Here is a 142,071-nt window from a genome sequence, read left to right as displayed (position 1 = left end):
TGCCACTGTGTTGCGGGACTGTACCAAGGGATGCAACTGAAAGAATCCCTTCTAGTGGGAAAGAGAGGCTCAGTGTTGAGCTCGCTTGGTTTTTCTTTGCAGGAGAAGGAGTGATGATGCCAATTCTGAACTCGAGCATGGACTTTGCAGAAGTTAATGTACCCCTGGAGATTGTGGAACAAAACTGTCTGTCAAACAAAACTACAAAACTGTTTTTTGGGGCAGGGAGGTGGAGTGCATAAAAGTACATTATATTCTGTTGACCATTAATTGTATAAATAAAACACCATTAAGAATGTTTTTATATGCCACTCTGTTTTCTTATAAAATACAGGAATCCTTGAAGCTGTGTAGAAATTCCATAGTAAACACAAAATCTGGCAAATTATATCCATTCCATGGAACATGGACAGACATTCGCAAAACTCTGTGGAGTACCGTGCAAGCAGGAGAGGCTGCAGGTCTTTCCACAAATGACGGACAGAACAGCAGAATAGAAAACTCCTGCAACTCCGACCCCACGTGCCCTTCCTGGGAAAAGGAGCTGTCATTCCCCAGAGGCTAGGGAATCCCTCCTACCTTTCTAGGACAGCATGGGTGATACTTTGTGAGGATTAGTGATTTGAACATGATGTTCTGATCTTAAAACCCTTCCACAGAGCAGGAGTGGTTGCAGTTGTTCCTGCGTATTTAGTATGGAGAAATCAGTGGTTTGTTCACAGTCATGGTCTCCAGTATTGCCTGGTGCCCAGCAACTAGGAGGCATCAAGATGTTTTTTGGAAAACTTTTAGGGCACGTCTGAGTGATTCTGACAGTGGCTGCCTGCCTGTGGCTAATGAAAGGTTTTCACATTCCTTTCCATATGCTTTGAAATGCCAGAGGAAATGTCCCAGTGACTCAAATTATAGGTGTTACTTGGGAGTAACTGCTGCATTATTGTTGAACACCTGGAATTGGCAGCAGGCAGGCTGCACGCTGGAAAAAGAAGGAATTGGACACTCTTAGCTGCCCCTTCCTAAGTCCAGCAACAGGTTGTTAGGCAGCCCTGCCCCTGGGCTTTGTTCAGCTGAAATAGGTACGGAGGGGCTGCAAATCGTCACTTGGATGAACCTTGCCCCATTACCACCCTCTGGTCTGGTTCTGTCTCTCAAATCTTCCCATTCCCTGCTAAAGCACAAGAGAATTTAGTTTCAGTGTCAAAGCATTCATTCCATGCAGTTAAGCCATGGATGGATTTGGGTAGGTATCTTCGCAGATATTACTGGATGTTCACAGAGGATAAAGCATATCTGCGTTCCATGGAGAAAGACAGCTGGGGATGTTCTGCAGTCCCCCTGCTATTTATTTAATTTATTTAACATCTTGACAGTAAAACCGTTGGAACCAGGTTTGCCAAAGATGCTTCTTTTTTTTCCAACTTATCATCTCCTCTCAACCTGTCTAAGAAAAGCATTCTTGGCATGGCAGAGGCAGCCCTTTATCCCACTGCTTTGCCTTTGAAGTTGAGTTCTCCAACACGATTGGTACATGGCCAGGAAAGAAAAAACAAAGTCTGGTACTGCCAGTTGGCTGCACATTCATTGCGCAAAGGTGGTATTGAAGGAAAAACTTCCATTTCACAGAAGAAATAGTGGGAGGACAGTATTGTTGTTTCTGTTTACATTACCTGATGCAACACGGAAGCTGCATTCAAGATGAAGGCCCAGGTGTGCTCCGTGCAAGCTCACATTGGCAGCCAGCTCCAGCACTGACGGATTTAATACAACAAACAAGTCCATACCACAGTCAGGGTTCTGCATTTCTTACCGCAAGGTGAGATCTACCATGAGCGTACCCTGGCAGTGCTGGCTCCGTCATAGAAACTACCTGCATCTTGTTTCCTGTCTTACTCAACCTGCTGAAAAAAATCCTCTGACAGTGATAACACAGTTTGTACATGTCAACTTGCTAAGTACATGTTGTTTGGAGCTGTTTGCTAATACGTATATACCTATAATTGCCTTATCTACATTGATTTACGCTGTTGGTGAATTAACATCTGGTAAAAATAGTGACCGAAATGGGACTTCGGAAGTGCCAGCATGGTTGTTCCAAAGTATGAAAAAGAAAAATTACTAGTGAGCTGGGATCCAGAACCGCTTACCCTGGTGAGAGCTTTGAAACACCCCTCTGTGGTGCCAGTATTGATCCATCTCGACCACGGGGTAGACATAACGCTGGGTGAAATCCTAGCAGAGACACTGGAGGAGAACTGTAGGCAGGAAACAACCAGGGGAATGGCTGAAAAATGGAAATTAAAATGAAGCAGGTCTTTTGTGTACAACGTCTTTGAGTTATTAATGGTACCAGCTTAGCCTTGTCCCTGCAAGGAAATTGTGGAGATTTAACTGGTGTTGGTTTGACTGGTGTCCTGCTGCTGTGTGGGTGCGTTGAGGGAGAGGGGCTGGAGCATGTTCTCTTTCTGTTAGGTGGTGCAGGAAGGATCTCTTCTGTCTACCCGCCTTATAATGAGCAAGGCCACATCTACTGCATGGAAACCACTCTTTGAGTGATCTAGTTAAACTGGTACAAATCTGTTTCTAGATAAGGCTAAAAATTCCCAATGTTCAGTTAATACAGTCTTAAACAGCCTCTCTGCATTTGGTCTAAGACAAATTTTGGCAAGGGCATTTTCGGCCACAGGGCTCGAATACTAAATAGATCAAATGGCAGCTTTTTTATAATGGTCCAGCCTTATTGTTCATTCTCCTGATTTTTGACAAAGATTCCTATGGGCTCCCACAGTCTGATCTAGAGAAGCCTGAAGCAGTATGTGAGCCAGCGTGTGGTTAAGCATTGCTCAGTTTTTGACCAGAAGTGTCAGAGTTTTACTCAAGCTTTGCTTTCTAAACATTACCTTTACTAACTGCTGCGCCAAAGTGGTTTGGTTGCAATATTAACAGGCTGCAAATCCTTGGTGTCCTAAAGCTACCCCTGAAAATTTGTCTTTTGGGGCTTATGATGAAGTCTTCTGGGATTTTTTGGTCTTGATGGCCTTTTTTGTTTCTCTCTGGTTTGAGGTTCCAAAATGATTGATCTAGTAATACCTTTATGAAGGTACATCTGCCATGTGAGATGTCATAGTTGCGTATATCATGCAAAGACACTATGGGGGTAAGTCAGCGGAAATATTATATCTAAAACACAGGCCTTGGAGTCCTGTATGTTGAACTCGTTGTTTAGGGAATGCTTTGTATTCGTGATGAGCTGAATGTCAAACTGGTCCTTCAATAGCCAAGTTTGGAGGAACAACTTACTTCTCTGCAAGCAAAAAGGACTGTGCCCATTCACACTGAGCTTGCAAAATATACAAGTCTTTTTCCGTGAGCACTCAAAAAATAGGGAAAAATTTGTCAGAAGTAGTTACTTGGGTTTGCTGGCCATAGAAATCTGGACCTAAGATGGACTCCAGCCTGCCAGACTAAGGAGCTAGAAGGTGGGATACGCGGATACGGGGTTCACCCGTTGTGTTTCAGTGTTGGTTGTTGAGCCTGGCTGTTGAACTCCTCCTTCCAGCTATGATTTGTCATCAGGCTCCTGAGAACAGGGAACCCAAACAGTGTTGTTCTCAAACATTTTGCAATCTTCTCATTGTCCATGTCGCAACCCACCCATCGGGAAGCCGATAACCCCTGCTGCTGAGGTTTATTCTCATCTTCTGACATGGAGGTCTGTTCCTGTGGTGGTGGAGCCCCGTGAAAGCATCCACCCTGCTTTCAGGGGGAGGAGGGCTGGCTCTGTATGAGGAGTGTGCTGCCAGCATCTTGAGTTTCAACCTTTTTTGTTGGCTTGTTTCACCATTACAGCTGTGCTCTATGGAAATCAGAGATCCATGCTTGAGAGAAATAGGTCTGCCCATGTGTCGTGTTATGTAGTGTGCTGAAGACTGCATGATAAAGGAGGTTCACAGGCACAGCAGTGTTGTGGTGCTTGAAAACCCATCTGGGATAAATGCTGCTTTGGATCTGTTGTGAATTCAGACTTCCAGCCCAAAATGAAAAATAAGGCCTTGGGGAGAAGTGTCTGGGTGACATTTTGGATTGTGCTTATGAACTAGTGGGGGTAGAAAATCTGTTAAAGACCCGAGAGGCTTTAATAGCTTGGATGATGATTTACAGCTGGTTTATTCAGTGATTTATAGACTGCTCCTTATCACAGAGGCAGGATACAAATACTGAATTTAATAAAAGGACACAATTCTCATTTCTTTCTCAGAAACTTATAGATGGAAAGGACATTCCACAGTAAACAGCAGTCTCTTCCCATCATCTAACCACCCCCTCACACAAAGATTTGAGACTACAGAGCACAGCCAGCACTGCCTGGGCATATCTCTTCCCATATAATTTCCATAATACAGCCCTTTCCTCCGACTGTAATGCAGACTCCCTAAATATACAGCCTGTTACCATAATGCTACATTCCCGCTCCCCCTGTCTGCGATAGGCACCTCAAAATAACATACAAAGACTTAGCTCTCAGGAGTCCCAAAGGAAAGGATTGGGTTTTTTCTGGCAGTGGGAGCTCCACATCTTCGTACACGCTCCAGCTGGCTGGAGCAGACCAAGATGGGGTCATCCTCACGTGGGCTCCAAGAGCGCTGAGGAGCTGATGTCTAACCAGCGCTGCCCAGGTGTTGAACTGATTCAGAGACCATATCCCAAACAGTTAGCAATTGCCTCCACAAACTTATAAATGGGTAAGGAAAATGAGCTCTAGATCAGAGGAAGGACATAGCTGAGGTCACCCTGACCTCATGCTCTGCCTGCTAGGCCATGCTGCTTCCTCACAGCTGACCAAAACCCTCCTTAGAAACCTTCCTCCCTACCCTGGGAACCATAAGAGAAAATCTGAAATCTCCCAATTGTGGTGACTGATGCTACCTCCAAGGACGTGCTCGGTTTCTGTGTGCAGGTCCCTCACCGAATCTCCACTGGTGTTGGTGATTAGCTCAAGCACAAGTTGCACAGGCATCTGCGCCGCCTGCTAATACCAAAAAAAATTGCATTTCCACGTGGTACCTCTCTGCTGGGAAGCCTAAAACACTGTGTAAACAGGAATTAAGCTTGGATCATCCCAGTGTAATGAGTCATTTTTATTAACCCTGTTTTCAGACTAATACATTTAGGTTCAGAGATTTTAGATGGCTTCTCCAAACAAAACCATGAGAGACCCAGGAAGAGACCCCCAGGATCCTAGTGCTCCCGTCCCTGCTAGAAGGTGTCGCTGCCTCGACCCCTGCTCCTGCTGTGATACAATAGCTGTGCTGGTGGTAGCCAAGAGGAGGTGGAGGGGTAATGCTATTCCTTTCCTAAATATCATTGTTGCTAAGTATTTTTCAAGTGCTCTAATCTTTCCAGCTATATTGTGATTCTTCGATTTCTCCTCCTGTCCTTAGTAATTGTTTTTTGCAAGTAGAAATAGCCTGAGGCGGAACTGGAAAGCAAACAGGATCACACTGAATAAATCCATCTTCACGGTTCTTTTTTTTGTATACGCCTTTATATCAGTTACGTTCAAAGAAAGTATCTCCTTACTCCGCCTGGACTGTTTAGCATTTTTTATTAACAAAGTCCTCTTTTAGGCTGTAGCCCATTGAGGTTCATTAATCAACAATTGCCATGAAGTGAAAAATTCTCAAACTTCCAAAAATCTTTTTCTTGGAGTGAGTTAATACTAACAATGAAGTTTTCCTTGGCTAACTGTCCCCTGCTTTGATGTGCCTGGGTGAGAAGCTAAAAGCCACAAAGGTGTTATAAACTGGGCACCGATCACAGATTTAGACAGGCTGGTATGTGCTTTTAACCAATAAATATATACAGTATCAGAAGAATTAGTATTTGTTTTGTGTAAGAGAGGATTTTTGGCATTTCAATGATTTTATTATCAGTTTTTCATTAGTTGAACTATTTTATTTTTTTTTAAAGAACATCAAGTTCCCCTCAATGTCCTGAAAATGGCACTGAAACTGGTCACCCAAACCCCATTCCTAGAGTAACATTAGTTTACGTTATTTCTGGCAGGAGCGATAATACAGCTCTTCTTAATTTTGGGCGCAGGCTGTTATTGAAACATATGCCTCTGCAGTTTTGAAAGCTTTTGAGTACCTCTGGAAGCCCTGGCGCGGTGAGCTGTATTGGCAACCAGGAGATGTGACCCTGTTCAAAGGTCCATTCCTGGGGCCCGACCTGGCAGGAGAATGTGCCGCTGCCCTTCAAATGGGTGCAGAGCTGATGTGCAGGGCTTTTTCACTGTTACTACTGTGAGTAGGCAATTTTTTATAAAAACACAGGCAGAGAAAAAGCTTGGGGGTTCCTTTTGAGAGTCTAAAGTCGCTAAACCTGCTCAAGGTTGCCTCCCCAAATAAAGCCTTGCTCCTGAGGCCAGTAAAATAAATAGGAAGACTCCCACGGCTTTCTACGGGCCAGTGAATGGAGACGAAGGACCAAATAGCTCCTGAGAGCAGTCAAGCTGTTAAGTGCTGTTTCAGGCCAGCCAGATCCATGCTCCGAAGGTCAGGAGCAGGCAGAGCATTCCACAAAACCAAGATTGCAGAAGTATGAGCGCTGCCCCTCCAGTGCCTACAAACCACAGACTCCAGCAGTCCTTTGCCCTCCAACCAAAGAGAGTGAGAGGTTTTGTGCTTCACCGACATGTTCCTCGGCTTTGCCTTGACTGCTGGAATTGTTCTGATGGCGTGAAGTTATTGCTTGCATCATCTTTCCACAGCAATATTGTTATTTTTTAACCTACTATAAAAAGTGAGCAGAAGTAAGAGTCACTGCTCTGTCCTGCATAAATAAGATGTAGGATTTACCATTGATAATAGTTACCAGGGTGCTTCTTCCCCCAGTGAGTCTGAAGTGGATAAAATCATCCATCTTTGTTTCTGTTTTTGTGTGCGTCTATTTTTGTTGCTTACATTTCAAATTACTGTATTTTTCTAACAGTTAAAGATTGCATTTTGCACGCATAGCACATTCTATAAAACCCTTGGAAAAAAAATTGGCAGTGTGAATTCTCTCTCCAGTGGGGTTGGAAGGATTTTAAAGTCTCATGAAGGAAAGACCATGCCAGCTTTCTGCATACAAATTCTGAAATAAGTAGTGGTGATCAAATAGCTAATGTGCAAGTTTCATATGCGCGCGCACACACGCACACAGAGGGGGTACCAGCCGTCGGAGGAAAGCAAGGCTTATGAACAAGAGCTTGTTTCTTATCTCACATCAGCTCATATTCAGAGTAAATATTTCACTGCGGTAACAGAGGTCTAAAACTTGTAGGGTTACGTGAGTGAGGCCCATACATTCAGCCTACGGCAGGGGGGTGCGTAGGGTGCATCGGTGGGACGTGAGTTCTCCCTCCAGCTCTGCTGATTCTTTATTGCATGGAGGTGGGGTGAGTCTCCATGAGCCTGGTGGTGTCCCCTTGGAGATCCACGGGAATCTGTTGGGGAAACATAAGCAGCTTGTTCCTTTTAGTGTTCTGTGCCTTGTTAGGGCCAGTTTGGGGAAAAACAAGATAAAATTAACGGGAGTGCCACCGACATGTACCGTCACTTGAAAACTTATTGCTGAGATATAAGTAGCAGTCGGTTAGAGATTTGTACCGATTTAATAATTTCAATTCAGTAATATTTAAAATAAATCTAATAGAAAATAGATGGCAATTCTTCCATAGCTGGCAGGATTCCTCCACCATTGTCCTTATTTTTATATCATTTTAATGAGGCTGTTTTTCCACCCCGCTTCCACTCTGTTGGTTTGCCTTCCCTGAAGAAAGCAAACAGCTCTATGCAGGAAGGTGATCCGAGTTCCCCTGTTAATAATTTGGGGCTTGAATAAGTGAGAAGCGCTGTTTACAAAGAAAAAAAGGGATAAATACAAAAATCAGAAGCTCTGTTTGGCTTTGCAAACAAAAGTAGCCCAAAAATAAACAGGCCTACCCAGCAGAAAAGAGACTCTGAGGGGAAGTGGATGCCAACTGAAGAGGCAGATGTAAAGAGCATTTCCTATTTGGTTTAGCAACTGCAGACTTTTGTCTCCAGTCTGCATGCATTTCCTCCAATGATTCATCATAAATGTGCATTTATAAATAAACTCCACCTTGGCCTGGCACATTGATTGCAGCCTGGTTACTTGCGGGGGGGGGGAAAGTCATACTCCCCATTTTTGAATGATACCTGTGTGGCAATATGTTTTTATAGAACTGTTTCCAGGCTGTTTATTTTATTTATGTTGAGGGATTGTGACTCTGAGAGATGGGACCTGTGGTTTTCTCATTTCATGTGAGTAATGATTCATTAAAGAGCTTATTTAAGCCAGCCCCGCGTTATGCTGTCCGTGTTGTACATGTCCAGGGACTTGGGTTTGGAAGCCGCTCCCAAGCCTTGGGCTGAGATGGCGGGAGGCTGCGAGCGGCGAAGCTGGGTGTCTCTGGGGGCTGGAGAAAGGTGTCATTTAGAAGACTGTCTCTGTAGCGGCTTCCCTAGGGACGCGGGGTACGACAGTGGCTGTCAGGAAGGCAGAGTGCGAGAGGCTGAGCAAACCCACAGTGTTTATCCCTGTGCATTCTTTATGTTTGTTCAGAACAACAGCCCAGGAAGGTTCCCATAGCAGTGTCCAAGAGAGACCCCAGTGCAAGGCTTCTTGTAGCAAAGCCAAGTTGCAAGTTATTTCTCCCTCCTTTGAACTCTGGCCTTGAACCTGGCCTTGCAGCCTTACCCGCATGGGAAGCTGCCACAAAATAGCCTAGAAAAGCTGTAACAACCATGCTGTGTTTCTGTGGTTCATTAGCACTCTAGAAAGCCAGTGCAATTGCACTTGGACTGTGCTCTTGATGGTTCAGGTCCAGATCCCTGCCGATCCGGCCCAGCTATCTCCACCATAGGCCCCTCAGACTTGGCTCCTTACCATCGTCTCCCCCCAGAGCTCTGCACATCTCCTGCCCCAGAGCCCTTCCCATCTCTGCTGCCTGCCCAGCCCCACACCGTGCTGTGCTGGGACCCAGCTTGCCAGCATCAGTCCTGGAAGGCCACCAGCAACCCCAGTTTTCTTTCCCTGCCTTGTTCCTATACTACTGATAGTACTCCTATAGTACTCATCCTATGAGTTTTGCAGACTGAGTACTGGAGGGGTCAATTTGCACATAGTAAGTGTAGCTGAAGTGTCTTTGAGGAGAGCAGCAAGGTTTGATACAGCTGGGAGGAGACCGCATCAAGTGGCTTAGGCTGCGGTAAGCTGCTCTTATGGTCAAGTCTTCATATAGACACCCTCATGCGCTGTTTTCATGGGATTGCAGTTGGGTGTTGTTTTTCCCAAGGAATGTGCCATTCTTTTATGCCAGGTGCTATACTGAATGCTTCTGTGTTGAAGTGTATCGTACTGCCAGATGTGTGCGTGGCATTCGGGAAACAGGGGTCCCTAAAATTCTTCTGATGGTAATACCAGCATGGGCATCGTTCACACAAAGCTACGGCTTTGCCGTTTTGCTATTTAAATATCTCTCCGTTGGAATGAAGGTGGAGGAGCAGTTTAATAACTGTAAATGTATTTTACGAACAAGAGCTAGTCAATAGTAAATGTTCTTAACTTTTTTTTATGGGTCTAATCCTGAGTGTGTTCAGGGCACTCCTGAACTCTTACTGACTCGTGGAGCCGCAGCAAAAATCTGCAAACCAAAGGGCTGCTTTCTCTGCAGACAGTGTAAAGGTGCAACACAGAGAAAACAAAGGCAAGGCAGTCTCAGACTCTGCACAGCACATGATTCTCTAATAAAAAATGTTTGGCCTCTTCTCAGGAATAACATGGCCATGCTTGTAGCTCCAAAAGAAGCCCTGAATGATATTAATACATTCATTAGAACAAGTTCAAAGAAAATCATCTTAATTAGCTTGCCTGGCTGAAACTGAGGTTCATTAATCTAAAGTAGATTAACCTGATGGTAATGCCATTAAAGCTGGCTGGGATATTAATGAAATATATGCAGTTGCAGAGAGCCCAAATGTCCTCCTGCCAGTCACGGACTGATAAAACTGCCTGCGTTTTCTGCAGTCCAGGCTGTTTTAAGGAAGAGCTGCCTGTTGTAAGCCACCACCCTAGTTCTGTAACTCAGCCATGGTGTTGCTTTTGGGACACGTGAAAAGGGGAGAGCATCCCACAGAGAAACTCAGGAAAACAACTCACTTTAGCCTTTTGTGCGAAAAACTTGCTAGAGCAGAGCGTGCACGTGCACGTTTGGAACAGGTAGGGATTTGCCCGTGCAGGGAGCACGCAGGCTTTTTATAAGGCAAACTGTGGTGCAGGACTTCGAAAATTTGACCTGTTTTTCAGATATATGTTGGTGCACAGTATGCAGTAAGGATCTAAAAGCTTCCAGAAACCCAGTGAAGACCCTGAGGGCTTAAAATGGCCTTCTCCTTCTCCCCAGGCTCCAGTATTCTTAATCTCAACTCTTTTTAGTCTTTGACACTTCATTAAAGTGACAGTTCAAGAACAGCTCCGAGATCAAAGGCCTGCAGAGCTTCTATCATGTTGCAACGCTTTCGGCAACTCTTTCTCCAGGCCTGCTTCTTAACTCCCTCCCTCCAGCCAGGAGGTTGAATCTCTCCTGCTGAAGGCCAGCAGCAGCTGGCAGCGCTGCCTGCGTCCCTTCCCTGCACCCTGGTCTTCTCAGGGCTCTGCCTTTCTGCTGGCTCACTCCGGGTTTCGCTGGACCAGGGCTCGGCCCAGCCGCTAAATACGGTGTATTCACTAATTTAGATGTATGTGTGCTACCGAAACAACTTCAGGTTTGGGCATGGCCGTATAGAAATATATACAAATCCAAAATGCAAATAGGGAGGACTTGCAAAATCAGCTCTGATCCAGAGCGCCAAGAGAAGACACGGGACGGAGCATGAAATGGGGAAGTGGGGAGATCGGGGTTCCTCTCCCAACTCTTCCCTGGCATGTAGAGCTGCTGCAGGGAAACCTGCTAATCTCCTGGAGATGCTCCCGGGTTTTGCCACGTGTACCTTCGCGGTGCCTACACAAGTGCATCCGAACGGCTGTTTTCATGCTGTAATGTGCCCAGTGTCCAGCACGGTGGTGCTGAGCAAAGGAAGCCCGGGGATCCTGAATTTTCTATTTACATACCCCCCGCCTACCTAACTGTTGAATAAGTTTTGCAGCTTCATTGATATATATTTGTAGAAAGCTTTGTGATCCAGAAGTGAAAGGAAATATATAAGCACATGGTATTGTTCTTAGGACAAGATCTAAGGACCTTCCTTCCTCCGCAGCGGCTCGGACATGGATTTTCAGACGCGGAGGACTGAGCTCTGCCAACCTCACTGTATTGCCTCTCCCTAATGCTGAATATTTGGTGACTAAGTGTCTTTCTCTTGTTGCACCGTAAAATGCTGGGTTGGCGCACAGCTTATTTACAAGGTAACACGGTGTGATGCATCATAAAGACACTTTTGAAGAATTTCTGTTATTAAAAACTGCCCATGGAAAGAATTAGGTCAGGTGTTTACAAGTCAAAGCTTTGGGGATAATTAGGTGGAAGGCAGCAACTTTAGAAAAGAGGGTTATTTTCCAGCCCTCCAAGAAGCATGTAGTAATGCGTGTTAGCAGTAACCTCTCATCAGTGAGTTTTCCACCTCCTTACTGCAGGATCTGTTACAGCCATTGCTTTGGGGATGGGGAAGAAAGCGGGGCTTAGAAAAGTCTCCAAAAATACAGAACCCCCTGAGCAAACCTGTTGATGTCCGGGCTTTCTATAAACAGCCGTCAAAGTCCTCTTAAGGGGGCTTCTTGTAAATACAAGCTCTAGCTTGCTACTGCTGCGCAGCGAGGGTGAATTCTATACTACCTTTGAGGGAAGAAAGTTGTTTTCTTTTTTTTTTTTTTTAAAAAAAAAAAAGGCCACTTGTTCCTGGTGGCAGAGCGTGTGTGTGGAGAGGAGGGACGGGACAGGGCGCTGGCTGTTTGTGCACTTCAAGCAGAGCGACCTCCTTGAACCCCACCGTGCACAATGATGCTTTCCATGGAAAGTCTGGCTGTATTACCTTTGGCAAGGGCTGAGGGAATATTTTTGGAAGCTTTAAAATCCTCTGTGGAACATGCTTCATTTTTGTTCATATACAGTATCTTTATATTTGTTCAATAAAAAAAGGTTTCTGTTTTGCTGCAATTGGCTGCCCGACCCTTCTCCTTCAGCTCTTCTCCAGCAGTGCCCAGGGTGTCGGAAAGGCTGGTCCTCCCGGGACGAGAAAAAGATCAGGCCTAAAACATCAGCCCCTGCCATATTGTACTGGTTAAAACTCAGTTGCCCCCCTCTCCTGAAAGTTTGTTTAAAGTGGTAAGAATATAACCTGTTCAAAGTGAGACCTCCAAGGGCCTGGTTCCCATTTGCATTTAAGCCTTTATGCGGTGCTGGAGCAGGGTAAAGGGGCCCTCTGTCCTAAATGGGAATCAGACCCCACAGCTGCATTTTTCAAAGTGTCCTTCCTTTCTGCAAGCAAGGCCAAGAAACGTCTCTTGAATGGGAAAGGGACAATTAAAAAAAAAAAAAAATTGCAAACCAAGGTTGGCAGGGCTGAATGGTGCGTGCAGCGTTACCCGGCGGTGGATAACTGTCCGGGCTGGGTCTGTGGGATCTCACCCTGGACCGCCTTGCAGAGAGGCTGAGGTGTGAAATACAGGAGGTGTTAAACCCAGTTTTAGCTTTGGGGTTGCATTTGGTAGCTGGAAGGAACAGCGTATGAGCAGGAATGTGGGAAGGCCAATGAGTATTAGGGCATCCTAAGAGGAGTTTTCATAACTTTTTATTTTACTAGATTTAGGAATCAAACACGATCTGCTGGCAATTCCTCCCTTGGGTCAGCTGTGATGGCCAGAGCAGAGCAGTGCCAGGAGGGGAAGGTATCCAGGTGCCCCCAGCCTGAGCATCCCGAAGCAAGATGGGAACAGAGCAGGACACGCAGGGAGGCGTATGCCGGCCGGGCTCCGACCTGGCTCACGCTGCTCTGCACTGGGGACTTTTTTCCATATGTTTTGGTGACAGCAGATGCAGGTGAAGACAGGACTTCTAGCAGCTGCTTTAGAATTAGCTATTCTTTTATGGTTTAGGTATATTTGGCAGTGCTTTAGGGAGCAAGGGAAGAATTCGTGTCCCCACGATACAGATAGCAACAGCGGGTTGGGATCGCAGAGCCAGCTGAGTCACCGTTGGGGCCAGACGCAGAACCCGCCGTTCCTGGCTCCCGGGCCGGTGGGGTGCATGTACCTGCACGCTTCCCTTTTCCCGAGGGGTGGGAATTGAGCAAATGGCACCTCGTGCGACAGCCACAAACCCTCTGAGCTCAGAGCGGGGTCAGGAGGAGGCTCCTGCCTGCTGAGCCTGCGACCCATGTGCTTTCCAGCCACGCTCCTGGCTGAGACGGGCTGGAGCTGGGGCTGCCTGCCTTTCCCTGAGCCGCAGCACGCTCGCGCCGCTCTGCCCGATTCGTCTAGACGGAGTGAGAACTTGGCCTCGTGCAGAGAGTTTACAACCTGGATGATGGGCGAGTCTGGTCTTGACTGTGGCTTGTAGCAGTACGAGCGAAGGAGACTGGATGTCTCTTCTGCAGAGGCCTGTAATCTTCAGCGGGCTGGCAGTCGCCCTTTGCAGATGATAGCAGGAACTGATTTGTGAGGGGTGATCGCCAGCGTACAGGTGACGTGGCTCTGCTGCCGTCCTCAGGGCAGCATCACAGGGTATGGGGACTAAAAGGTACCGTGGAAAATCCACTCGTCCGTCCCCGTCACAGGGCAGAATCGCTGTCTGGCAGATGTGGGTCTGATATTTTCCTGCAAACATCCCGTGATGGAAATTCTACCTGACCCTGATAATCCTTTTTATAATTGGCCTAATATCTATCCTGAATCTTCCTTGCTGTAACTTTCTTCGTCCTGCCTATCCTGGACACAGAAGAGGGAGTACCCAAACATGACCAGTACAAGCATCTCCTCTGTGCCTGTGCCAGTTTTGAGTTTGCAGGTTAAAATTCCCAGAGTCATGCTTTCATAAAATTTGGTTATAATGGCAGAAATCTCTTTCGTTTCACCAAGTTTCAGCCCCAAAAGAATGTGTGAGGATGAGTTAAACCCCAGAGAATTGGGATCTCTAGTAAAAACAAACACGAACAGCCTCTTAGCTATTGCAACTCCACTATCAAAACCCCTTTTCAGAAAATGTTTAGTTAAAGATTTAGTTTGGAACAAACATTGTTAAAGCATGACCATTGGGCTGCTTATTGGAGCCAGATGTTGATTATAAAGACATTTGGGTCCATTCAGTGATTTTGCATGCCCTGATAGGCTGGGGCGAGCAGAAGGATTTGGAAAGCAGTGACTCAGATCCTCAACTTGCCCAAAAATGCACAACCCCACTGAAAGTGCCTCACCCTGTGCCATTACAGGGAGATATTCCATAATGGCCAGCATCCTTTTTGTCTTTCTTTTCACTTTAAGATTTATATATTTTTTTAGGAATGACTGGCCTCTCTCAAGTTGTCCCTCCTGATTTTTCTGTTAATCCTGCATACTTCTTGAACGGTCTTTTAGGAATACTTCTCCCTGAGGGCTGACTTTCTTAACAATTAAAAAATGAGTATCTGTTGACCTAATCCTGCAAGCTGTCTGGGTGTGACCATCCCACGTTAGCGAGTGGAATGGTGCCCTCAGAAGACGTGCAGAAATCTGACCCCTATTTCTAAAGCAAAGGTCAGCAGAGCCAAGCGCCCTGCAAGCTGCGTGCAGGTTTGGCCAAATCCACGTGCTGAAAAAAATCAAAACCGACAAAAGCTTTGCAAGGCTGATTTTATTACTTCTTTTTAGAACGGCTTCTTCGATTTTTACTGCTTGAACGTTGATTACTGGCTGCTTTGTGGATGGAAAGCTGGATGGAGAAGCTCAGTGGGAGAAAAATAAATGTGACAGTGGGCCAAAAGTGTGCTTCATTTCCTCCGGACCAGGCTCGCCTGTGCTTTTGGGGCCTGATCCTTGATGGAAATGGGGTTTGGAGCAGGTCAGGGCGCTGTGGGCTTGGCTGAGGTGTGGGCTGGGAAGCAGCCACTAGATGTGGCTTGTCCCTCCCTGTCCCCCCCTGCTCCTGTGCAGGGCAGGGATGTGCCAGCCCCCAGTCCCCGCAAGACAAGCTCAAGGGGCTGCAAAACAGGCTGAAGGTCCCCCAGGGCTGTTGGACCTGCCCCAGGAACAGTTCTTTGTCAGGGGGGAGTGCTTGTGTGCAGGGGAACAGCAGCCCCCGCAGCTGGGGACATGTGTGACACTCAGGGGACCCTGGTGCTTTCAAGGCTGAAGGGTCTGCATCCCCGGGGAGTCAGCCTGACTCTGGCAGGGCTGAGCTGTCCCCAGCTCCACTGACGCTCTGCAGGGGAGGGGGTAGGCGCCAGCAGGCAGTGGAGGTAGGACTAGGCTTCATTAGAGCTGGGTGACAGGACTCAGCTGGAGTTTATTGCAGGAAGGGTTCTGATGTTCAGAACTGTGTATTTTTTTCCATCCTGGACTTCCTTGAGATTAGAAGAGGAGAGGAGAATGGGGGGAAAAATAGAGAATAGCAGGGCAGATCTTCACAGCCTCTTCTTCTGCCCAAGTGATGTAGCATTTGGGACTTGCACTCGTTCACACTTGGAGCACATCCTCTGCAGACTGCCCTGAGAGGCAAACCAAATGTGGCAATGGGGAAGAATTGGGGGATTTGCTTCAGAAGTGCACTCCGTAAGTAAAACACCATTGCAGGAGATCCCTGCTCTCTCTCCTATCCTGCCTCGGAGGGCACGGGATGGATGCTGCTGTGCCCCAGAGCCCATAGCTACATGCTGCAGGTACGTCTTGGCTTAGTGTTGCTGGAAGACACAAAAGCCTTTGCAGAAAACATCACAGAATGACCAAGGTGAAAAATTAAATCTGTGATGTGAAAAGGGAGTCTACATTGTCACAAAACCATGAGTTTCCTTCTAAGTAGCACATCAGCTATTGAAATGTTGCTTTCACCCTTTTACATGTCCTCTTTGTGTGTGATCAGGAGTGTTTGAGAGAGGTGTGTAGCTCCAGCTCATCCTGCGGATAGACACTAGCGTCCACCCAACGGTTGAATGACTGATGCTGTTTACTGGACGGTTTGGTTCCTTAGAGCTAAGCTTGACAACACAGCATGCCTAGACAACATGGCAAACTTTGCTCAGTGGGACAATTGTCCAAGGCTCATAAGACTTTCCACTGCCTCGAGATTCTGTGACGTGACTCAGAGTTGTAAACATTGGCACCAGCTGCTCTTCTCACTGAAACCATAAACCCATTAAGGGAAATTTGTTTTCTAAAAATAATCTGATCAATGAAAGGACTCTCTCAGCGTCCCCAGCCCCTCTTCCCTGCCTCCCTCGTAATGACTTCCTCGTAAATACATTCGGTTAGAGGAGTATGATGCCTCTTACCAGTCTCCCCATTGACCCAGTTTCAGTCCTCCAAGTGAAGATATTTAAGGGGTAGTGTAGCGCCTTATTAAAAGATATTTAGCTCTGCGGGGTGTAACAGGGAGAACAGAAAGGAAAGGCATGACTGCAGCACAGTTCTTGTAGAGAGAGGCGAACATGGCCCTGGTGCATGGGAAGATTTATAATTTCTGTGTCATATTTATAATATTGATGCCTACAGATGGTCGGCACTGTGCAGCTGGTGAAGCCAGGCTGGAGGTTTGGCAGGTGCTTTTAAATGAATCCTGTGGCATTACACGCCCTGGATCAACTCTGCTTTTCTTTTACTGAATCACAAAAGGGAGTCTCAAGTCATCCTTCATGGTTTAAGGGAATCAAAGGATCGTCTCCACATTGTTTCAGATGTCAGTGCAATCTGGATGAAGGCGCGTGGAGCTGGGAGTCAGGCGGCTCTGTTCTCTAATCCAGGCTCTTCACTTTGTACTCTGGTCCTCTGTCTGCTCTCTAGCTGTCAAGTGAGGATCAGGCTAATGCGAGGCCATCTGGCAGGCAAGGGCGGATTGGTTGGCTAATACTGTGGAATGCCAAATATTACTGTGTGCATGCTAGTAATTTTGGAAAGCCAGCAATAGTCAACCTATAATTTGCTCTTTGCTTAAGTAATATTCCACTCTATTCATGCAGTGTTGCAGAAGGCTCTGTCCAGATACTGCTGTGATTGGATTGTGCAAGAATCTACTAGAAAAAATTAATGCTGAATTCTGCACCAAGGTGCATGGCACGAACAGCTACAATTGAAGTTGGATGTGATTCTGAATATCCCTCAGCATGGATGCTGGTCTCAGATGCCTCCACCTTCATGACAGCTGATGGGGTGATGGTCTGGAAGGAGAGAGCTTTTCTGGTCTAGAAAGGCTATGACTTTGTATGTCTGGTTTGAGCAGAAGTGGACTAGAGCCCTCAATGTCCATGAAGACTGTGATGGACCTCCCAGACCACCCAGCTCCACAGCCCTTCCCAGGCTTGCAGTTGTGCTCTTCCCAAAAAACGGTATTACCAGGTCAATGACTGACCTGGAATTCTGGGTCACAAATCTTATCTCTTACCTTTCGAATGCATTGATATCGTTTCAGAGTAATACATTTATGGTCCAATCTGCTGTAGATAGAAGGAAAGGGCAAAGTGCATTTGGCAGCAGTGGGGCTGGTTATAGCAGCGTGTTTTGTGCTCGGTGGGAACCCACGTAAAGGTGACCTGCACTGCTGACCCAACACCTGCCTCGAGGGGTAACACTCGGAGATCCCACTGTCCCCTGGATGTCAGCTGGACATGGTCATGCTACTACTTGTGCAGCCCTGATCTGTCTCAATAGCATCTTAGTGGTCTGTCACAGAGAAAAGCTAAGGAAAAAAATTGAAGATGAGCTGGCATAAGCCATCTTTGCCTTCCTCCTTGCTCCTCCTAATGCCATTTCCTCTCTCTGGGTCTGCCCCTAACTCCTTCTGAAGGATCAATATCCTTTTAAATAAATGGAAAGTGATCACCTTGAGCCAGAATCCATGCAGTCATCTGTTGCTGGCTGAAAAGCAGTGCCATGCTGTCATTGTTTTCTCCATCATCAAGTACCATCCCACGAAGGTCACTTGGTGCTTTCATTCAGAAAGTACTGAATTTCACTACTTTTGCTGCTGACCGTGTTATTTGCAAACTGCAAGTGTGAACCTGTTTAATCTGGCTATTAAATAGAGATGTTGAAACAAAACTGCCGGCTGAGAGGAGAAGGGCCAGCAATATATTTGTGGCCACAATAGAGAGAAACCTATCGCAGGATTAATTCCTGTGATCTTTTCATAGGGAGGGCTGATCTTTTCATAGGGAGGCTTGCAAGAGGGCTCTGAGACTTCATTTGGCTTGGCACACATGACTAGCAACTGGACAGATCTTCTCACCTTTTATCTGATCACACTGCCCTGTACTTTGCTACTTGAGACACTGGGGGTTTATTATTTTAATAAACCTGCTCGGTTTTGCCTAAGGCTAGCTTTGAAGCAAGCCCTACCCCTGTAATTGGGGTCTGTGGTGGTTTGGGAGTTTTTCGTGCTATGCTGTTGTTTGACAGATGCCTGCAGCTCACTCACATTCTGCTGAAGACCTCAACTGAACCGAGGTGCAGTTTTGCTCTTGTTGTGCAGGGTCAGGTGAGCCTTCCTCCAGGCCAGGAAGGTGACCACACCTGGGGTGTCAATGCATGCTCCCGTGGGCCCCATCAATGACCCATGGGTGCCATATCCCCCGCGAGCACCCTGGGGCAGACAGGGAGCTGCCACACGGTGCTGCTCTCTTCGAAGCACGTCCCAGCGTGACTGGGAGAGGTGGGAGGTTGGTGGGCAAGCGAGGGAGGCTATCCAGGACAGGACGGGGTGGGGAGGAAGAGAGCATCTATCATTGCCAGGCACAGGCTCTGCTCCCCACATATACTTCCCCACCGATAAAGGGCTGATACTTTGGGGAAGGAGAACGGTGTCTGCAGCCAAGCAGGAAGGAAGGAAAGAGGGAATATGGAAAGAATAAGGGAGTTTCCAAGAGAGAGATGGGAAAGGAAGGGATGTCTTCAGCAGGGGAGAGGAGGAGCTGGAAGATATGAGTGTTTGGAGCGGGGTGGCCTTAGAGCAGTGGAGATAACCCAGCCTTGGGCATGAAGGGATGACAGGAGGAGTACAGGACTCCTCAAGTGGGTGGGTGGGTAGAGAGGCCTCAAAGCAGCATCAATGGGGTGCCCTCAAATCCCCGTTTATCTTCCTGGAAGTTTCCATTGAAAGTCCTGGCCAGGTCCCTCCATGCCATCCTTTTGCAGTGGGACAAGCATCGTGTGGGGATGACCTTCGCCATCCCCAAATCCGTCTCTTGGGGGAGGTGGGGGGGCAGGGTGCATCCTGAAAACCAGGCACCCAAGCAGCCAGAAATGTGGGTGCAGTCCCGACATGTAAAGGGATCATTTCCACATGAGTTTTACCACTACTGTGGCACTGTCGCTGTCCTGATCCCAAGTCTCGCCAAAGATAATTAGTTTATTTTTAATGAGTGCTGAGATTCTTGCACAATCAAATCAAAGGGACTTTAAGATAAAGTAAAAAAAGTTACTAAATTAAGAATCTAGGGCTTGTGATCGGTGCAGACCTTTGGAAAGCTGACATAAACGCATGCTGGGGGTTTAAAAACAGAAGAGAAATAAAAAATAACTCAATTTTTTTTTTTTTTATTCTGCTGCTGCTGTTAATAATAGTAGAAATCATAGTGTGAGCATTTTAACTCATGCTTTTTAACACATCCCATGGTTTGGGAATGGCCTGAAGAGTGATCTTTAAACTCCGGGAGCTGGCAGTGCTGCCCGTGCCAGGACCAGCCTGGCTCCTGACGAGGCAGCAGGCAGGGTGCAGCTCCCAGACCGTGCCTCTGCCTCTTGTTTGATGCTACTGCGAGATTTCAGTCGTGCTTTGCCGTGAACAGCCGCAGCCCTTTCTTTTCTAAACATGTGTGCTTTGAAAGGGAAAAGGTTGTTGCCAGCATGTCTGACTCCTTCGTCCTGACGACATCCGACCATCCATGTTATCAAGCCTTACTGGGACCTATCAAGAGACATAGTTAAACAAGCTCATGTTTATCTGAGGGAAGCTGTATTAATTGCGCAGTGGGATAAAGAACTGGCCGGCACCAGGCAAATCTCTCGCTGGCATGGGAAAGGGACAGCAGGCCTCCGCTTAACAATGGGCTGCAGCAAAAGAAAGTCGCTTAGTGCTGTAGCCTTTTTTTCTTTGCAGACTTCAGTATTTTTTTTAATAGCTCTTACTCCTGTGTTTTCTTTGCCATTTTAAAAATAAGAGAACAGTAACGGCTCTACCGGCTTTCGGCTGAGTGGCTCCCTTAGAAGCGCCGTTGCAGGAAACGCTGTCGCTCCGGCACGGCTGCGGAGCCGGGCTGGAGCTCAGGTGCTGCGACCCCTTCATCCTGTTCCCCGCGCCTGGCGTCTCCCGTTCGCCGCCTCTGCTGCCATTGGCGGTGGCGGCCACGTCTCACCGTAATCCACCACAGGGTCACTCTGGGCAGCGAGCTGCTGAGTTTCCAGCCAGGCGTCTGCAAAGGCTGTGGCACGGCTTTGCTCGGCAAGCTCCTGAGAAAAACGTGTTTGGGGTTTGCTCAATGCCGGGGGGCTCGAGGATGGTGCTCGGTGTTGGGTTTCCCGTGGGGGTGCAGAACGGGCTGGGGAGCAATCGTCGCTGCTGGCCGTGGGGAAAGCTCAATGGTCCAAGGGGACCTTCTCAGCAGGGAGAAGATGCTGTTCCCAAGAGAACAAGACCTGACAGCACTGTTGTTACCCCCATCTCAGAGCAAGTAGAAAAGGAGACTTTGCAGCTAAAGCCCATCAAATAATCAAACAGCGAGGAGTGAAGAAGAGCGCTGCATTCAGCATGGTTTGTGGGCTCATGCTATTCATCAGGTACTGGGATGGAAATAATTCCAAATCCCCTTGTTTCACAGGTTTATACTTGAAAATTGGTACTCAAAATATGTGGTTTGCTGTTTTAAAAAAAAAAACCAAACCCTCAGCCAGTTGGAGAAGCGCAGCAGCACCGGGTGAGCTCCGTGGGCAGCACTGCTGCACGCCAGCCATACCGCAAGCTCGGAGCTATTGATTAATACTCCAAACAAGCCTCTTGCAAACGGCCAAAAGGCATGGAAATGACCCGCCTCGCCCAGCCAAAGGGAGAATTTCTCCCTGATGGCAGAAACTGGTTCAGTTTGGGCATGATTCGCTTATCAGATAAAGGGAGCTGCGTTTGCCTGCAGAGCCCAGCTGGGCTGCCCGGCCAGGAGGGGAGGGAAGCCTCGGCCATGCTGTGCCACGGAGGCAGGCGCGTGACCGCACCGGCACCGGAAAGCAGCGCAGACCCTGGACCGTGTCCCCCTGTGAAGAACCAGGCTATCGTCGATTGCCAGCTTTTGTCTGATGAAGCTTCACTCAAAGCAAGATGTAAGAAAGGGGAAACTACCAAATGAATCACATCCCTTTTCTAATCTTATTTTCTCTTGGGGGTGGATTTGGGCATGCTCCAAAGCCACAGCCTAATTTAAATCAGGAGAAAGGTGGCTGTGAAGAGTGGAGAAGCAAGAAAGCTGGGAAAAATGGACAGAAATATTTGTCCTTCCATGAATGAATATCTGTCCTGATGGGAAACGGCCACATCTGGTGATAGAAAACAGAGGTTTCTTCTAGACGCTAATCGCTTGCTTTTTATCTGGGATTCACGAGCCATTTTAAATACTGTGTTGTGATGTGACTGGAGGCTTAAGAGGGGGAATGGTTCCTGGCTTCCCCATGTCTGCTGCCCTTCCTAGGGGATGCTGACAAATGTCTTGGGGAGATAGCGAGCAGCTTGCAGGAAGGAGCCTCTTCAAAGTCTTCTCCCCCTTATCTCCCCGCTGGAGTTGTTTTGACAGCGGCTAGTTAGAGACAGGAGCCCTTGCTGGGATGAAGTCAAGATTGCAAGAAAAAAAACAAACCCAAGAGACTGCATCGGCAGCACACACTATAACTCTAATTTGGAGTGGGCAGATGGAGACTGTGTGATTGCTGCTAGGCCAGGGAAGCTCAGCCAGTCTAAATAGTACTAGAGGTAACATGAAAGGTCACTCCTAGTGTAGCTCAGCAGTTTTGTGCTGCTAGTGCTCAAATTCATGTTTCAGCTCTGAACAGGCTCCTAGATTCACGGTGTTTTTTGTGATAGGGACGACAGCAGCCCCTGCTTTTCCTTGCCCTGCCGGCTCGGTGAACGGCTCAGGGCTGTCATCTGGTTTCCTTGCTCCATGCCATTTGCAGACGTGTGTTAGCCAGTCCCCGTGCATGTCCCTGGCTCGCCTCTCTGCACCGTTGAGCTCGCTCAGAGGTCTCGCACTGGCTTCTTTCCCCACCTCCTCTGCCAAGTGCAATGTGCCTGACCCTTCCAGCTTGCTACTGAAATCACTGACAGTAAGATCCCGCGGATGGAGGCTGTCTCAGGGGCGGAGGGGGTTTGTGCTTTCGACAAGCTGCATGGCACTCACCCACAGCCCATCAGTCCTGGGTACGGATGCTGGGGCACGTAGCTGCTCAGTCACCCTTGCAGCCCGTGGAGGTGCCCCCCGCTTGGCTGTGCAAAGGGCTTGCAGCCATGTACACATGCCCCCAAATTCTTATTCTGGCTTTCCAATCACATTTGCTGACCAAAGCCATGCTTGCAAGCAAAGCCAATGCATGCCAGGCCTGAAGAAATCCAGTTTTGATAAATGGTGGCCAAAAGAAGTTTGCTCTGATGGCTCTGCTGCTTCTCCCACCACCGTCTCTGCCAGGTCTTCAACACGCAGGTGAAATGCACCTTGGCAAAAAGGACCCATGTCAGGCAGGAATGGGGCTTCATCCAGATTTGCCGTAAGCACCTGGGCCCTACCCCGATGCCCATCTGTCCAGTCATTTCCATTTATAATGCAGTTAAAAAAATAAAACTGTGCCTCTCTTTTTAAAGTTTTTGGCAATATTTTTAGCCCCTCAAGCTATGTAATCACAGCTCCATGACACAGGGAGATAAGCTAAGTATTTAGGAACACAGACGGGATCTGGGATGTGGCCCAGCTAGTCCTGTACCCTCTCTCTGACAGTAGCCGGCAGGAAATGAATCAGAAATTTTTGCAAAAATGGCTGGAAAGATGATCAACCTCTCTCCCCAGATGCTGTCTCGTGGACTATTTCACTGAGTGTCTGAGGGTGGCTCCCACCCCTTGCCTCTGCATAAAACAGCGGTCCTGGCTCCAGTGGAGCTCTGAACCTACGCAAGAAGTCTTGGCTTTTTATGTTGTACGCTGCGGGACTTCTGGAGGCAGCCAGTTCATCCACCTTGCCAAATCAGCTGAGCCCAGGGGGTGGTAGGTGTGCAAGCCCCAGCCGTTTGTACCCGGGAAGCTACCATGGCTCTCTCAATGCCATTGCTCACTAAGCTCCGTTCTGAGAGGTTTCAAGTGCAAAATTATCAGTGGAAGTAAACCTGTTCTGCAGAGGTGGTTGAAGACCCTTTGTAATGGATAAAAACCCCACCGTTTCCAAAATGCCTGTGATTTTTTACTTGGTCCCAAAATGTCAGCTGATGGCACTGAATTTGTTGTTCCTGCTAAAGAATTTCATTTCTATTCATACTCGCCTGCAAAAAACCCTGTCAGATGCAATTACAGCAGAGCTCTCCCTCACGCCTCCATTGGCCCGAGCAACTCTGCCTAAGAAATTCTCCAAATAATATAATTTCTATGTTCTTCAATAGGCGCTACACCCTGCGGGGCCTCTGGAGCCCCCCGTTTCTGAGCCCTCATCACCCGCTGCCAGGCAAACACCTTGCCTGCACCCTCGCCTTTGCCACAGGGGCAGTGGGATTGGGCAAAGCTGCTGAGGGCCAAGGGGCTTTGATGGTCTGCTGCAAGCCCAGACCTTCGGGTTCAATGCCTCCGGAGTGACTTTCAGCAAGTAGCATGCATCAGAAAACGAGCGTGCAAGCACAAGGTTTGCATTCAAAAAGGAAAAGGCTATTCAATTTTTGGCTGGTTTAAAGTAGCATTGGAGCATCCTTGATGTGTCTATAAATAATGAATTATTATTTAAGGGAACCTTTGCATTAGTGGTTACTATGGCAATGAATCATTCGGTCTCTGCTGGTGCCAGATTGAACATTATTGTCTAACGTTCATCCAAACAATATTCAGTCATGGTGCAGTTAGTTAAAGACTTAGCAGATGTTCTAAAGTAAATTCTATTCTATTCAGAGCTGTGCACCCTGGCAAAATGCCATTTTCTAATATCTATGCTGAATATGTAAAGACTACTGAATTTCTCTGTTTAAAAAAAATGTTTGTTAATTGCCTGTACCAAGCCTGTCTAATTAATTGCACATGGATCCACCCTAATGTGCAGGGAGAAATGTAAGTGAATCCATTCTGCCACTATTTCCAAAAGTATAATAAGTGCATGTAAAAGCTGTAATCACTGGCTGTAATGGCTTCCTAGTTGCAGGCTGTTTCGTAGACTATGAAAATATGCTGTGTGGAAATAAACCATTTGTGCATTGGACTGAATTAAAACCAAATGCTTGAACTTCTAATTAAAATTTTTCTTCAAGTCGGGGAAAGGAAAGGCTTAATTACCACCAAAATGCTCTCCTTTTCTTTCTTTCTTTTCTTTTTTTCCATGTTGTTGTTCATAATTTAGCTGTGTCCAGCAGTTTTTGGTACATCTTGCATTACTGCCCAAGCAGACCCTGAAAGCCAGGTTCGCTTTCCAGAATACCTGCCCATGTGGTCCTCATTGGCTCTTGCTTTCAAAGTTTACTGCAAACACATGGATTGCTGCCTACACATTCCAGATGCTAAGTAAGCTTTAGGAAAACGAAAAAAAGAGAGAGGCAGAAGTGTGCGTGGGGTGGAGGGGGGATAAACAGAGTTAAAGAGAGATACCGTTCCTGGCAGAGACAAAGATGCTAACTTCTATCTTGCATAAATGGCAGTGCTGGAATCAGTCGGGTTTGTTATTTCTCCCTATCTTGTGCGCTGTATAATAGAGGGCTTTTTTTGAACTTTAACATTTGGACTTCTTAACAGACTGTTCTTTAGTGTGGTTTGGGAAGGACAAAAGAAGATTTTTGTTGATTTGGCATAAATTACACAGTGGGTATTTTTGGCATAAATGTTGGAGTTTGATGCTTTTTGTTGGTTTGGCAAAATATACCTTGAAATCACAAAAATATGCTTCTAATTACAGAATGTATGTTGCAGTGATGTGGGACAGTGAAGTAAGGAACCTTTCAGTATTTATATTAACTGAATCAAAAAATTAACCTCTTCCTGTTGAATGTTTACAGCTGGAACCCAGTCAAAGAATCTGAGGCTGGAGCTAGTAATGCCTAATACGTTTCTGCCTCAACAGCAAAGATAAGTAATTCATTATTCAGATGCTAAGCATTCAGCAGGCCAGTCCCAGCAATTTGGGTTTAGACTTGCTTGCGAGGAGAACTGGCAGGTACCGTGGGCCCCAAATTTAAGCTGTGCGGTGACGTTTTATGAAACCCTACATGAATAGAAATCTTGCAGGGAAATAAAAGGGCGAAAATGCAATGAAAACGGGTTCTTGTTTAGACTGAAACCTCCTCCTGCCACGTTTGTCACTCAAGCATTTCAGCAGCCTGCTAGAGCATGACAGGCAGAAAGCAAAGCTGTTTTCGCTGCCCAGGTAGAGCAGAAAGCAAACAAACAGCTTTCATAGTTCAAGCAAAGCCTGGTTTGGTCAAAGATCTTCTCAGTGCCCCCGGTCCTTCAGCAGTAAAAAGCTGGAAAAAATGTTTTATGAACTCGAACAGGACCTGGTTCTCCATCCAGCATCGCCCAGCCCAGCTGGATCTCCCTCTGCGAGCCGTCCCGCGCCAGTCCTCTCCTGCGCTCTTCGTCTGAGCAGGGTGGCAGAGTGCTGACTCTGCCTCGCCGTTGTTGATAAGGATCGTTCCACAGAGGAGTCAATGACCCTAATTAACAGCGTATGTAATGTTTTGCCTGAAGAGCTTCCTGTGAGTGGCTCTCCCAACATGCCTGTCTTGTTCAGAGATGCTCTTTCTGGAATTACCATTAAATTGCAGTGCTGCGTAATTGCTCCGAACGGTTGTAAATCTCATTTAACCCTTCTCGCTGCGCAGGTTATGGAATGTGAGTGCCGCAGAGCATTTGCGAGGTATTGGATTTGAGTGCACTCTTTATATAGCAAGAAAGACTTTTCTGTGGGCTTTTTTTTAATGTATATATATTTCTCCTGAAGGGCTTTTTATTGAGCCAGGCAGAAAGTACTGAGTAGAAGTGCAAGAACAACTAACTAATTTAGTGCACCCTAGACAACTCTGAAGGAGATTGCAAAGGTTTACTTGACAAAACAGGCACCAAACATGTCAACATTTGGGAATGTTACAGAGAGACTATTATGGTTTCAGGCCCTTCAAACACCAGCAGTAGGAAACTACCTCGCCCTGCAGCGCATAGGCAGCAAAATGCAAAAACAATGAGTGTGAAACCCACTCTGGCTGTATATGTGCAACCTCGACTTCAGCAAATCATATCAGCTCTCACGTCATAAAATATAGAAAGGAATAAATGCTTTCCCTTTCCCGTTTCTTTAGGAATGGTTATACAATTCCTGTGGTAAAATCTGCTTTGCTGTGCTGGTTGCTAAGATAATACGATCGTGTTTTGAACAGGGGGGGAAGCAGTCTTTTTATTACTGTATATAATGGCTTTTCCTGTTTCTTGGTCATTATAGTTATTCTTTTTCTTTTCTTTTTTTTTTCCCACGTTTCTCAGTCCTTCTGAGAGACATCAAGGAAAGACTTAAGTTTTCTAAGGTACTTGATGGCAGTAAGAACAGGAATCTGTGGAAAATCAGTGGGTGCATGCAGGTAGATTATTGCCACTCTGGAAAATTTGTCCCCTCAAATCACCTGGAAAGTTGGTGGTAGTGGTAATTTTTCTGTTATTGTTGTCCTTTTCTTAAAAAAAAAAAAGGAGTGCCGTAAGGAGCAAAAATGCCAGTTTTGCCCATGATGTTCACTGGTAATGGTTGAGTCCCAGAGAGGTTGGGTTCTCCCAAAAACACTGGTTCCCCATTCTCAGGCAGGTTTTTGTATGATAGCGGACAGGGGATGGCGTCTTTCCGGGCCTCTCTTTCCCTACGTACAATATGGAGATAAGGAAATTACAGGATACAGAAAGGAAAAATTTCTGTACTGAAAGAGTGGTCAAACATTGGAACAGGCTGCCCAGGGAAGTGGTGGAGTCACCGTCCCTGGAAGTATTTAAAACTCGTGTAGATGAGGCGCTTAGCGACACGGTTTAGTGGGCATGGTGGGGTTGGGTTGACGGTTGGACTTCATGATCTTAGAGGTCTTTTCCAACCTTAATGATTCTATGATTCTATGACTCGATGAGCTGGTGTTTTGAAGTGCTGTATATGGAGCAGGGACTATTTATTCCTAATAATCAACCAGCACCTTTTTAAAGTCCCAGTTCATTTTCCCCTTATACAGGTTCTTCCTGTATATTCTTAGTTTTTTCTCACATTAATATGAGAACAGTCTTCCGGGGAAGGCAAAATGATGAAATGGAGAATGTGGCCAGCTGTCAGAGGACTGGGGAGCAGAGGTTTCCGAGGAGACCTTTGCTCAGCTACCATCAGCCAAGCCTTTGCCCTACCAAGAATATGTTGACCACCGCTCCCTGTCCCGGTGCACGATGTGGCAGCCTGCTTTGCTGGTGTGGGATCTCTCCGGCCACACGACAGCAGCTCTCATGCATGGGCAATGGGGTTCTTGTGTTTTCCAGGTGAAATTTCAGGCTTTGGCTTCGTATAATTGCCATCAGCATGGGCAATTGATGGCGACTCTCTGAGCCCCTTGTACACAAGACCTCAGCTTGGGACTGGTCTCTCCACTTGGGATGATTTCTCACAGAGATCTGAAGAGAAAGAAGTGATACGTTTCCCATTCTTTGAAGAGAGACCTTTAACTTCCGTGGATAAAATAATGTGTAAAACAATGTTTGGGAAAACTTCCAGGGGGCTTGTTTCAGCTTTACAAAGGAACCCTCCGCATTTGAATCCTGATGGGAAGATAAGATAATTCTCCAGCACTGTTTAGTTATCGAATGCGGTATAAACAGCCATCCTCTCTTCATCTCCTGAGAATGCAGTGCTATTTGGGAAATAGTGTTACGAACAATTAGAGTAACTGGAATAAACTCCACATTCCCCAGGAGATCATGGACTCTGTCCTCATCTCTGCTTGATGGCTGTCAGTAGGGCTGTGGATCTGAAGGTTGCTATTCATATCTTCAGGGCGATTTGCTGAGGTCTCTAGATGATTTTAGTCTTTTAAAGTAACCCAAACTTTAATTATATGAGCAGTCATTGCCATTAGATCTTTTCTTGGCTTCTGTCAGTTCCCCAGAAGGTTGTGAGTGCCATTGCTGTGCTGTGCTGGGAGAAGAGCTGGGAGGTCTGCTTTAACACGCCGGGATAATTCATCACACGCCGGGATGGGGGAGAAGGAGCACTTAACAGGCAGGAAGAGCCGTAGGGGAGACGGACCCCACGCTTGCTGCTCAGTCCACAGCAGCGACGTAGCTGTGACAGCCACCTCGGCAAAAGCAGTTTAAGCCTGTGCATGGCTCGACACTTCCAGCGTGTGCTGTCTCAGAAGCTGCTGGTAGGGCAGCATGGCATGGATAACGGGAGGAGCAGGGACATGGCTGTGGCGGTTTCTCCTTCATGGGATTTGGCTTTCCTGGCCCGTGCAGCAGGGTTGGGAGGGGAGGGAGCACTGCTGGTCTTCAGAGCTGCGGCATTTTGCTTTCCTGTAGCACCGAGCCTGGGAGGAACCAGTCATCTCGTTTGTTTGCATCACATTTTGGACATGATTTTAAAGGGAAAACCTTGCTCTGTGGAAGCAGGCGCAGTCAGCAGTAACAGTGATATGCCCTACCCCTTATCTAGAACTTTTTACTAATAAGTTTTAAAGTACTTCACAGAGAGGTCAGAGGTATTATCCTCATTTAACGAGAGGGGAACTATTACTCATTTTGCTCTTGACATTTCTCTCTCATTGCTCTTTTGTTACCAAGCCCCTATAACTGCAAAGAGATCCATTCCACTCAAATTTATCTGCAGGGAAGGATGCTGGAGCAGTGACAAAATGACAGCGTTGGTTGGAGACCTGTGACTGTAGCAGAGCAGCGGTTAAGTCAGCCAGAGGAATGTTTTGCCAGTTTGTCTCTGTTATTTTTTGTTTGTTTGTGTGTTCAGCAGAGCTCTCTGTTATCTTCCGCCCGTCCTGACGCCATGCTTTTCCTGTTTAAAATTCCTACTTCTGATTTTCCCTTTGGGTTTTTTTTTTTCCTTTTTTGCTTCCCCAATTGTTCTAGTTTTATGTTCCCAGCGCCGATCACCAAATGATATCTAATGAAAGCATTTGAGGACACGAGCATTTGGTGCCTCTGCCTCCTTCTAACATGTATTCCCTGTGCAATTCTTGTTTCACCTCTCTTGCTTGCAAGACCAGCTGCATATTTCTCTGTCTCATTAACTAAATTTTACCTGATAATCCCTCTTTGCAAAAGGAGCTCATAACGTAAACACACTGAGAGCAAATTGGTGTCACAAACGATATCTTATACTAGACATAAAACCAGGGGAGAAGCACAAGTTCCCTTCTCTGGTGCCTCATGCGACAGACACTTGTCACGCCGCAGGTACGGTGCAATGTGCTGCGTGGTGCTGCCCGCAGGCTTGGCTCAGGGTTGGGTTTTGCGTCAGACCGTGCATTTATGTGGGGATGGACCAACATGCTTCAAAGTGGCCAGGAGGCTCTTCTGATATAGGCTCACTCTAAGTTAGGAGGAAATTTGTTTCTGGTACATCGCTGCATGCCGGCACAAGGTGATGTGACCCTCTGCATGGCCTGACAGGGCGAGGAGGAGAGCGGGGCAACACTTGGTGTCTGGGTTGAGATGAAGAATTCATTACCGGACACTCTTGTTGCTTTTGAGTGCATCGAATGGTTTTGAAGGTGTTTTCAAGCATGCTTTCAAACTCTGTTAGTGAAACACAGGAGACATTGAGACTTGGTGCTGTGCAGGTGTTAGTTATACAGTTGGTGCTTTTCAGGGCTAATCTTTATGCCAGTTCTTGCACAGAAAAGTGGAAACTCTGTAAAGGGCCAAAACATCCAAAAATGTCCAGCGCTGAAGGCTTTGCAGAACTCTGAGACCATGAGAACATAGTGTAGAAGGCACGTGAGAGATGCGGGCAGGGCAGAGAGCTTCTGGGCTGGTTTCACATGTATCTCCAGAATAACTCGCCAAAGCTGTGTGCCAGAATACTGAGTCCTCCCTCCATCAGTGCTCGGAGACCACAGCCTGCAGAGGCTGGGCAAAACAGAGCTGGTACCTGAGTTTCTAGCCTGCCCTTCAGCACAGAAGACAGAGAAGGACTTAGAGAAGCTGCTGTGGTTACGGCACCGTGGATGTTCAAGGCAGTAATGGTGCACCTTTTATGTAGTTTTGAGGATGCCTGTGACAAATTGGGGATATTTTGTCGGGAATAGTACGACAGAATTACAAGATAGTGTGAAAGAACCGAAAAATCAGCTGTCTGCAAATGAGACAAAATAGAAGTAATATTGCTTTATTGAGGACTGAAGTAATCTAGGTTCATTATTAAGGTAAGTTACCGTGGTTTGGATCTCTGTGCTCCAGCAGGAATGCTAAGGAAGCAGTTCTGTGCCTCTCTCTCACACGCACACAAATACACTCAGTATTTTCTAAAGATGTTCTTTTGTCCCTCTCTGCATGGGAAAATGTGCTTTCCACCCAAACATAAATTACTGTGCAAACTGCAGCTTACAATTGAGAAGTCTGCATTTTTAGTGGCACACTGTGCAGATCATTTTGGCAACAGCTCTGAGCAAACACACCAGAAAAAAGCACTTTGGGTGAGCGGCGAAGAAGCAAACAACCTGAATTCACTGTAATGAACTTTTTTGGAAGTTCCAAAGAACATTTTCATGGCAGGAACTATCTTAAAATACATTCTGGGAATACAGAGCTTGGAGAAACAACCCCCCCCCAGCAAAAACCAAACCCAACCCCCTAGACAACAGCAGAAATCCAGAAGCTACTCGTGCTTGTTCTCAGATCATGAATTAATGCTGGGAAGTAACAACCCGAAGGAATCATGAACCCCTCACCCAGACAATCCCAGATTTTTCAGGCTCCCTTAAAGGCTCCTGTTCCAGTATAGTCCCTGATTTGTGGCGTTAAGCTTTTTATAGTTTTGCTTATCCTAGCGTTTAAGGTATTTTCAAACTTTCATACGCTTTAATTTGTTACATTTGGAATGAGACGCTGGGTTTAGCACATAAAAAGGGTATTTTCGTTGGAGATGTGATGAACAGTTCAGTGAGGAGGAACTTCTGACTGTGGCAACTTGCCATCCCACAGGTAGAGCAAAGCACAGCAATGGACGTGGCATAGCAGCCCTACCAAAAGGCTCACGTGGACAGGGAATGCCTGGGACCGTCGGCAGAGCCGAGCCCTTCACTGCCAAAAAGCCCAGATCCACCTGGTCCCCGGGAGCCCCTGGGCTGGGAAGCGTTTCCAGCCGGGTTCGGGAGAGCTGACCGCTCAGCTGGATCTCATCCATTCCTCACTGAACTGCACAGAACACAGGAGGAAGGCCAAAGATCTTCTTGGAGGATAAATCTAGCAAAAGATCAAGTTCAGAGCCCATTTCATCAGGTGGATAGCTGACCTCAGCCAAGGACGGGTACCAACCAAACCAGCAATGCTCGGTAATGAGGGAGAGTACGGCTGAAATAGTAGATAGGAAGTTGGGAACAATGCTTGGTGTCCTGCACCCATCACCGGAGGATCTGGCACCCATGGGCACTGGAACATGGAGTTTGCAGAAAACTAATAAACTTATTTTTAAGTGTTTGACTTTCCCCTGTTTCTAATGGATTCTGTGGTGGCTCAGACTGTTTGAATTTACCTCTCTGTTTGTAACATCCCATTACACCTAATGTTGTCTGATGGAAGGATTCAATCTGCTATTTTGGAACAACAGAACTGTTTCAGAGGGACAAATCCCAAGTGAATCTGGGAGGTGTTGTGAAGGAACTGTTTTACCCGCTCTGCCACAGAGTGTCATATGCTTCAGTCCTACCCTTCTGCTGAGAGAATTGGCATAGGAAGTTCAACAGTGAGAAGATCATTTGCTGCAGGGAAAGAGTCCAAACTTGGGCAATAAACAAAATTCATTGCACAGTTCTGCACTTCTGTGGATTCATCCCACACTTATTTAGGCATTTCATTGCATGGGATGCCTGAAGTAGAAGTGTAGTTGCTCTTGGCTCCCTCTGTAGTGGAGGAATGCAGGTGAACACCTCCAGGGATTAATTAAGATCTTAGGGAGTAATTATGGTCTTAGGCAGTGCCCACTGGAGATGCATACAGCTCTCCACTTACCGTGGAGGGAGCCTAAGGTGACCAGACTCATAAGCTTGTGAAATGTCTGTGTAAGGTGGGTTGAATCCTGGCTTGGGACTCACTCGCATACCCTTTCTGAGTTGTGCATCATCATAAAAAAGAAAATGCAAGTTTGTGGTTTGTGTATTTCCCCACTTTATAGATTACTGTATGATTCTGCTATTCAGGTGGATCACAGCAAACAAATTTCCAAATAAATCACTACATTAGAGAGCAAGGCCTTTTAATGCTCTCTCAAGGGTTATTCTACAATGACCAGTTTTTTCCCCTACACTGAAGAAAACTGCATGTTAAGGTGTAACAGCCAACTTTGAGGAGACACTTTGTGTGTCATCAGCCCTTGCGGTGATGCCACAGAGATTTGCCAACAGCAGAGAGACAGCCCAGGGCTTCCTGGACAGGCTCCTGGGTTCTTCTGCAAGGTGACAAGGTGACAGCTTCAGCCTGAACTGGAATTGGAGTGGGGCTGCCCACAGAACAAGATGGATGAGAGCTGCTAGGTGTCAGGGTGGTCCTGAGCTCCAGGACACCTCCAGAGCCTATATCGAGAAGTCAGCATAAGTGTTTGAATCCTCTTGGGGATGATTCCTGCAAATGATCTAGTGCTTGAAACCAAACAGAAGGCAAGCCACATGTTCGTGCAGAAGCCCGAAATCGCTTAGATGCGCGTTGTCCATTTAGCCGAGTTTGCTTGCTTGGAGACTTGAGACTGCACAAGTCAGCAAGATGTGATTTGAGAAAACCTCTGCTGTACCCCAGAGCTCCTAGTCACCGACAAATCAAACATCTGGCAAATAATATGAAAGGTTACGCGTGCAAAGTGCAATGATCTAGCGGTACCTTCGCTGCCTGGAAGGGGACAGCGCCGCCAGCATCGTGCCGACCTATCGCTCTTATGATTTTTTGATATAGTGCAAATGTACAGCACACGTTGCACAGCTGCTGCAATACTCTAAAAGGAGATTGCCAGAGTTTCAGTATTACACTTTTTGTTGGGTAAAGCAGCCTGCCGAGATCCAGAGCCAGTCAGAGGTTTGCTTCTTGCCTCATGACTCTCCAGAACTCAATTATTGTGATCTCTTTTCAGGAGAGATCCTGCCATATCTGCATCAGGAGAACTTGCACAGACAGCCATCACACCTTTCCAGTAAAGCATTCATTATCGTGCTTGGTGAACACAATGACAGAGATTGCAAAAACAAACAAACAAGAAAACGAACCTTTAAAGTGGGACGGGGAGTGGTGGCTCTTGAGAAATGATCTTTCATAAGATTAAGAGGTTGCCGCATAAAAATGCAGCCTTCCCTATATTACCATTAAAATGCAATGCACCTCAGGCCAAAAAAACAATCTGTGCAGCTATTTTTAGGAAGCATATTGGTTTGGGAAAGTCTCAGAGGAATTCCCTTGCTCTCTGTCCCATCTAAAAAAAAAAAAATTGCGGGTCCAAATTCCAGTTCTGTACAAGTGTAGTGTTGGGGATGAGGTCAAAATAAGTCATTTCCCGTTTCTTGATTTGCATTTTCCAGCTAGAAAACAAGTAAATAAATACAAATATGTATGAGATGACCTATATTCATGAAAATTCCTTCTGAAGATTTTGTGGAAGATTGGCCCATAGGTACACAAGGATTTTGGGTGAGGATTTGGATGAGGATCTTGCTGAATAAGCACAGAGCAAGGGGCCACTTCTGCCTCTGGTGGAACTTGTTCACTCTCAGTCACAAGGTTTTGGGGACAGGACTGGCAGCAGTTCAGCCCTGTTCATATTAGTTTTACCACAGGTTAGATGTGACGTTAACCCTTGAAGTTTGGTCTTTAACAAGAATTTTTAATCAAGGAAGAGCTGGCTCCCAAATAGTACCGGGGACCGTATCTTTTATCCAAGCTCTACAGGACTATCCCATTCTGGATCCTTTTGGCAAGTGTGAAAATAGGAAATGTTACACACGAGTGAACTTCCACACACTTTGTTCCGTCTATCTGCAAAACCTTAGCTAGTGCTTACAGTATCATTTTGGATGAAAAGTTCTCCTTGATATTTAATTATTATCAGAATTAGTCATTAGTACTGTCGACATCACAAGGAGTTTTGCCACTGATGTAGCAGGACCGGACCTTGGAGCCAGAGTTAGGTCAGCACTTCTCATGTGATTGTAGGAAGGTGTTTGTGTTTGGGATGTAGCATGTGAAAAATATTGTGTGGGGAACAGTTTTAACCGAGGAAATTTATCAATCCCCCAAATTCTTTTAGGCTCCTTTCAGAGAACTTGTTGAGCTTATGGGAGTGTCCAAGAGCCCATCTTTACTGAAGGACTAGAGATGCTAGACCCAGGATCCAGTTTTTATGCTTGCTGAGCTATTAGAACGGGAATTTGTTGCCCAAGTCTTGGTTGGGAAACCTGAAATCCAGAAAAAACACTCACCTTCAAAGGAATGCTGGAGCACAGGAGCATCTTAGCCCATGGCTGCGTGCAGCTGGCTGGTTGCAGCAGCGTCCTGTGCTGGTGAGTTTGACGCTGAGCCCTGCAGAGCCTCTTTTCTTGCAGCGATCGCTGCTTCGCACAGCAACCCAGGGACAGCAGCTCTTGCTGAGCTTGCGGAGGGTGTCGTGCAGGGGCACGATGCTCTGCCCATGCAACCAGCCCTCTTCCACGCTGGCTGGACCCAGCAGCGCCTCCAGCCCTGCAAGCCCTGGGGCTCGGCAGGAGACGATGCCCCATGCCAAGGCAAGTATCCAGCATGTCCCTTTGGGAACTGGGCACTCCTGGCTCCCCCCTCCCCTCCATCTCTTTCCGCTGCCCCAGGCGCTGACTTTCCCAACTGAGATACCAGAGATTGGATGGATTATCTACTGGCTGTTTCCAGACTGCTGTTTGTTTGGAGAAATCATATTGGAGATAAGATATTAAAATACAGATAATTAAGTTTCCTTGATATGAGTGTAATTCTGAATTGAGATTTAAATAGCCTGCTTTGAATTAAGCCTCTCCATGGCTTTGCTTTGGGTCTCTGCTGAAGGAGACGAGGGGGAGAGTCCTGCATTGTTGACATTTGCTCTACAAAAACATTTCCAGCTCTTCTTAGGGCCTTTTTCAGAGAAAGAAACCAGTTCAACCACTTCCCCATGAACATTACGTTCTTTACACAGCCGAAGAGCAGACTGTACTGCTGGGCTGGCTGTGATTCATTCCTTTGCGTTTCCCTCATTAACACCTCTTCGTCTCACACTGGGGAAATTTGGGAAGTTTCATCTCAAACAGAGGGCAAATTGAACTGCGAGGAGACCCTCCTTAACAATGTGCAAAGCCCTTACACATGAACGTAAAAGAAAATAGAAATGCTTTCCAAACCTGAGGGCCCTGCTGTCAATTATGGCAGCCGTGAAATGTAATAAACTTTTTAAACAGCATTGATTGATGTGGGATTCTGTTTACTCTGTTGCTCCAGCAATAAATGCTCTGTCATGCCAGCCCCTCCGTCGCGCGGTCTAGGATAACGCGGAGATGCAGCATTTGTGAGCAGAGGGAGGTGCTGGCAATTCAGGACCTGCTCCTTCCCTGTCCAAAATGCGCCGTGTTGTAAGCAGGAGACACAGTTTGGGGGAAATGAATAAGCAACTGAAAAGTGAGTTCAAAGCAGAAGAGTTTGGACCATCAACCAGTAGCAATTATCCCCAATCTGCTGGAAACCAAGCTGTCTCAGATTAATTTGAGCTTTCTTAAGATATTAGTCTTCTGGTTTGAATCATATTTCTGAAGCTGGGTAAGAGGCATTTGAACACTGGGTAACTTTTACACCCAGGGCAAATTAACACCGCAGCCTCCGACAGTCTCTGCTGAGCAGCTCTGCATGGTTATGGCCTGACCTTCATTCACAAGAGCCGGAGACGAGGGCAAAGGACTTGTGATCTTTCTAACCTTGCTGCCTGCGTGCGGTTAGCGTCAGTGCAGAGGTCTGGGGCTGCCCGGAGTCTTTGAACACGCCAGAGCCGATGCTGACCGTCAGCAAACGTCTTCGTCTGCTTAGGAGGGCACCAGGTCAGGGAAATATTTCGTAGGGGAAGACGTCGCCCCATTCTCTGTTTTCCGCCTCCGTTTCAGGCTGTCCGGCTGATTACGGAGAGATTACTTGGAGAAGAGGCAGACCAGCACTTATCGACTCTGTTTTGTTGTTAGGCAGAAGCTTTCTTTTCATTGTCATTAAAAAAGCGTGTGTGTGTGTGTGCAAAATACTGTGTGAGGCTGATGGACTGTGCCGTGTAGCTTTGAAATTCGAGTGGGCTCCTCTAGGCTATGTTTACGCTACAGCATAATTTGTGTGTGTGAAAGAGCCTCTACTTCTGTTTCAGCAACATTACAAGGATGGAAGTAATACCCTGTGACAGCCTCTCCCCCCGCTCTGCGGACACGTTTCTGGAGTGTTTGTTCAAGAGCGAGTCCTGGCTAAGCAACACGGCACAAGTGTGTCCTGAGCGGATGGGGAAACCACCCGAAAAAGCAGCTTCTGCCCCAAACTCTCATGCAAAACCCCTTTTGTGGTCATCGCCCTGCCAAGCCTTGGGTTGCTGAAGGCTCCGGATCCCTTCCTGCTTATTTCTCTTCAAAAAGTGTCATTGTGTCGCTTGGCCACTCCAACATTGGTGACACCACACCATCACAGACATCGGGGGATCTCGGGGCAGGAATGTCACAGCAATTCTGGGCACCTGCCTGCTTCCCTGAAATATCTTAATAGGGGGAAGAGAGTTTACTTGATAAAAATGACCTGTTATCTCAAGCAGAGCTTTATAGTGCTATAAAGCAATTTCTACACTTTCAAAACTGACGCGTCGGTTGTGAAATGGAAGTACTGTAATAGTGTAAGAGACCTGAAAACACAGGTATAACCATCCTGACAGCACCTACAATTTTGCTAATGGTCAGTTGTGCAAGCCTCTGCAGAGAGAGACAAAATTGCATCTCTCTCCAAATTGCAGCTATCTGAAAATCTCTGCCTCCCCCACCTCCCCAAAAGAGCATGGTTGAATGTGTGTTTAAATAAATTTAAAATTAATTAATTGGAATTATTTGAACTCATTTGAAAAAATCACCATGTGAGAGCTCCAGATCCCATTGAAATTTTATCCTTAAGAGAGAAAAAGAACAGAAATTCCATGAATGCCATTAAAGGTTTGGGCATTGTGAACTATTTGATATGGGGAAGGGATTTGGGCACCGCAGCGATAGGCAACGGTGTAAAAACCTAAGATGGACGGACAGCCTGAAATCCTTTTAAATTTGGGAGCAGACGTGGAAGTCAGTTCACATTCAACAGTGACTGCCTTCCCATTCTTCTTACATTTACAGTAATGGATTTGAGAGCTTCCAAGTGTCCTGCGCTATTGATTGGAGATTTTAATAAGCTTTAAATTACCGAAAGGGTTTATGGGTCAGGTGCCTTCGGTAGAGGAATTGTTCATAGACACTGGAACTGGGTTCAAAAGCTGCTCCTGAAGCCACGCAAGCAGGACGCCTGAGTCTCCGGCTGCCAAGCGCCCGAGTGCCCTTGCCTTGCCCTACTTATCTGAAGAGGCTGTCAGCATGTTCTATAACTAGTGGAAACCACTTTAGAGCTGGAGCCAGACACCGAGGTGCCGGGGTCCACATTTCATTTCTGTGCATGGGAAAGTTCGGAAGCAGATACGGCCAGATCCTTCTCCCAGCAACATTTTTCTGCCTATCTAGTTCTCAGCCCTGAGCTGGCATGTCTGAAGATTGACATAGGCCCTGCTGCTTGTAGATACTTTTTTTTTCTAGGAAAGAGAAAACTGTGGCCATCAAAAATTGTTGCAAAAGGTTAAGCTGTAGCAGTTTTCAGTGCAGTCTGAGAATTTTAATTGTACGTTTGCAGAGAATTTAAGCTCCACTGTGGGGAACGTGTCCCAGTGCACTCTATAACCCAAAATGTAGCTAAACTTCAGTTGATGTTTGAAATTCATCCCATTAACAGACCTCTTTGGGTGTCACGACATCCAAGCAGCATATTGGTCTACGCTGGTTCCTTTTCAACTGTGTAATTAAACAAGTTGTTCATTGAGAAGTGGCACTAACGAAGTTTGATTTCATTGGGATTTGTAGTCTCTGTCCCTTGCATACTTCCCTGTAATAATTCTGTCTGTGCTGGAGGATTTCCCATGGTCTGCCCATCTCAGTCCCTGCCGCTCCCTTGCGCGCTCCCGTGCAAACAGGCAGCGGAAGGTGCCGGTCACTGCCCGCGTGCTCCCGGTCACCCCTTGGGGAAACGACTCTGCCTCTTGTCCCAGGCTGCAGGGCAGCCGCTGTGAAGCTTTAGGTCTCAAGGTCTCTGTTCCTCTCAGTTATTGGAAAATGGGCTCGGAAGGCATGCGAGGAGGGACCGGCCGTGCAAATGGGCATACAGGCTGATGGCACAGGTTTCTTTAGGCGAGGTGAAAGCTTGCTCACTCGTAGGTACGCCCAGTTACGCTGTGGGCTCTGTGGGAAGAGCTTTCCCTTCTGTCTCTGTGCTAAGCTGAGAGCGCGTTGCTGCCCGAGAGCCGGGCAAAGCCAACCTCCTCCTGCTGCCCCCGCAGCGAGCAGACAGGTGGAGGTGCCAGTTTTATGGCAGGAACACCTTCCCGGGCTGAGTGCTGTGTAACTTCTCACATCCCCTGAGCCCTCTCCTCTCGGCACCCCGAGGTTCCCATGGAAGCCAAGGGCAGTTTGTCATTGACAACACAACAAACAAACCTTGGTCCGCGGCTCAACGCGACAGGTTATGCTGTCACTTGAAGTAACCAAGATGTATGTTCAAAACGGCTGCCCTGCATTAAAGAATCAGAAATGTAGCAGCGTTAGCATCCTGACTTCTCTTTCTGGATTCACGCGTAGGATAAACCCATCCCTAGGTCTTACTCCTGAGACAGTGATGCTCAGTTTCTTCCTCCATTTCCTTAAAACTTTTCTTTCATCACGACCTTGGGCAAGTCAATTATTTTTGCTTTGTTTTCCCAAGTGTAAGTAAAACCGGCAGCGCTTCCCAGCTTTGGAAAGGTGCTGCGGAGGTGGGCACAGCAGGGCTTCAGAGGTGGTGCGGTAATGGGAGCCCACCAGGAACGTTGGTGAGCAAGTGGTCCTACAGACAAATGATCACAAAATCTCACCTAAAGGTGGAATAAAAGAGCTTTGAGTCATGAATGCTCTGCAAGTGCAGACATTTGGAGTTTCTTTGTCAGGCAAAGCGATATTATTTTAAGGGAAGGAGAATGTTTTCCTAGGGACAGGTTATGCTCCTTAAGAAACACTTCAGATATTATTACTTTACACAGATTCCTGGTTGGGGAAAAACGGAGTTTAAAACCAGCCAGAACTGTTAAAATTTATGGTATCAAAATATATTCTGTCAAAATATTTATACCATAAACTAGCATCGTTAACTGTCCCCTCATACTGCTCTTGGGAAAGGAGGGAGAGGAATCTGAGATGTCTGATGTGTAAATTCCTTCATTTATCGCTGGTTTATTGCCTGGCATAGCAACAAAAAGTGGCTTTAGAGTTTGAATGAATATAGATCTGAAGGAATTCCTGTTGTTGAACAGTGCTTCTGTGGGCTAAAGGGGTGTTTTCTAAGTGACATATTTCCAGAGCACCTACACACATACTTAACGTCCCAACCCACATGCCAGCGCATGTTATTAGCCTGCAATTACTCTCCAGGAGTTGAGCAAGCAGATTCTGCTCCCATCGAATTGTGTGGCAGCAGAAAGGGACCTGGGGGTTTTGTGTGTGAAAACAGGAGGCTGAAATATGTATGCACTGAGACCCCGATGCTCTCATCTTCGTGGCTTTGCCTTGCCTTTGATGTAAAGCTGTCCAAAGTTGGTGTAAAGCCAGATACGGATCCTCGATACCAGCTTCCAACACACCCCTGGGAAATCTCCTCTCCGCCTTTTTTGTCCTACACCATTTAATTGGAAGGTCCCAGGATATGCCCATTATTTTAGAGGCCCCCACAGTGTGATGCTTGTCTGTCCAACATGAATGGAGTTGCACCGATGGAGGGACAGGCACCCTGCACCCTGCACCCTGCACCCTGCACCCTGCGCCCTTCCTGGGGGCTGCAACAGGTCTGCAACAGAGTGACCACCCACCTTTAATTCCCACCACCATCCACTGCCCCCCAGCATCAGCAATGAACTTTTTGCTACCCGATCACTCTAGGGAAAGCAAACAGTACCGCAGTCTTTCATAAAAATAAATTGTTCTGCTTCCTGGAATTATTACTTTCTGTCTTATCACTTATCTATTAATTACCAGTGCTTTTGGATGGAAAGCAGCAGATAGACAGGAGTGCATTACATGCGTGATTTAAGACGCAGGGTTGCAGTGTCACCGTCTTTTATTATTTCACAGAAGTTTGGGTCTAACATGGTGATTGTTAATATTTGTGTGCGCTTGACTGTGAATGCCTGGAAAAAAAGGCATCTATGAGTTTATTTATCTTGGCAAAGGCAGTTCGATACATACAATGCATCTTTAGTTTTTGTAACATGTTGAAAAACAGCCTGGAAATGGTGATGTCTGGAGACCGTGGTGAAGTACTTCCCAGGGTAAGAACCCCCAGCAGGGAGTGGGTGTCGCACCGGACCCTATTTCCAGCGGAGGTGCTGGAGCGGGGTCCTGGGCTGCGCTCCCAAGCCTCTGCCAACCCCAGCTCACGAGATTCCCTTAAAAACCCAGCAAATGCATATTCTTCGGAATCATAACAAGGGAGTTCTTTTTCTCTGCCTTCTCCCTTTCGCATTATTGGGGTTCCTGGGTTTTATGCTTTTCTCTGTAACCGTGAAGGCTAGAAAATGACTTCTGAAAAAAATGAAAGTCGAGATTCTGGTATATTCACAGGTCTCCCAGGACCAAGACCTTACAAAAACCATCAACTATGAGGATACGTTTGTAAGAGTTGGCAATGGCAAGGTTTTTATGTCCAAGTGTTTGTGCAAGTGAAAGCCCAGATTTTCATTTGTCTGAAAATTATATGGTGTGATAAGGAAACAAAGTGCATGAAAAATAGGGCCAAGAAAAAGCAGCCTGCGGTTTCAGAGATGGGAGGAAGGCCCTGTAAAAATGTGTTCCATTAAGTAAATGAAACGATGGTCTTCCATGTAATGCAGGGAGTGATTCCATCCTTTCTATTTTCTGGGACATAAGCATGTGAGGAGACGCCTTTCCTAGCTTGGGGATGTACAGTGAGAGTTTGCAAGAGGTACCTGTCAAAGTAAAATAAAACTTCTCTAAATATCTCAGGTCAGCGCCTGCACAAGTGGGTGATCCGGGCAAGTTCTTCCATGTTATTAAATGAAATAAGGAAAAAAAATCTGCTCTTTCTTTAAAGGGCAGATGAAATCCCGCAGATTTTAAAGCATTATTGGACATTTAGGGCTGCAATCCCGCAGCGCCGGGGGTGTGCGGGGACCGTGACGGCAGAGACACCGCGCCGCAGCACTTGCTACGGGTCGGAGCAAGCCTGTAGCTCATCAGAGCTGACAGCAACGACTACGTGTCTCACCAGAAAATGCCATCGCCAGAGTGATTAACCTCAGAAATACTTGGAGACGGGCTTTTTGTCAAAGGACAAAGGTAGTTCCAGCGCTGGGGAGAGACAACTCATAAACAGAACTGGTGGAAAAACGCACTGATCGTTGCTCTCTGGGCTTCAGGCCAAGAGGCGGTGGGCCTGGCTCTCTGCTATCTTGTTTGACCATTTACACCAGTCCTGTGGGGATATATGAAGCCACTGAGGTTTGATAGCATGCTGCAAACATTTTGTTCTTATTTTGCAACATGTCAGCCTTTAAAGACACCCGTGTGCGGAATGCAGGGCGGTGGAAATACATCCTCGCAACACGCAGAGCCGTGGTTCCCAAACGGCAGCCGCCGGTGGCCCCGGAGGCCGTGGGAAGGAGCCTGCAGCTCATCTGCAAGCTGCCGTCAACCATAAAAGTTACCTCTCCATCCCACTGCTCTCCTTTAGGGGCTGGCTGGGGCGTGTGGTGGTCTGCAGGAGGCTCCTGATGCCCCACAGTGCAGGAGGTTTGGGAGCCATCGGGCAAAGCATCGGGCAGGGGGTTTGGGAACCATCGGGAACAAATTGTTCCCTTGGGGTGGCAGCGTCCTGCTGTGAATAGCCCCCAGTGCAAGACTGGGCAAGGGAGATGTTTGGAGGAGTCTCTTCCAGGTCTGCCTCTCCTTTTATAGCACACTTATTCACTCTGCGGGCATCTCCTTCGTGCTGTGATGGCCCTGCCTACTCCTTTACGATTAGAATAAGCCTGGGACACGCTAGGGACAAGCCGAGGGATGAGCCTAGGATAAGCCTTTGCTATGACAGCATGTGAAGATGGGGGGTCACCAAGCTGCTGCCTGCAGAGCCCGTGCCTGCCTCTGCCTTCACACTGTGCTCCTGTCGCTCCATCTCCTCTGATACCGGGAGAGGAAATCCTGGTGTTCGCTGAGGCAGGAGTCCAAGACAGGCTCCAAAACCCAACTCAGCAGCTCGCACCAAGCCTGGCCCTACACATTGCCAGGCGAGACAGTCACCCAAATACAAGCGTCCGCTGGCAGCCGTCGCTGCCAGATCCCAGAGCCCCTTTGCAGAGATGTGAGGGAGCAGGTTGGGCTGCAGTGGGATTTCACTGTTACTGATATGCAAGGCCAAACTCTTTTTTTTTTTTTTTGCTTAAAAATGTATATAATGGTTTATGCAGACAGGGTTTGAATGTCCTCAGGCAGCAAATGTGTCAGTAGTTAGTGATCGCTTGTTACTTTCTGGCACCGTAACAGGAGCGGTGCCAAAGCTTTGGTTGTGAAACCTAAACCCACGTGAGCCAAGTGTCACCGACGTGAGAAAGAGGTCAGGTTCAGGAAACCTGCAGAGCACGGGGGCTCGAACCCGAGGACGTCTCGGACAGCCCTGAGCTGTTCAAGACTAGGTTTCAACTTGCCCACATTTCCGAACTGTTTCTGCTTTCAGCGATTGATGTAAGCCTGTTTTTTTTCAGCTGAGACTACGCCTAGGTTTTAAGAGGAACCGTAAAAAATGTCAAGTATGTGTAAAACAGGGGATCCCAGAAAAGTTGTCTCGGATAACAGGAGCGCTCTAGGCAGGAGATAAACTGACCTTGCGGAGCATGGCTAGGGTTGTGCTGGGGGTGCCGCACCACCTCGCCGTGACCACGTGCAGGACCCAACCCTCAGAGGCAACCTGCTAGGACCCCCCCAAAATGTGTGGGCAGGTTCCTTTCAGGGTGGGCACAGGTTGTTAGAGGCTTCTCCCACAACTAGGACGTTTGTCCCTCTGTGCTTGTGGGATGCTGATGTTAAGAGGAAAGGAAATCTCCTTGAAAAGCTCTGGTTGTGGGCTGAACTCCCATTTTTCTTATGCAGAGGCTGAGTGGTACCAAGACAGCCCTTTGCAGGCTGATATATTTTCTGAAAGGACGTTTGAGCATAGATAAGAGCGTTTCCAAAGCTATTTGTGTCCCAGCCAAAGGGCCCTGGAATGGGAGCAGACCTGCGTTTTATCTCCCAGTGGGAAATGAGTAAAATTAGTTTTCTGGAGGGACAGGGTGAGACTGGAGATCGAGCTAGCTGAAAGTTGGACTTCACTGGCCAGGCTTTGTGTTCCCCCTCTCCTAAACTGTCCCAAAAATGAATCAATAAAGAAAGTTTCAAATACAATTAAGGTAAGCACAGATCAAGGTTTGAACAGCTCAGTGTGGTGCTGGGATGCAGCAGGTGTGAACTAAGTCACTGTAATATAAAAAATCCACTGAACATTCACCCAGGGTTTTCACTGGATTAAAAGCAGATTTTTATGGAGGATTCGTCTCCTTTTTCTGTTATTATTTTCCCTTCTCAGCACAAGAGGAATCGGGAAACCATGTGGCAATGCAGGACACTGGCAGGGTTTCTAGCTCGCCTGCAGAAGAGAGGGGTGCGGGAGGAACGAAAGCCTTTATATATAACTAGGATGAACCAACAAGGAAAACTTTTCTTTTCAGAAGCACTTAAGGCAATTGTGTGTCCAGATCTCCGGTCAGGGGGATTTGAGCATCTGATTCCAGATTGGAGAGCTGAGTCATGTGAAGGCTGCAAATCTGATTCTCCGCCTGTGACCAGACTTCTAGGCTTCAGTGTCAGGCAGGATTTGGCCTTATCCAGTCATCCAAAATACATCTGCTTGTCTCAAGTGAAATCTAATTTGGCACTTTTTTGAGATTTGGCCATCGTTAATTATGCCCGCAATTAATGGCATAATGTAGGCTCCGAGAGCTGATGAACTTGAGTCTGCTGCAGAGTCAGGGCTTGGCTTTGAAAAATGTTTTGAGAGGCCATTCTTACAGAAGATGTTTTACTGGGCTCTTTATTTAGGACAAGTCCTAATGGGCATTTGGCTCAAGAAAGAACTAATAGTTACACAGGCTATTTAAACACGACCTGAGAGATTATAGGTTGGCAATGTGTGTTAAACAAAACTATATACTTTGCAAAATTGAAATGAAATTTAATCACGCAGCCAAACCAACGCACCGAGAAGCAGCAAAACATCAAGCTAGCAGAAAGCTGGTAGCAGTTGTTTTCTGTCCTGTTATTAACTCTGATTTGTTACTTTAAAAAGCTGCCTCTTACTTACTTGATTTTTCTAGTGTGATCTTACAAAGCATAGCCCTCCTACTCCTCTTGGAAAAGCAGGAAAGCATACTAAGAGCACTGATAAAAGGTAAACAAACCAGGAGACACAAAGTTTCTTGATATGCTCTAATTGAGCTAGTTTCCTTACTTCGGCTTTGAAAAGGAACAGCCATAAGGCATTCTTGAGAGAGCCAAGTGAACTGTTGTTATCTCAAAAAGGTCTCCTTAATGTCTCGCTCGTGGGGGCTCCAAGTCTGCTCCGGCCATTGCCTGGAAGTCTAAGAAAAGAAGTCTACTGGCCTATGTGATAAAGCACCCATTTTTAGGTCTTGGGAAGGATGGGGTTGTTGACAGTTCATTCCTGTGAAAATTCAGTGCGGTCCAGTCTCCTGATTGTAAATGGAAGGAATATATGGCAGCACTAATGCAAAAGGTATGTGATTAGATAGTCCCGTCTGCTATCTGCCCCAGCTTTCTGCTGATAGGCAGCTCTCGCTGGTGCTAAATGGGAGCCATCAGAGTTGCCAGACTGACGCCAGGCCCTTCATCAACTGCCTTGCAGATAAGGGGAGAAGGCTGCAATCTTCACGTAACACAATGTTTCCCCAGTGGGTGAACTTGAGTATTCCTGGCTGCATCTTTCACAGACATCTTGCGGAGCCAGTGAGGGGTAATATATAGTTTCATACTGTAAGGAGTCCAAAAGTTCAGTGTAAGAGATCCTGTCGCAGCCACACGCGGCTCACGGTTATCTGCCTGGGCTTTAACCTTCTCTTGAACAAGACTAGATATGATGCCAGCAGAAGAAGACATACCCCCTTGGATGATGCCGGCGCTCCAGGCTCTGAGCTGCCCCGCATTCCTTGGCCGGCGGGAGCCTGCCCGGCCGCAGCACACCCCGCGCGATAACTCGCCTCAAACCCTGTGCTCGCGGTAGAGGCAAAAATAGAAAAAAATGATCTGCTGTAAAGAACTCACTTGGGCTCCATGGGGTTGCTCCGAGAAAGCATTGACAGGGTCTCCATCTGCAGACTGGTGCCGGCTTTGCCCTTGCAGGTAAGCAGCATCAAGTCATGAATGGTCTGAGTCCTGAAAGGCCACTGTAGGGAGAGTGAGGATGGCTTCAGCACATACATGATGAAGTCTCCACGTTGCATGTTGCTCCAGTTTGTTCTCTGAGCTCTGTGTATCGGTATATGGTTGGAGTGGAGCAGTTTCTTGCTTACCTGAGACTTTGTGTAGTGGTGGTAGGGTTTGGTCCACAAACCTATTGTGCAGACCCAAGAGATGCTCTTCTATGGGCCTCCCACCCACATAATATCCAAGTCTTCGGAGATGTAAGCCAGCAAAATCAGCTATCTCAACCTGTGTGGCCACTTCTGGTACTGCTTGAAAGGTGGAATAAGGGTCATAGCCCGTCTCTGCCCTTTACTTGGGGCATGGAGCCAAGTGGAGGTAGATGCTCCTGGTGCCACAGCTGTCTCTGCAGATTTCCAGGGATCTAGGTAGGCATAGCAAAGTTTCTTCCACCGTTAGCTTCACTGCATGCAGACAGCTCCAGTGAACAATCCTTCTAAAGGCTTTTCCATGTGGCCGTTAGGACTTCTTGTACATGAAGACCTTCATAAAACCTGTAAACCCCCACAATGAAATATATTGCAGTTGGGATCTCAGGTACACTAGTTCCAGCTAGACAGTCCAGAAAATGATTTGAAGGTACCTATATGTTATACCATCAAATGCCAGCTGTTTCTAGGAATGTGCTGGAAGCACCAGGTAGACCTGAAAGCTACACAGACAATTGCATTTCCTCCTTAAGCCTTATCTTTTTCCACACCCTAGAAAAACCTTAGAGCTTATTCATTCATTAAAACAGAAGGGAACTTTCCTCTAATCTTTCCCCGGTGACTCATACGCTCTGTCAGAGCTGCCATCAGAGGCGTGACCGGAGCGTGTGTACGTTGACCCAAGTTTTCTCTGGTCTTTTCAGCTTGGGTGCCCCCAACAGCGTTTTCATGGCAGAGTGGGTTTCCGTGCTGGCTACCTGGCCGCGCGCGTGCCAAGCAGCGGTGTAACGCTTGCAGCTGGTCCTGGGGCTAGAATACGAGTTACTTAGGTTTAAAGCAAGCATGTGCATGCCTCCTTTTGGTACAGATTGTCTCTTGATCAGAAGGCAGCCGTCCCCATGGCCAAACGTGGTGTGACACAGCCAGCCGGGCAGCCTGCGAGGGATGGTGAGCACAGTGGTGTGCTTGATCAGAGCTATGTGTGGGCTCATGTTAGTCATTGTTTGCAAGTATTTGAGTGATGGCCAGGACTGATATAAATGTCTACAGAGCCTTGAAGATTCATAACTGTCGGCACAGAAGAGCCTCCTACTGAAAATCCTTAACCTTAAATCCTTAAATCAAGGAGTCAGGACTTTATTGGCAGCTGTTTGCTGCAGGCACCCAGGGCAGGGCTGCGAGCGGTTCCCCCTCGGTCTGCTGGGAGGTCCTGCTGCAGCCCAGCCTCTCGGCTGGGAGTTCAGACAAGCCACATAGTCGGACAGCACAGTAGTAGGTGTGAACCTCAGTTTAACTGAACAGATCTGGAAAGAGGAAAATAATAGGGGTGATATTTGCAGCAAACATTGCACTCAGTAAATAACGTGCCTCGGCTCACTGCACTGCATTTATTTGGTGCTTGTTTTGTTCTTCTCTTGCTAGGTGCTTTTCTTCCTCTGTCTCTTTTTAAAACTGTCTTGTACTTGTTTTTATTGTATTTTCCCTGGAGTAACTGTATGCCAGTAATTTTGCAGCGAGATAACTGTGGGATTTCACATTAAGTTTGTTTCTGATTTCTTTTAGCTTGCCAATTTAACAAGCTATGTGAAGCTGGAGATAAGTTTGAGTGGTTTCTTAAAATGTACAACTCAGGTGCAATGCATTGCTTAATACAAAAAAGAAACAAGCGTCATTTTGGGGGACTGAGGGATGGCACTAGCTCTAACATCTAATGGAAGGCTGTCTGGGTCTGGTGCATCACCTCCTTCAGCCAGAGGAGAAGAGCCAAAAGAGTGCCCAGAAAGGAAAAAGAAATAAAAATGCACTTCTTGCATGCCTGCTGGGAGCCTGTATTTCTGCATGCGTTAGGCCAGGTTTTAGAAGCAACTTTAGAATTTCAACTTTTGTTTTCACACCTGAAAGAAGCCGCGCGACACATGCTTACCAGAGAAAGGTGTCTCATCGGACCTTACAACCAGCTATATGTTGTGGACATCCTGTCCAATGCTGATGCAGTGGAGTGTGGGCCATTCATTTCTGGGAGCAAATTTGAAAGCCAAGTTTGAACACGCAGACCACTGTTTATTTCAGTGAATCATGCACGGTTAGGACCTGATCCTGCTAGCTCCAGAACATCTCCTGGGAGATCTTGAGAGCTCTCACTGATAATGCAATTATCCCTTTTCAATTGGAAGACTAAGGCGGCAGCTCTGTTGCTTGGAGAATTGTAAGAGAGGGCTCAGTGGTTTGGGTTCTGCTTATGAAAACCCATTAGGGGCTAGCTCACCCCGTTAATTGCCCAAGTAGCATCTTGCAACGTGCGTAGAGGTACACAAACAAGTGGTTACAGCAGATGCAGTTAAACACATACATAGGTGTGCAGCCATGGGTTGTTTCTGCTTGTTTGCTTGCTGCTTGTACCACAGGAAGAGTTTAAGGAGCTGACTTGAAGACCGTCACAATTTGCAGCAGCAGCAGAACCCATCCACGTGGGAGATGACCACAGCGTTATATTTTCTCCCATCACATTGTCCGTTTCCAGCCTGGTGGAAAGCTCAGAGCTGCCAGTGGGATCCCAATCTCAGGAATTTCTATGGGTTGAATCCAGCCCTGATCTACTGTAAATTGTTCATCACCTTTTTCTTTTTATTCAGACAGAGCAGATCTTGGTGCAAACCATTGGGCAAGACCTCATAAACCCAGCACGAGCAGGGTCCCTTATGAAGCGAATGAAGTGCGTACCTGTATTCAGGAGGTTTTCTCTCTTTCTTTCATGGTACCTCCTGTTAGTTGCTTGGCAACCAGAATAATATTATTGCACACACGCATGTTATATTAGGTATTACCTGCAGTTAGAATTTATTTATCATTTTCATTTAGCAGATTCAAACCCTGCCATTTTGAATACTGCACTAGTTGCCATACAGAGCAGCTGCCAAAAAGGAGGTCGTTCACAGCGTTAAAGGAATGAGTCACATTCTTACACACTCGACAGGATTAGACATTTCACTCCTTAATGCTTAAATGGAAGGTCATTAAAACAACCCTGTGGTTTGGGGAGGATAGCAATTCCATAATATGCTTATTTTGGTGGCAAGTGAGAAGCTTGGTTTGAATCTAAATGGTTCACACTGTATCATCGCAGAGCAGAGCAGCACGGGCTCTGTTGTGTATCGGAGGGTGCAGTCAGCCTTTGCTGACTCTGTTCTTGCTTCGTTGTGGCCAAGCATGTCTCAGAAAAGCGGGAACTTCACTGAGACTATTTATGATTTATACCGTGGTCCTGGCAGGGTCCTCCTGGAGCTCAGAAGCTGGTGGTGCCGCAGGCAGGCACACGAGAGCCCCTGCTCCGAGAGCACGCAGTCCAGCGGTCAGATGAAACAAGGGATATGGGAAACACTGGGGAAGGATCAAGGCTCGAGGGAGACTGTTATGTTTTACGTAGGCTCAGTGGTCACCGCCTTTTCCAGAGAGAGGTTTTAGAAAGCCATTGGTACTCCCCCACACCTCTGAAGGTAGAGTCTTTTTTTGTTTACTATGATAACAAAAATAATTTTCTCCATGAGCAGCAGAAATAATGAAGGTCTGGTTTCCTCCGTATTTTTGCCTTGTGATTGGATTTCTGGTAACAAAGAAGGCGCAGCCTCCAATTCGAGCTTTTTCTGACATAGTATTTCCATCCTGGCAGTGGATTCTTTGGTGTCGCATCTTCTGAGCTCGTAGTCTGGTCTTTCCCCAGCAGCGGTGCTCAGAGGCTGTCCTCCCCCGGCTGCAACGTTCACAGAGCCCGTTACATGTGGTACAGCTGAGCCTGCCACGCTGCTGCTAAATTAGATGGCGATTGACCCATGACTTTAAAAGTCCCTGCCATGGTTGTGGGGAACGTGCACATAGGCACACGTCCACTGAGAACGACTACATAAGCTTTTGTTTTGTTAGAATACCAGGTTAAAACATGGGAAGTGTCGTATACTGGATACGGCCATGTAAAGTGCTATCTCCCAGTCTCCCAAACTGAGCCCGGAGAAGGGCTTGGGAGGAGGCTGGCGCGGCAGCGGTGGGGCTGGCTGACCCAGCGGCTGAGCAGGACGTGGAAAGCATGTGCTGAAAGCCGCAGCCGCTTAGGGCTGGGTGCTGTTACAGGGTACAAAGCATCTGCAGCAGTTTGAGGAAAAGCACCGTGAAAATCGTTTTCACAGCTAGACATCCCCATATATCTGAAATATGTCAGTCTGTGTCTCTATCACGGACGCCGACTGTTGCTTCAGTCTGATGGAGCTATGAGCAATCCATAAAACCAAATGCCTTTCGCCTTCTACTGGAGTGGTTGAAGCCGAGGGATGGATGATGAAATGTGTTTCTCTTTAATCTGCCTGGATTAGGTATGTTTCATTGCTCACTGGGAAGAAACTTCAACAGGATAAGTGATGTTAACAGCAACTAATCTGATGGTGCCAAAACAAGTTCCTACAGATCAGTCACATGAAGCTGGTGGAAGAGGCAAGGCCTTGCTCTGCGGGGAGCGAGGGGAGCGCCTTCCCAGTCTGTCAGCTGAAGGACTTGAACAGTATGTCCTGAAGGCCAAGGGCAAGTACAAATGGTCATGGTGAAGGCACTAGCCCTGATCCGTGGGCAAACAATGATTTCATTTAAGAACAGGGAAAAGAATAGAGGTGACCTACCACAGTGTCGGTTGGGGGGGTTAATGCCAAGGAGAGGCAGTTAGTACATCGAAGTAAAGCTGCCATGCTTTCTTGATGGTGGAGATACTAGAAGAAAGTGAAACCTGTAGTTATTTGGGGATTTGAGTGAAAGGTGTTTTAAAAATTACTGATTTTTAGGCTCAGATCTATTTTGTTTTATGGTTTGTGAGTGTTTGGAGTTGAACATTTGGCTTGCCCCATTTCTTGTTTCACCAAGATGTCTATTAATTTTATAAGTTTTGAAAAGGAAAAGGACTAAACCCCTCTGTTCTTTCAGAGATCCATACCAGAATGGCACGTGTACTCGGCGTTCAACCTTTTCTGTTGGTCTTACAACTGTGTGTTGTTTTTGCATGCATCCCATTCCAAAATTGGTGCTGGATTCTGGTTTTGGCTTCTCTAGCACAGATCCAGAGCAACTCCATTGGCTTCAGGTATCACTTGGAGCAGGATCTGGCACACAGTCTTCTTCCTTTTCTGTTTCCAGGAGCTCTGGTCCTGTCTGTAGGTTGGATGTTGTACTTGCCTTCATATAGTCTGAATATCATCTCACCCGCTACCAAAGTAGCTCTTAGCCTCTTCCTGTGATCCCTGTATGTTGCCTGCTGCTGGACACCCTTGGTCATATCAGAAGTGGCTTTAGCCTGAGAGTCTGATCCTGTGCCTGGAGTAAGATTTAAAGGTGAACAGGGCACAACTGTGCTTTCATCCACGTTGGCTGCTTGAATTGGACCTTAGACTCCCAAATAACTGAACTGTTTTTCTCTTTAACACCTAAAGCTTGTGTTCTGCAGAACCTGATGGGGCCAGCAGAGAAAATGTTGGTACCAAAGGACTGTCTCAGCCTCCTGCCGAGACTCCTGACTTCCAGCTCTGTGCCTTAACCACAGGGCCACCCCTTGTCCCCTTTGATATGACCATTTATTTGTAGACCAGAAGCAAGCTGATGAAAGCCACCAAACAGCATCCAACTTAGAGAAAGCATCTGCTGTGCATACAAACGCCCATTCAACCAAGCGCCAGGACGGGCAGACTGGACTGTTGTGTGAAACAGCTCCTCTGTGCCACCGCAGAGGTGGTGGCATTTCAGCGGTGGATAATCACTACATGTGCTTTGGAAGGCTCTCGGGGATGAAAAGGCTCTATGCAATTGTAGATTTTTTTTTCCCCTCTAAGGCCAGCATTTGGCTTGGACTATCCAAAGCAGTTAAGTTTATTAATAGTCTGTTTCTGGAGCCGAAGTGACTCCATAGAGAGGAGTTATTCCGTGCAAAACAAAACAGGAAAAGAAAACAATGTCCAACTCCTCCGTTCTGGAGGGACGCTCAGAAAGCAGCATTGTTCCACCTTCTCACGTGAAGCAGAGGAGACCTAAGACAGAGCAGCCATTGCAGGAGGAGAGCGATGTGGTTCAGCACAGAGACGCTCTGCGGCGGGAGGGACATAGAGAGAGCATTCAGGAATGAAATGTGACTGCGCTTTTGAAAATTAGTCTGTTCCTGGCCAAGTCACTGGCTTAAGCGTTCAGCAAGAGAATCAAAGGGGGAACTTCACAGGCAGCAGCACAGTCTCTTATTTGATGGGATCCAAGTGCTCGTACCCTCGGAAGGCAGCGGGATACGTGAATTCCCATCATCATTCGCGAGGTGTATGCCGGACGGTGAGACTCGCTCCATCTACAAAAGTGCGGTGCAGCTTTTAAGTGTCTCTTAAACCTGAGGTTTTGTGTGGCTCCTCTGTTTGGGAACCAGTTCACTCTTTTTTCAGCCCTCTACCATTGGTTTCCATCCTTAATCAGCACCGCTGGTTTCTCACCGTACACACAGCTAGCGGCCGGGTGCTGGCAGACACAGGGAGAAAGTGCATCAGGACAGCAGAGGAGATACAGAAGACCCAGGCGGAGACAACAGTCAAGGAACAGGCAGACAGACGGCTGTTCTTCCAGGGACTGTGAAGATTAAAGGAAGCCTCTCAGCTCAGGAGAGCCCAGGAGGATGATGTTGTTTCTTTTTGCAACTGATGTTGTGTTTTTTTGATTATGACTTCCAAGTCTTCTTCCCATCCTGGCTAATAAAGCTATGTGGGCTGAAAAGGACATGGAGAAAGTAGGTTTGCTCCAGCTCTCTGTAGTAAGCAACCTGGCGTTGTGAAACACTGGAGACAGTTGTTCATTAGAAAAATAAAGCATGGAACTTTTCCCATGGCAGGGAGCTCTCCCTAGAAATGTTCTTCATCATGAAAAACCCAACATCATCCGGCTCCTGCCTTTCCCCTCCTCTGACTAAATATAAAATATTCTTCACATGCCTTGTTCCACTGGGATTCTGCAGCGGTTTGAGCATTGCTGGCTTTTTTCACTGCCATATTTCAACATATGCCCCTTATGACAGACAGCAATGTGCCTTTCATCAGTTTTAGCTCTTGGGTTAATTTTGCCTACGGAGGAAGAATAAGCTGTAAACATCCCTCGGACAGGGGCGCTGAAGCCTGAGACGAGTTTGGGGAATTACAGGATTACAAAATGGCATGAATTTTAGTGACAGTGCAAGGTATCCACTTAATGACAACTTCAAGTTCCAGCAGTTCCAGTAAGGAAGTTTTATAACAACATTAAATCTGGGATAAAAATGGATTATTGGCAGTTGCAAAGTTTTGGGGAAAAGGTTTGTTCTAGTTCTGAATAAAACAAATGGTTTACAATTTTTCTGGGAAATGAGGATTTGAACAAAAATGTTGGTTTGGTTGAATGCATGATTGGATTTGCTCTCAAAACTTTGTAGCATTTTAAAAATAGAATGAAATGTCATTTACAAATTGAGATTATTTCAATTCAAAGTGTCAAAACGCTTCATTTTGAAATGCTTTGAATTTTCTTCTAATAGAAATTCAGCATCCATACTATAAGGAAGTGACCAACCTTGGGCTGGTGCACGTCTGAGACAGCTAATTTTGGATCTTTAACTTAAAATCACTCATCTGGGTGGAGGAGCGTGTGACCCATCACCAGCGACGTCTGAGGGAGGGCGAGCTGGTGCTGGGCACCAGGTAGGCTGCAAGGCAAATTAACTCATTATACCACAGGCTCGTCAGCTTATTTTGCTCCCTTTGAACACCACAAAATTCCTACTTGTTAGTCACTATTTATACAGTTGCACACAGATTCTTTCTTAAGCATTCACATATTTTATGAAGCTAGAAAAGACTTTTAAGATGCAAAAACCCTGATGTTTTTAATGAGTTTAACAATAAACAGGCAGAGACTAAAGCGTGCATAGTCCTCGGGTCAAACCCGCACCGAATTTCCACTGGCCTCAGCACAGAGTAGCTTCAAGCCCGCGCTTTCACTTCCAAATCACGCTGTGCTGGTGAAAACAGAGTTTTCACTGATGCTTCACACATAAATGAAGAATTTTGGAGTACTGGGGGTCACTCAGAGCTTGCTAATGGCTCATCGGCATGTGCTGGACACTGCTTTGGTTTATTTTATGCAGAGGAACTCTTTTGTTTGATGTGTCCTGCTGGCGTCCAGTGCAGCGCGGTGCAGAACTGGCAGCAGAAAAGTTTCTTCACATGCCTTTACATTTAACCGAGGCAGCTTAATTGTTACTCAATGAAAGCACAAATCTGCAGCAGAGGCATCACACCCACTCCAGGGAGAGGAGCTCAGATTAAAGAGCTGGCAGGGAAAGACCCTTATGCAAGGGCAGAAAGATCATTCAGAAATATTCATAAAACACAAGATGAATCTTTAAATATTTATTAAAAACAAAGTTTGAATGTTAATTCCCCCTCACACATCACCCGTGAAAGAGATTCTGGAGATGAGGAAATGAAACCACAAAGCCAGTAAATGATTTGCCCGAGGCCTCAGCCGTAAATCAGGCTCTGAACTTGAAATCAGCTCTTCCTGCTCCCTCCATCGCCTCTCCTGACTCCGTCACCTCTCCGCGATAAGGCGAAGGGCCGTGCTTATGCCCGCGTTCCCCGAGTGCCGCCCGGGAGTGATGTTCATCGAGGTTTCAGACCTGGGTTCTGCAGCGAGAGATGAACCCTGCAGCACCAGGGAGCGGCCGTGATCTCATTACTTCTCCCAAATGTTATCATGCCGAGATGAAACGACTCGCCTTCTCCAGCTTGTGAGTGTTTTCATGGCCTTATCAATGAAAACACACCTGAATTTAGTTTGGTAGGCTATTCTCTGTAATTAGTGGAAAAAAATGGCTGGTGTTGGCAGGTTTGTGCCGAAAAAGAGTTTTTAAGTCTCTTTTTAGAGTCTTTCTGATTTTGCCCAACTGTTTTGTGATTTCTAACTTGGGTGGCCCAAGTCCTACATGTGCAACCATGGGGCCACCAATGGACCAGGAGCCCCAGTCCTCCTCCCGGAGACAAACCCAACTATCTCGATTCCCTTTTGCAAGTTGGTGGAGCCTCAGCTCTGGCCCCGGTGAGCACACATGAGCAGCCGGGCTCCCCAAAACCACCTGGGCACTGGGGCTGGGTCATCATCCCCGCGCCGAGCTGTGCCGCACAGCGCAGATGTGCCTGCGGAGCCTCGCACCAGATACGCTTCCTCCCGTGGGACTCTCAAGATAACTAGCTTGTGTATTAAAAGTTGTTTACCCCATGCTTAAAGCAGGATGCTTTCCTTATCTGCAAGCAGAGTAAATTCCCCCCAGTGCCGCCGCGCCGTCATTCCTGGCCCGCTCCCGACTCCTGAGCTGGCTCAGCGCTGGCGGTGGCTCTGCGTTATCTCCCGTCTGCAGCGCAGACAGACCCTGCCCGGAGCAGCCTCCGGGCGCTGCAATACCAAGACCAATGTCTTCAAAGACTGAAAATTACTCTGTAGTTTGAATCTTTAACAACACATGGAAAAATCTACAGGAACTGGCCTGTATCATGTCTCCGAATGGCTTCATAAATATAACACTGAGGAATTTGGATACTCTCGTGTGCGTCCGTGATGGATGTTTGTATTCTAAGAAATGCATTTTCTGCCTTTCCCTATATCTCCAAAGCAGCTCAAATCCACTGTGCAGCATTTTTTCCAGTCCCTTCCTTGCCTTCAACCCCTGTCTCATGTCACCGGCGATTGCACCCGCACCAGAGGACAGGATTTAGCCCCTGTCACTGATTCCCGAGCCAGCAGGCTCCGGTGGCTCCTCCTGGGCCACCGCTATTGTTGTCAAACCCCCCTTCCCATCTGCCTGAGATGCAGAAGCCACATGTAGAACGTTCAGATACAAAAAAGCTCGATGGAATGTATTTATCTGAAAACAATAGTGTGTCTGGATGGAAAATCAGTGTTTTACACCAATCATGTGGTTGTTATTAATGTTTTCCAAAACACCCAGAGGTACCTTATGTGTTAAGTAAGAGCGGCCTGTACTATTTTGCCTGAAAAGCAAAATGTGCATCTCTGCACCTAAAACTGCTCTTGTATTTCAGCCCTGTGTGGATGCCCAGATGGCTGCCAGAGGAATTTCCCGTTCCCCCAAATCTGCAGTCACGGGGCTTGATTTCAGCCCAAGATGCTGCAGCAAATATTTATGGTTGCGTTTCAACGCTTCTTTTCCATTCCCTTCCTTAAAGCAGGGGAGCGTCCTGGAAGCGCGGCTCGAGCCTGAACGGCGGCCCTTGCAGCCCTGCTCTGCTTTCTGCTGCCCTGCGCGGGCTGAGATGCCACCCCCGGAGCCGGGCGCAGCCGTGCCGAGGGCAGTGCCGGTGAGTGCCGCGGCAGTGCCGGGCGTGCGCCCATGGGGACGATGCTCGCAGGCAGCACAGGGCAGTACCGCGGGCTCCAGCCGGGTTTTACACCCCGTGCTTTAACCAGGCAAAGGAGCGAACCCAGCGGAGAGCTGCCACAGGGAGGAATTGTTTAAAGCGGCTCCGGCAGCGAAGGCCGAGCTGGAGGGTTCATTTCCTCGGCTGCTGCAGCCCCAGAAACCCAAGATCCACTGATAGCCATTGAGCAAGGATTTCCATTTTTGGTGCGAGCTCAGACTTAAAATAGACAGTCTTGAGCGAGGAAGAAACTCTGTTGACAGAACATAGGGAACATTCCTCCAGTGTACTTTTGCAAAGGACTATCTCTGTCTTTAATCTCCGCGCCGTTTCCTGCAGGTCTCCCGGGCCCAGCTTCCCTCTCATTGTTAGTGGCGCTTTTGGAAATGACCTCAGGCGGTTTGCAGTGACTGGCGACCCACGGTCAGAATGACTAACCCAGTCTGTCTCCATCCCTTGGACATGTCCCATTGACTAAATAAATGACAGGCACTGACATGTGAATAGAAACAAAAACAGCCTGACAAGTGAAATCTTAACTCTTTGGAGCAAAGAAACGTCTGGACGCGTGTTCAGCCTGCCAGCGGAGCAGAGGGCAAGCGCTGCAAACCGTCCCGTCGATGGCAAAAATACAGCAAGCCTCCCCGAGCTGCTCAGGACACATGCAGATTGGGTAGACGAACACCTCTGATATTATTTTTAATTGTTTAAAATTGTTTTCTGAAGCTTTTTATCTCTGCACATCTTTAATTAAAAGTGCGGCTGTGTGTTTATAGGGTCATTTGTGTGTCTGGGTTCAGCATGAATAATTCCACTGAACGTTACAAGCAAGGGTTAACGACGAGAGTGCCTGTCGCAGGATAATATAGGCGGCCCTATATTATACCCGTAACAGCAGCTCTATAACTTGCCATAGCTGAGCTTATAGGTGCTTCCCGCCGTTCCAGGTCCCACCTACTGCACATAAACACCCGTTGGACAGGTGATCCTGGTTCCCCAAGCCTGTATGGAGCCTGCCGAAATCAGCTCCGGGGGGGGGTAAGGGGGGATGTAGGCTGAAGGGGGATGGATGTATTTATGCCTCTCCTAGAGGCCACCGGCGCTGGGTGCTGTCGGACTTCAAGGACTGAATTCCTCATCTGAGTCCCCGCTAAGGCATTTTGCCAAGCTCCCTCCAGCCCCCGCCCCAGCTGAGCGACACCAGAGTTTGAGAACATGCCACGCCATCCCAGCGTGATATATTTTTTTAGGGCCCAGACTAGCTGCCTTTGAAATCTAACAATAGTTTTACCAATAAGAATAGAATTAGTGTTAATAAGCTACATTTGTGGATTTTTTTGGTTGGAAAAGTAGGAAAGTATTCTCTTCAATATAATCAAAATATATTTTAAATGCTGTAATTACAATAATTAATAATGCTGCTTAGCAGTTATTAGCACTCAGTGCATTGTTAGGATGTCTGCATTAGCTAAGGTTTAATAATGAGGTTCATATAAATCCAAAAGAAGAAAATAATGATATGGGGAGTGGTTGTAGTGCTGTGGTCTGATGGCTTCTTGCTTTAATGTAAGTAACAAATAATTCCCTCTGGCTCTCAGCATTTGTGGATACGGCCATAAAAAAGGAGGGGAAAAAAAAAAAGGAGGAAACCTCAGCTAATAAAAATGCCACCCTTGCTTTACGACTGAGAGAAACGTTTGTTGTTTGCCTAATGACGATATTAATAACTTGTGTTGGGGTGGCTGATGTCATTCTCTCGTCCTGTGCATTTAACATTTGCATCAAGAGTACGGGGACCGTGGGCCCACGTCTGGCAGCGTGCTGGTCCTCGGTGCGTGGCACTGGCGATCCGGTGGGTTGTTGTCACAAAGACTGACCGGTGTCACAGCGAGGGGCCGCGGGAGCAGAGGTGGCAGCGGTCCTCAGTTGGCAGGTGTTGGCAGGTCTTGCAGCTGAGACAGGAAAATGATGTCCTAAACTGGCTTTGGGGATTATTTTTTTTAACGCAACACAATTTATTATCTTTCCTCCCAAATGACTCTTGTCCTTAGGTGTTGTGGACCAACTGCTGTCCCCTACCACAGGGCTGGATGGAGCTCAAGGAAGAGAGGACTGGTCCCATGGAAAGTGGGACAAGAATTGCTGGGACTCGGTTCCTGTGGCTCAGCTGAGCTCTTCGGCACATGCACTCCTCCTCTCTCCCTCTCTCTCGTTGCTTTTTTTGTCTCGGTTCACCACATCTGATCACTGTGTGTTAATCATTGTTCACTCACTAGCCGAGTAAGAGGAGGCTGAGAGCTAAAAATCACTCACCTTATATAAAATTTGTTCTCTGTCAGATATTGTCACCAGGTATCTGCTCCAGTCAGTGCTCCATCCTCTCGTTCTCATCCCAAATTATGCCGGGATGAGAACGGGCCATGGGAAGCCTTCTGCTGTTTCCAGACAGCCAGACAGTTTTGCATCCCTGTGCCAGGCCGGCTGTAGCGCGGGCTGGACTTTGGGTAGAGTGGGTAAGAGCCAGCGTGCAGGGTCAGGCTGTGCGGTCAGGCATGGTCCCAGGTAATCGCCTGCGTAAGAAGGTAAATAAATGGTCAGATTTTGGCTGGGACTCGTCCACTGAAGGTGATAGGAGCTACGCCAGTTTACACCCTCCGAGGGCTTGGCTGCTAGGGACGGCTGGCACCAAAATACCAGTGAAAGGGCTTAGTGTCATAAATGCATGCAGAACTATGGAAAAACCCAGTCGTGGCTCCGAAAGGAGATAAGGGGTCTCCAGAGGAGACCTGCACCTCCAGGGCTGCCTGACTCGGTTGGTGTTTCATCCAGGCACAAACCGACGGGTCTGTGCCCACGTGTGGCCGTGCTGGGACGGCTGGACGGCTGCCCGGCGGGGAGACGTGCTGCTGGCACCCAAGGTGCCTTAGGGAAGAAGCTGCTGCTTCTGATCATCTCGCAACAGCCTGAGATGTTGGAGCCAGCAGTTTCCTGGGCAGAGACGGCTTCTCAGCACAGTTTAAGGTACAGTAGGACCGACCTCGCGGGGTGCCTGCTCAGAGAGGGGTTTTCTCATTCCATGGTGTGGCAATGGGACGGAGAAGATCCCCTGGAGACCAACTGGCTTCCAACCGCCATCTCCTTTCTCAGCAAAGCCTGCTCCGCGTGCTGGGTGTCTAAGAAGCAACTGTGCTACTGCTGGGTCAAACTGTATACTTCTGTGTCCTGGTGTATATTTAGGGATGATTTGCTCTCAGTAACACCCAGCAGTGCCAATGACTTTAGGGTCAGCTCCTTTCCTCCCTAATCCTGCTTTCTATTTTCACATACTTCTGCATGAGCAAGCCCTGGAGATCCTGCAGCCAGTTGCCAGCAGAGATACTCAAAATCAGTTTCAACACAAAAAGAGACGTAGTTTTGGTACTTTAGCAATGATAGCCTCCGGCTACCTTTGGTCCAGGCTCAAAACAGAGAAGACAATATTCTCTTTTTCCCATAATGATTTTCATATCCCCATTTTGAGGTTGCAAGAAATTTGGGGAAGCATCAGACCAGTGCATGCTGGTCCCACAGACGTGTCCCGGGACCAGCTTTTGAAGCCTGCCTTTTTTTTTTTGCCCTTGCTGCATTCAGCCTCTCCAGCCAATGACTCAGTCACTATTTCTATTCTCTTCCCACTTCTGTTCCTGCTTCTCTAAAGTTTTGGTCAGTGGCAGCAGCTTTTGCTAATGTCTTGTGGCTGCTTTTCTCTGAGTTATTATTGGAGATGCCTACGAAATAACAATGCTGCTCTTTAAGACGCTACTGCACCACTGCAGAAAATATTTACCAAAGATGTGGTAAGCAGCTCTTTACTGGAGTGACTGGCGTCTGCTCTGAAGCGGACCAGACGCCAGTCACTTCAGCAAAGAGCTGCTGCAACAGAACAAATTGCCCAGGGCAGCAGATCTTGGGAAGGGAGAAAAGCCAGCAGCCCAGTCTGTCTGTCTTTGTGTTTTCTAAGGGAGAAAAATTATCTTTTTATAAGCCTGCCCTAGTTGGCTCTGACCGGCTCTTCCCAGAAAATACCATCGTAAATAGAAGAGCAAACTATTGCATAAACGGACAGGTTGCCATTTATATCTGACCTTTCTCAGATCTACTTTGATGTCTTCGTCAACCTATGCTTCTTTCTCGTCCAGCCCCACCATGTTTTTAGCTCCTGCTTCTAGGAGAGCATCACTGGACACAGCAAACCTCAATTAAAATCCATTTTTGACATACACATATACTCCCTCTGCTCTCTGGACCAGCTCCAAATAGAATAATCCTTTTTTTAATCCTGTCCTTCCAGGGAACTTCTAGTTTTGTGTTTGCAAATTGTATGTGTAAATATGGATAGGGGTAGATTTTTTTTTTTTTAGAAGGCACTGGGCTTGGCATATTACGCAGTTTGATCAGCGTGGTGGCAGCATGCAGCGCTGGACTGTTTTTCTTACTCAGATAGACCCTTTCCAGCTCAAAAATGACAATTCACCAAAGCCAAGCCAAAAAAAAGTAAAGGGCAGTTTCAGAACTGGGTGTTATCTGCCTGGAAAAGGCTCCAGAAAGGCAGACTGTCTCCACAGGCTGCTGAATAAATGCTGATAAAAAGGACAAACTCCTGTGTGTTTGTTATGGGTGGTGTGGTTTTTAGATGTATCCTCTGGTGGACGCGGGCGGTTGTAATTCCCTCCCTGTTGGAACAGAGCATCTGTTTTATGTGATGTTGCTTGACGCCTGTAGCCAGCCCAGGACAGGAGTTTAATGGCTAGCCCTGCTGTTCCGCCTGCAGCTGGGGAAGTAAAGAATGAGGCTGAGGTAGATGCTAGGAGTTTCTGTGGGCCTAGAAATCCCCAAACTGCTCTCCTGCAGACGGATGGCTGGGCTCAGCACGTCCATCTCTCTCTTGCTGGAGTCTCGGAGGCTGCACCATCCTTGGACTGGCTGACTGTGACTTCTCCTTCCCATCCACTTCTCTGTCCTGCACTGGTCCCTCCTCATGTGAGTCCTGGAAGCCGATCGCTGTGCTGACACTGCTGCGAGATCCATTGGAGGGTGGTCGCTCATAATTGACCACGAGGTAGGATGTCCTCCTGGATAAAGCACTAGATTAAGGCTCAGGAGTTAATGTCTTCATGCTCTCCACCCACATGCCTCATTTTATTACATCATCAGTTCAAAAGGACATAGAAAATTGCTGTCAATGGCAACAGGAAAGACACTGAAAGGTTTGATAGCAGGTAGATCTTCCCCCGGATCAGCAGCTTCATTCCAGAGCACAGAGGAATAATGATGCCTGTTGTTCACTTCTGTGCTGCATTGGTGGTCAGGAGATCCACGTCCTGCAGCTGTGGATCAATGAATCTGTAAAGCAGAGGTAGGGCCACAAGATCCTGTTGCTTTGAGGAATTTTAGCTTTGCTTTCCAACCCCAAGAAGTCCTCAGAAACCCATGTTCAGAGGAGCGTGGCCTAACCCCCTCCATCTTCTCTACAGCACTCGTTGGGTGCGTACAGCAGTTTAGCAACTTCTGCCCTCGGTCATCCTGGACAGAAGTGCAGGATCAGAGCAGTTTTGGGGCATGACAGCTGGAGAACCTCCTCAGAAGACCTCAATGTCCCCATGGGCCATCTGGCCTCTCCTAGATGCTGACACCAGGGGCCAAACTGGAACTATCAGCTCTGTTTCAGTGAGCATCCGACCAACAAAACTAACTTGTAGCTACTGGCAAGCCCATTGAAACCTGGGAGTGGTGTCCCTTGGCTGATACCAACCTCCTGAGCGAGCAGCAGTTCTCAGCAGTTGTTGGTCTGAATCCAGTGCACTCAGCTGGGGAAAAATGGAAAAGAAAGGAACAGTTTTGGGCAAGGGCTCCCCGGCTGGTGAGCGCACGTGGCTGCTCGCAGGTGCTCTGCGAGCAGTGGAGACCCAGGGCAGCTCCTGTGTCCCGGCACAGTCCTCTTCAGGTGGAGAAGGTTTCCAGTCCTGGACTTCCACATGAGCTCTGTTCCCTTCTTTAGCACAAACACTCCCCGTTACCTTGGGCAAATCACTTTTCCCTGGACCAGCAAAGGTAATTAGATGTCTGCATCCCACCAGACTCCATGGGAGCTGGGCACCGACCTGCCTCTGAGGGCCCTTCCCACTGCAAGCCCTCCGGATGAATACAAGGGGACGTTAACAGCAATTCCTTGCCTCCCCAGAGTGTTGTAAGAAAAAGTACGGTGTAGGTAAATTAACGGTGCCTGGATGGGATCAAGAAGGAGAGCGTGAGGAGGTGGTACGGTGAAACTCTGGAGGTTTGAGAGTTGGGTTTGATTAGGCAGCGGGAACTGGCTGATAAAGCAGATCTCGTCCAACTTTGGATTCTGCCCCGCTGGCCAGAGGACGGGCTCGCGCGGGAGACGACGGCGCACATTGCTGGTGCGGCCCGCACTCAGGAAATGTATTGGCTGCTGGAGGAGGAATAAAAGTTATTGACATGAAATTTGCTGAACCTCAGAAGAAGTTTGGCTTGGGTTCGGTTCAAGTCCAACGGCTTCTCCTTTTTCCCTGGCTGGTTTGCGCCTGCCAGTCGGACCTGCCACAAGCCTGAGACGCAGCCACGCGCAGGCGGCCAGCGGAAAGCCGGATGGGCTGCCGGCAGCACGCACTCGCCGACCGCCTTCCCCATAACGCCGGTGAAGGGAAGCCCCGGCACGCCTTGTGGAGCTCTTCATCCTTTTCAATGTATGGACAGCTCTGCTTCGCTGAGGTTACGCTGGGTTTTATGACGGTGTCTGCCTGAGCCTGCTCGGAGAGAAGTGGTCTCCTCGGCCGGGATTTTCAGCACCATTGGGAAAGACGGGAGAAGATGCTCCTCCTTCTTCATGTTTCACCGTGTGCCCTACGACTGATACAAGAGCCATTGGAAAAATTGCATTTTAGCCTAGGAGAAACAGCAGATGCAAATGGTTTGGACATTGTAAGAGGACTGTGTTCATTGCTGTGATATTTGCTGCTATTTCTCCTCCATGGATTGGATCCCGTGGGAAAGCTGCGCCCCGCAGCTCTTTCTGCTTCAGCATCCTTCACCTTCACTGAGGCTGGCAGCGAGTGACTTCAGGCTGCGAAGCCACCGCCGGTCCAGCCCAGCCACCTTCTCCCTGGCAGCGAGACGCACCTTCTGTGATACTCCCCAAAATTTCTCTTTTCACTTCACACTGCCTGGAATATATAATAATGCAACTTCGTAGCAAGGATACATCTTTAGTTGTTCTATATTTTTCAAATGGAGAAAGTGTGTGAATATTTGTCTCTGGCTGAATGTGAGATGACACCTCAAGGCAGCGGGACTAAACAAGGTCCCTCTGGCCATGTTCGGGAAGAGGGGCAGCTTGAGAGAGATGGAAATACAGCTTTTGTTAAGGGGAAAAAACCACCTTTCTCTGCTGTGGAGGCTGGCATTAGGTTTGGATGAAGGCAGCCTTTCTGTCATACAAAACCTGAGACAGCAGTGCTTCCCTTGGATTGCAGCAATGGGATGCTTGAGTTTGTTTTCCTACAAAATGAAAGCAGCAGCACAGGGGACAATCCTGTACTCATGGCACTGGCCTGACTTGTGGTTCAATCCCTGTTTGTCCTGACCCAAACCAGGGAACTGAACCTAATACCCCGTATCTCAGATGGGTGCTCTCATCTCCAGTGTTAAAGTCGGACTCTTTCTCCCTGAATAACTGCTTAATTATTTGCACAAAATGGTCCAGCTCCACCCAGAAGAGATTTAAAGAAATGGGGCTGCAATCACCTGTAGAGCTGGGTCTTCTCCTGGGATGCAAGAGGCCATGTCCCTGCTCCAAGCAGGGGGCCTCTCCTGGGGTGGGGACCACCATGGATGGGTGCCATCACCGCACCACAGGTGAGGACCTGTTGGGAGATGATTTTACCTCTGTGGGTTTGACTAGAAAGTCGGACTTGAGCCCAGGCAACCTTTCCAAGCAGCTCTTCGTGGAAACTGGTAGTTTGCTACCAAAAAAAAAAAAAAAAAAGTTTTGGTTTTGCCAAACTGACATTTTCTGACACAAGAAAACATGTTGTCAAAAAACTTCCCAACCACTCTGCTGGGAATGTGCTCTTTGCCATCAGTCCCCAAGGCTGGAGTGCTGGGGTGTTGAAATGTTACTACAGCCCTGGAAACTGTGAGTCAGCTTGTCCCCACCCACAGCAGATACTCGTGGGAAGGGCCTTGAAAAGCCTGGAAACTCAGCAGCTCTTGCCTTGTGGAGTTTCCATTAACCCATTAACATTAATTTCAGGTCGGGCGAAATGCAGTATTTGGTGAATTTCTATCGGATTTTGTCCCTTTTTTCCCCTGTCCCCTTCCTGATTCTGATAAATTTTGGAGGGTATTTAATTTCAACTCATCCCTATGCAGTTTGGCTGCCATGGCCCCGGTTCAGCCCCGGTTCACCCCCTGAGCCCCGTGGGACAGGCTGGACCTGGGCAGCAAATGCAGCACCCGCCGCGGTGCCACCAGATCCGGTGGGGATTTGGATGGGGTCCCTGGGTGGCGAAACTTTCATCCCACTTGGAGGTAAAGGTGCCACAGTGCAAACTTTGCTGGTGCAAACCCTCCCGGCTGTATCACCGTGCTAGGATATAAATGCATCGACTTGGGCGTCTCTGGCAGGGAGGAGGGTCGTGCAGGGATGTCCCAGCTTCACCGGGAGAAGACGAGCGGCTGCTCTGCTCCCCGTGGGGATGCAGGCAAAAGCCGCGTGGGTGCCTGCCATGCCTGCCAGCAGCTGGGCAGCCTGTCTGCCCACCCCGCTGCATTGTCACACACATCGGGGTTGCCTCCAGCGGGTCGGGGTCTGGGTGCGATGCTGCCGTGCGCATGCAGGCTCTGTGTGCAAGCCCTGCTGCAGTGGGACGTGCAAACCCACTTTCGGGGTGCGAGGTCGGCAGGACGCGAGCTGTGCTTCCCGCAGGCGAATCCACCGCGCTCAAGCTAAGCCCCGTTTCACGGGCACACGACTCAGAGCAGTCTGTGCAAACCACTGACCTCCGGCTGCCTCGGAGCCATCTGCAATCTGCATTTATTGCCAACTGGAAAAGACGCGAAGGTGGCACATCCCAGGTCTTAACTCGGCGTACGGTGATGTGAAACAACCCGTGCATTCCCCTGATGCGTGCCCTCACGTATGTCCCAGGAGCGGTGGCAAAGGGCGGCTACAACTCGAGCCCGGAGGAGCCGGGATGGGCTTTGCCGTGGCTGCAGCGCGCCCGGGACGGGGGCACGCGCCGAGGCGTGGGGTGAGATCACATCCGCTGCATGAAGGGTTTCAAGATGCCGAGGTCTGGGAGCATGGAGCCCAGCAATTGTGAAATTCTCCATAAAGGAAAATTCTTCAAACTTTTTTTTTTTTTAACTTTGGATTTATCAAAATGCCTTGTTCTGATTTTAGCTTTTTCCATTTTGAAGATGGTCCAAAGTCCTATCACAGTGTGTTACCGCACAGAATATAACATTTGCAAGAGTAAAATGAAAAGTCGGTTTGAACTGGAAAATCACGGCAATGTCATTAAAACAAAGGAAACGGGACATTCTGCTGTTGTCAAAAGTTTTTTTCTCTGGTTCCTTTCAAAATCAGCTTCCAGCAAAACCAGCCTCATTTTATGAGGCATTTTAGTTTTTGGCAGAGCCCCTCGCTCTGGCGCAGCAGTTTTGTCGTGGTTTCTCTGGCCGGGCTCATACGCTCTGTGCCCCCATTCCCAGGGGATGAAACGGGGGTGCGTGTGTCCCCCAGCCTTCACTGCCCCTCGGCATCCAGGCAACGAGGTCCCCGTCTCAACCCCATTTTCAAGACATTAAAATAATCTACAAATTGAGCTGTTAAAACAGTATTTAAAAGGCAGTTACTCCTTTTGTGTTTTAACCTCTGCATCCTTCTCTTTGACCGGAAACGTACAAAATACTAGAGATAAAAAAAAGCAGAAAATGATGCGATTATTTTTCCTTGCTGAAACCCCGGAGCGCGGGGGTCCGTGCCTGCGGGTTTGGGCTCTGCTGATGCCTTCGACTGTGCTGGCGTGGGCGCAATGGCAGCGCTGGCCCTTCTCCCCCCATCCCGGCTCCAGTTTGGCTTTGGGAAGAGGTTGGTGCCGGTGCTCCCGGCCACCCACGGTCCTCCTGGGCCCAAGAGGATTTGGCTTTATATAGTACCTGGGAGATCCGTGTCAGATAAGGTTGGCAGGCTTTCAAAAGCTTCTCTCCAGCTTTTGTGCCAAGACCTATAGGATGTGTTCCAGAGCATCTCCCAGGAATGTTTGTTATTATGACAGGCAAAAAAAAAAAGAGGGGGGGAAAAAGGCAGTGAAAGAGCACATTGCTGTTAATTACTAGAAATCCTTTAATAACCAACATTACTATAAATTATATGTGCATTATGACAAGTACAATTGAGCGCTCTGTTTTTCTTGCCCACGTTAGAGCATGGAACAATGTACTCTTGTTGCAAGAGCTGAAATGGATGTTCTCTGGGTGAAATCAGGACTTCTCCATCACATACCTGTGCCCGCAGAGATGGTCGGCCGCCCCGGGTCCCGTGAAAGCTCCATTGTTCTTCGTGCCATATTGCTCGCACCATGATTATATAGTGTTGGATAAGCAGTAATACGTTGCTTGCTGAAATAATAACCTATCCTCAGTTTAAACAGTGCTATATTTAAGATTTATATATATTTAAATGTTGGTAATTGCACATTTGTGACATATTCTAATTTGGATGACAGTTTGTAAATATGATATTGGAAAGAAAAGCATCAGCTGCATTTAGGGAGGTAAATCTTGGGGTCATGCAGGACAGGTCGATTGATGTGGATTTTAAATAAGCGTTGGAACCTCTCTTGAGCAGCCTGGGGATGGGCAGGGATCCTGCCTGGGTCCAAGATCCAGGAAATCCTGATTTCTGCTTCCAGGTCTGAAGCTGAATCCTTTTTGCAGCCCTTCTGTGCCTTTTAACTTGTCTTTATTCCCTAACGCGAAAAAAGGCTAATAGCGTTTTCCTACCCAGTGGGATGTTGGCTGGCTTTTGTAAATAGCTCTAAACCGAGCTATAGGTGTAAAATGTCGCTGCTCTGCAGGTCGGTGAGAGCGTTGGGTTTTAGCATGGCCACCCTGGGACATTATTTCCACGCAAAGTGAGTCAATACCCAGATAACATCATCTGTTTTTACTCCCAGTTTGGTTTCTACGCAGGGAGGGAGCCGATCGGAGGAGGTCAGCGCTGCTCGGGACCATCAATCCCCCGTCCGCAGCAGTTAGGAAACCCAATGGCAGAGGCAGCAGGTCCCTTACAGGATTTATATGATTTTTTACATTGCATTTTTAACAAGGCAAACCACACATTTCCTAAAATCCACCCAAAAAGGGCAGGGGAAAAGGAGCTTTGCCCCTGGTCCTACAGGTCAGTAGGGGCAGAAGTAACCCCAAAGTCAAAAGATCTATTTATATGTTATAATTACGTTGGTGCAAACCTCAGCGGCACACACGTATTGATTTTAAATGGGAGTATTTTGGAATCCCTTATGTTAAGCTGATACATGCAAATTAAGTTTGCCATAAAAAAAATTGTACTAACTTAACCGAGTGTATTTAAATCTTGTTCTTAGGTGTATTAGTGCAGGTTTGGGGAAATGCGGACATAAGGCTTCGGTTACGGCAAGACCTACCCAGAGATGCCCAGAGAAAAACCATGAACGTCCAGGTTGCCCACAATTTGTTGGTTGAGATACTTTTATTGTTTTGTTTGGTTTTTTTTTTCCCCTAGCTGGTCAACTACTGGGAAATAAATTGCCAAGATTTATTTTTACTCATTAGTAAAGTTCCCCAGTGGGTTGTCAGGCTGATCCTCCGGACAAACCTAGGAGCAGGTTCCCACGGATTCACACGAAGCCGCTGTCCACGGGCGCAGGGACAGTCCCCTCGCGGGTGCGGGTGAGCAGAGCCCCCCGCGGGGAGCGGGGCCGGCTGCAGGAGCCGCTTCTGCCGCAGCGTGTCCCTGCCACGGGCAGTGGCCGATGTGTCCGTGGAACCTCCACGCGGGGGAGTGGGGCCGCTGCGGCGTCAGCAGAAGAATCGCCGTTTTAGGGGGTTTTATTGATTTTTGAGTATTTTTTGGGGCGGGGGAGGGTCCCATCACCACCCGCCGTTCCCCACCGGCAGCCTCCCTCCGCCGCCGCCGGCAATCTCACCCGGCCGCGTGGGGCGCGACGCGGCGCCGTGCCTCCCCCACGGGGCCGCTGCTCCCCCCCCCGCTGGCGGCGGCCACGCCGCGGCGCTGCCGGCGCCCGCCCGCCTCCCCCGCGGGGCCGCGGCCGGGGCACGCCGCCCCCCGCCGGCGGCCGCTCCCCGCCGCCCTGGGCCCCCGCGGCGGCGGCGGGCGCAGGGACCCGGCGCGGCGCGGCCCGCGGCGCCCGCGGAATGTCTTTCATTCACGGGCACGCCGCGCCGCGCGAGGAGGGGGAGGGGGGCGGTGCCGGCGAGGCGTCCGGGCCAATGGGCGGTGGCGAGGCCTGGCGTCACGCGGCGGCGGGCCAATGGGCGCGCGCCGGGCCTGAACTTTTGCCACGGCGGACAAGTTGATACATCGCGGGGGTGTGTCCCGCCGCGGCGGCTCCGGCGGGGGGGAGCGGCCTTAACCCCTGCGCCGCCGCCGCGCCGCCCTGACCTACTTTCCCCCGGGCGGCCGCGGCGGGGCGGGCCGCCCCCCCCCCCGCCCTTTCCCGGTCCCCGCGGGGGGCAGGCTGCCGCCGCCCGCCCGCGGGGCGGGGGAGGGGGGGAAGGCGCCTCCCCGGAGCGGCGGGGAGGGCGGGGGCTCCCCCCGTTGGCGAGGGGGGCAGCGGGGCGCGTGTCCCTTTAAGAGTTCGGAAACTTGAGCCGGTGTTTGCGCAACGCTCGGTGCCGCGCGGAGCCGCCAAAGTGTCTAGACTGGCACATGATGGGCGGCAGCCAATCGCGCCGCCGCTCGCGAGGGGCCCTGCGTGCGCGCCCCAGCCACACAAAAGCCAGCGAGGGCGGGCGGGCGCGAGCGAGCGCGGAGGCGGCGGCGGCCCCGGCAGCCGCGCGCAGGGGAGCGCGGGGACCCGCCGGCCGCGGGAGCGGACCCGCTGCGCGCCCGACCGCGGGACCTGCGGCCGCGCCTCTGGGATACGTACAACTCACGTGCTGACACCGGCCTTCGCTCTGGGTTCTGCTGCTGGCTCTTCGCTCTTTTGATTCTTTAATTTTTTTTTGCCTGTTTTTTTAATTTTTTTTTTTTTTTTTTTTTTTTTACTATTTTTGGCCGAAGGGAAGCGGTACCTCCGAGCGCGGACCCGGCGCCAGTTCCCCGCCGGGCGGCACCCCCGCGCCGGGGCACTCCACCCCCCCCTCCCCGCCCCGTTGTATGCTGGAGCCGCCGAGGGGCGGCTGCCCCGGGCTCTCCCCGGCCCCGTCCCGCGCCCCCGCCGGCCGCCCCCGCCGCTCCCCGCCTGGCCGCGCGTTGGCAGCCGATGTAGGGCACGGCGCGGCGCGCCCGAGCCCCAGCGCCGCCACGGGAGCGGCCCCGCACCGCCGCGGGCGTCGGCGCAGCCCCCGCGGCGCCGTCTATGCCCGCGCCGCGCTCCCTCCCCGCCGCCTCCCCCCATGGTGCGGCCCCGCCGCGGGCCGTCGGCGATTCGCTGGGCAGGGCCGCGGGGAAACGAACCGCCGCGCCGGGTGCTGCGGGCAGCCTGAGATGAGATAGAGCCGGCGGCGGAGCGAGGAGCCCCGCGGAGGAGGGGGGGGGTAGCGGCGGAGAGCGACGCGACCCCCGGCCGCCCGCGTGTCGTATGTTCAGGTCCAAACGCTCAGGGCTGGTGCGGCGACTTTGGAGGAGCCGCGTCATTCCGGACAGGGACGGCGGAGATGGGAGCGCCAGGAGCGGCCACGACCTCGGAGCCACCGGTAGCTGCAAGATCCCGGAGAAAAACCCTTCGGCGGAGATCCGCGCGGTAGCGCGCAGCCTGCTGCGGGAGGCGGAGGAGCGGCGCGGCGGGGCGGCGGGCGAGGCGGCGCCCCGCGGGGACCCCATGGCGGAGCGGAGCGGGGCCCGGCTCCGCGCCCCGCCGCGGCGGGAGGGCGCCGAGGGGGCGAGCCCGTGGCGGGCGCAGGAGAGCGACGGCCGGACGGTGACCTGCTGCCTCTTCAAGGAGCGGGAGCCGGGCGGCCCCCAGCCCCCCGCCGCCGCCGCCCCCTCCAGCCCCGATGGCGCGACCGACGGCGGCTCCCCGGAGCGGCGGGGCCGGGAGGCGCGGTCGCGGCTGCTGCTGCTGGAGCAGGAGCTGAAGGCCGTCACCTACTCGCTGCTGAAGCGGCTGAAGGAGCGCTCGCTGGACAGCCTGCTGGAGGCGGTGGAGTCCCGCGGGGGCATGCCCAGCGGCTGCGTGCTGGTGGCCCGCACCGAGGTGCGCCTGGGGGGCCAGGCGGCGCCCCCCCACCTGCTCCTGGGCAAACTTTTCCGCTGGCCCGACCTGCAGCACCCCGCCGAGCTGAAGCCTCTCTGCGAGTGCCAGAGCTTCGGCGTGGCCGACGGACCCACCGTCTGCTGCAACCCCTACCACTTCAGCCGCCTCTGTGGGCCAGGTGAGGAGCGGGGGGGGGATCGGGGGCCTTTCCCCCCCCACCACCCCTTTGGGGCTTCTGGCTCCTTCCGCGGGTTATTTGAACTCCCGTGGGCAGCCCGGCCCCGCGCAGCGGCGGGGATGCCCGGCCGGGATGCGCCTGGCCCGGGGTCCCCCGTGCTGGCATCCCCCCCCGCAGTCGAGAGCGGTTCCCAGTTGTGCTTGAAAAGCCCTTTCTTCCCCCCCCCCCCCCTCCCTTCCCGCGGAGGTCCCCCTGCTATTTAGGTGCAGAAGGGGCGATAATATGCAGTTCGCGTACTGCTGGCGCCAGCCTGGCTCGCTGTTTATCGGAGCGGCCGGGGAGCCGGGCAATTACCGCCGCCGGCTTAAAGCCGCAGGGCCTCGCCGGGCGCACCGGGGCCGCGGCCGGGAGGGGGCTGCGGGGGATGCCCCGGCCACGAGGGAACGCCGAACCCGCGTGGAAGCGGGGGGAGCTGGACCTCATGCGTTTCTCGGGTTTTTCTTTTTTTTTTTACCGCGGGCAGAGGGATCCTGGAGGACACCGACCTCCTGCTGACGGTCCCTTTCTTGGCAAAAGCTTTGGTGTTTTGTTTTTTTTTTTTTATTTATTTTGCAATCCGGGATCCTGCCTCGCTTTGCATCACTTCTTTAAAAGAAACTTCTGTGCTGGGCGTGCTTCCCCCAAAGATCGCTAGAGGCTGGAAGCAGCTTTTTTGCTTCAGTTGGAGTAGATGTGCATTGGAGTAGATGTGCATTTGTAGGAACTGTGCATTTTATTTTAGAAACGGTCCAAGTTTCCCAGTTGCTTTCCTGCAGCGGTAGTTGTTTTCCCAGTGGTGTATGGCTGCAAGCCCTGTGCAGGGAGTAGTAGAGAGCAGAGCTTTTATCGAGTGGCTCCTTATCATTTTGATAGTGGGTGACTGTGCCAGGGCCCCACCCGTGTCGTCCGGGCGCTGGGGACGGTGGCAGGAGCTCGGGAAAGGCCTTGATGCCCTTTTCCACAAGTGCTTGCATGGCTCCCTGCAGAGACCATCCGTGTCCGTGTTTGTCACCCGGTTTACTGTGGGGTGACGTAGCTGAGCCATGTGAAAACGCCTTGGTGCTTCGAAGAAGTCCCCTGTGGCAGCAGGTCTGGCTCTAGCGTGGGACCAGCCCGCTGTGCGTGGTGCAGGTTGGGCAGTTACAGCCAGATTGGGACATTGGCACCATTATTTTTTATCTTGAGACCCTGTGAGAAGAGCATCTCGCTGCTGGGCAGCTTTTTTGGTTAGGGGAGATGAGGAACCTTTTCTTAGAAACAGTAAATGGCCACAGGCCATCCCAGAGCCATCGCATGGGGGATGCTGAGGTTGTTGTTAATGAACTAACCCAAGCTGAGCTGCAGTAGTTGGGCTGAGGGCCTTGCTTTCGGATCCGTGTGGGAGCTGAGGAGCACACCCTTGTTTCAGTAGTCTGGCGTCAGTCTGATGCCACTGACTTTCAGTACAATTCCTCACTGAAGTCAGTGTCTGCTCAATGCCGATGCCACGATATAGCCCAGCTGGCTGGGCACTCCTCAATTTTAGCAAGTTATAATTCAAGAAACACATCACTGCCATAATTTAGAAGAAAAAAACCCCTCTCTAACCAGTGCACAAAGTTGACGGAGGACCTTTGTCAGCCTTTCGCATGGTCTTGACTCCTACAAGGACAGCCAGAGCCAGCTAGATGACCTGATTCAGCAAAGCACTTCTAAGGACTTGCTTAACTTTAAGCGCGTGACTGCTGGAGTGCTGCTGCCTAAAGCCGAGCGTGTGCTTGGGAGCTCTGCTGAACGGAGGTCGGGGTGAGCGGGGCAGGAGAGGCTGAGCGGGATCACGGGAGGCCTCTGCTGCTGAGCCGCTCGTGTGCCGAGGGGTTTGTTGGGATGGACTAAAGTTACTTTGGTGGCTTGTTGGCTGAAGCCAGCCCGGGCCCTGGTGTCAGGCTTCGTGTGCCAAGGGAGGAGTGTCTTTTCATCACCCGACACCCTTTTTCTGTCCTTGTGATGTGTTTGGGGAGCTCTTGTTAAGTCCGTGTGTGTTGGAGCCATGGTTGGAGGATGGTCTCCCAACGCAGATGATGAAAGCATCATTTTTAGGGAGCAACGTGCCATTTTGTGTGCTTCAGGTTGTGGGTGCCCGGGCAGGGTGGGGGTGTAGGGGAGAACTGCAGCATTTTCAATAGTAAAGGCCACTTTGAAAGGTCAAGGTGGAACCCCCATTCTTCAAAGGTTTGGAAAACTCTTGGTCTCGAATTGCTTCCAAGTGGGTTTCCTTCCATTGGGTGTTTATAACCTTGGAAGAGTTCCTAGCCTGAAAGAGGAGGCGCGAGGGTTTCGTTGATAAACCGAACACAGCACTAACATAAAGTTTTGTTTTTCCAGAGTCTCCACCACCTCCCTATTCTCGGCTGTCTCCTAATGATGAGCAAAAGCCACTGGGTACGTGTTTTCTCTCTTTTGATCTCCCGGCAGCTCTTTCATGGTGCAGTCCTGGTGTTGGTTCGAAGACATCCCTCTGTGGCACGTCAGGCAAAAGCCAACAAGTCGGGATTTTACAGCTGCTCATTATTTCTGAGCAAGCATCAGCTGATGGGTTTTAAGAGTAAATGGATGTCAGTTTATCATACCAAATTACCGTGTAGGCACATGCATATTTTCCGAAATAATATGAAGCGCTATTTTTAATGAAGGCGTAATGAAAGGTTACCAGACGCCATGTTTTGTCTGCGTGTGTAATCTGCGGGATGACGGAGCGGAGGGGCAGCCGCAGCTCCTGGGTGCCATTTCCCTAAAGCCCTGGCTGCGCAGGGCCGTGGAGGAACCGGCTATCACCCTTCCTCTCCTTATTCAAATGAGACGTCAACTCTTTGAAACTCGGCACTGTGTAATTTCTGAGTGGCTTTTCACTTTTCCTGAGGAATTAGAAAAGCTTTTTAAAAAAAGCTAGTGAAAGCAACTTGGGTGGGTAGGCTGGGCGTGAAGCGAAGGCTGCTGGAGAGCCTGGTCCTGCCTGGTGCACCTTGGCTTGGAGATGTTTTGAGTTGGCATGGCTGCATCCTGACCGTCCTTTCTCGACGCCCGCTTCTTGCTCAAGTAAATGTGAAGCAAAGACGCGGGAGGGACGGGAGGAATCCCACGTCCCTCTTGGGTTTCCTGCCGGGATGGGTGCAGCGGTGGCCGCGTCGGGAGCGTGGGATTTCTGCATTCGTCCCGTAATCAGTGGCTCCGATTTACAGAGGGGGTGATGACCGAGGCGAGCTGCTTTCGCTCCCCATCGGGCAGGGACAGGGAGGTGGCAGGGGAGACAGGCGGGGTTTGCCAGGGCGATAGGAGCGGGACAGCGTGCCTGTCCCACCCAGCCCCGAGGGAAGGCGGGAGCTGCCCCATGCCAAAGGTGAGGCCCTGCCCTGCCAGGCCTGGGAGCTGCCTGCGATGCAGCCGGTCTGTGACGTGGGGCAGCGACCGGAGCGTCCTACAAAGCAAAAGTTGCTGGTCATGGGTTTTTTCATTTTGGGTGGTGGTTTTTTTTTTTTTTGTTAGGTATGGAGGAAAAAAAAGGAGTTGTCCCTCCCCGCGCTCCCCCTTCCAAGTTAATTCCCTTTAGAAACTGCTTGTGCTGCAGGGAGAGATGATCGTGAGTGACACGTGACTTTATTAAAACAACAGCCAGGAATCGAAATTTGCTTCACTGGCTTGTTTGATTGGAAAAATAATAGTTAATCTGTGAGCAAACAGTTGAGCGCTTAATTAGAGGGGTGTAAGCAAGAGAGAATAACAAAGACTCTTAACTTGTTAAAACAAAGTTTCCTTCGCTTCAGCAAAGAGGAAGGAAGGAAGGAAGCAAGAATAAACAGCTTCAAGAATTTTAATGGTGATAATTAAGTATAGTAACTATGAATTGTTTAGAGGCTTAATGTAACTTAATCCAGTAAGCACCAAGTTCCTACTTGTTTGATCAACTTAACTGCAGTTATTTTTGTGGTCGAAGCAATTCAAACTTTGCATTTGCATGGTAGAGGTACAAAGTTAATCGCTGCTTGCTGGCCCGGTGGAGAGTTTCTCTTGGGGAGAGGTGGGCTGGTGTCGAGGAGGAAAAGAGCCACGGGTGCTCACGTAGCGCTTGCAGATGCAGAAGAGGACTAAAAATGCTTTTTTTTTCTTTTCTTTTTCAGATCTATCAGATTCCACGTTGTCTTACACTGAAACAGAGGCTACAAACTCGCCCAACGTCACACCCGGAGACTTCTCAGGTTGGCAGATGTTTGCGCCTTCCCGCACGCGTGGTCTGCGCCGGGGAGCTGGTGGCTGGGGCAGGACCGCAGGAGGAGACGGGGGGTTGTGCTGCTGCTGTTGGGTTATAGTCTTGGCCTGAAGAGAAGGAAAAAAAGAGCAGCTGTTTGAGTTGATGGTTCAGAGACGTCTGTGCTCTGCGAGTTGCTGTAAGATGCTGTTTGTCTGATGGGCGTGCTGGGACAAGTGGGGACGTCTGGGAGGTGGCCACGGGGCCACGTGTGTCCCCCATGGAAGCTGCCTAGACCTCGCTCAAGCCCCAGGGTCGTGATCGTCACCATTTTCATGGCCTTTTCAAATGATGCCGCTTTGTGGTGGTTCTTGCCGAGTCCGTCCAGCTTGCGTTACCTGTTGGGTCCTGGCCCTACGCTGCAAACTCTGCTTTCGTGAGCAGAGCTCCCAGCTACGATGCCATTGAAGCTCCTGAACAAAGTTTTGCTTAATTAGGTCCTGGTTTTTGCTCTGCCCCACCCTTTTCATTCATTTAATGGTGCTCTGTAAGGCCTGGGGTGGTTTTACCTGCAAGCAGGTAGAGTTGGGGCTTTCAGTTGCTTGGCGTTGGGCTCTGGCTGCGATGGTTGTTTCACGTCCCGCCCCGCTGGTGTCCCATCCCATCCGTGCTGACTGCATGGGGGGCAGGAGGGACCTGCCTATAGGACCAGGTTTAATTTCTATGTCAGAAATGACCTCGTTAATGGTCTGAGAGCTAAGATGAACATAGACAAACCTTCATCCTGATGAAGTCCCATGCACCTCCTTGGGGTGGGCTTTGCGGTGGAGTAGGACTTGGGCACCTTGGTGCCGAGGTGCCGCATTGCTGAGTGCAGGGTCGGGGTTGGCTGCTTTCACTGGGGGATGCTGTAAGTGGATGGTGGTGGAGGGGACCCTCGGGGTGCTGGTCCGTTAGCTGTGGCTTTTCTCTTCTCGTTCTCTGCCTGCAAGAGTTTACGGCCAGTTTGGTGAGACCTGCGACTTCCTTGGGATGTTTAAACCCATCCCGACTTCACAGCACTTTAAAGAGCGTTTAACCAGCACGGCACCGCAGTGTCATGGCATGGTGGCGCGTTTCCCTTCGGGGATTTTCCCTTCTCCTTCTCCTTTAAGGTTCTCCTGCCGCAGTTGGTTTTGCCGCGGTGCTGCCGCGTGCTGAATCCAGCGTGCCGGCTGCCTTGCTTTTGTTGTGCTGCCAAGTGTCCATAGCAGGGGAACAATTGATAGCCAGGAGTTGGATCGTTCAGGGTTGTGCTATAATAAATATGTGTTTGCAATTCCTAACAAACATTCCTCGGGCGGGATACACGTCCGTAAAGCTCCCCATGCCCATGGCTTTTATTGTAACTTGATAATTGCCATTAATTATAGCAGCCGAGTTTGAAAACCGGGGTTTCTGAGGACGTAATGGTTTAGCTTCTCTCACAGCTGAGTCCTTTATGGGACATCTGGTGGATTTTCTGGAATACAAGAGAGATTTTAACTTTTACTTGAACAATATAATGATAACATGTGACCGAGATTGTACTGAAATCGGATACCTCCTCTCCCCCCGTGTAGTTTCCAATGGTGTAACTTTTAATAAGAGTCTGGGGCTGTGTGATTTATTTTTCCCCAGTGCTCATGATTGCTGAAAGAGGATAAGAGCTTCACTGAAGTTAACCCATACTTGTCATCACGGGGAAGTAAAAGGAAAAAAAACACTTAGACTCCAGTGTATCTGCCATATTTCAGTTTGTTTATTCTCCATTTCAACTTATTTAATAGGTCTGCTTGAAATGTAGGGCTGTGTAAATGATACACAGAGCACGTGGTCTTTCCTGCTTTTTCTTGTGTGTACCGAAGGAGCTCAATGTGTGTTTAACTCCCGTTCCAAAAATAAGTACATTTTGGATCTAGCATCAAGCCACTACTATTTATTGCTTCATCTTTGATCATCAAAAAGGCTTCTCCTACTAAAACCACAGAATTCAATTTTGGATAACAAAGAGAACCATTCTTCTACTGTTACTCGTTTACTTGATGAACTTCTAAACAGGAAGCTTTAGCATGAAGTCAAAAGATCATCTCTGTCATATGTATAATTTAAAAAAAAAAACCCTCTTTTTGAAGTAGACCTTTTCATGGCTATAATACTGCTCTTAAAAATAGGAAAAAGTCTTCAATGAACTAGCAGGCTCACTATAAAATCCAGAGGAACGGTCAATGCTAACTGGAAGCGCAGGTTGCGAGTAGTTGTGCGGCTGGGACCGTCCGTGTCGTGAACGGGATCGATGGACGATACCCCAGAGTCCTCTTCGTCTGAGGTTCAAAGCGTTTGGGTCGTGAAATGAAGCTGTCTGTCCGAGGAGCAGTGTCCAGCCGCAGCATTTCCCTCGGATTGGGGATGCTCCTGATTTCTCAGTGAATGGCTTGGGAAGATCTGGGTTGGTGGGAAAAGGCACTCGGAGGTGTTTGATCCCGAAGTTTCCATCTTCTGAGCTGAAGCAGTGTCCCATTCAGGCTTACGGGAGTACGGAGAGGGGCTCCATCTTTCCCTCATTAGATTTGTTTCTGCAGCCATGTACGCCTGGGGAGCAGAAATGAAGAAAACCTGCTGTTTTGGGAGTTGTGTTTTGAGCCCAGGTGGTTCCCCCGGCCGGGGCTGTGCCGTCCCCCGGGTGCCGGCGGAGCCTTGGCCGGTGTTGGCATCCCCGCGGCTCCCCCGGCCGGAGCTGGGGAAATACCAGGGAAAGGGCAAAATCCAGCAAGGCAGAAACAAAAGCTCAGCCCCGTGACTCATAATTGATGGAACATTTGTAGTAATTTTTTTTTTTTTTCCCTTCCCCTCAGACTTGGCTCCTTTACCACATGCCAAGAAGCTGCTGTACCCGTTAGACTTGCCAGGCTTGTAGAGGGCTGCGCCGCCGCTGCGGGAACTGGTTCAGTACGGTGGGGACGTGCTGGAGCAGATGTGGGCCACGGGCTTTGGGATTCCCTGCCTTCCCCTAAATCCCTCGGGGTTATCCCTCACCTTCCCTGTGAAGGACGCTCTCTTAAAGACCATGAAATAGCCCTGCTCCTCGGCGCTGCCCTTGCACAGCACGCTGCGTCCGTCTGTCCTTCCGGCTAAAAAAGCCCCATGAATTCCTACAAGTAGTGACCAGAGCTCTCGTTAGTGGTGGCATTAAATTCCGGAGGTCCCAAGGACCATGCAGGAGGGGAAGGGGTGAGCACAGATAGGAGAGCAAAGGGTGGTGTTGCTGCTTGGGAGCCTCCCGTCGGTCTCCACGCTGACGGGACCATCGCTCGTGGCTGCTGCAGGTCTGGAGCAGCTTGTCCATCCTCTAGAGACTGCAGAAATGTTGGGTCGTGGGTTTTCTCTGGAGCAATAATAAATACGGATGAGTAATTAGCTGGAGGAGCAGACAGGTAGTGATGGGTGCAGCTCACTGCTGCCTTGCAGCAAAGTCCCCGGCCGCCGTGCAGAAGTCCCGCACCGGCTGGGTGTCTCCATTGAAGATACTTAACGAAGACTATGCCTGTAGCAGTCAGTGCCAAGCTCTTATGAGCTATTTTTCCTCAAAATGAGCCACTCATCGCTAGAGCCTGTCTCATGTGTCCCTACATGCCTGCTCGTTACTCCTCGTGTAATCGGGAGTCACACCAGTGTTTGCGCGGAAAGTTTCATTGTTCGTATGGAAATGCCTTTGTGAACCGATGTTGCCCGCGAGGCTCAGCCCGGTGTGTGGCAGGGTTTTCCGGAGGGAAAGGGCTCCTTGCCGAGCGCGGGTGTCCGTGTCCGACCCGCCTCCCTTCAGTTCTGCAGCGTGCCGGAGGACCGCATCCTGCACCCGGTCCTCCTGCCCCGAGCCGGTGCCCGGAGTTAGGGGATGCTCAGCACTGGGTGGGTTCAGGCAGGAGGAGGGATTGCGGCTCGGCGGTGGGCAGGGCACCTGAGCAGAGGGAAGAGGAGAAATAAGAGCTACCAGGGGAGAAGTGAGAGCTGGGAGTGGGAGAAGGGTGGGAGGAGAGTGGGGGCAGCAGGGGCTGGCGAGAGGGGTTGCGCCAGCAGCGAGAAGCCAGGGAAGATGCTGCTTTAGGTTTTTCTAAAATTACCGATTTATTTTTTTTAGACTTTGAAATCAATTCACTTCCCGCGTGCTAAAACTCTTCAAGAGTTTCAGCTCTGGTGAACCCCTTTGTAGCTGGGAATGTGCATCCGAAAGAAGAAATTGTGAGTTGGCGATTTGTTGGAGGAGTGATTAATTAAGAGAGGAGAAACAAAGAGAGACTGAATGGACTGGAGCTTATTTAAGTTGTTTTGGGTTTTCCCCAAGGCCTGGGAAGGTGGAGAAGTTGCTTGTAGGGCAGTGGTGGGACTGGGGGTGTCGGATTTGGGGAGCAGGGTCCCTGTACCCCCGAAGGGAGGAGGAAGGCGGGAGCGTGCCCGTCCATCCCGGCTGGAGACTCGGCCCCGCTGAAGCGATGCCACAGCTCCAGAGCGGGAGCCGGAGGGTTTTTCTGCTTCCAGCAATATTTAGGATGAACTTAAGGAAGCATATTTTAAAACCCACTGAATGGAGAAAGTGAACGTGTCTCTTCCTCTCCCCCCAGAAATAACAGACTGCAAGGATTTATGCTAACAAGGAAATTTATGAAGATCCTGTGTGTTAGTAGGAAAAAAAAAAAGCGCCTATAAATATGTAAGGCGGATATGTGTGGAAACTGGGCAAACATTGCCCTTTCCAGATTGGGGGAGAGATTGTGAAATTACCTGTTAGTAGAGAGAAAAAAAAAGATATTTTTCTCATTAATAGGGTGGCAATTCCTTCTGTGGGTGAAATGTTGCTTTTGCAACTTTCTAATGATCGCCTCTGGCTTCGGCGTGTCTCGGTGCCGGGCTCCCAGCGCAGCCCTGGGCGCGGGGGCTGGCTCGGGGTGGCAGCGCCGTGAGGGGGCTGCGGGATGGGGCTGACCCAGCAGCACCGCAGAGCCTTTTCGTCCTTTCTTCTCCCCTCCTATTGCAGAAACATAAATCCATTAAAAAAAAAAAAAGAGCAGAGCATATCTGTGCATCCAGTTTAATCACAGACAGATGTTTATTTGGGCCAGTAATGGTTTTGGTTTCCTTTTTCTTTCATATTTAACTTTAAGTTCGCTGGCGTGTCTTACCCTGCGCAGTGTATAACAATCAGGGTTTGGCTAAAAACTTTTCTTGTTGGAGGAATAAGCCTGTTGCCAAGAGCTACTTCTTTGATGCAAAAAAATACATCCTGGAGGTGCTTTGTCAGATGTTTTTATATTAAACATTTTTCCTCCATAGTTTTAGTTTGCCAACGGGAAATAAAGTGCATCTATTTTCCAGTGTGCTTCAGAGAGGAATCCTTTGCTCGGTGTGAAGGTTTTCCCCACGTGGCCATGGACGGCCGTGAATGTTGGAATCCCCACGGGAGAGCGTGACCGTGCAGCAGCGTCCTTCCCCATGGCTGGGAGAACTTCAGAACAATAATCTGCCTTTGCTTTGGGGTTCTTCATGTGCAGCTTCTGGCCCTGCCTGGGGTTGACATCAAAGGCAACTTTGCAAACTACAGGGTGAATCACGGAATTAATCCCTGAAAGGGAAGGTGGGAAGCTCTCAGAGGCGGCATCCCTGGGCTTTCAGCGCCCGTCCCTTTCAGAGAGATGCAGGTGTGCTGTTTTATTCTACAACAAATGTCTTTCTGGGTTGATGATCTAGATTTACAGGAAGGCTGTGGGGTTTTTTTGCATTACATTTGTGCTTGCCACAGTGGGTGGCTCAGGTGGCAGCTCCGGGACTTCAAACGTTTTTTTTTGAAGAGGGTAGCGATCATCAATTCTGCAGCCGGGTGGGCTCCTCGTTGTGTCCAAAGCCTGCTGATGGCAGTGCTTCATCCACGAGCAGCGTAACCCAGCAGAGAGCACTCCACTTGGGTTGTTCATATGCAGCTGGTGATGTTGTCCAGAGCATCGAGACTGAGCACATACACCCTTACCTGCCAATTGAAGAAAAAGCACCTTAGATCAAGGCTGGGGAAGATACTCCCTGCACGCGGTTGTTTCTCCATTGAAACCCTGCAGAGCTACTCACCTTGGGCCACCAAACCCAACAGCTGTAGCGTTGAGGTCTGCAGGAGCTTGCTCTTGTAGAGCTTGTGGGTGACCACGCTTGGGTGACGCTACATCTTCACGTTGCCACCGGTACCCAACTGTCCCATCTGGAGAAGCGGGAGAGGTGCCGGTGACCGTGTCCATGCAGAGCGTAGGCCTCTGGAAGGAGGATGAAATTTCGGCCGTGGCCGTGCAGCTGTAGAAGGGTTTCTAAAGCAACCGACACCTGTTCGTAAAAATATCCTACGGGTTATGAGCTTGCAATACAAACCTTTTGGTCTTGAAATTAATTCGGAGCTGAGCCAGGTTAGTGATGTGGGGAGGGGAAATTAATTTCGTGAAGGGTGAGGGACCACTGGGGAATTTGCTGGAGATGGGAAAAGAGGTGGTGTGTGCTGAAGGTCTCCCAAGGAGAGAAATAAAGGTTGTTCTGAGGCTTTGCATCCCGCGCAGCGAGAGAGCGTCATCACCAGCCTACAAAAATACTGTCCTCCAGGAGAGAAGGTATCTTCTGGACTGGGAGATGGAGAAATGTCCCTCTGTTATTAGCTGTACAAGTGCTTTGCAAGAGCAACGCCGTTCCCCAGCGCACTGATGGTGCTGAGCGGGGAGGACGGGAGGGAGCTCCCGCAGCATCCTGCCTTCGACCGGGGCTGCTGTGTCCCAAGGACCTGCCTGCCCCAAGGAGCATCTTTAGTTGAGACAGCTCTGGTGATGTGCTTCATCTGAAGTGACGGAACGGTGGTGGACTCCCTCTTCCCATGTGTTCTTCCCTGCGAGGAGCCAGGGAGTGAGTGATTTTCCCAGGATAGATGGGGCGGCTGTAGCAGAGCTGTGAATCGAGCCGAAATCGCCCCCGTCGCCATCCATTGCTTCCGTTGGTTCACATGCAAGAACATCTTTCCTCTTCGGTTATTATGATGGCTGATACTACTGCTTTAACCCTCCAACACAGACAACACATAGAAAAATGTGGACAGAGCTGTCCCTAGTCCAGAAAAAGAGGGGAAAAAAGCAAAACTGGCTGCCAGAGCCTTAGGGTCATTTGTCTGGAGTAACACAGACTGGCTCTTGCGCAGGGGGTGGAAGAAGGTTGGTCTTATCAATATTTGGCCCCGTGCCTAACGCAGGGATTAAAGCTGCTTTGCAGGTGATACCTCTGCGTTCGTGTGTGTACGCACAGCTCCCCGGCTCCGCAGGAGAATTTGCCGCCTTGGAGCCAGCAGGATGCCCTAAAATGAATGTTCCACGGGCGGTATTTGGGCAGCACCGTTCCGTTGTAGGCAATACACTGAATTTCTCGGTAGGTTTCTGCAGAGGAGAGAGAGTTGCCCTTTCTCTCCCTCCCTTTACCTGGAACTGGGATGGCTTTTCGCAGCTAGCCGGGATGTTTTCAGCCTAGAAGTTCTTGGAGTAAGTACAACACCCAGATAAAATATGTTTTTGTCTGTGGTTCATTGAGTAGTTATGATGTTTGGCCTTGAATCACAGAATAATCACATCCCTCACTTCTCCAAGCACCTAAGCATCACACTTAAAAAAAGAAACATCAGGAAGTAAGCAAGTTACTTAAAAGTAAATTAGTTTAATCTTTGTAGCCAAAACATTACATTCTTGCACCCTATTAGGAGTTGGATATGGCTTTCTAGGTAGTAAAAGTTCTTTTGATGTAACTCCGGTTGTGTCTTTTAAACAGCGCGTATCTGATGGTACGTCTTTGTTTGAACTTTACTTTTTCTCTCTGCCTGTGTTTTGCTTTTTAAACGGATTTGCTGAATACTGGACATAGTGTATTTATGACCTTTGAAAATGGTGAATGTTTTGAAGGAGGAATTTTGGCTTCTTATGGGGACTTGTAGAGAGAGGCTTGTATTCACAGTTACAGTAATAGAATTTTTTTTTCGTGGCACTTTGATGAGTGAGAGGTGTTTATAGGCTTGATTCATAACTGAGTTACTAAGGTTTTCCACGGAAATAACTTATTAAATCTGTGGCGCTCACCGAAACGATTGAAGTCTGTAGATTTGCTATTCATCAAAGGCACCTCCTTTCCTGGACTCCAATACCTAACTCAGCATTTTACCTCTGGAGGATGCTCAGACCCGAAAGGGCTGTGCGGTGTGGGAGCTCGAGACGTGTTTTAGTAAGAAATTAAAAAAAATACCCTAAGACAAACTGGAAAGGAGGGGGAAGGGGGGGGAAAAAAAAACCCTTCAGGAAAAACATCCCCCGTCGTTCGGAACTGCTGATGGTTAAACCTGGTTTTCTGGAACACTGCTTATTTGTGTGGATTTTACTTTGCTGCTCGACAGCCGAAAAGTACATCCCTTTACTGCTGCTGGCCGGGTGCTGCAGGCTTTGAAGTGCCTCGAGCCCCTGGAACCGCAGGTTCAATTTACTGGCAAAGGAGACTCGGCTCTTTGTCCTTCCAAAGTGCTTGGGATCGGAGGGGATTAGGCACGCTGCTGCTGTGGTTCCCAGCCCCGCCGAGCGCTGCCGTGCGTCCTGCCGTGCCGTAGGCTCCGGGAGGGAGGAGAGGAGCGTGCTGCCTGCCCGTCCTGCGCGGGAATCGAGTAAGTCAGCGGTGCAAAGCAAAACCAGTGCAGCAGGGACTGAGGATGAGGAGGGACGTCAGCTCGTCGAGGTCCCACCTTGCTCACGGGGCATCAGATTTGGATGGTGCTTGTCCCAGCAGCAGGCTGTACATGCTCTCCCTCCTATTTTACGCCTTTCCCTTGGTTGATTCCCCTGAAACTGGGTGGTTAGCCTGGAAAAAAGCATTGCTGTGGGGGCCGAGCGCTTGGAGAGGGGAGGTTGATGAGAAGTTGTGCAATGCACCGCCAGTGCTGGGGTCCGGGCTTCGGATGCTGAGAACTGTTGAATTCCTGTTCGGTTTTGTTTTTTTTTCCGTAAGAACAAAAACATTTCGCATGGAAATGCCTGTCTTGGCTGACCTCTTCCAGAGTTGCTAAACGCTGACTTCTAATGGCCTTTGCAGCTCCTGGGGCTGGAGCAGGGATTAAACGGTCTCCAGCGTTGAAGCGCTGGAGCACGATGCTGCCCTGCTGCCCCCTTCCCGGAGGTGCTTTTCCTTTGGTGAGACGCTGAGCATCCCTTCGGTTCGTCATCCCTGGCTTTGCTGATGGGAAAATACCAGCAGCATCAGAGGATATAAATGCGATTAAAACCAAAACCCTGTTCCTGCCCGAGCATCTTCTTAATCAGCCTTTTTTCAGCCGTTTCAAGGCAAGCAGCTCGTGCTGGTGGTTCGCTTTCCCAGCGGTGCCGTGTGTTTGTTCCAACACCCGCATTGCCAGTGCACGGGGCACTGGGGTTCAGCCCGTATTGGGTTTCAGGGTTGTGTCTCAATTTGGGTGGCAGCACAGGGGTGCTGAGCTGTGGCTGGGTGCTGAGCTGCATCTGTCCAGCATCGTCATCCAGCATCGCGCCTGTGGCATGTGCTGCTGCCTTCCAAGGCTGTCTGGCAGCGGCAATGGTGCGGTGCCTTAGTGCATCGTGCCCCTGCGTCGGGATGCAGCCGACTGCTCTCAGATGCCCCCACAGAGCGGCAGCACCCCGTGGCAGCCAGCCCAGCCCAGCCAGCCGCCCTAAAATACTGCGGTGCAGAGGTCCGGCCATGATCTGGACTCCTTGTTTAGCTGGTGATAAACATACAGCCTTTTTTTTTTTTAATTGCCTAAGAATTAGCTCTGATGACCAGACCTGAATTCCCTCATACAATAAAACCTGTTCCTGCCTCTCCATGGGGATGCAAACTTTGGCTGAGAACAGATGGGCTGCGATGCTTCCCTGTGCACTTGGCATTTTGCATTTCAGGTTATAAAAGCTCATGCGTGAAACCTGCCAAAAAGCCAAATTCCCAACACTGCAAGAGAGAAGGGTCAGTAGAGAATTTGTATTTTTCTTCGCAGCAGTTTTCTGTTCGTGGGGGGGTGGGAGGCCTTTCCTCATAGTAGAAGGGCCCCTTGCAGCAGAGCCCACGTGGTCCTGCCCTGCAGCATCCCCCAACCCTCCCTGTCCTCCTCCAAGCGCGGTTCCCAGAGCAAACCTTGGACCCAAGTCCTCTTTCCCTCCTCGAATGGCAGTTCATGCAAGTGCCCTCCTGCCACATTCGCTCTCCCAGCTGGACACCGATGCTCAGCTGGACCCACTGCAGCTTGGCCATGGCCCCGCCTGGGCTTTGAAGAGCTGTGCTGGTTGCTGCCCTCCGCTTGCGTTCGGGTTTTCTGGGTTTGGAGATGTTCCTCCTCCTCAGCGCCCTTCAGCGGTTGAGGAGGATCAGGCTGCCCTTTCCTCGCGTTGGCTGTGTTTTAGAGGCCAGAGGAGGAGCTGGAGGCTTCACCCCCCTGCGGGGGCATCTCTCGATGCAAGGAGGACCACGCCGGGGATAGCCGGGCAGGATTTCTCGCAGCAGCACTGCGGAAGGGTTTGAGACACAACTGTGTCGGTTTTATCTACATATTCCATTAGCAGGAGCGAAATGCGCCAGCAGAAAGGCTATTTTTCAGCTCTTTCCATTTATTAAGGTCTCATTTGCTAAGATTTTTCCATTCGAGGAGCCAAAGAATGTTAAAGACTTCTAAAAAACATGCCGGCTGTTTTATGCTTTCACACATAGTGATGCAAACCACTGTTGTCTATTTAATAAAGAAAAAAAGCATTGACTGAAGGGTTTGCAAAAAAGCCCCGTAGATACCTGCACGGAGGTGTAGCACTTGGGTGTCTGGTTGGTGGGTGATGATAAAGCTGTGTTGTCTTCAGATTTATTCCACCTGTCTCCAAAGGGTCCCGGAGGGATGGATGTGCTGTTCAGAGCACATGGCTTTTCTTTCCTTTATTTCCTTCTCTTTTTTTCTTCTGGTTCTTACAAAGCATGGCCTATTCTGGGGGCGAGCGCCTGGCACTGCGCTCAGACAACGGTCCGTTTGTCAGATCCCACGCTGGCAAAATGCAAGTTTGTCCACTTGGAAGAATGAGGCGGTTGATTTGTTTCCCCCCCATGGAAAGGCTGTGGGATCCCGGAGCATCCCTGCAAACACGGACAGTGGTGGCTGGGAACCGCCCTGACTCTGCTTTCCCTCACTTCTGGATAAATGATGTTGGTGTCGTTTGGGAGCGATGCCTTTGGGAGCACCGTTGCATCGTCCCCCGAGCTCTGTAGCACAGACGGTCCTTGTGCCCTCAATTCTTTCGTTGCTCTTTGAGCCCTGAAGTGAGCTGTATGTGAAAATGAGCTATATGTATTTTTTTTTTCCCATTCTTCTTCTTAAGATCCAGAGGAGCCATGGCATAACCCGGCTTTTTGCAAAAAGGGAACTGTGGAATTACTCTGAGTAGCTCCTTGCCTTGTGCTCAGTGCTGCAGGTTTCTTTAGGGTCCAACGCTTGGAAAAGGGAAACAAATGTGTGGGGAAAGGTCTTTACACTAATTAAGTCTAAGCAATAAGCAAAGCAAATGGGAAGTGCCGTACTAAAGCGTTAAAGACGCTTCGAAATGTCACACAGACGTAAATGATGCCAGGGGAGGTGACGCTTTCTGTAGCATCCTCCTCCTGGGCTTGCCTTGGCCGATGGTGCTGCCGGCTCGTGTCCAGGGGCCCATCTCGGTGCTAAGTGCATGCGTTACGTTGTACAGTCTCTGCGTTGGGGTTTTTGATGGGAGTAAAACTGTTGTGGCCCTTCTGGTGTTTGCAGGGTGTATCGCTTTGGCTGTCCTTTCCCGTCCGAGAAGAGGAGCTCTCGTCCATGCAGGCGTTGAGATCGGTGAGCAAAGCTGCGCCGAGTCTCGCAGCTAATAGTCGCTGGTACTTATAAAAAGCTCAGGCTCCAAGATTAGATCTGGTGGGTTTTGTCTAGTGCAACGAGTTGGTGCATCCAGCTGTGGAGAGAGAGAGCAGATGTGAAAACGGGGAGTTTAATGTCTCGGACCCAAACCGTCCCTATAAAATGTGTGTCTGCAGCTGCCATTGAAGTCTCGAGCTGTTTCTGCCGCAGGGCTGATAATGGTAAAACTGAATCCATGAGGTTTTGATTTTGGCCTATTCAAAACTAGCGAACTCTTTCTAATAAGATTTTATGAAGCCCTTAAAACAAGACGCCGTAGTTTTGAGGGGGACGTAGACGCCTCTGCCAGGGTGCAGGAGCAGCCCTTCGTGGGGAGGCCAGAGCTTGTTTTTCCCCAAGTGTCTCAGGAATCTGCAAAAAACCCAACCGAACAAAAAAACCCAACAAAACTTTATGAATCAACCGGGAAGCCAGTAAAAATTAGTAGTAACAAGCTCATTTCAATAGAAATGGGTTTGCTGCTCTGCTGGCTGCCAACCATTTATGAGACTGGCTGGGTGCCGGCGAGCAGGGTCCAGCACGCTGCATCCTTCCACCCTCCTGCTGCTGGAAATAATTTGTGACTTAAAAAAAATAAATAACACTATTGTGGAGCTTGTTTTATGGTTGGGGCCTGAGTTGGGCAAGGGTGACAGCTCCAGCTAGCTCTAGAGTTTGCAAAACCTCGTTGGGGGCTTTCTCCTCCCACCTCAGGTGGGTTTCTGCTGGGTTTCCGCAGCGCAGGTGAGGACACGGGATGAGTGTCGCATCCACGGCACGTTCAGTCTGCTCGCCGGATCCAGTGCAAGGGGAGGAGCTGGGTTGGGGTGGCCGTGCCGATGCAGGGGTGTTGCAAGGGAGCGTTGGATGCTGTTAGGTGCCACGTGTCGAGGAGCTCAACAGCACTTGGCAAAAGCCTTACCTGGGGCTTTGACATTGATGCCCCAGACATGTCTGCTCGTGTCACGTTTTCTGCCCTTTTTGTTCAGTTTTCCTGCGGGGAGTCTAGGGAAACGCCGCGTGCGAGGAAGTGAACAGGTCAGTCAGTCTGAATTACAGCTATAACTAACGCGTTGGGCTGCTGCAGTCTACAACCATCAATGGCGATGGATCGACGTGGTATGAGTGAGCCCCTCAGATCCCTGTGGTGGGACAGCCGTCGTGCATCGGGATCTGCCATCGCGGAGCCGTGGTCTCTGGGGAGGTGGCATTTGCTTCAGGCCGACGTGAAGCGGTGCGGTCAGCCCCGAGGGGACCAAGCCATCACAGGATGGGACCGGTCTGGCTCTTACTCCATTACTTGGTCCCCGTCTTCCTAGTTCAGCCAAAGCCATCAGTGTTCCTGTGGTGTGAGCTCTTGTCCTCCTGGGATGGGGTGATCCTGGGACGAGGGGTGGGCAGGAGGAGACTCTCGGGGTATTTCATGTCCCTCAGTGAGCTGGTGATAAGTATGTGCTTTGCTTCCCGAGCCCATGTCTCTGGTGGGGACATCCCGGCCCCACCGAAACCCAAAGTTCTTTCCTAGTTTGGAGGGCCAGGCCCCAGAACAAGCCCCTTTCTGATTTGTCTCGTCTTTAAATACCACGGGAGGTTCCCAGTGTGGGAATCTATCCGACTTTTCTGTTTTTACTGGGTGTTATTTCAACGCTTGCACGGAGGGATGGTCTGTGCTGGAAGCTGGTGTCCGTGCCGCCCGTCGGCAAAGCCTCTGTCCATCTGAAGCCGTGCCAGGCGCTGGGGACGGCTGTTGGTCTGCAGGCAGCAGTCGTACGACAGCCGCCCCGTCCCCTTGGCAGCGCGTCGCGTCCGTCTTCTCTTAGCCAAGCTGATTTATACCCGGCCTCGAAAGATTTACGGCTGTCTCCTGGAAAAAGGGAGCAAACCAGTTTCTGGGATGCCACGGGATGCTCTAAAGCCACTCGTGTGTGACTGTGGAAACTTCCACTCCAGAGGAGAGCAAGGAAATTCCTTTGCGAGTACAAAGTAAGGTAAAGATCCTATGCGCATGGTGAGTTGCTCTTCCCCCCATTGTTGAGCTATTTTAATGAAAGGGAAATGTCAGCAAAAGTATGTTTAAAAAAAAAAAAAGTCACTCGCACATCACTGGTTTTAGAATAGGAGCGTTCTGGGCAGCTTCTTTGCTGCTGAAACAAGAAAATTGGAGTCGTTTTTTATTTCCAGGTAATCATGGCGACGTATTTTGAAATACCCATGGTCTTTTTCACGTTGAATCATCGATATGGACCTTTAGAGCCGGATTGAATTCAGCTGTGCTTGAAAAGATCGGTCATTTGAGACTTCTAACATTAAAGATCTTTGCAAATTAGTTTTGCTCTTGCCATGCTGAATTTGTTTGTGTAAAAAACCTCAGTGGATTTGGTATGTGTCTGTCTTTGAAGGGCTTCGCTTCAAAGGCTGCGTGCGCTTGGTATTTTATGTGCTGAGCTCCGCTGTCCGTGAAGCTCTGCTGCTTCACGGGGAAGCGACAGCTAATGACTTCGTTACAACCTGCAGGAAGGAAGAGCTGAGGGTAGCTTTTCGAAGCTATCAAGGAAACTGGACGCCCAGGCTCATTCCTGATAGGAAACTAGTGCCGGAGCTCCGTCAGGGACTCGCATGTGCTGGTGTACAGTCCTCCCCCCGGTCCCGTAACGCACACATGAGGATGCACTTAAGCCTTCCCATGCACTGGCTGCATGGAGGCAAGCAGATATATATATATATATGTATGTATGTAGGTGCAGCAGGGGGTATAGCTGGCTTTTTAATTATCCTAAATGAGGCTTGCATGCAAAACCAGGCATGCAGAACTGAGGCAGGTTGGCCACCCAGCCTGTGAGGTGTTTGGGGCTGGGGAGATGGGCGTTCCGCGCCGGGCGGTTTGGAGGGGTCACCGGTAGCTTGCTTTGCTGCCATGTTTGCCGTAGCCACCGGGCTCGCCTGCTCCCAGGGCTTCACGTGGTTGCAGTCACCTTGGGTTTGGTCTCTGTGATGCAGTCCTAAACGTGGTTCCCTCCCCGCCGCTTTCCTGCTTGCTTTGGCTGCGGACGAAAGGAGCCCACGGGTGACCTGTGTGGCATTTGGAGATTTAGGGATAGTTGGTCCCAGAAAATTCAACTGAGATCTTTGCAGCCAGAAGCCAACCACAAGAGATGCAGTTGTTCTGTAGTTATTATTTAAAAAAAGGTAAACAGTAAAAATAATATTGCAAAGTTTCCCGATTCTTGTCTTGAAATCTATTTTTATCAAAAGTAATTTAATCTCGAAAGCAAAAATGCGAGAGCCTGTCTAATGTGGCATTTTGCATGTTTGGATCAGATCTGTCACCAGAGAGGTTTTGTTTGGTGAGGCAGAAAGCCCTTTCTCGTCCAGCCTGACGTATGCATGCACATCCCAGCATGCTGCAAATTTTAATTGTTCATTTTAAATGACATAAAAAGCAGCCAAAAAAAAAAAAAAAAGGTGCTAATGGAAGGGCTGTCACCTCCCAAAGTCTCGGGCTGCTGAAGAGCTGCTTTCAGAACCCAACACAAAACTGCTGAAGGTTTATGTGAGCAGAGAGCGCGTTGTCCATGTTAAATGTGGAGGCTTCGTTCCCGGTGATGCTTTTGGGCTGCCTTATCTCGCCGGCGGGAAGAGGCTGCCCTGGCTGGACGTACGCGATACGATCAATCAGGGTTTAAATGAGGACAAACTAACCAACACCAGAGCATTTCTGAGAGCCAGAGGATAATCCCAGATCAGCCGCGGCTCGAATCGCCGCCGCTCCATCGCCGCCTTGCAGAAAGCGTTTGCTTCTCTCCTCTTCCCCCTTTTTCTCCCTCTCATTGAGATTTCTACACAATATTATTTTAATCCCGATACTCTCGCCCCTCCTTTTTCCTCTCCCCTTCCCTGCAGGCTCTCTTCCCCCCATGCAGGCTGCGAGAGGCACACAATGAGAACCAGCTGGCTCGCAAAGCCGCTTTCCCCTCGGAGGCAGGAGCAAGCTGCGCGGAGGGGCCGGGCGAGGGCGAAGCTGGCACCGCGCGGTGCCGGGGCGTGCTCAGCCCCTGCTTCTCGCTGCCGCCTGGCTCTCCTTCGGCATCCAAAATGCTTTTTCTCCTGGCTCTGTCCTCTTTGAAACACATGGTGTTTTTACGCCTGGGGTTTTGAGCTGGCTTCTGAGCCGTCCCACGGCGGAGCATCGCCCGGGTGCCCGTGTGGGCGGTGCGGCGGGAGGACCGGGATGCGGGATGTGCCGCACAGCTTTCCGGCTCGCTGCCGTGGCTCGGCCGCCTCCGGCCATCGCAGCACAAGCTTGCTTTGATTAGAGGTTTGTTAAGACATGGCGCTTATTTGTTTCTCAAGCTCTTCTGCGGGTCAGGCTGGCTCAGTGCAGATCCCCGGGTTTGAGTGCTTGTGGCGTGTTGAGCATGGGAAGCCTCCGCTGGGATTTTGAGCCATTTTTTCCACCCTGTTCAAACACCCGGGAAGGTTTTAGGCATTCCGAGGCAGGCAAGCAAGTTGAGGATTTAACTGCAAGTGGAGTAGGTTAAAGCATTAACAACTCGCACCTGACTGCTTCATCAAGTACCAAAACGCCTGCTCAGGTTCGTCCTTCAGTGCCCAGTTGGTGCAGGCAGCACAAGCTGGAAAACTGGGTGTTCTGGTTAAAACATACATCAGGATTCACGTCTTGGCTTGGGCTCCTCATCTAGGCAGGGGTCCCTGCCGGCCGCGCGAGGCCAAGGGAGCCGCAAGTGGGAGTGATGGTGGTTTATTGCCCTGACGGGGAAGGAGCCTTTCTCCAGTGCCTGGCTGAGTGCATTCACCTGAAGGAAACAGCACAGGCTTATCTTGGAGCTTCTATTACTTATTTCTCCTTTAAAGCTGCATTTAATGCTTGTGTCATGTGAATAAGCTGAATGTAAGGCGTGTAACAGCAGCAATGGTTTTCCAAAGCGCTGTATCTTTACCCCGTCTTAACTGACGGTACAGGGCTGGGACTGCATCTCCTCGGCGCGGTGCTGCGGTGCCGCTGCCGGGAGCGGTGCGGAGTCGTGCACGACGGGAGACTTCTGTGCTCTCCAGACTGGCTGGAATCAGTGCTACCAAGGCAGCGCCAAGCGTTACTTGCAGACGCAGACCCAGACTTGAAGAATCAGGTCACCCTGATACCTTGAATTATTTTCCTCTGGTGAGGTGAAGCAGACTGTGTTGCAGGGAGGAATTCTCAACAATTCAACATTTCAGAGCTTCAGAAACACGATTCTTCTGGCTAGCTCAACCTAGCAGCTCTCTGCAAAAGGGGTGATGAGAAAACGCTTGTCTGTGTGTGCCGGGATGCCTGCGTGCCCCTTGGAGTGCTCTGGCCGTCGCTCCCTTCCCGAGGTACCGTCCAGCCCGGTGGCGTTCCTGCAGCGAGGGGGAAAAATCAAGGCCAGTTTTTTGGAAATAAGGCGACTCGAGTACTCCCAGAGCGGTGCCTCTCTGTTTTGAGTAAGGTTGTGGGTGTTTATTTGAGGGAAGAGCAGCTCAGCCAAACATCCTGCTTTTAAACTTGACTTTGCAGCAGTCGGAAAGATGCCTGCAGCTATATTTTTGTGCAGCCTCCGACGGCTGCTGTTGTGAGCGCTCGTCCCTGGGCACGGATGGGATTTGCAGCGAGGGCTTTGGAACAGGCTCCCGTCCTTTTGGGGTTTCTGCTGCATTAAAAGCTGTGATTGCCTCGTCTTTGCGCTGGAGAAGTGCTGGCTCTTGTAGCACACGTCCATCAAGATCTGCAACGTCAGGCGGGGAGCTGGTGTCTTGCAGGGCTCTGAAAATCCCACCCCTTCCTGAAGGAGGGTGTTTGAGCCCTGAGTTTGGAGACAAAATAAAAGGCAGTGGGAACTGCCAAGTTGGGGGGGGAGATCTTGGTTTTGAGTTAAAACCGCTGTGTTTTTTTTCCCCTTGTTTCAATCCCAAACGCAGCTCTGCCAGAAACTTGGCTCAGCTTCACCAGCTGAATTAAGAACGTATTTATGTTTCGGGGTTTGTAAGGAAACCTGAAACCAGGTGAGTTTGGCCGAGGCCGGGCTCTCGCCGGGGAAGGCACGTGGGGCTGTGCACCGCTCGCCCCGTCCTCTGCCACGTCGCCGTGCTAAGAGGAGTGGAACAAGGATGTGCATAAGGGAGGGTGCAAGCAGGACTTATTTTTGTAGATGTCTTTCTTAGCAACTGGGCTAGAAAAGAATTGATGCTCTGCCTCTTGCATTGCACACAAGAGGAAACCTGTTTTCTGCTGATGGAGAGACCGTTTCGTGGCTGGGGTGGGTCTCTGTTCAGCAGCAGCCTGGGTTTGGCCATCACAGGGTCCTTCAAGCTGCAAGAGAAGTTAGTGGCGGCTCTTTATCCCTGCACACCACAGCATCGTGCTTTTTCAGCCCCAGGTTCCTCTAAATAGTCCATTTAAGCTTGTATCGGCCACTTGGATTTTTGCAAAGCTGGAGCATGTGGATTGTAGCTGTAAAAGACCATCGGGATATCTCATTTACCTTCTTCAAGGCATGGGGGTGTGCTTTGTTTTTAGCAATACTGAAAAATACTGAATTCTGAGGACATCGTTAGTTACACAGGTGCAGCTAAATGCCACCAATTACACATCAATTTTGTGTCTGCAGGTAGAAGGATCCACTAATGTATTTATATTCACGGTCCCATTTCCAGCTTGATTTCACATCCAGAGTAACCTATGAGGATGACGCATTACCCATAAGATCTGAATTACCTTAGTGAGTTGTTGCTTTTTTGTGTAATTAAAGAGCTGATAATTTTTTGGGCCATTTTGATGCTGTCTGGGTAGCAGTCCTCACACTTAATCTTAGATTAATACAAATGTCCATGTTTGAGCTGTTCTTCTAGATACTTAGCTGCAGTCAACAGGGGGAAAAAGCCACTTGCAGGGCACAATTCATCTTCTCTGTAAGGGAGAAGTCTAGAAGTCAGATGAGTTGTGCCCCAGAAGTGCTTATTTCTCATCATTCGCTGCTGGGGAGTGCAGCCATGAAGTCTGAGCTTGCTCGCATGGGCCCGGGATGCCGTGATTTATCCTCGTGTCAGCCAAGCCAGCGGAGGGGATTTGGGTGGTTGCGAGGCATGTGAAAGGAAAAAAAATATAATCTATTTTTAAAAGAGGGAAATGTACCGCGCTGGCCACTGAAACGAACAGCAAAGTTCTCCGCGACTTCAACCAGCGCTGGACTATCTCCATTGTTTAATAGCGGTTGGGAGCATGATGTCATGGGCAGAAAATAGCGCCTGTTGTTATCAGAGTAAAAGTTTAATTTCTTGTAATCTTTTCCTGGGCTGCTGCCCCTTCCAGCCTTCCCCGCGGGAACCTGCGAGCAGATCTCCAGCCCCTTCCTGATTGTTTTTCCAGCTCCATTATACAACGCGCATTTGTTTGGTTTTGCACATTGGTCATGAGCAGTGTCAATAGCTGGAGATACACAGAAAGGGGAATGGACTTTATTTGGGTTTTAGGGCCTTCTGAGTGAACAGTGCCAAAGCAAATACGGAGTTTTATACTGGGACGCGCTAACTAAACAGCCCTGCGAGCTCGTGGGGAGAGGTTCAGTGGAGTACAGCGGGGATGAAACCATCAGGGTACCCTGAGCGCTGAGCGGGACTCGGGATTCATGAAGACTGATGTCCCCTTGGGTCTGGGTTGTTGTTTTTTTTCTTTAATGATGGATTTACAAGGAAGTAAGAACATGAGGGCTGGTAACAGCACGCTGGATGACTTAGCCCAGTTACCTTCTGTCTTTGGAAACCGCATTGTGTTTATCAAGCTCTGTCTTAAAAGAAATTCAGATTTCCATTCCTCTGCTACTGCTGCATTGTCTTGCGATAAAAACCTTTCCAGTGTTTCTCCTCTGAATTGACTCATGGCAAGTTTATCCCCATCTGGATCTCTCTATAGTTCCTTCAAGCTTTGTAGCATAGGCTGGGAGAGGGCAGGTAGGGCTTCGTTGCATCGCAGGGCTTGAGCGTTGTGCTTCGTGGTTGCCAGAGTTGTACCTCCCCAACAAACTTAAGGACTTTAAACGGGCACCTCAGTGAATGAGACATCCCAGCTCTGCACGGTCTGAGCGTGGCTCCATAGTCGCTTTAAAGCTTTCCCAGCATCTCACGTCATGGTGGCAGCAGGGCACTGGTTTCTTTGCCATCACTGTTGTCTGCAAGCATTAAAATGACCTTGGTGAGACGCTATGGCTGGGAAGCAGGGGATGGCCAAAATATCTGCGGCCAGACCTTTCCGCTGGATGCAACTGCATCATTAAAAGAAGGAATCGCATGCGAATTTTAGCTTGTTGGAGCTGTTTCATGGCGCTGATGGCAGAGCCATAGAGCCGTACCCCGTGTTCGGATGAGTAAGGCTGACTTCATCACTGACGGCAGACTGGAACGGCCCAAGCGTTTCTAAAAAAGACAATTTGAACGCCCAGGCCAATTTCTGCTCTGAGTTACAGCTGTCTAAATACAACCATGGTGAAGTCAGTTGAGTTACTTTGAATTTCTGGTCAATATTTGGAGCAGAACCTGGCCGTCCCCACGTGCAGTGTGGAAGAATTTATTTGTACGAAAAAGAGGAAAATATGATGGTGGCTGGAGAATAAGTGTGGGTTGGAGAATAAGAGTTGGGCTATCTTGCTCATCATGAATTTTTACTGTCCTGCAAGAACTTTCCCTTTAGAAAAGAGGTTGCCTCAAATAGCCGTGGTGGCTTGCTGAGGGCACTGGGTTATGACAATAAATAGAAGTGAACAGCGCTTCTAGAAATGCGAAGAATGTGAAAATGTTTAAATGATTTAGTATGAGATAACTTTATTTAAACATTTAATCGAAGAGCACGCTTTCATCTTTAAAGCATCGGTGTTTGAACTCCCATCCAAGTTTTTTCCGGACTTTCTTTGCACTTCATCATATACAACAGAAAGCTGTGCTTTGCAAAGTGAATTAAATTCCAGTTCCCCGTTTCCATTTGTTGTTGTTGTTGCCTCAAACGCACCTAAATTATAGTAAAGAAAGCATTCCGGGGAAAAACTGCTGAACGTGTTATTTCCTGCATTAGTTAGGAAGATCTGCATTTATTTTGAAGAATTCGAGCTGAGAAACACCATGTCCAAGCAAATCTCATAAAGCTGCACAGCTTTCCATATGGAAAACACCCTGAATACAGATGTGTCAGTCAGCACAACATCTTTTTTTCCTAATGCAAGGGAATATTCACCTCTGAGAAGTGCATCTCTCCAAACAGCACCCAGAAGAGCAGCTGCGGTGGATGGTTGGCGCTGGTTTGGTTGCGGTCATTTGTACCGGTGAGGGATGCAGAAGTTGGCTGTAATGAATTAGGCTTTGTTTCAAACCTGCCACATGGCATTTGGAAAAAAAAAAATCATTTAATTCTTGAAATGCATGCGTATTAGTGGATGATTTTGGACTTACATACTTTTTGCCTGAATGAATTAAATCTGGTGCTGCATTTCAAAGAGAAAAATCTCAGGACTTCTACCCATAATGGCATCCACTACACAGTAAATAGATTTTTTTAAAACAGTGACACTGGAGTTACACTTACTGCAATGACTCATTGCACATAACCAGGCTCCATTTTGGGGTGAATGAAGGGGATCAGCTTAGTAATTATTTCCGTGAGATTGTGACCTTAGGGCCCCTTGGGTCCAGCATTAGCATTGGAAATGTCCCTGTTTGTGTTCTTAAAACGGTCTAGGCATGCGCCGCGGCGATGGCCTGCCGTGCTCTGATGGGGAGATTTATGCTTCCTAAGTACATTGTAAAAAAATTTATAAAGTAGCTTAAATATTTACACAATAAGCGCTTAAGGAAACAGTTGCGTCTCTAAAGGAGTTGCTGATCCTTCAGGTCCATCAGACCATGGACATGGGGGTTTTTTTAACTGTCTGACCTCCAGGAATTTCTTTTTTTCACCTAACTGTTTTTAAGCAGACAAACAAATGGAAACTCATACACAGGAACCTATAAATAATGTTAATGACCTGGCTTGTATCCTCAAAAGCCAGGAAATTTAGGAACATGACGGCGAGCTGGCCCTTAGCTCACCGAAGGGGGGAAAGTGTAGCTGGGAGGAGATGGTGGCAAGGACAGCAGAGTCCTGGGCGTGACACGGGTGTGTCCCCACAGAGGGGGCACGGTGGCCGCAGCCACCCAGCGCTGGCAGGAGGCACCTTGCTGGAGGTGCAGCAATTGCACGTGCAAGATCTCGTCTCCGTGCAGGGTTGGATTTATGACTTGGGGCTCCTGTGGCGAGGTTTGGGGGTTGAGGTGGTGCTGACGTCGGGGGCTGTAGGTGGCTGGTTTGACACGGGTGCGCTTTCTGACATGTCCAAGACACAGGCAGTCGTTGCACGGTGGTTTTGGGGGAGGCGTGAGCAGCTCCAGCACTTTCACCCTGCCCTTGCAATTACTGTGATTATCCAGTCCTGCACCCCGACAGCATCCCGCTCGCTGCTGGGTGCCGAGATGACTCACACCACGCGGCTGGACGTGACTTGGGGTGAGCTTTGGTGGCAGGCCGGGGTTTGCCTGCTCTCCTTGCACTTGCCCCAGGACAAGCACCTTTCTTTTGCTCCCAAATTCAATTTTGCAACGCTCCAGCGGTGCTGTACCTTTAGCGTGCCTACGAGGTGCAGCTTTTATTGCGTGCTCCCTCCGGCGTGACTGCCTGTCGTTCAGCCACAGGAGCTGCTGAATCCTGCAGTGAGATGGCGGCTTGGCGGCCGCTGGTGGTGACGAGCCGGACAGCGTTTGCCTTCATGGACATGTTAAGGAAGATGCGAGGGTCCGGCCAGGGGTCTTCACTTGGTCTGCATGGAGGAGAGCAGCCCAGACCCCTCGGGGCGGCTGTTCCCTTTCATTTAGGGCCGGTGCGGGATGGATGCCCCCTTGGATGCCAATAGGTGCCAGCCTGGCTGAGCGGGGGGTGGGTGCCTGCCCGCTCCCCTCCCCGCTGGCACCCACCGCCCCTTTCTTTGTGCTTCCTCAGATGCGTGGGGTTGGTTTTCTTCTTTTTTTCCTCCTGCTTGCACGGCAAACGGATGTTTAGATCAGAAAGGAAATAGGATCGCTGTTTTCTCGGCTCCGCATGCAGCAAACAGCCCTTCAAAATAACTCGGGCGTCGTAAGTGCCAGGAAAAATAGCGAAGCCAAAACCTTGTAAGCAAATAATCGGTCTTTCTGTTAAAGGTCTCCTCTTCAGCTCTGGGTTTGCATGTCGGACGGGTTGTTTTTAGGTTTCGTTTTGAGGTTTTGCAATTATTTTCAAAGCAAACGGATTTAGTATGTGCTGGATAAGAGATTGTACAGGGTGCTGCTTCCAGGTGATGTCCCTGGGAGGGCAGAGCTTTTGGGTGGGAAATCGTAATTACTGTAATTCGGGAACTAGTATTTGGACCCCAGGTGCCCAGTGCTGGGTGTTACCTGGAGGAGGTGGCCCCTGAGGACAGTGCCCTGCGGGGTGTCCCCACAGCGGGCGCCCACCCAGCGGGGCAGCGCCTGTCCCTGTCCCCTGCAGAGGTGGGGGTGGCTCCTGCAGAGGCTTTTGGCCGGCGCCGTGGGAAGAGCGCGGCCTCCCCGCGCAGCCCGGCCCGGCCCGCCTGAGTCACCCCGGGCGGGAAAGGCGCTGGGCAGGTTTGGAAAACTGGCTGGAAGGGCAGGCGATGCCCTGCCTGCTCCCTGCCTGCTCCCTGCCTGCCCTCCGGGCCGAGGTGAGCCCTGAAGCGCTGGGGCTGGGGGTGACGTTGCACCCCGAGCTTGTGCACGTGGTGCCGCGACCGCCCTGAAACGCCGGTCCCAGCGGAAACCCCGAAAGCATCTCCCCGCGGGTCAGCACCGCCCTCCTGCCCCTGTAGGGGCTTCTTCGGGATACCCAAGCCAGGAGCCCAACTGCTGCCAGCCCACCCTCCCCGCGGCACCCAGAGCCGAGGGGCACCCGTGCAGGACCACGCTGCCCGCGCGGGAGGGGGTGGGTGCCACCGGCCGCTGGCTGGCTCCCGGTCTTGTGCAGCGGAGCAGGACTGTTTAAAATACAGAAAGTGATGAAGTGTCGCCCGGACTGAGCTGTTCCCCAGCCCCGCAGACGTCTAATCCCAGCTTTCGGCTGCTCGGCCTCCAGGCAAAGGGCTCGCTCGGTGCTGGCTCGGACCCACGGGCTGCAGACCCACGGGGGTGCACCCGAGCCCGCTCGGCTCCAGGGGCTCCGCAGACATTGTCACCCATCGCCCCCCCACCGTCGTGCAGGCGTCCCGGTGCTCCCGTAGTGGAAAATCCTGGATTTTGCAGGTTTGGTGGGTTCGATACAGAGGCTGCAGGGCTGGGAGCGGGTCCCACTCCCTCTTCATCTCCCTGGGGAAGAGCTCGTTAGCGTAACGACAGCAGACACTGTGGTGTGCTGAGGTGGGGAACGGGGGGAACAGGTACTATTTTTTAGACTTTATTTTATTTTTTTGTTTGGAAATGCAGCCTCTCGCAGTCGTGCTGTCACAGTTAAAATAAGGTTTAAATTACAGGGCTGGCTGTGGCTTTTTCCCTTTCTTTCAGAATTTTTGCCAACTTGCAATTTACTTAATGAAATCCTGCTATTTCGTTTAACAGGGATATTTTTTGCAGATGTTGATTTAACCCAGCTTTATAAAATATGTGAACTGTGCAGTTTCTTTCCTATTTTTAACAATTTAAGGATTCTAGTGCAGGAACTTGACAGAGTTTATAACGCCGATAGCATTGGTTTGTTTGTACCGTGCAAATACCGGGGTTGAACGATGAGGCTTCCACATCATCCGCAGCCCCGTCAGAAATAGTCAGAAATGTTGCAATAATGAGCGAAAGTTGTCCAAAGCGGGAACTGTGTTGCTCGTTGGAGCTTTGTGAATGTATTTCTGCAAAATACCTGACCCTGATTTTACACTCAGTTGTTCTTCAGGTTTCTTGCAGGGAGGTTCTTTGCATCCAGGTGGATATTTTATATGTATGTGGCCTATAGGAGAATGGAGAAGAGAAATGAGTCTCGTTTAGGCTGCTGCCAGGCTGCCTTTTTAATGTATAATACCAGGCGTATTTCCCCCCAATACGCCTTGCTTTAGTTTTTAAAATCAATTTCCCTTGAGGGGAGGGGAAGAATTTGACATTTCTTTTTTAGCGCTCGGCTGCGTTCAGGGTGTGCAGTCTTGAACTCGTTAGCCGTAACGAAGCGTTCACATGCTCCGTTAATCTCCCTGTCCTTGATTTACAAAGAGCCCGACCTGCTCTCCTTCCCATTTTCCTCTCGATGGGAAAGTCGTTTACTTTGGTACTTCATTTGCAGAGTTTCTAACTGCAGCCTGCGCATTCCCCCCCGAAATGTCTCGTGGAGGAGTTGCAACCGTGAACCCTGCATAGGCCGGTCCTGAAAAGGTTATTTTTAGCTTTAAATTTCAACTGCCCTGTAAGAAGGATGAGAGCTTGTCCAAGAAAGGTGGGAGGGTTTTTAATCTGAACGAAGACCCTTCTTGAGCTCCGCTCATACACCCACAAATTATTTTAGCTGGGTTATATTGAATGAGCGTTACTGGAAATCAGGAGACCCGGAGCTAATGCTGGCCGCGTCGCTGCCGTGCGTCTCTGGCTGTGTCCGTGCTGTAACTCATTAATTCTTTTCTCTTTGAACATCCCCAGTGAAGCCGGAGTATCGGGGTGTCTGGGATTCGTATTAGTGCAGCAGGAGTTGTGTGTGTATTTTGGTATTTTCCTATTTTTTTTTCCCCCGTTTTTATAAGAAACTGTGGTTTTCAGAAATGAAAACAAGTTCTTCTTGGCCAGGGAGGGTAATTAGCATGAGTCACCTCCAGTCTCCATGTGCAAATACAGGGTTAGGAATTTTGTCATCTAGGAGATTGTTGTGAAGATGCTTCCAGGGACTTTTGGAGACCACACGTCGCTGCCTTGCTGGGCTGCAGCGATGCTTGCGAATGTTGTGGATTTCATGCAAATACATTGGTTTCCATCCCCCATTCCCTGCTTATCCCTTGCACAAATTTTCTTGCTGTCTATCTGAACTTAAATAGATTTACGGCACCATTCCAGGGAGAATAAAAACACCACGAGGGATGTTTGGTCTTTGGGGGTGATCTTACCCCAGGCTACCAGAAATGCATGCCCTGTGCCGCATCTGCTCCTCTGGGTTGCCAGTTTGTGGATTTTACAGAAAAAGGGCCAGGAGACCCTTCCCCGTGCATCCACCATGCACACAAATGGCACAAGGGTGATTCTCCACCATGTTCACGGTGGTGTAGGTCCTTCTGCAAAGCAGAAACCGCCAGCGCAGCATCCTCGCTGCTTCGACTGTGAATGTGAGTGACCAACTATGGGGCTTCAATCCTGAGGTGCTTAAGTCATTGTTTAGTCTTTGCTTTAAGTGGGAGTAAGAGCCCGTGGATGCTGGCCACGAGCAGTTGTCAGTGGAGCGAGCTGCTTGCTTGGAGTAAGGGCTGGAATAGACCCAGAAAATGTTTACACATAAATACATGAACTAACTATTGGAAAATCTGGCGTGTGTGGGTGCACACGCATGCACGCATCCCTCTGCACGTTCCTCCCGGCCCGGCTGCGGCCATGCAGACGTGCGTGCGTGTGCGAGCCGGGGAGCAGGAGCCGTCCCCGTGCTCCCCGCCAGCACCGCAGGACAGGGGACCTGCCTCTGCCTCGCCGGCCGCCCGCCGCTGGGCTCTGCCCACGCCTGCTCACACCGCATACGGACTCCATCCCCATCGCTTTTAATTCCTCTCCAACACATATGAGCCCCAGGACCTCCCCATACAGGTTTACCCTTTTAGCGTGACCAGATTGGCTTGCACACCGGGGGGATTGTTTCCTTGCAAAGGCCACGCTGGCACCCAAAATCCTTTAATTCCCTGTAAAACTTGGGCAAATCCACCACAAAAGAGGACTTGAGGCAACCGCAGGCGGCGTGGCATGTGGTGGTGACCACGGAGCCGTGGCTCCCCGTCTTGCGGGGCTTGCTCAGACAGCGAGTCTCAGGGCGAGCTTTATCGGGAGAAGGGTCTTGGGCTTCAGCCAGCGAGAACAAAGCCTGAATTTCCATTTCACTCTCAACCCGTCTGCTTCCCATATATGTGAGGGCACCAATACCGTGCTGGAAAAAAAAGCTGCCTTTAAGGATGCTGGGGGAGAATTATCAGGCGAGGGGAGGCATCAGCCAGAGCCCTTTTTGGGGAGCAGAGGATGGGTTGTGATGGGGGACCCGCAGCCGGTCTGGGTACTGGTGGGGGTTTGGGATGAAAGCTCAGGATTTTTGTACTCCCAGAGATCCCAGACTGGGGTCTTGTGGCTGCCCAGGGCTGGACTCTGCACCCAGACAGCCGGGGAGGAGCAAAGCAGCTCATTCCCAGCCCATACGGAGAAAAACATTTGATGGGCTCCTGCTCGTGGCCCCTGGGGAGCTTCCCCAGCCCGGCACTCCTCCGTCGCAGCTTGTTTTCCAGGTCGGTGATAGTTTCCTAAAGCTTTCGCAGCCCTTGATATTTGCAGTGGTATTGGCATCGAGCCGACAGACATCTGTCTCGGTCTTCTCTCGAGGATGCTGCTTGTGGCTGCGCGGCGTCCTCGCTTCAGAGAAATCAGGGTGGCCTTGGGTTTTTTCAGCCCGCTCGCTGCTTCTCACGTCGTCTGCCTCCGCTCCGAAACCCTGCGGCTGGTTCTGTGTCGTAAATCCGATAGAGGTGCGATAGCGGGGTGAGGCTGGCTTCGTTCTTGCTCCGGAGGGAACGGCTTGGGCTGGAGCGCAATTGCAGGCTCTCAAAATATATCCGACGGTGACGTTTTGTTTGGTTTTGCTTTGATTTTCCACCCAGGGAAGCATCTCCGCGCATTTTCTGCTTAGCAAAAATAGAAAAGCGCGGCAGAGCTACTGCAGTCTCTGCCTGCTTCGTTCCCCGTGTCCTGTGCAAGCTCTTACGCCCAAAGTTTCCAGCTTTGCTGGCGTTTTTGGGGAGCGGGTTTTGCAGGACCAGCCTGGGACATCTGAAGGAGGCCTGGTGGATGCCTGAGCATTCACCTTCTGGAAATGGCAGATTTTGGGTGTTACCGGAGGGAGCTGAGCTGTAATTGGGGGTTGGGGCTGTGCCGAGAGCAGTGTGAGTAGGTGACTGTGCTGCCTGGCCGTGTGGCCTTTGCAGGACAGCCCTCTTTCTTCGGAGGAGCTCAATGCCCTCATTTTATCTAACAACTGGAGGAGAAAAAGGCTTTTTTTTTTTTTAATCTGCTGCTTTTCTCTGGAGAAGGTGTTGTGCAGTGGCTGGAAGGACGTGTGTCTTGTGCTGGGTTCGTGGTCCTGCCGCCGCCGGGGATGCTCCGATGCTCTTGGCGAGCGTGGCGGGACGGGGAATGGGGAGGCTCGAGCATCTTCAGAGGCATCTCTGCAACCGCCCTGGCAACGTTCTCACCAGCTCAGCATCTGGCTTCCCAAAACAGCTCCGTCACCTCAGTGCCCCCTCCACCCCAGCAGAAACCCCTTCATTTAATGCCGGTGTGAACCAGGCAGGGCTTTGGTTCGGTTACAGCCCGAGCCTCGCGCCTCTGGCCATCGCCCTCCGGTAAGGTGATTCCCAGGCTCGGGAGCCGAGTCTGGCACCCGACGTGCTCTGCCCAAGAGGCGTGATGGAGGCAGAAAGTGGTGTTATTCCTGTTTCTCTTCAGAGGGACGTACTAATTAGTTTCTGCTTTTAAAACGCTTTGAAGCGCTGAGCCGAAACTCCTCTATGAGCGAAAACTATTATTATTTATTTATACCATTTTCCAGAGTCTCTGCTCCACCACGGCATGCTCCAGTTCACCACAGCTCTGGTCATTGAGCAAATTATTTCCCTCCCTGAGGGCATCAGTCGGGATTTCTAAGAGCACCTAAAATTGCTCCGCAAAGCCGAAATGGCTTCGAAAGGGAGAAGAGAGCTCAGGAGGTCCCGCGGGATTTGGCCGGCCCAACTTCTGCCCACCAGCCCAGCCCAAGTCGGATGCGGTTGGCGTAGCCGGGATTGCAGCAGGCTGCCCCCGGATTAATTAATAGCGAGGGCTGGCGCGGCGCCAGGCGGGAGCGGCGCGGGGACGGGAGCGTTGGACGTTGCGGCGGCGGCTAAAAGGGAAATCTGCCATCGGGTGATTTATGGGGTGATTCCTCCCGGATTCTCAAGTGTTTTTCAGGCTCCGGGAATAAAAAAAAAAAGGGGGGGGTTGTGTACACAGTTTTTTGGAGGAGCTGAAAACGTGCGAGTTCTCGAGCTAAAAATGAAAAAAGGGGATTTTTTTCCCCATTTTTTTTGTCCCAGCATCCCCCACCCTCGCAGTCCCGCCCTGCGGAGGGCACTCGGGGAATGCAGTCGGTGCCTTGCCCAGCTGGCAGCGGGAGGCAGAGAAAAAAGCCAGCCCCGGCTAGACGATGCTCGGAAGATTTTCAGCAAACCTCCTGATTTTACAAAAAAATGAGTTAGTGGAGACCTTCCCCCCGCCCTGTCCCCCATGTCTTTCACCAGCTCGTTTCTCTCCCCATTTTTTCGGCTGGTTGGGGTGCAGGGTGGGGGCACCCACAGCCGGGCAGCGGGGATGCTGCGGGTGCTCACGGAGGTGCTGAGCAGGACCCCGGGATTTTGCCGGGCTTGGACTTACCCAGGGCTGGTTTCCAACAGTGGAGAAGGCTCAGCCAAATTCTGGTTGATGACAGGTCTGGTGCTTTCATAATTGGCAGCCAACGAGGGTGATTACGTTTTGGGCTCCTTTTGAAGATGTATTTACATTGTTGTGTTAACTTTTACATGCCAGGTATAAAGCGGTTACACGCACAGCCCAGGAACTTAAAAGCGATGAATGTGCCTGCGCAAGCTGTGAGCAAGGGAAGCTGAGATTATATGGAGACTGTTTGACTCAAAAAAAAAAAAAAAAATCACCTAAATCTCTGAAAACATTGGCTTTTAGAAGTAACGCATAAAAATGTCAGTGAAAAATACCTGAGCTGGGCTTTTCCAGTTTCCTTACTTTCTAGGACTTTTCACCCTTGGCTGAAAAGAACTTTGGAAACCATGCAGGGGAGCTGGAAAGAAAACTGCTAAAATACCTTAAAATCATGGTCTGGACTGCGTATTTAATGGCCAGAGAAAGTACATAGAAACAAACTCCTTGAATTTAGCTTGAAAATAAGCTAACTGATGATGGCTTACAAATTTCCGGGCAGAACTAAACATGGCGTGTGTTTTTCTTTGAAGGATATAAAAAAATTAGCATGAGCTGATGATTTTGCAAAGTGGTTTCTTTTATGCAGAGAAAATTGTTTTCATCCTAATTCTTGGCATTGGCTCCTGTCCTGTGTTGCTTTTGTTTCTTGGACTGCCATGGAAATGTCCCCCTTTCCCCCCAGGCCTCTCCACGCGCCTCTTCCACCGGCTCTGTTGCCCATCAGACCCTTTTTTGAGCTAATTTAATTAATTAACCCAGTGCAAGTGTTCTTCTGAGTTAATCATCTACTGGGTTAATGAATTAAATCGGCTCATGGAAGGAGGCCGGGAAGCACCAGAGCTCTGCTCCAAGGTAAAGGCTGAGGAGGAGGAGGAGGAAGGTGCTTCCTCCATGGTGGGTACGGTGGCAGCGAGGACTTTCTTCGGCTGTCTGCAGTGCTTTCTTTGGTGTTGGTTTTTGCTGGATGAGTGAGCTGAACCGGTCTCTGTGGCTGCACAACAGCCACATCCAACGTGAGGAACATGCCAAGAACCGTGCTGGGGTTGGAGGAGTTGGGACCCAACAACGGTGACACCGAATTAATTGTGACATGAAACCACACTCCTATTTTGAGGTATGAGCTGTCCCCCTCAGCAGAGCAAACAGCAGCCTGGAGAGAGCATGGTGCTCTGCATCATGGGGAAGGTCTGGACTGCTGTCCCTAAGGCTGACCTCGGTCATCAGCTGGGGAGCTGGTGACAGCTTTTCAGGGCCTCTGTGAATCAGGGAGCAAGTTTGTCTTGGTCAAAGCTGAGACATTAAAGGATCCTTAGTTGATTCTGGGCCTTAAGGTCCAGGCAGAAGCCTAGGGCTCTCCGACCTCCTGCTTGCACCCAGCTGCCGCCTCCTTGCACAGGCCTGTTGTCCTGCTGTAACACGCAGCTTCTTGCCTCGTTGGAGAAACCACAAGTGATTAGGAAAATGGACTAAACTGTCCTTGTCCTCGTCAGGACTTTCCGTGACTCTTGCTGGGGGACAGCATGGAGAACTTCCTGCTGCCTCCGCTCCGGTGTCCCCAGGGCCATCGCAGGTCCTGCCCAGCCTCCTGCGTTCGTTTGCTGGTGGCCTTGGGATGTTGCCTTAAATATATGTGGTGGAGCCAGCGTTGGAGCGCTCCCATGGGCTGACAAAGCGGCTGCTGGCCAAGACGTGGCTCACCGACGGCTGCAGCTCCTCCAAGGTTGGGAAGGTGCCTTCAAAGTCCCACCCCACCGCTCCCAGTGAGGATGGACAGGCAGATGGTGGCCGGTTTGTGGCCCTGTGTCCCCAGAGCATCTGCATGGGGGAACCCCGTGCTGGGGCAAGGCTCAGCTTCTCCCCTCCCCGGAACGGGCAAGGTCTCGTGCCGGGGTAGACGCTGCGGTGCTGGTTGCAGCGCGGGGGCTCTCGGGGGCTGCAGTGATGCATTCCAGCTGAAACTTGTAAGGCAGAGGTATTTTAAGTATATCGGCTTAACGAAAATGGTTGTGAGCTTTGCTGGGGCAGATTGACAATTAATTTTTTTTTTTTTTTTGCAGGGCCATAAAAATTCCATTTCTGCTGGGGAAAGTTTTAACCCCTTCCTTGCCTTGGAGCTTGTTTCTAAGGGCATTAATGGGGGATTATTCTAACCAATGGCTCCCCGGTGAACTGTTAAAAGATTTTTGGGAAATGTGTGTGTTCTTTGTGCCAGGCTTTTTATCTGTGACCCGTGTATGGCTATAACCATCCTGCTTCCACGCTCCTAAGTGTTGGGTAGTATAAGCCTGTGTCTGCGCTACGGCAGAGGGGAGAAAGAAGACCGAGTATATATCTTACAGACTTTAAAGAATAAAACTGAAGAAAGACCTTGGCCGTTGAGAAAGGATGTAGCTGAGCTCCATGGCCAGAGGAGCGTTGGGCTGCCCTGAGACGCAGGAGTACGGGAGGGTGGGACATGAAAATGGGGTGTGGGCTGAGTCGTGGGGACACTTTTGAAGATCCCACTTCATCTCTTCAGGTGCCCAGACGTGCATTCGAGTCCCCGTCACGTTTGGAGCATGCAGTGATTTTTGCTTTACGTGCATGGTCTTCCCTGTGGGTGCCTCTTCAATGTGATTTGAAAAACCCATGAGCGTGGTTTGGGGTTAGGTGGGGAACGGGGGGCTGGCATCACCCATTCCTCAAAGCGGGGTCTGCTTGGACAAGCAACACGATGCCACTTGTGACTGTTTCCTCAGGATTCCGTGCAAAAACGGGAATATTCCTCAAAGCACTGCAGCAAACTTCCCTTCTCACCCCCGTTTCCTGGCGCAGCAAGATCTGACTTGCAGCCGTATATCGTGGGGGGTGTCTGACCTGCTGAGAAGAGGTTTGGTGGCTTCGGAAGAGCCGAAGCATGAATCAGAGATATTTTAATCGTGTGTTTTGTGATCTGCCCGTGTTTTCCATTCCTGCTTTTAAGTGCAACATCAAGCAGTGGGACTGTGCAGCATTTTGTTTTGGAAAAAAGCATCTTTCTTTTCTCTTTTAATGCACTGCTTTGAACTTTACTGGCATAAAGCACTGTCAAATCATAAATAATCTAAAACCTCAAGTTATTTTCTTTACCTCCACACTCTGCAGGGAGCAAAAGCAGCAGTGCAGCTAACATCATGAGGATTTACAGTATTTGCTCTGTGCATTTATTCCCGTACCCGTATTACTTCTGTCTGAGCCGTGCAAGACTCTTTTCCCGTTAAGTTCTGGTTTTGATTCTCCGTCTTGCTTCCTATCTTGTTTTTTTATCTTAAATTGTTTGAATTTCCTTTTGGATGTGTCTGCTGCGAGGCATTGCTGCAGCGGAGGAAACAGCAACTCGGAGGAACGAGTAAACAAGAGGCAGAGTTTCAGCCCGTCCATCTGATCGATAAAGGTGGCTTTGATGGAAGAGATAGCCCTGACGCCAGCCTAAATGTAGCTGTTAGAAGTTGTAGCTGCCTACAATGATAGTTGTTAAAAATGCGGCGTATACCATCGAGGGAGGCACTGCAGGACTAAAATATTTTTCTTTCTTCAAAAAGAAAGCTAACAAGCCTGCCTCTGTTCCAGACAGAAAGGAGAGAGAAAAAAAAAAAAGTGGATTTTCTTGTCTGTGCATAAAGGGCAGCGTGGAAAAAGAGGAGGAAAAAATGGAATATTTATTTAAAAGGCAGAGGACATGCTTTTCTGCCGGCCGCCCCTGCTGTCTGCTGAGTGGTAGTGGCTAATAGCTGGAGGCGAAACTAATACTTGGCAGGGGATAAGACACAGCGCAGGCCCCCTTGTATTAGGGGCTTGCTAAAGTGCTTGCTTTATGTCAGGGCTGCGAGATGAGTTCATCTTTTCAGGATTTGGTTGAGTGCGCTGGGAGATAAAAGAAGGCAAAGGAACCCACCGCGGCACGGGGAGCGAGGCAGCCGGCAAGGGCGGCGATGGATGGGGCTGGGGGAGAAGAGGGACCCGCCGAAAGCTTTCCGGAGGCGGAGGCTTTTCAGATGAGCCTTTTAACTGTCTCCTTTTGGGATGTTTTATTTGCCTGCGGGCCACAGACAGGTTGCTTTTGCAGCTGGTGCATGGCTTTTAAAGCCTTTCTTCACCCCTGGCCAGGAAAAGCGGGGTGGAAAGGAAACTTTTAGCTGCTTGATGTGCGATTACCTAAAACTCACAGCCTCGCCCATTTGAAGGAGCATAGGACATTTCCAGGAATGCTTTGAGCTGGCAGAGCTGTCGCTGCCGGGCAGGAGCTGTGGCGGGGTGACAGAGATGGGAAGCACACTGGTACAGGGGTTTCACCCCCTGAGACGCGTGTATGGATGGATAGGCTGACGCTCATGCCATAAATTGCATGGAAGTGATTTTAATAAGGCTATTTTAGATACATCAAAGCATGAGATGTGAAAAAACCTTCCCCTGTTTTCAGCCTGTGTGTAGACTGGTGACTTTAGCAAAATATTTGCTGGTTCCTGGAAAGTGGAGGTGGCACCAGGGATGGTGGCACCTACAGTGAGATGTTCTTGTAGAATAGACACTGGTTTCCTCCTGCTTTGCTTTCCCCCACTAGGTATGTTAATTTGCAATAAACCATGGGAAACACCTATTTAAATGTTTATTGCTGACTGTTCCCCTAATTAATTCAACTGATGGGGAAACTTGAGTTTTGAAGTTGTCCCATTCTTAGTCTGTAAGGGAAATTCGGGGGCTGAGTGGTAGTTTCTAAAAAATGTAATAACAAAACCAACTTAGCTAATGGGCATGCAGGGCTTTGTGGAGGTTGGGAGGTTAAACAGATGCAGAGCTCAGTAATTGCTACCAGCCTCCAGGCCCGGCAGATGAAAAGCCCTGAGCTTGTCTGTAGCCCCCCCAGCAACACTCGAGTGGGACAACAGCAAAATTTAGTGTTTGAGAAGAGTTTTGGAAAGGCACCGCGGGCATCTCAACTGTATGATGTCCCAGGGGAAAGATGACTGGAAACTGGACACTGTGGAAGATGTACCTGCAGATGAAGCTCAGTTGCTCAGTACCTCTTCTTTCTGCTGTCGTGCCATTTTCATCATCTATGAACTATATCTTCTTTCGCTTCTTAAAAGAAAATACGGAATTATTGGCTGTAGTGCATTTTAAAAAGCAAAATGTGCTGGCAGTCTGCATGGTGGTAGACCAAGGGATGTTATCAGAGAAGGTCAAACGATTTTCGTCCATGTCAAGTTGTTGATTTCAGGGTTTTGTACAGATGTAGCTAAGGACGGTCTTGCTTCAGTAACATTCAATTAGGTAAGACTGTTTGGGTCAGATTTGTGTTAATGCCATAAACTTGGTTAACATCATTTTTGCAACTGCTGCAGAAGTACTGCAAAGAGGTTCTGAAACTTTTTATCACCAATTTCATCAAAGTTTCTGTTCTTGGTGGAGATCTTAGTGCATCATATTGGCACTAGGCAGCTGGGTGTGTTTCTAACCCAGAATTAAATTTGAATCTTCTCTTCCTTCCCTAAAACTTCATGTTCACGTGGCTGGTGCTTTGCAAGGCATCGTGAGATACTTCAGGAAGATTCAAGTCCAGTCGTCAGTATTTAATGATGTGCTTGGGTACAGCGTATCCATCATGCACTCGCCGATGAAGTCACTACCCTTTCGGAGCAAGTTGGGTTGTTCCTTTTAACTCCCGGCGATGCGGACGCAGGAGGGTCATTTGAGATGGCAAAGGAAATACAGTTATTGGCCAAAGAGTAAGAATGGGGAAAAACCTTTTTTTTGGCTGATTTTTGCCATTAGCAGAGTGAAGCATTAGGATGAACTTATTACAGAGTGACTCTGAGTGATTTCTACTGAGGATGGCTCAGAAGCACAGAGACGCAGAGACCCATCGGTGCCGCTGGGACATAGTGGAGTGTCCCACCCCGCTGCAAGGGCTGTGGCTGGGGGACAGGACCTGGTCCTTGGGGGAAAGAAACCCAAGCTTGCCTCACCCGGCTCTGGGATGCTGCCGTTGCTCTGAGCAAGGGTCTTCACTCATTTCCCTGCTGTGCAGAGCCACTAACGCTGAATTTAAGGGGTGCATCTCGCCCAGTTGTGTTCAGCAGGGCTTTTCCCATGCCTTTAGGAGGCCCAGGACATCACCTCCAGTATTAGGGGGCACAAAGCTGTTGGCTCGCTCCTCCATGGAGGTTTGCCATAAATCCAGGGAAGTGGTGTTTCTTTTCCTGGTGGGGTTGAAGTGTCTGATTGCTGCGGCGTTTCCTTCCCAGTTCTGGATAAAATGCGCATCAAACTGAAAAGGGGCTGTTGGCAGCCGTGCTGGGTCCTAAAAGTTATTTAAACAGACGATGGGGGCGAAAGGGGCCAATCTGGCATTTTCGGCGTGGTTTAGACCTGTGACGGGTTGGTGCAAGACGATAAGCATTGCCCACGGCAAAGGGCATCCTGCCGGCCCCGCTGCCTCCCCGCTTGCCCAGTTACCCTCCTTCCCCCCATCTCCCCCCCCTTAAATTCGTATAGTTACAACTCAAGTTAAACTCTAACAAAGCCGCTTAATTCAAAGATCGTTAATGGGGAGGAGAGCCCGTTCCCCTCCAGGATAATTTGAGCCTGAAAAGAAGCGGGGCTGTAGGGCTGCGCTTGAAATCCGGTGTGTCAATAGGGTCTCTGAAGCAAAATAATGGCATCACCCCACGTGCGAGTTAATCGGACGTGATGGCACGAAGGCAGAGGGGTCAGCAGGCCGCGGGCGCGTGATATATTGTCAGGGAGCTTAATGCCGGGCACAGAGCAGGGCTGGCTCGAAGCAGAGCTCCTTGCTTGAAATCCCAGGGTGGTTTTCTGTTACCCGGTGTGGTAGGAGCAGAGATGTTCAGCAAGAGGTTAATTCGCCCTCTTTGGGGTTCTTTTAGGGCTGAGAGTTCCCATCTTCCTTCTGGAGGCATCATAAATTCTGGAGGCATCATAAATTAAACAGATTCCTGGCAGTCTGCATCCCTCCCATCTTCCTTGAATGTAATTCCTAGAAAGAAGAGACGTTTCTCATTGTTCTGGAGAGAGTTTCAGTGGCCTCGTAGGAGGACATGTATAGTTCGTAGCAACTACTCTCCCTTGGCATGAAATGCCTCCTCAGATTTCATGTTCCCCGTGGGAACATCAGCATCGCTGTCAGAGAATATTACATAGCAGAGATAACTGTGGGGTCAGTCATGCAAGCACTTCATGGACATCCCCTGTGTTTCAGCTCAACACAAGTTGGCCTTTGAAAATGGGGGGACACCACCACAGCAATGCTGGAGGAGCTTGGGGACCCGCCAAGCTCGGGGTGGCTGAGTTGCAGTGGTACAGTTCCATGCCGGCTCTTGGTGGTAGAAACGCACGTCTTGAGTACACGGGTCCCGGCTGCTGGACGCAGGGTTGAACATTAAGTTAGAGAGAGGAAGAGTGTTGAGCTCCATGGGAGCTGGTGGGTGGCTCGTTGGGTCACCAGCTTTTGCTTGAGCCTTCTTTCTTGGTGGCATTTGACATAATTGAAGACGGGCTTTGGGTTGAACACCAGTTTTGGGTTGAACACCAGTTCAGTTCCCACGCGAGCAAAGCCAATGGGTGGGAAGAGCCATTTGCTTACCCTCCATACCTGCCTTTTCCCAGGCGGTCACAGCAAACCCTGACTCTTCCTCTGCTTTCCCCCACAGATGCCAGTACGTCGCCCGATGCCGTGAAGAGGAGCCATTGGTGCAACGTGGCCTATTGGGAGCACCGGACGCGCGTCGGCCGCCTCTACACAGTGTACGAACAGTCTGTCAGTATATTTTATGACCTACCTCAAGGAAACGGCTTCTGCCTCGGACAGCTAAACCTGGAAAACAGGAGCGAGACTGTGAGAAGGACTCGAAGTAAAATTGGCTACGGGATTTTACTTAGCAAAGAACCGGACGGTGTGTGGGCTTACAACCGCAGCGAGCATCCCATCTTCGTCAACTCCCCGACACTGGACATCCCCAACTGTAGGACTTTGATAGTGCGCAAGGTGATGCCGGGCTATTCCATCAAGGTGTTTGACTACGAGAAGTCCTGCCTCTTGCAGCACACGGCCGATCTGGATTACGCGGACGGGCCCTACGACCCGAACAGCGTGCGGATTAGCTTCGCCAAAGGCTGGGGGCCGTGTTACTCAAGACAGTTTATCACGTCGTGTCCTTGTTGGCTGGAGATTTTACTCAGTAACAATCGATAACGGTCAGCCTCTGACGAAAGGAAAAAGAAAAAAAAGACACAGACTATCCCAAATATCATCTACCTAGATTTAATATAAAGTTTTATATATTATATGAAAATATATATTATACTTGTAATTATGGAGTCATTTTTACAATGTAATTATTTATGTATGGTGCAATGTGTATATGGACAAAAAACAGAAAATGCACTTTGGCTTATATAATTCTTTCAATACAGATTTTTTTAAAAAAGAAAAATTATACAGCAAAAATAGGAGAAAGCCCTAATTTTGATGTATGGTTTTTTGAAATATTATTAATACCCAGACAAAAAGCTAATACCAGTCACTCATTGATAATAAAGTATTCGCATTATGGGGGGGGGTTTAATTGTCTTTTTTTTTACCCCCCCGCCCCGACTGAAGTCCGCAGCAGTGTCTGCTCGGGCGCTCTGCAGTCAGGGGGGGTTTCCAGAGGGGCGACCGCTGTCTCCCATCTCGGCCAGGACCCTTAGAAAAACAATAAATGAGTTGCTGGAAGGCTGGGGTTGTCTCCAAGAGGAGGGTAAATGAGGACAGTTTGAGAGCCAGGGAGCAAACGGCAAAGGTGAGAGGAAAATCTCCCATCGCTGTTCTTGCTCAGGGCTCTGTGATCTCTCTGATACCACAAAACATGATGGGGACATCATGAAGATGAGCGTGCATGTTCATGTTTGTGCAAATTAATGGGTATGGGTGCTGGTGGGAAGAACAGAGTAGACCATGGCCCTAAAAGCTGCCCAGTAGGACCAGTTTGCATTATCAGCCTTGCACGGGGGTTGTCTGTGAGTCTGGTATCTCCCGGACATGTTTGATGGTTGAGAAACAGATGGTGGTTTTGGACAACTCATGGTTGGGTGGATCCTCAGTTGGAGACACCATGGCCTGAATTTCGGGAACCTCTCCAGTAACTTGAACTAAGGCGGAGGTGAGTTGGACGAACTGTTTGCAGATTTGTCCTGTAGATCTCCCAGTCTGTCGTCCAGGCAATAAACCAATACAGAATTGTTTGGGAAGAATATATTTGCTCTGAGGAGCAGTTGCAGCCAGAAGAAGTCCTGGTCAAATGAGCTTGTCTCGGCTGATTTACTCTCTCTGGAAATCCTGGATAAAATCAGGCACTTTGCTGACTTCTGCGTGAGCTTGTTGCTGTCAGCGCCGTAGCACCCATGCGCTTGCATGGGCAGGTTGGACGTTGTCTGGCTTCGCTTGGTTAGTAAAGTTATTTATTGCCAGTGACTAGTGTTGCCAAGTCTTGGAGTTGTGTTACAGAGCCCTGTACGTTTGATTTTCATAAAGTCCCGGCCTCTGGAGTCCGGTGACTGCAGGAGCACCTCAGCTTTCAGTGTTACAGAGGATGTTTTTGTAGCCCTCGTATTTGCAGAGAAAAACACACCATTAGACCTCCTCAATGGCTCAGAACTCAGTAAAATAGGACATAAACGTCTTATTAAAAAGCCCTCCTGATGCATGTCAGGGTCATGCGTTTTGGCAACCGGACTTGGTGTTTCTACAGCAGCCGTGAGCGAGGATGGGGAAGGTGGGGACCGCATCCCGCCAGGGAAACGCGCAGACCTGGGGTGGACGTTGGTGGGAGACACGAGCAGGCAATGTCGCAATGACATTTCCGCAGTCATTTTTCAAATTGTAACCATACTTGATATTTAATTGGGACCACATTGGTTGAGTTCATGCAGCCTCAGTATTAATACTTGACATCATTAATTTTTGTTTGTGTTACAGCCATTGTTGTCAGGGAACGGTGTCAAAACATGTCACTATCGTTTAAAGCCAGCTTTCAAGAGCTTTGCAGGGTTTTTTTTTTATCCCCTTTGGCTTAGATTTGGTGTGTCCTGCCATACCACCTACATCACTCGCTGTATCGCTTTCACGCAGTCGGTCAAGAGGCCATTTTTATGTTTTGGGTTTTTTTAGGAGATTTTTATTAATACCGTCCTCATTTTAACTGGGAGGAACCAGCCAAAAGCTGAGTTGCTTCTCCCTGTTTCCTTTTCTCCTCTTTCCCGGCATTTCGCACCACCACCCAGGGGGCTTTACATTTGCATCCCAAGCCGGCTGCTGCCTTCCTCCCTGTCCTCCTCCTCCTTGCATGCACACACGGGTGCAGCAGTGCCGTCATTTTCCCCTTTCTACCGGCTTCTTCCATATTTTGGACAAAATAGCACCAAGGATGGACATTGTTGGTTGCTTTTATGCCACCCACAAAAGTCCTCGTCCCAGCGCCCACAGAGGCTGTTGCTCACATGCCGTTGATTTTCCCTAACTTAACTCTGCATTCACAGTGCAGCCGGGCTGGTGCCTTTCAGCTCCGTTCCAGGTTTGCATCAGCGAAAGGATTTTTGCAGGTTGAAATTTGAGGGTTAACTTTGGGGTTTCCCTTGTGCAATCCACTGATTGTGCTTAATTTTTCTTTTTTTATTACTCATGCGCTTCCCCAGGAATAAATCTGGAGTTTTATTTCAGTTGACAGCAAGGCTTTAAAGGGAATAAAAAAGGATTTTATAGTGAGGCAATGAAATAAGACATCAAGGATTCTTTTCTGTCCCATTTCTCCCCTTTAATACTTTACTGTAATCATTCCAACGGAGGACCCTTTAAAGAAGCTTTAGGACTTCCAAGCTATTTGAACTCCACGCTGGACCCTTGCAAAGCTCAGCTGAAGCCTTCCCCGTGCGATCCCGGGCACTAGGTTTGAACCTGGGGGCTGTTTGGTGACTGTAAGTTGGCATTTGGAGCAGCCCGTGGGGTGGCTGTGGATGGAGGGCACTTACATCAGGGAAAGAACAATTATTTCCCTGCCAGGGTTTGCGGGAGCAGCTGGGCATCGTTGGGTTTTGCTAACGACCCAATGGGTCTCTCATGTGCCCACACCCACAGCTGCTGGCATTTGCTCATCTGCCCCAGCTCCTATAAAAACGGGGTGGCCACAACCCCCTTTCTCCTCTGGACAGCCTCCTGGGGTCTTCTGGGTGTGGTTCCTTCTCCTTGCTGGAACAGCCATGGTCTTCCAACACCTGAGGTAAGTGGCACATTCTACTCTCATTGCTGTAAGGTCCGTATGGTGGTACACCATTTTAAGGGCAGAAATGAAAGCAGTGCCCTGGCAGGAGGGTGCTGGGGTGTTTCCACCTGGGCTTGTGCGGACCGAGCTCCCGATGCTGTTCTGGGTGCTCCGATGCTGGGGTGCCGCAGGGTTTTGTGCAATTCCTTTTGAGCTGGAGCTGGTTTAGCTTTGTCCTGGGAAGGTTGTTGGGTCGCCCATGTGGCTACGTTATCACTGAGTGCTTTTTTGGAGGGATGTGCTGCAGGGAAGTGCTTTTTTTTCTGTGGTAGTGCTGGGACACCCGTCACGCTGCTGCAGGGGGTGAAACTTTGAGCTGAAGTAGCTGGGTGCCACTACCCAGTAGCATAGCGGGATCCCTGTCGCAGCCCCCAGCCCTGCATGGTCGGAGGAGACAAAGGGGCGGCGAATCCCTGAGCAGACCCACCTTCCCCTGCGCCGAGGGGCTCCAGCAGCGCGCTGGCCTGGGCGTTTGCTCCAACCCTCTTTATTTGTGTGGAGAGGCTGTGGTTTTGTGGCATGGGTTTGGTGCCTCAGCTGATCTGAAGCCGGTGAGTCTCACCCCTCCAAGGCAGTGACTCCTCAGGTGGAGCTTCCCCAGACCACAGCCCTCAAATTTCCTTCTTAACGAGGAGCAAGATCTTGATGCTGCGGAGGAGCCCGAGATGAATGGTCTGAGTCACCCTGGCTGCTTTATGGATCATCCGCGGAGGCGGTGGGACCCAGGGGTGTTCTGAGGTGTTACCCAGGCGGTGAAGCTCGCTGGACGCCTTCACCTGTGAGCGCGGCAGCGCTGCCAGAGGCACCAGCTGGTTCCTTGCGGGCGCAGCCAGGAGGGCGACGGCCCCGCAGTCCTGGCTTCCCTGTGCCAAGCAGGCCCGAAGTCTGCTCAAGTGAAGTCCTGAATTAGTAATTCTAGTGTTGGACCTGCGTCCTCGTGGGCTTTGATTTGTGCAGCGTGATTATTTGACAAGATCCTCTTCATTTGAGCAATGCTGCATTTTAAAACTCTCTGTGATGAGAAGCAGCCAGTTGCTGCTGGTAGGCCCCAGAGGCTGCCGCTCCGCCTGCGAGAAGGCGTTCATCATCCCTGTCCTTGACGTTCGTGCTACTATGAAAAATACCTTTTACTAGGCTGAACGGAAAAGAAATGAATGCTAGAAGGAACCACATTCGGCTTGTCTTAAAAAGAGAGGCTCGGATCCCTTTGTGGCACAGTTGTACAGGGTCTATCAGTCTTTAGACCATAATCCTTCTTCCCAGGTTTTTATCTCTGCAGTAAAAGTGCAGGGGACTTGTTCAATTAAAATGAAAAGCTGAATATTGCCCCCCATGCATGGGCTAGCAAGGAAAAAGAAAAGAATCCCTGTTGGTGCAGAGGAAGGAGCTGGAGATTTGTCTTGGGATGCGATGCTGCTTGACTTTGTGGTCTTTGTAAGTAATGGAACATCTCCAGCTCTTTGGGATGCGAATTAATGTTTTTAACAGAGCAGCAGAGTTCCTGAAGTGCTCGTACGTGTACCTGCCCTTCCCAAAACTTCAGTGGGCCCCGTGGGCTCAGGCGCTCTGCCTGCTCCCGTGGGGTGGCTGTGCCTGGCTTCGAGCCGGCGGGTGGGATCGAAGTGGGGGAAGAGCTTTTGCAGCCGCCCGGGACGCGGCGTGGTCCTGGGTCAGAGGATGAAGCAGCCGAGTGGGTGTGAGGTGGTTTTTTTCCTGACGAATGCCAGGACCAAAAATCAAATGTCTCATCCAGGTAAATGGCCCCGTGGAGGGAGCCGGCTGCGGGGACGGGGCTGCGGGCTGTGCAAATCCGCTGCCGGTGCCGTCCGCTGCCTTGGGGTTTGAGCTGCTGAATTTGGAGAGTGGGGCTGGGGGGAATCTGCTGCTCCCTGGCCGGCCTGCTTGGTTTTTGAGCTCAGCCAGCTTTTATGAGAAACTGGGTGTGGGGTGGCTGTGGAGCTGTGCTGGGGGGCGAGGGAGATCCTGGTGCCCTCACCCTATTGTGTCCCTCCTGTCCCTTGTCCCAGCTGTTTGGGAGCAGGAGCTGCCTCGCGGGTGAACATGGATCTGGTCTGGTGGATGGCCAACATCGACCACAACCTTCCTAGAAAGCAAAAATTCACCTCCATTTCCCCTTGCTTGAGGTGGGCTGGGTTGCTGAATCTGGCAAGCCCCCAGGAAGGGAGGTGTGCTGGGGGTGACACGGCATTGCAACAGGGTCCGCAGCATCACTTGATGCTGGGTGGCATGCCGGGGCTGGTCCCTGCAGCCTCTGCCCCAGCACCGGCACCCAGAGACTGGGTCCAGGAATCTGAGACGCAGTGGTTAACTGCGGAGCATCCAGAGTTATTTCCTGTAAATAACTTCTTTTGCTTTCCTCAAAGGTCTTATTTTCCGTTTGGTGCTCAATGAAGCATTGCTTGCTGCTTTGTGGATAATCCTTTCTATATTCCTGATTTATGTATGTGCTGGTGCGATGCACAAAGTAGCATCTGTACTATATACACTGTGGGAACAACCCAAAATTGCTCTGAAACTCGACTGGCTTACAATTATATTGGATTCTATTAAATTAAAACACATAGCACATATATTACACAATAAACCACAGCTATTTCATGGATCAAATTAAGTTTTATTTGGGCAAATTACAACCTTTCTTACAGTTGGGCCTTTGTGAAACCATTCCTTTTTAATAAAAGCAGGCATTTTTGGCAAATGCTCTTAAAGTGTGCATTCCCAATAATTGCATACACTGTTGCTATTCTTTCTGGGATATATGTGGCTAATTATCTTCTCCTATTTAGGATAGGTTCAAATGAGTGGTATCTTCCCTTTCCTCCTCCCCCACACCTCCCTTCTGCTGGAATTTCTTATTGCTTTCCATTTTTATTAGCTTGGCTATGGAAGTCGGCAGAAAAAAAAAAATCTCCTCGTTAAAAGCAGGAGTGCCTTTCCCGGAATTTCTTGGGGAAATGTGACTCTCGCAGCTGCCCTCTGGCCCCGGCTCGGGGGGATGAGGGGTTTGGGGGACAAAGCTGAAAATGGACCTCTGAGAAGCGAGATGAAACCTGGTGTGTGCGTGAGGGGAGCTCGGGAAGGGGGTGTAAAATGCATCCCATTTGTGGAGGCTCCTCATTAAGTAAGTGTTTTGTTTCTGCTACAGCCTTTTCCCGCACAGGGACAGCAAGGGGCATGTGAGACAGCGTGCCAGACCCTGTGAAACGTCTTTTGTGATTGCTCATCCTCACACAGGTTTTGCTAAAATTAACTAAATGGCTCAAAAATTGTGGGGATGGACAGACAGGGTGGCTCGCTCCCACGTTTCCTTAGGAAAGTCGGTTAAAAAATAAACCCCATCAGCTACTCTCTAGTTTTGAGAAGTGCTGCTCCACTGTTTTTCCTGCCTCTTGCTTTCCGTTTGCTGTCGGGCCAGGCTTATAACTACCAATATTTTCTGGGAATAGTTTCTCCCACAGTATTTTCAGCCTGGACCAGGAAACAGAGGAAATGTCCTAAGCGGGGTCTTCCTTGGGTAACATCAGTGGGACTTCTAGACCAGCGAGACCGAAATAAACAGCAGAGCAGCACCAAGCTTCCCGATTCCTGAACGCACGGGGTTCTGCAGATTTTAGGCTCGTGTTTCTTTACAGAGCAGCACCTCTGGGTGTGGGAAGGGTGCTCAGCCCCTTAGCTGGGTGGGACAGACGATGGAGCTGTCACTGTAGAAGCCTTAGCACATTACATAAAACTTCAAAGCTTTTTGTCAGTTTTCCAAATCCTTCTGGGCACTATTGTCAGAAGATCAAGAACTATTATTTAGCCTCTCAAATCACATCTGGATGCTGTTTATGGGATTGTGTTCGGCATGATCGCATCGGCAGGAGGGGGTTAGCACTGGCAGCGGGAGTTGGTCTCGGGGATGCCAGACTGTCGGCTGCCAGGGCCCGTGGACCGGTGGCATCTCCCCATCCTGCTCTCGGCCTGTGGTCCTGATAAAGGCACCTTAGAGCTAATGGTTTCCCTGTTGCTTTACAACTGCTGCCGAGTGTTTGCTCAGAGGTTCCTCATCTGCGTGTTGGTGCTTCCCAGCTCCTTCCCTCCCTCCACAGCTCCCTGGTGTGCGCCAGCCCTGTGGGTGCAGGCAGCCTCGGCACACTCCAGCTGCCAATTTGAGTTGGGTGACAAGCTGATGGCCCTGTGGCATGTATGATGGGACTGTCTGGGTCCTCCACAGTTCCTGTAGAGAGTAGACATCAACCTGTGACACAGGGGAAAGAAGAAATGAGATTATTCTGTCCATATAAAAGACTCCCAGAAATGTCTTTATTGATTTTTTTTTTTTTTAAATAATAAATTGAGAGCATCTCTGACCTGTTGTCTACTTCCCAGTATGGCCAGGATGGGGTTGCCCATTGCCACTGCTATGTAGTATGTGATTGTGGGGCAGGAAACATTGGCACTTGCTCAGTCCCTAGTGCCTCTGCACCGGGGAGCTGTGGTGGGGCAGGAACCAAATGAAATAGCCACAAAACATTTTTGGTGTCCTGGCAGTGTGGGAGGACAGTGGGGGCTGTGTGGCCGTGTCACTCAGTTGCAGTGGCAGGAGGTCACAGCCTGGTTCTGCCCCCAGAGCATCGCAGGGAAGAGCATGTGTAATGGGAGAGAAAGGGCAGAGTCCCCAAAGCATCCCCTGCAGCCTGGCTGTGGGTTTCGGAGGGAGAAGATTCTGCCCCTTGTCCCTGGTTGTCTCCTCCATCCAACACCCATGCCTTCTGTCATCTTCCAACGTGGGTGTTTTAAGCTGGATGATGCTCTCTGTCTCAGGACTGGTTTGAGTCAGGCCGCGGTGCCGTGCAGTGGGATGGCAGTTGGGACAGGAGGCTTTCCAGGCAGGTGGCATGAACTGCTCGGGGGAGCTAACTGAAACCCCGACTGCAGTTAAACACCACCATCTGAAGGGCTTTGTGTGGAGCATGCGCTGTGCCTCTTCCTGTGGCAGCAGGGATATCTGACACGCCGCTGTGTTCGCTTTTGGGACGCAGAATTGAAACCACAACCCATTTCTGGGGAAGATACATGATGAGTGTGAAGTGCCTTCTCCCGAAGGATGCTGGGGGGGAAGGGTGAGAAGAAAACCCCCACTAGTCTCTGGAAATTGCTTTCCTTCCTCTTCTCCTTCCAAAATAGCATAATTAACAGAAATAAACTTTGCAATGCTGTTAATTTTGAAGGTCTTGTATGCTAAGCTTTAACATGCAGAGCTCAACCGAGCAGGCGCTGAGCGCTGGGAATGGTTAATTATTACCCAAATGGTGTCTGAGTTAGTCTGAAAGGATTGAAGAATTATGAAACTGTAATGAGGGAGGCCCATTCTTGGCAAACACTCATGTGATTCAAATGCTGGGGAATTCAGCATGTTTTCTCTTTCTTCGGAGGACTTTGTAAGCCAGCCGATGGTCCAGATCGCATGGTGGGGATTGAGTGGGAGCATCAGTCCAGGGGAGCTGATGCTGTAACAGCTTCTGCAGTTCTTCTGTCACAGCAGCTGTTTAAAAATAGCTTTGGTGAGTCAATAATTAACCCATTGTTACTTCTTAAAACTCCCAAGCGTGTGAATTTCTGGATACGATGGTTTGGTGCTGGATCTGTAGGAGAAATTCTGTCTATGTGATGTGTTTGGCACTGCTGGGACCTTGCAGTGGCCCTTCTCTCTGCTCACCTCTGCAGAGGTCTTTGTGTACTCTTTGGGCTCACGTATGTAGAGTTTTCACAGGGAAGGGGTCTGCTTTCCTATGGAGAGCTCTTCTTTGGCTGTGGAAGGCCAAGAAAAAAGTTAAAACACATTAGAGGTCTTGGCAGAAACTCCTCAGGTTTTCTGCTGAAAATCTGAATTCTGCAGAATCCTTCTTTCTCTCATCTTCAGACCACGTGTGGTCCATGTCTGGTCTCTTCTGGATCTTAACCTGTTTGTGCCTGCCTGGGAAAACAGAAGTAATGGCTCCTCAAGAGCTTTTACCTCCTCCACCCCTCCGGACACCGTGGTCTATGCATGAATGGTTGGGGTTCTTTTAAGCAGGATTTCAGTCCCAAATCTCATGGCAAAGGTGGTGGAGATGAACAGTCATATCAATGGAAAGTAGTCTCTAAGGGTTTTGAAGAGTTTCCTTTGAACAGTCCCTGGTTTTGGAGTGCTGCGATCTTTTTGTCTCAAGCTCAGTTCACTTTCTCCCAGTTCAAATCTTTGAAGTATCGTAAATAGATAAAGCTGGAAACTGAAGTATATGATGGTTTAGAAATCATTTGGTGACCCATGTCCTGATGCTCCACTTCAGGCTGCCCCACGGAGCCCAGGCCCCCCCAGCCGCTCATGGGGCTCCCCCAGTCCTGACTGCGCTGTGAAGCGGAGGAGGCTCCCTGCAAAGTGACACTTTGGGAGTTGAACCCTTGGCATGGGAAACTTCAAAAAGCTTTTTTCCTCCTACAGATGTTTTTCCTCAGTTCTAGTGAAACAAGTTAAGTGTGTGGGAATGCTTTCAGTGCTCTAATCTTGGGGGTTTGATGCCTTTCTTTCTAAAACGTCCCTCATGCTTCACTCCCTGTGCTCATCTGGTTTTTAGCTGCTTCACTTGCAGCTTTTCAAGGAACAGTTGCACGTAGATGGTCAATAAGACTGTTCTGCTTTGCTCAAAATGTCTCCCACCAGGAAAGTCCCTGCTGAGTTGTCCTTCTGCTGCATGTGGTGAACTGCACAAGATTCCCCTCTGGTCATTGCTTCTGGTATTTCATAAGGGCTAATCCTCCTCCTCCTCCTCCAGCTGGTTGTGTGTTTGCAGGGTAATCCCCTATAGGACCTATGCTCTGCTCCAGAAAATGGCTGGAAGGGACCTTTGACATCGCTGATCCTAAAGTACTTCTGAAAACTCTGCTGCTTTCTTGTGGGTCCATGTAGTCCCAGAGACAGACGGCTTGGGTGCCTGGTTGGAGCCTCTTGGACAAGCCAAGGAACCAGTTCCTTGGAAAAACACACCTTTTGACATCTGGAGTTTGGCTCCATGGGTTATGATATTTGGCAAGGGGAAGTAGAAGGGGGTTCAGCTGCTTGAGATGTTGCCTTAGTTCATTGGCAAGGCTTTCCTTCTCCTGAGGTTGGAGACGAACACTATGAAACAATGTAAGATGAAGGCATGGGTTAGGGCAGGAAACAAATCCACCTGTATGCTCTTATGAACCAGGAACTCCTTTGTCCTGTAGCACTGGGGTTCTTGTCTGTCCTTCCTGCTTTAAAAATCATGAAGAAACTAAGTCAGAACATGATTAGTTTGAAAAATGCTCAGCTTTGCAGCTTTTCACCTACAGCTTAGTCCAAAAGGCTGCAGTCTTGGAAATTGTTCCAGTTCCATCAGATCAGAGTTTTCTGATCAAAAAGTATTTACTTTTTTTTTTAAAAGTCCTGGGCTTTTCCTTTAGTTCAGCTGATCGTTTTAGTGTTCTCTGCTTTTGCTGTGTCCTCCCCTCGTGTCTGTAGTGAAAGATCTGTGGGATCTGCACATAGTTAGTTGCCACTTCTAGTTTCTCCTGTCTGGCATGTGAAGTTATTGCAAATCCCAAGAAGGTGAATAACAGATAGCAAAGTGGAGGTTCCACTTCCAGTGGACTCTGCGTTTAATAAAATGAGTATACTTATTTCTATTATGGGGAGCCAGTTCCTACCAGCCTTGCTTTGGAAGTAACTGTTTATGCTGTGGCCTGCTGCTTGTGCCCAGGTCCTTCGCCTGGTGCAAGCCACTGCTGGAGCTCTGCTCTGCTCCATTGGGGCCTGAGAGCATCTTCCGCTGCACCTGGGGTTTGAGGTGTCGTGTCCTCGCATGGGTTCCCTCTCCCTGCCCTCGCCCATGGTACGGGTATGGGCACAAAGTGCAAAGGTGCCGCTGGTGTCCTGCACATAAACCTCAGCACTTCCCGTAGGGAGAATTTCTCTGCAGGGGTGCAGCCCTCCATCCATGGGAAAATGACGGGAGACCTTACTCTTCCTCTCTGCTTCCTAGTTGTGTCATTCCCTGACACATCGCCCAACTGGGTCAAACCTGTGCTGGGTTCAGCAGGCAGTCCTTAAATAAGCAGTATTTATGCTGCTGTTGGTGTAAGTAACCTATTAAATTGCAGTGCATGTGTAGTAACTTGGGTAGGAAGCCTCTCAACAACTGAGGTGACTTCAAGTGCGTGGTGCCCTGATGGGAACTGACCTCAATATTTCTTTTCTTTTTTTAAAAAAAAAAATTGATAGCCATGCCCTTGAATTCTTGCATTAGTAAATATCTCGTGAAAATGCGCATGTGAGCTGGTATCAAGCAAGATAAAAAGGGGCTACGCAATGATTTTGGAGTTGGGCAATATGGTTGTACGTTTTCACTCTGAAACTAGACAAGCTGAGATGAAATTTCTGGAAGGTTTATGATACCAGCTTAACATTCATAAACTTTGGTTTATTAAATGCGAAAGAAAGCTGTGAGGTAGTTTTTTAATGTGATGTTGTGAAACTTGTTTCCTTCAAGACAAGTGATGGTGTGCAGAGGGGGAGGTGGGAGGTCAGAGCTGCTCCTTCAGTAAGACGTGGGCCATCCTCCCTCTCGCCAACCGACGCTCCCCCATAAGAACCCCCCCGTGTGTTTGAGCTGATTCGGCACAATGCACCAGAGAAAGGGAACAAAGTAAAGGCTCATAAAGCCTCTGGACATCACCTCTTGGAGCAGCGGTCTTTGAGTCAACAGAAAACATCTGCAAAACAATCCTGCAATCTTCCATGTGGGCAGGAGAATGGTGTAGGGAAATGTAGCAGCTGAACTTTCAAAGCTCGGCCTACTTTTTACATGGCTGTGAATGAAAACTACTGGAGCAATGTTGAACAAGATGTTCCCTTGTTTTAGAAACACCGCTGGGGTTATTGTTTTGAGATGAGCTGGGAAATGTTCTGTTCCCTCCTTTTCTAGACCTGCAGTTGGTAACGTACCCCTCGGGTGGATCAAGGAGAGGGGAGGACTTCAAGGCTGGTGTTTATGTAAAGCTCTGTATGACGCTGCAAGGCATGGTGTGTGCGCAGGTTCACTGCCCCACAGGCCCCGTGGTCAGACGGGGGTTTGGGCTGCAGTTTGGGTAGACCTGGGTTTGTTACTGATCCACTGCCACTTTGCTGTGCAGCTTCATGTTGTTCTGTCCTGACCCATGCCCAGGCTGGGCTGATGTCCCCCAGCACGATGGGGGTAACACCACCAAACTGGGAAGCACCAGGGCACCCGAGGAGAGCCCTGAGCTCACCGTGGAGTTGCACCAGTGCTGAGGGACAGGGTGAGCCCAAGGGGCTGTGATACAACTGTCCCTTTGTGGCATTGCTCTCCCATGGCGGAGGATGTTTCTGAGCACTGGGAAGTTCCTCTGGGAAGGCTGGTGGTGCTGCGCCCACTCCCTGCCTGGCCCCAACATCCATCCTGGTCCAAGGTCAGCATCCCCCTTCAGGGCTCTGGCTCCGAAGCAAGTAGAAAAATAGTGCAGCAAAGCAGAATTGCTGCTTGAGTTGCTTTTTTCATTAAAAAGAGAGGGAAGGAGAAACATCAAGCTCAACCCCCTGTGTCCACAAATCCTACCCTTGTCTCGGAGTATTAAAAACATCCTGGAGCTGGGACCATGCTTGTGCTCCTCAGTGTTGAAGGAGGATTTCTGCCAAGACACTGACCCCTTGTGGATTTTGCAAATGTCTTTGCATCTATTTTTCTTTTCGAAAGGCAAAAATCCCCTTTCAGACCTTCACTTGGTCCCTTGCAATCCAGAGCTATCAGAAGATTTATTATTAAACGGAGGCTCCAGGGTGATTTATGAAATTACAGCTGAGCCGTATTGTGCACTGGTTACAAATTGCAAAGATATTCCATGGGACATAAGCTCCAACGAGCACGGGATATATTACACTACGGGGAAAAGGGGAGCTTAAAACCAGCTGGCTGACTGTAACAACTACAGCCACTTCTCTTTGATGAGAAGATGATATACATCTGGGTTTAATACAAAACATGATGGACTGACACCGGGTTTCGGAATATCTTATACAAACTGGATAATTTTTGCTTGTGTTTTTCCGGAGCTGTTGCACTACTTTTATTCAAAGTTATATTCCTTTTTCCTGTTGTTTCTTCACGTGCTAGCGACTCCTTGTTCAACTTTATAAAGTGCTGGGGATCGTTTCTCACCACTTTCCAGAAGGGTTTCTCTGCACTCTTTGAGCGCACACAGCGAGTGCTAGGGCTTGAAAAAGGCGATGCTGCAGTACCATATGTGGAATCACTGAGCTAAATTGGCTACCTATAAATATACCCCAGATGTTAATAGGAAAAAGGAAACTGGAACACATTATCAGGAAGGATGTGTCTTCTTTGGAGTAAATCCTTCCCATGGAGACCCCTCCTCTAGCTGCTAATGACTGCACTTCTCCAGGAGAAGTCATCTGTGAGCCCTGTTGTGGTGGGTGTGATATATATTAAGGACACCTCTTATGACCTTCCGGTCAGTGGGAAGTCCCGGCGAGCCAGATGCTATGGGTTGTAAAGCCGTGTTGTTGCTCTGAAGATTAACCCAATGGAGCTACGCTGGTTGACAACATCTAGTCTAACGTCTTCTGCCATCCACAAAGACGTGTACTGGCCAGGTCTTGGTAGCCCATGAGTGGGAGGAATTGGTGAATTGGTGAGATTCCTTTTGAGCACTTTGATCCAAGAGAACAGCAAGGTTTCTGCATGAGCGATCCCATACTTTGGCTTGTTAATAAGTCATGGCATTTTTATTTAACTCTCTTGATTGGGTAACAGATCATTTGGCACTGATTTTGTTCCCTGAACTGGTTGAGTGTGGCTCTTAGATCTGACTTCTGTTGTGAATATTTAATGGCAAGTCTAGAATTTCTTACGTTTTTGGTTTAAATTGGCTTTTACGAATAACTAATCCTGACATGCCCATTTCCAGTAAATAGTCCTTAAAGTCTGAATGCAACTAAGCTTGCTTCAGTCTTCCCCAAACTTACAGGCTGTGTCCGTGGTTCCTTGCCACAGCACGCCTGGGAAGCACCTATAAATATCCACTCTGAGTAGAAATCTTGCTTTCTAGTAGCTGATGGCAGAAGTACTGGCATTCCCCCAACCAACTGCCAGCGCTGCAGTTTTGGGAGGGAGCAGGTTGCATCCTTCCTGCTCCACCTCAGTGTCTTGCATCTAGAGGAGCTGCACCTTGGGTAGATGCAACCTCCCAAGCTGAGCTTCTCACCCTTGAGCTTAAATCCTTAAGTCCCCACTGGAGGCTGCTAGCAATAGTTGTTCTTTATCTCATTTGGGGGCCAACCTTTGGATGGCAAAGTCCTTGTACCTCTGTGGTTGGATCCAGCACGTTCCCAGAGCTGGCTTCAGGCCAGGGCGCTCCAGCTCCCAGAAGATCCTGTTTCAGTCACCTTTTTAGGACTCTTTGGGCCAAAGTGTGCTTTGATGTCTGGCAGTTTGGCCCCTGGCACACCCTGTGGTCTGGCCTGGGAGAAGCGCTGGGAAGGATGGGGCGTAAATTATAAATTTCTGCAACATCAAGCAATCCTGGCTGAGCCTCCCCGTTCTAGCAGGGTTACGAAATACCGACATGGCTTTCTCTGAGATACTAATTAGGGATGGACAAACCAGAGGGAAGAAAATAAGAAATCCCTTTGCACTCTTTCTGGGGTTAAAGAAAGTTCAGCTAACTTTCTTCCTCCCCCCTGTTATTTTTCCCTTCAGTGCAGGCTTTTCTCATCCAGGTTCCAGCAGGGCTGGGATGTGGAGCTGCTGAAGCGCTGGGGGAGGCTGTAGCTGTCGCTGCAGGATTTCCAAACCAGGCTGAAACAAGCCAGTAACCTAAATCTGAGAGTGCCTGTGTGACTTAGAGCAATCCTGACATTGCAGCGCTCCTGGCTCTCCAAACAGAATAAATCGATGTGTCGTGTATCCAGCAAAGATCTGGATGTTGCTCAGGGTAGCAGATGAGCTTTATTCCCCCTTTCACAGGTGGGTATGGTGCTTGGAGGGGTAGGGTTGTGCTTGGTTGGTGCTGCAGGATTGCTGTGCTCGCCCAGGGTGCAGTGTCCGGCTGCTGTGGCCGTGGGCTGGAGGCAGCCACACCTGGGACACCCGTCCCAGCTTTGCCGATTGCTCCTGCAGCCGTTCTTCTTGCCAGAGTGGTGGCCTTGGTAGTGTTGGTGGCCTTGGTAGTGTTGGTGGCCTTGGTAGTGTTGGTGGCCTTGGTAGTGTTGGTGGCCTTGGTAGTGTTAGGTTAATGGTTGGACTCAATGATCTTAAGGGTCTTTTCCAACCTAAATGGTTCTATGATTCTATAAATCCTTCACATAGCGTAATGAACGCATACAAATCCTTTCTGAGCTGCCGACGTTCCCTCTTTGCAGCTCATTGAATGTAGAAAGCAAGCTTTCTAAATAAATAATAGTAAAAAGCAGCATGAGTGAATTAACACACATCAGTGCACGTGTCTTTGGCTGCGCTCTGCTCATCTCATTTTCAACAGGAGCCTCTTTCCACAGACCTCCCTGCCACAACGTGCTCTCGCAGTGCCGGCTTAGACCCCCACATGGATTAAAACTGTGTGATCACAATGGATTTGTCTCTGGCTAATGAAGCTCTCCATCTAGTGCAAAATTCCTCTAATGCATTAGGAAATAGTTATCATTTTTCTCTGGCACTGCATTTGATAAGCAATTGCCTTTGGCCAAAAGCAATGCCAAGATTTTAGTGCTTGTTACAGAGCTAAATATGTGACATTGCAACACATGTAATTGGGATAATTTAACAGCCCATTAACAGAGTGCAGGAGTGGCCTCTTCTCTTACCATTGTTTGGGTCCACTTTTTATAAATCTTGCGGTCTTCTGGGAGAATTTTTTTTTAGTGAAAAATGGACATGTTCCTCATTAAAGTCACTCATTTTGAAACATTGAGCAGAAGCTTTTTTGCAGCATGGGTGGGGGAGCTGCTGATTGGGATAGGAAACCTGGAGTCTGCCACGTCCCAGTATGTTAAACTGGGAACTAGTGGGTCATGTTCTGTAATCCTGCTTCAGGCAAGTCACTTCTTTTCAAGGGAATGTAAAATGAAGATGATACATGAATTTTGTGATCCCTGTGTGGTTCCCGTGATATCCTTGTCACAAGGCAGGAGATGTCTGGAGGTGATGGGACTGTCGCCACCTCCTGTCCTGTGACCTTCAGTGGAGTTGTGTGTGTAGAGGTGGAGAAGTCTAAAAATGGGTCTTCTGAACTATCTTCAGAAAGACTCTTTCAGGGCAATTCCAGATCTTACTAGAAGCAGGAAAGACTGGATGTTGCAAGGGATCCTGGTCTGAAGAAGCTGTATTTCTGGTTGAGCCTTGCTTTTGAGCTCTGGGTAATGGGGATGGATATATTTGCATCAGAATACCCGGTTTCCCGAGCAGCATCTCCAAGCCTTTTGATGTTCATGAGCATATGCGTGCTTGGAGATAGACTTCTGTATGTGGTATTGCACTGAGGAGTTGGCAGCAACAGCCAAATCCAGGAGCTGGTAATTAAACCTGTTCATCTTCTTGTCATGATTGTAGTGGGTTTGGGTGAAATCTCAATGAATTCTAGTGTGAGAGCATCCCTCCTTTGGCTTAACGTAGGCTGGTTGGTAGGTTCTTTTATGCGGTAACGCAGAAGAAGGGGTTAGTTTGGGTCCAGGCTGACCCTTTTCCCTCCATTGTGCATGGTGGAGGTTCAGGATGCTCGGGAGCACCGGCATGGCCAGCAATCTTATTTTACCTCCATCTCCCTTCCTTCTCCATCTCTTGGATAAGGAGCAGCTCTGGCTTTAGGACAGCGATCACAGTACTAGTCAGCCTGTCCCTGCTCGTGCATTTTCCGGAAAGTCGCCTATTTTGTTGCTGAAACCCCGATGTAATTAAATTAGCATCCAACTACCAAGCGGGGTCTGAAGGCAGGGGAGTGCCTGGTGCTCCCGGAGAGCCAAATCAAAGACACAGACAGCAAACCAGCGGCCCAGAGGTCCCGTTTTCCTGCCAGCAATGTTTCACTAATTGAAGGGACAGTTTAATTTTAGCCTTTCTGGTGGTGCTGTTCCTTTCCTAATTAGATCCAGCCCAATAGGAAAGGAGAAAAATTCACTTGAAACCTGCTGATGGGTTTTGCTCATTCAGCAAAGCGGGGATGGGGACTGGTTTTAGTCTCCAAGTCGGGTACGGCTGTTTCTGATTAGCACGGGGAAGGCTGCTGGGAAGGGCTGGTGGGTCGTCTGTCTGCAAGCGCTGCTCTGCCCAAGCCATCTTTAACCAGAGCAGCAAGACCCAGAGAGCTCTTTTACGGCTTTATGGTGTGAAATGACCTGATTTGCCATGATCCCGCTCATGTTTTCAGCAACACGTAGATAAAAGGCAGCGCAGATGACTTTAAAATTCACGGGTATTGCTCTTTTAACTTGCATCTCCCCTGATAGGCTCCTTCCGCTATAAAACACGGGCAAGCCTGTCTTTGCAACTGGGAGAAGCCTGTTGAAATGAGTTAGATTGACTTTGTTATGGCTCCAGTGAAAACTTCTAGACACTTATTCAGAAGCCATTGCACTTGCAAAACTGGTCCAAAGCGCTAATCCAAGCAAGTGTGGTTTTACTGTTTTGAGGCCATCGAGCTGCTCTCGTTACACGGCCCCAGTTAGCACCACGCTCGGCGGGGTGGCATCCCGTGGCTCTAGACCTTCCCTGCTGAGGCTTGGTAACTACGCTGTAAACATAAGCTCTGAGCTGAAACCAGGTTTCCCTGGTCTGTGCCACAGAACAAACAGTGCAGGTTTTTAAAAAAAAAAAAAAATTTGGCACAAATCAGGCTAGTTATATTTGCATTTGAAAAAAAATTTCTTCTTTCACTCCCCCTCAAGCAATAACTTATTTTTCCATAGTGTCAGATTCTGTGATTTAATCAATTGCCTTTATAAGTTGTAACAAGGTGTTTTCTTAAATTTAGCAACTCCTAAAATTTTGGGTTTGAATGTTGAGCCAATTCTCTGCCTGGCATAAGTGTTGCAGGTTACTTCCCCCACCCCATTGAAATGCTTTTTTGAATAATCCTCCCCAGTTTTTTCCTAAATGCTTTTTGATCCCCAGTGGAAAATATAGTACTACTCAACATTTGGAAATCTTGGGTTTTCAGGGCAAAAGGCAGAGAAGCAATGCTTTTAGAAGCTGAAATTTTAATGAAACTCAAACCCTTGTTCAGAGCCGCTGGTGTGCTTTGGGGGGAGCTCCCGTCCCGTGGGCTGATGCCACGCTTGTACGTGAGAGATGGCTTCCTTGTTGAGGATTTTATCTTTGCGTGCCTCTGGAGCATTCTGGTGTCCTGGGTGGTACTGGTGCCCAAGTGGCATTAGTGCACCTTCCCCTAATTAATCTAATCGCTCTTCGGGGTTGATAGAAGGAAATAGCTGGGGTTTTGCTTTGTAGGGCTTCCTATGGTGCCCACAGCACTGCCTTGCCCCTCGTATCGTGGGGTCCCAGGACATGGAGTGTTTGCACCGGCTCCTGAAGCATCCCGCCCTTGCAAGGAGCCCGAGCCTTCCTCCAGCAAAGCCCCGGCGGGTTTTGTCGCAGTCTGGAGCGCCTGTCAGACAGGTCCCGTACCCTTGGGTAGCTAATGACAATGTGCAACGCTGCGGTCTGGCCATAAACAGGTTTAAAACGAGCTGAGCTAATTCAGTCAAAGGTGTGAGAGCGATCCAAAGGCACAGTGAGTATCGCCAGCTCCTCGCTTTCTCCTCGGGGCACCGTCCCGCTCATTAACGGGAGGCTGTTGAATCAAGAGCGGCGTGGCTTGTTTGAACTGCAGGGTTGCTCTGCTTACACACGTCTTCTCTGCTTTGAAGGCTCTGTCGCTTTTCAGTTTGCATCAGAAACGTAGGCTCTCCCCATCTGCAAAGCCTACCGAGGTCTCCTCTCCCTGCTGTGAAAAAGACCTTTCAAACAGCTCCCGAGGTCTCCAAGGGCTTCTCTTCTCCTGAAAGCTGAATTGCCTGTTGGTTTTGGAGGCCCGCGTTCCCCCTGGCAGCCTTCCACGCTTATATTTAGAAAGGAAGATCATACCTTCCATCTCAAAAATAACCAAACCTGATGACTTAATTTAGAGCATGAAAATTAAAAGCTCCCTCTTGAACTGCCGAGCAGTTCAGGCTCCTGCAGCTTCTTGCTTGCTCGTCAGCTGTGGAGTTTCCCCACTTGACTGTAGGTTTATCTCAGTCAGCTTTGGGCATCTCGTGAGTTATTTGGGAGCAGGACTGTGAACCACGGACCCGTGTCTCCTCTCCACTGGCACTGGCTTCTGTTGGTGTCTGGCTGTGTAACTGGGCATCGGTGTCAGACCCGGACACTAGTCTCATGGGAGACTCTTTGCCATTACTAGCAGACAGACGGTTGTAAAAAAAAAAAAAATTTTAAGTCTCTTTTGATTACTAATATAACTTTACACTTTCTGTAGGCTTTTCTGGGGCACCATTGGAGAGCTATGTCTGTACACTACTAATAAATGAGCTGGAAACCTGTCTAACCCGCATCCCGGCAGAGAAAACTCATCTCTACAGGCAGCAACGGTGTCCTTTACACGGGCTGGATTTTGGTCCTTTGCTCACACGAACGGTTGCATCTCCTTCGGCAGTTTCTGCTCACGTGGAGCAAGACCCAAGCCAGCTCCAAGCCATGCTGGGGGCAGGATGCCTGGTTCCCTCCTTGCCTCTCCCTGGGCAAGCCCAGCCCAGCTCCTCAGTTCCTTTACACCTGATTTTATTTGTAAATCTGGGATAAGCTGAAACTTTAGCGCTGAAATGGGGTTCCTCAATTCTTTCTGGCTGCTTGGGGCTTGCTTCTTGTACATACAAAAGCATAATATTTAATAACGGCATCCGAGCTTGGTCAGTTATCGATAAAGCCCCGGAGACCTGCAGAACAAAGATGCTGTGTGCTGCTGTGATAAATGCTTTCGTTTCGCTCATTAAAGCTCAGCCTTACCTTAGCTGCTGATCACACCACTTTTTTACCTACTCTATCAGCTGTATTATCTGAAGTGCTCTTTGAGTGATTGCAATGTTGAAAGGCCCCAGAGTTAATTGGCATTAAGAATGGTGTAGTATTATTAGGTGTGCCTTAATGTAACAATCTCCATTTTCGTGTATTTACTCTGTACTACTGAGTAAACGCGGAGATAAAAGAAGGTGGAATTAGCACTTCTCTTGCTTGCACTAAAGCCAAGTTGCATTATTTTCTTTTCTGTGGGTTTAGGCCTAAAAGTAGCTCAGGTATGTGCAAGTTTAAACAAGACGAACCAGGGCCCCATTAAAAATTACTCTCTCCTGGATAATGTTCAACACAGGATTAATAGTAAAGAGGCTGATGTCATCTCAAAGCTCCCGTGACCCTTTGCACTTCTTTAGCACGTTGCTGAAATAAAACGTTTGTTACACAGAAGACTTTTCCTGCTGGAAAATCTGATGCTGCAGTCTTTCCAAAAGCAGAGGGAGAGGCATTTGGAGCAATGTGCAAAAAAATTAATTGGGTATTAAGAGCTTAACCTGAGAAACCACCTTCTCCTAAGAATAACCTCGCTGCTGCTGCGTGGCATGCCATGTGCGATCCCAGCCACATCCCGCCCATGCACTAATGCTTTCCGGGGTGTCCAGCTCTTGTGGCCCTGCAACATGGAGGGGACTGACAGCACATGCGTGGTTTTACCCGTGCAGGTGGGAAGGCTCCTGTTTGCTGCCCTCCCTTAGCAAGCGGTTCAGCAGATGCCAAGCAAGGATGTGCTTTCTTCCCGGCCCTAACACTTTGGTGTTGAGTTGCTCCAGTCTCTGCTGCCGCCGAGCGGGTGTTGTGAGCTGCTGGCATGGCCGGGATCAGCATTGTTACGGGTCTTCCAGGGGTGCCATCGCAGGCACTGCGGTAGAATTGCTCCCAATTCCTGACAGACTTGTCTTGGCTGGGTATAAAATGACTGTGCAAGAGTTTGGTGATTTTAGATAGTATAAGTGATGTTACATGGTCCCAGCACTGCTCATACAGAATCTCTTTTGCATTTTAACGTTAGTTTTTATCTTCCCAGCATAGTCTGGACTCTGAAACCCCTACTTGTCCTTCAACGGCTTGGACAAATCACGTTCTGCATTGCACCAGCCTGGCTACTGCTAAAGTGGGCTGGAAAAGGGCTGGATTAAACCAAGGATTCATTCTAGGTTTTGAGGTTACAACCAGGTCTCTCATGATAAGGAATTGGGCGTGCTATAAAATAATTATATAGCAACTCTCATCTCTGAATCTTTACAAACATTAATTAGCGGATTTCATAAGATCAGTTAACTCCTTTTCCCTGTGCCCGTAGGGACAGGTAAATATTACAGCTCTGCCCTGGTGTGCAGTCTGTGGCATGGGGAGGGCAGGCGCTGGTGATGGTGTTAGTGTCAGAGCCTGCGTTTCCTTGTGACCTTGCTCGTGCTGACTTTAACTGCAAAAGCATTGAGTTATATTCAAGTTTGCCAGGTTTGTCTCACAGGTGTAAATATATACCCCCATGCTGGGTATAAGAGAGCCTGCATTGGGGATATGATTCCAGCCTCTGCTCACGGCTTCCCCCTGCCCCAAGTTCTCCTTTTTCTTAGTTTTATCTTGGGAGTCCATTGAGATGCTTTTAGGATGCTGAAGGTCACCCTTGGAGCAAAGGTTTGTAGTTGCAGCCCACAAATCCCCTGCGCAGGAAAGCGCTGCAGCACCTGGCAGCAGCCTGGAGGAACGTGTGCGAAAGGGGGTGGCTTTATGGAACAGGTCCAACATCTCAGGGAGGCTGCAGTGCTTTGCTAAACTCTAAATAATAGCCATGGACTGGAGTCAGTAGGGCAAATGTTCCATAGCTTTAACCCTTCTTACATCCAGCTAAAATGGCTTTCCCCTCTGCTTCACCAAGCTGCCCTTGCCTCTTGGCATTGGTCTTGTGATGGTGCTTTCGCTGCAGAAAAGGTGGAGGAGAGGAAAGGGAGGGAACCTGCTCCATGACAGGTCCTCGAGAAGGTTATAAGCTGTTCCCTGCGAACGCTGGAGGAAGCCGCGTTTGTGAGGAGGAGCTGGAAGCTCCTCGGTGCCCTGGAGGCAGTGGTGTGATGGTTGCCAGCATCCTGAGAATGACCTTAGAGAAACCAACTTCCCAGTTGGGCTGTGCGGGAGTCACGGGCCTCGGCTGTGAACTCGGAAGGAGGGTCTGGCCCCGACCTTTAAGGAGAAGTCAGGGGCTGCTCTAGCTCTCCGAGGACACTACTCTCCATGGTATTCATATACCAAAGACCTAGGGGCTGGGTGGGTGGGATAGTCCCCAAACCCCTGTGCCACATGTGGGGAAGGTGAGGACAAGCTCTGGCTGGCAGGGCTTGCTGCAGGAGCGGTAGCCCTCTTGCCCTTTGGGAGAGTGGTTTGTTGTGCATGGCTCGGAGGGGACGGTCCATCAGCCCCCACGTGTCTTTAACGGCCCGTTCAGCAGTAATTCTGCCAGATGTCTCTGTCGCGTCTGAGCGTGCGGCACAGGAAACCCCTGCGGCCTCATTGCGGGAGGCCTTTGAACGCAGCCCACGCGGCAGCCCGCAGCATCTGTGTCCTGGTCCCACGTCCCCACCTGCAGCACCCGGGCTGTCCTGCACCGCAGTAGCTGGAGAGGTGGCCGAGGCGCTGGCATCCTTGCTCTGCAGGTCAGCATGCCTGCCCGCCCACCCTGGGGGATGGAGCTGGGTGGCAGGAATGCCACGGTCCTGGAGGTGACAAAACTCCTGTCCTGCCCAAGCAGGTCCCATATGGGATGTCACCACAATGAACACATCCACCGCGGAGCAGCTGCTCATCACCCGCAAAAGCTCATTAGCGAGGACAAGTGATGCTCCTTCCTCCAGATAGTGTTTTCTGATGGTGTTAAGCTCCTCTTCACATAGCTTTTTTTAATTGTTCTTGTTTGCACATCCTGAAGTCCCTGAGGAGCGTGAGAAGTGACTGGGAACATCCCAGGCACAACTGTCTCCTGCGGGCGGGTCGATCCTGCAGCTCGGGCGTTGGGAACCTGGACAAGGCAGGGGAGGGAAAGCAGATGGGGCTGAGCTGCCCAGCCCAGAGCCGCCTCGCTGGGGCACGGGCTCCGTGGCCACCCTGGGCACCCTCTGTTGCCCCAGCCGGGGACTTGTGCAGGGATTTACTGGAGACGTGCCCAACAGAAAAATGTCACGGGACAAGTTGTGCCTGTTTTCCCAAAGATTAGCTTTGAAATGGCCGGGAGAGAGCAGAGCCGCTTCCCTCGGTAAGTGCTGTCAGCGCTGGGCTCCCGGTGCCACAGCCCCTGCCAGGGCAGAGCGAAGGGTGGCCTGGAAGGGGGCAAAACGTCCTTTTGCTGTGCACCCAACTGCTCTGTAAATCAAAAACTGACTTTTCCATAATCTATTGCATTTGATGAGGAGGTTTCACAACTCAGTCTCTCTTCTGCAGCAGTACTCGGGTTTTTTGTATGTGGCTTTCTGCAAGGTGCTTTATCTTACCCAAAGTTTGCTTCACTTAATGTGGCCCTATGTGGAGGTTAATCCATTTTAAATTATCCCAAAAGGGTTGCTTTTGCTCTTGCGATGATGTACTATTTTAAGTATTTAAAGCATCACACGAGGCTCCTGGAGGAGCCAGTCTTGGTGTGGTGTTTGTTTAGGTACTATTCTGCAGGAAATGCTGAGGAAACTACTGCTAATGATTAATCAGCACCAAAGCCTCTGCCTTAACCTCATCAGGTGTGTGAGCAGCAAATATTTTAACCCTTGAATAGCACAAGTGGCTAAAGATATTTGATTGCAGACTGAGATATAAAATAAATGGGACAGAAGATAACAGGATAATGGGATGCCAGATTGGTGCAGTTTAGTGTGACATTGGTGAAAAGCACTGTCGCTAATGCCAATCAGCTCTGCTGTGGGAGGGAGTGCTGGGGCACTTGAGTGTGCAAGGGAGAGGTGGGATCACAGCTCTTGAGCTGCGGCAGTGCTGGGCTGGAAACCCTGTTGCTCTTTTTCTTTACAAACAGGATGCAGTGGTTTAGCTCGGTAGGTAAATACAGGGAGATTGGAAATTGGAGAGCATTCCCATTTCACAAGGACTTTCAAAGCTGTGCTTGAGAGATTGCTTATCTGGCCTGTGCTTAGCTGTGGGTTTAACCTTTTGTGCTCGTTATTGCATTTTCCTCTCAACAGCTGACATGCAGAGGGGAAAGTTGTGCTGTTTCTACCGAAAAATCCTCTTCATTACAGAAAAAAATCCTTAATTTCTAATGCAGGCTTTGACAGGTTAGCTGGAAAGGCAGAGGATGGGGCAGAGCTCACCCGTAGTGAGAAGCAGGGAGGGATGCTTGAGAAGTTGCTGTGTGTAACCTGCTGCAGAGCTGCTGTCTCAAGGGAATGGGAGGCTGTGATGGACCTAGCAGGGATGACTTATGCTTGAAACAACTCCTCTCCAGCTATATTTTGGAAAAGGGTCCCTGAAAAGTTGCTCTTCCCCTGGTCAGGGTGATGCTGGTGTCCTGTGTGTGCCAAGGATGCTACGCTGCCCCAGGGGAGGATACCTGCCTGGTTTTTAGAGGATGCTGTATGTCACCTTTGCTTTAGAGCTCCTTGCTTGGAGGATGCCGTTAGCAAATACATGGGACAAACCTTACTGTGTTTTTCTTTGGTTATATTTTTTCAGTTATGGGTTTGTCATGGGTTAGAGGACTTGCCTCTGCTATGGAGGGGACAAACAGGGACACTTGCACTTGTTCCTGCGGCTCAAGATTCATGTTGGGATCTGGGTGATAAAAATGAAGTTCCGCAGAGAATGCTGTGTTTCCGAAATGGATATAAACTGGCCCAATTTGAGCTGTGAGCTGAACAGAATGACTGGTCAGCAAATGTGAATTAGGCTAAAGCTGCAGTGACTTGGCTTTTGTGGCTCAGGTTGAAATCCCAATATGCTGACAGCGATTGTTCACAACTTTGCTTGTCCCCATAGGTATTTTTAAAGCTTAACATGTCTTTATAAATTAGGCAGCCAACATGTTTTACAGGCTCCCTCATATGATTTTTTTTTTTTTGGTGAACTCATGCAAGATAAAAGTATTACTTGTAATGAGCCCCAGTATTATCGGAGAGCATCTGGTAAGCATAACGCTCTGCTTTGTAAATGCAGATACGCTGCTGGGTGGCACAGCAAGGCAGAGATGGTCGGGGAGGTGGTAAAGTGAAAACCCAAACCCTGCTTCCCTGGGCAGCCCTTGCCCTGGGGAGCGTGAAAACCTGCTGTGGGGCTGAGCTGCATGGCTGCCGTAGGGGACTGGATTACCTATGGGAAATGTGAATCAATCTCTGCCGTTGGCTGCAATGGAGAATTACTTGGCTCAGCTTTAGCCTATATGTATTAAAAAGAGCTGGGGACCATTCGGGAGGGCTGCTGTGGTAGTATCAGGGTGAGAGAGAGCTGATTTTGCTCATCTTTCTCCATCCTGGAGAGGTCCCTGACGTGCTGGATGTGCACCCTGGTAGGACGAGTGCTCCTTGCTCCGGCCGGTGGAGCTCAGCCTTTAAGGTTTCCCCATCGCTGTAGATAGGTGTGGAGTCGCACCCCGAAAGCAAACAAAGCATTGGGTTTTAGTTCTGTCCCTCTTGTCTTTGCTGTGAGAAAGATGCACTTGGAGAGGCAGTCCAAGTTAAAAATAATCAGAAGTTTGAGTCAAAACTGTCCTTTTAGATGCTGTTGGTATGGCAGGGGCTTTGTTTAGCAGATACACAAATATTCCGGAGCCAGCCCATCAGCAGGATGGTGAAGTTTCTCTGCTGAAACCATTTCGCTGACCACAAGCTGTGAGTACCTGCACCCATTTTCCCCATGTTTCTGTTTCCCTGTGAGCCTGCTGGCAGGTTCAGGCTTGTGCTGCATCTGGCATGGAGAATTTCAGCATAACGGGGTTTTATAAAGGCACGGAATGGCAGCCTGTGACCAGGCAGCCTGGGCAGAGCTCGCTGCCATGGGGTGCAGGCAGGGACCCCCAGCTACGGATGAGCGGGCTGAGGGTGCCAGTGCCTCGTGCTGTGTGAGATGGTTTCTCCTCCAAAGGAGTTCTGGAAGTTGATGTGCAGACGTGGCACTGGTGAACAGGCATGACTTAGAGACGTCTGTGCAGCCGCAACATTGGCAGCTGGGTCTGGCTGCAGCTGGGCTTGGGGCAAGGGAATTCTCCAGCTGCTGAACCACAGCCGGTATATCTGTGCTGTAGCGGAGCTAACTGGTAATAGCGCTGCTGGTTTCCACTATGGAGTGGGATTTAAAATATCTGTGTGCAAACGTAGCTGGAGTCTAGCAGAGTGCTGGGGTAAATGTTCTTTGTTTTCTGTCTGGGTTGAGAAGTTTTGTGCAGAGATGATTTTGGAGAAATAAATGTGGCTTTTCTCATATGGCTTTTTCCATGTGCCCTGATGAAGGGTGTGAAGATGTGAAGTGCATCAGTATATCGGATTGTGTAATCGGCACATCCAGATGTTGCTGGAAAGCTTTTGTGAAACCTTGAGGAAAACTGCAGCTGTGCAAACTGTAGCAGAGAGGGGACAGCCACCCTCCTGGGGACATGAGCCAGCCTGAGATGAAGCTGGTAGGTTTAAGTCCCAGGCTGGAGGCTCAGCTGGAGCTGAACTACAAACCAGGCAATGGCTGGTGGAATTTTGCAAGGAAAAGGTAACGATGTCCCACTTGTGGCTGGAGTGATGGGCAGCAGCGTTACGATGGGGTCATGTCCGCAGCACTGCCAGGAAACCCCGTGAGCTTAGACACAGCCAAGCGACCAGCACGTCAGCAGGGGTCTGTGCCTGGGGACAGCCCAAACCAACCTCTGCTAAAATGAATACTGACTTCTCCTTTGATAATCCTAATTTTAGTGGTGTCCCAAAAGCCTTACCAATGGCTTTGAGCTTTGCCTCGCTGTGAAACATTCCTTCTAAAATGTTTTTTCTTGGACCAAAGTCATCCCTGGAGTAACTTCACTGAGGATAGTGGGCTTGATAGGAAAAATCTGGGCCATTTAAGGCTGCAAATCTCTGCAGTTCTTAGGAACTTGCTCATGTGTACAAGCAGCTCAGATATAATCAACAGTGAAAACATGCTGTTTCTCTTGGAAGCTGTTTACATAACACTTCAGCAGTGTTTAAACCAAGATTTATTTGTACAGAAAGGCTGCAATATCAAAAAGCAAAGCAATGTCACCTTTTGACAGAAAGGGTGGAAGAAGACAGCCACCTCCACTTGCAACAGGTCTGGGACCGAAAGCCCAGCAGCATCCTCTGCCCATGCTCGCGGCAGCACCCTGCCATGCACCCGGCTTTCTGGGAGGGTTTGGGATTCCTCATGAGAAATAAAGATGCCCGGGTAAGGGTGGCGTTTGTGGTCATATAAATGTGAACAACCAAGCTGCAGCTCGGTGTAAAAGGTATCTCCTCCCGGGTGCTAATCCAGAAAGGCTAACCAGGGGCTGTGAGAAGAGAGCTCCACAGGGGAATTATCTGTTAGAAATACAGATTTCTGGGAGTTTTCCCATTTTCAACTTGAAGCCATAATGAGTTTTAAGCAGCGGCCTGGACACTTGAAACAGCTAGAATAAGTCCGGGGAGTTATTGCCCTGTTTCAGTTGTGGTCAGCATTCAAAAAACCCTTTAGAAACGAACTCGAGGAAAACCTCCTCTCTGTGGAGAAGCTTGGATAGAGACCCAAAGCAGCTAGAGATAAACCTCCTGCACGAGCAGGACTATCCCTGCATTAATGGCCACAG

At 49.4% G+C, this 142,071-nt stretch overlaps 1 protein-coding gene across 1 annotated transcript; it reads left to right on the top strand.

Annotated features, from left to right (window-relative positions):
• Positions 1 to 69,942: 69,942 nt before the first annotated feature.
• Positions 69,943 to 114,386, top strand: SMAD6 (SMAD family member 6). The gene is made up of 4 exons (XM_075159725.1): positions 69,943 to 71,765; positions 74,169 to 74,225; positions 75,959 to 76,036; positions 113,491 to 114,386. The coding sequence occupies exons 1-4, from the start codon at positions 70,973 to 70,975 to the stop codon at positions 114,030 to 114,032; spliced, it is 1,470 nt and encodes a 489-aa protein (XP_075015826.1). The 5' UTR covers positions 69,943 to 70,972; the 3' UTR covers positions 114,033 to 114,386.
• The last annotated feature ends 27,685 nt before the right edge of the window (positions 114,387 to 142,071 follow it).

Source organism: Calonectris borealis, chromosome 11, assembly GCF_964195595.1.
Source record: "Calonectris borealis chromosome 11, bCalBor7.hap1.2, whole genome shotgun sequence".
In the NCBI taxonomy this organism is placed as follows: Eukaryota; Metazoa; Chordata; class Aves; order Procellariiformes; family Procellariidae; genus Calonectris; species Calonectris borealis.
The sequence above is the reverse complement of the archived record's forward strand: the minus strand, read 5'-3'. Positions and strand labels throughout refer to the sequence as shown.

Coding starts and splice junctions, on each gene's coding strand:
- SMAD6 (XM_075159725.1), top strand. CDS start 70,973: ATGTTCAGGTCCAAACGCTCAGGGCTGGTGCGGCGACTTTGGAGGAGC. Junction 71,766..74,168: donor CAGCCGCCTCTGTGGGCCAG/GTGAGGAGCGGG, acceptor TTGTTTTTCCAG/AGTCTCCACCACCTCCCTAT. Junction 74,226..75,958: donor TGATGAGCAAAAGCCACTGG/GTACGTGTTTTC, acceptor TTTCTTTTTCAG/ATCTATCAGATTCCACGTTG.